At 47.8% G+C, this 139,583-nt stretch overlaps 11 protein-coding genes and 1 long non-coding RNA gene across 32 annotated transcripts; 3 read left to right on the plus strand and 9 right to left on the minus strand.

The window, feature by feature from the left end:
* Nucleotides 1-17,580: 17,580 nt before the first annotated feature.
* Nucleotides 17,581-18,465, minus strand: LOC120681129. Its single transcript, XM_039962664.1, has one exon. It carries the CDS (start codon nucleotides 18,463-18,465, stop codon nucleotides 17,581-17,583), a length of 885 nt encoding a protein of 294 aa, XP_039818598.1.
* Nucleotides 18,466-22,737: 4,272 nt separating this feature from the next.
* LOC120683604 lies at nucleotides 22,738-25,118 on the minus strand. 11 transcript variants are annotated; one of them, XR_005678852.1, is made up of 4 exons: nucleotides 24,513-25,111; nucleotides 23,808-23,947; nucleotides 23,451-23,553; nucleotides 22,738-23,125 (listed from the first exon to the last, which is right to left on the minus strand). XR_005678852.1 is itself a non-coding variant. In XM_039965693.1 (4 exons), the coding sequence occupies exons 1-4, from the start codon at nucleotides 24,786-24,788 to the stop codon at nucleotides 23,073-23,075; spliced, it is 519 nt and encodes a 172-aa protein (XP_039821627.1). In that variant the 5' UTR covers nucleotides 24,789-25,118; the 3' UTR covers nucleotides 22,738-23,072. The 11 variants fall into 11 exon arrangements, 2 of the variants coding, with proteins under 2 accessions (XP_039821627.1, XP_039821626.1); XR_005678850.1 differs by having other exon boundaries at nucleotides 22,738-23,363; XM_039965693.1 differs by having other exon boundaries at nucleotides 23,451-23,510; nucleotides 24,523-25,118.
* A 25,542-nt stretch (nucleotides 25,119-50,660) lies between these two features.
* Nucleotides 50,661-55,234, minus strand: LOC120681634 (glutathione S-transferase TCHQD-like). Of its 8 annotated transcripts, XR_005677966.1 has the most exons (6): nucleotides 55,051-55,221; nucleotides 54,298-54,508; nucleotides 53,611-54,192; nucleotides 52,946-52,996; nucleotides 51,281-51,365; nucleotides 50,685-50,952 (listed from the first exon to the last, which is right to left on the minus strand). XR_005677966.1 is itself a non-coding variant. In XM_039963217.1 (5 exons), the coding sequence occupies exons 2-5, from the start codon at nucleotides 54,504-54,506 to the stop codon at nucleotides 51,350-51,352; spliced, it is 858 nt and encodes a 285-aa protein (XP_039819151.1). In that variant the 5' UTR covers nucleotides 54,507-54,508; nucleotides 55,051-55,221; the 3' UTR covers nucleotides 50,685-51,349. The 8 variants fall into 8 exon arrangements, 6 of the variants coding, with proteins under 6 accessions (XP_039819149.1, XP_039819154.1, XP_039819153.1 ...); XR_005677967.1 differs by having other exon boundaries at nucleotides 50,685-51,365; nucleotides 52,946-53,039; XM_039963217.1 differs by having other exon boundaries at nucleotides 50,685-51,365.
* A 348-nt stretch (nucleotides 55,235-55,582) lies between these two features.
* On the minus strand, nucleotides 55,583-55,906 carry LOC120681130 (glycine-rich cell wall structural protein 1.0-like). The gene has a single exon (XM_039962665.1). It carries the CDS (start codon nucleotides 55,904-55,906, stop codon nucleotides 55,583-55,585), a length of 324 nt encoding a protein of 107 aa, XP_039818599.1.
* A 9,980-nt stretch (nucleotides 55,907-65,886) lies between these two features.
* Nucleotides 65,887-72,015, plus strand: LOC120682309 (ultraviolet-B receptor UVR8-like). The gene is made up of 11 exons (XM_039964143.1): nucleotides 65,887-66,340; nucleotides 66,468-66,801; nucleotides 66,960-67,041; nucleotides 67,411-67,566; nucleotides 69,801-69,974; nucleotides 70,346-70,417; nucleotides 70,826-70,897; nucleotides 71,062-71,180; nucleotides 71,305-71,390; nucleotides 71,469-71,521; nucleotides 71,641-72,015. Exons 1-11 carry the CDS (start codon nucleotides 66,253-66,255, stop codon nucleotides 71,731-71,733), a joined length of 1,329 nt encoding a protein of 442 aa, XP_039820077.1. The 5' UTR covers nucleotides 65,887-66,252; the 3' UTR covers nucleotides 71,734-72,015.
* A 2,676-nt stretch (nucleotides 72,016-74,691) lies between these two features.
* LOC120682310 (acyl-coenzyme A thioesterase 13-like) lies at nucleotides 74,692-77,786 on the minus strand. Its single transcript, XM_039964144.1, has 3 exons — nucleotides 77,519-77,786; nucleotides 77,227-77,370; nucleotides 74,692-75,310 (listed from the first exon to the last, which is right to left on the minus strand). The coding sequence occupies exons 1-3, from the start codon at nucleotides 77,693-77,695 to the stop codon at nucleotides 75,167-75,169; spliced, it is 465 nt and encodes a 154-aa protein (XP_039820078.1). The 5' UTR covers nucleotides 77,696-77,786; the 3' UTR covers nucleotides 74,692-75,166.
* A 313-nt stretch (nucleotides 77,787-78,099) lies between these two features.
* LOC120682766 (protein disulfide isomerase-like 1-2) lies at nucleotides 78,100-81,270 on the minus strand. Of its 2 annotated transcripts, none has more exons than XM_039964776.1 (11): nucleotides 81,123-81,270; nucleotides 80,880-81,020; nucleotides 80,761-80,791; nucleotides 80,359-80,646; nucleotides 80,074-80,262; nucleotides 79,870-79,995; nucleotides 79,544-79,681; nucleotides 79,341-79,457; nucleotides 79,111-79,228; nucleotides 78,851-78,919; nucleotides 78,100-78,751 (listed from the first exon to the last, which is right to left on the minus strand). In XM_039964776.1, exons 1-11 carry the CDS (start codon nucleotides 81,200-81,202, stop codon nucleotides 78,639-78,641), a joined length of 1,410 nt encoding a protein of 469 aa, XP_039820710.1. In that variant the 5' UTR covers nucleotides 81,203-81,270; the 3' UTR covers nucleotides 78,100-78,638. The 2 variants fall into 2 exon arrangements, with proteins under 2 accessions (XP_039820710.1, XP_039820709.1); XM_039964775.1 differs by having other exon boundaries at nucleotides 78,851-78,963.
* Nucleotides 81,271-81,422: 152 nt separating this feature from the next.
* LOC120682765 (pentatricopeptide repeat-containing protein At2g13600) lies at nucleotides 81,423-83,935 on the minus strand. The gene has a single exon (XM_039964774.1). It carries the CDS (start codon nucleotides 83,585-83,587, stop codon nucleotides 81,455-81,457), a length of 2,133 nt encoding a protein of 710 aa, XP_039820708.1. The 5' UTR covers nucleotides 83,588-83,935; the 3' UTR covers nucleotides 81,423-81,454.
* A 9,717-nt stretch (nucleotides 83,936-93,652) lies between these two features.
* On the minus strand, nucleotides 93,653-95,653 carry LOC120683480. Its single transcript, XR_005678808.1, has 3 exons — nucleotides 95,604-95,653; nucleotides 94,294-94,605; nucleotides 93,653-93,858 (listed from the first exon to the last, which is right to left on the minus strand). It is a non-coding gene; the product is annotated as an uncharacterized LOC120683480 (long non-coding RNA).
* A 4,974-nt stretch (nucleotides 95,654-100,627) lies between these two features.
* LOC120683662 (NAC domain-containing protein 104-like) lies at nucleotides 100,628-101,812 on the plus strand. Its single transcript, XM_039965754.1, has 3 exons — nucleotides 100,628-100,894; nucleotides 100,991-101,286; nucleotides 101,421-101,812. The coding sequence occupies exons 1-3, from the start codon at nucleotides 100,735-100,737 to the stop codon at nucleotides 101,568-101,570; spliced, it is 606 nt and encodes a 201-aa protein (XP_039821688.1). The 5' UTR covers nucleotides 100,628-100,734; the 3' UTR covers nucleotides 101,571-101,812.
* A 13,284-nt stretch (nucleotides 101,813-115,096) lies between these two features.
* On the plus strand, nucleotides 115,097-116,967 carry LOC120684035 (ubiquitin-like-conjugating enzyme ATG10). Of its 3 annotated transcripts, none has more exons than XM_039966126.1 (6): nucleotides 115,097-115,583; nucleotides 115,711-115,764; nucleotides 115,860-115,919; nucleotides 116,270-116,282; nucleotides 116,366-116,463; nucleotides 116,574-116,967. In XM_039966126.1, the coding sequence occupies exons 1-6, from the start codon at nucleotides 115,428-115,430 to the stop codon at nucleotides 116,763-116,765; spliced, it is 573 nt and encodes a 190-aa protein (XP_039822060.1). In that variant the 5' UTR covers nucleotides 115,097-115,427; the 3' UTR covers nucleotides 116,766-116,967. The 3 variants fall into 3 exon arrangements, with proteins under 3 accessions (XP_039822060.1, XP_039822059.1, XP_039822058.1); XM_039966125.1 differs by having other exon boundaries at nucleotides 115,098-115,583; nucleotides 115,866-115,919; nucleotides 116,183-116,282; XM_039966124.1 differs by having other exon boundaries at nucleotides 115,101-115,583; nucleotides 116,183-116,282.
* Nucleotides 116,968-135,085: 18,118 nt separating this feature from the next.
* LOC120681131 lies at nucleotides 135,086-135,753 on the minus strand. Its single transcript, XM_039962666.1, has 2 exons — nucleotides 135,531-135,753; nucleotides 135,086-135,387 (listed from the first exon to the last, which is right to left on the minus strand). Exons 1-2 carry the CDS (start codon nucleotides 135,751-135,753, stop codon nucleotides 135,086-135,088), a joined length of 525 nt encoding a protein of 174 aa, XP_039818600.1.
* Between the last annotated feature and the right edge of the window lie 3,830 nt (nucleotides 135,754-139,583).

Raw genomic sequence — 139,583 nt, forward strand, 5'->3', positions numbered from 1 at the left:
ATTGACGTTAGGTGATGCATTATAATTAATTCGGCTTCACTGATTAGCCGAATTAGTCACAATAGCATTATTAGTTGGAATTGCCGAACCATACATTGTCTTATCGGTATTAGATGTAGATGCATTATTACCGACAGATTTCATACCAAGATGTATTTCAATTCGGCTAAAGCGATCGTCAAATATATCATGCATATTTTGGCCAATAAATTCCAACTTATTATTCACATAAGAAGAAACAACAACATCTATAGCATTAGCTATTTCGGAATTAAGGATAGTCTATTCGTTCTCATCGAATTTTACCTCAAACTGTGAAGCGTCGAAGGCGTCATCCGTCGTGACCTTCCCTTGCCGGTCGATGGAGAAGTGCGAGATGTACTGGATCAAGTCACCTAATGCTAGCATAAGGGCAATTTGGGTTCCCAAGTCTATTGCGGCTAACGTTGCAGGGCCCAACGAGTATTGGGCACCAAAGAAAGCTTAAAGGTTGCAGGTACATGGAGATGCATTGGAGAGCTTGGTTCTTTGAAGTTTATTGCGTATTCATGTCGTTGACCAAGTTCAAGGAATAATCTTGCATATCTTCATCCAATGCTATCTCGGTAACTCGTTTTTAATTTCAAATTGCATTAGTCACTTAACTCTTGGTGAGTACTAGTGTGTCACTTGTGTTGAGTTTGGGACATTCTAAATAAGTGACTAAAGCATTTTCCTTTGAGTTACTCTCCATTTGCCGTGAGATGCGTTTAATGGCTCTTGTGTAGAGCAAGGTCTTGTTTTAGTGCAGGTGAGCAAATATATCTAGTAGACATTCATTGAAGCAAGACATGAACAAATTAAAGGTTACTGCAGTTTGACTGGTGTGACCGGTCTGACCGGTCCATCAGACCGGTCTGACGGGTCTGGACCAGAAAACTGCAGGAAACTGAAGAAACGAGAAAGAAGCTATGTGAAAAAGGGTTCTTCTCAGTGCATATGCTTTATAGACATCTCTTGGGGTCATGTACTTCAGGCAGTAAGAGAATCTAGCACAATTTCAATTAAATATCTTTTTATGTGCTTTTTGACCAACTTGTTAAAGTAGTCTCTCCTAGTCTCTTAATATGGATAAAGTGCATATAAAAGAAATTCAAAACTCTTATGCACTTATTTTGGGGGAGATCACTTTGCAATTTGTGTCTTTGGGACTAACATTTTCCTCGAGTGAATGTGTAGTCTCTTATAGTGTTGATTATGCTCTTTATGGATCCAATCAAAGTTAATATAAGTATAACCATCCGACGGATCAAATATTGATTGACAAAGCATAATCATGAAGTACTTGTGCTACATTGCACACTATTTCTCATCTATGAGAACTAGTGATTGTTTCTAAAAGTTTAAGCACAAGTTTAAGTGGCTAAGAGGCAAAGGTATGTTTTCTACTCATTATGCTTTACCTTTGAGCATCTAGGCCACGTATTAATGCTAGTGTGTGCATTTGTATGCATCAAGCTCAAGAAATCTTGTCACCTAGATATTTAGCTAAAACCTTCCTAATTGTGACTAAGTGTCAATCATGTGTAAATTTGAGTAAGGTTTGTGCTAAGCTCTCTAGTGTGGTGATAGCTTGACTTGTAGCATGCTATGAGTGTTATAGGATAGATGTTTTTCGAAAACTCAACTAGCATGATAGGTTGTGTGTCAAATTTGAAAATATTTGAATCTTGGTCTTTGTGACCGTATCAATCTACTTGTGACTATAGTTCTCATTGATTGCTTGATGGCTAGTCACAAGTAGTGAGTTCTTCTCATGTCCATAAATTCCTATCTACATCACTTCTCTCATCCAAGGAGCGGTTATTTTGGAAAATCATCTCTTCCTTGGAAGTAACAAGGAGATCTTGTTTCGGAAATATGTGTTTATCAAAATACTCCTTACTTAGTCATCCTCCTATCCAACTCATGGTTAGCACATAAGGTCAGAAAATATGAATTTGTGGAGAGTGCTTAACCATTTGATCAAGGAATTATCGCTCTAAGACTTTTTCATGGTCAACTCCCGGATTGTCTGGATTTTAGCCCGGATACTCTGGGCTATGCCCGGATACTCCGGATATTCACCCGGATAGTCTGGAAGGGAAAAATTTTCTGGCGCTTCAGGTGTGACCGATCTGACCGGTCCAACCCGATAACTTCTTTTTACCCCTCCACGGGGTAAAACAGTCAAAACCTCTCACTTTTCACCACTTTGCCACTGACTTCTTCCTCCTCTCACCCGTGTGGCGCCCCTCCTCCACTCTCCTCTCCATCTTCACTCCATTGGAGGTTTGGAGTTCTAGCCCTTGTTTTGATTGCTTCATCACATGCATTGGGGCTAGAAGGGGGAAATCAATCAGTGGTGAAGTTGTCTTTGAAGATCCTCACGAGTTCATCTCCCTTCCAAGGTATCACATATTTCCCTCGCCCGATCTCTTAGCTTAGCGCATATCTTTTCAATCCCTTTGGTCCAGTAGGTTCTGCTAGGCCTAGGAACCATTCCCTAAGCGATCGAGAAGTTTCGTGGCTCGCATTGCTCGGAATCAAATCCTAGGGTCCGGGCGCCACCTGACCGGTCTGACCGGTCCGCCCGAGCGGTCAGACCGGTCGGTCTGGCCAGAACCCAAAACCATCAGCTTAAGCCACTTTTTGCTTTGTAAAGTGCTAGATAATCTTAACATTGTTTATCAAAGTTCTCTAGCATTTTTTCCTGAACAAAGATCATCAAAACCGAGCCTTTCTCCAGTTTCTGTCAGGGACCGGTCTGACCGGTCCATCCGACCAGTCTGACCAGTCTGTGACTGACAGAACCCAGTTTCCAGTTTTATTGGTGCAGTTCAAATACTTCCTATCCAGATCTTGTGGGTTGCTTCTCATGATCTAATTTCAACTCAATATTTCTCTATCTCAGATTGAAAATCATGTATAAGAGAAACCGTGAGAAGAGGAGCAAACTCAATGAGGATCGAGCTGCACGAGCAGCTGGAGTGGGTTCGAGCAGTGGAGGCACCCAGGCAGCTGCAGTTGTGTCCGCTTCACAGCCTCTTGCAGCTGCTCCTAGTTAGTGTCAGTTGAGGCCTAGAAGGGCCAAGACTGGAGCACAGCTGATGGACATTGACGAGTCATCCGGCAATGACACAGAGGAGGATGCACCCTACTTGAAAGATCCTCGTGATGATGAGGACACTGAGACAGATGCAGATGCAGGGGCAGATAATGCTAATGATGATGATGATGATGATGATGATGATGTTGACAGTGATGATGAGTCAGAGGAGAGTGCAGCAGGCAGCTTAGACTTGGAGGGTCCTATGGTGACCCCAGGTATTCAGATTCATGTCAGACAGGCCGATGTAGAGATTGTAAGCTACTACAACACCGGGATGACAGCAGCTGCCCGCTTGCTGAGGCGTCAGAGTCCTTTGGATGTCCCAAAGGACACCGTGGACTACAGGTTTTACACTCGGTTTCAGCAGGATTTCTATCAGACTGTCATTCTTGCCAAGGTAGGGATTGCTTCAGAGGCCCAGTGGGTTGATTGGACACATATGGAAAACTTGGGTCATGAAATTTGTAATGAGGTGGCTCAGATGTGTGAGGACAGGCACATCAAGGATATTATGGGGTTCCAGCATGATTGGAACAAGGAGGTGATAGCCCAGTTCTACGCGACCGTATATTTTGGGCATGATCCAGAGAATGGTAATGAGAGGACTATCTACTGGATGACAGAGGGACATCACTACCAGTGTTCCTACACTTCTTTCTGCCGTTACTTGAGACTTGATGATCAGGATGTGAATCGTCCTAAGCTTCACTATGATTTACCTCTGTCAGCTGATCAGGTGAGATTCATGTATCCGAGGGATAGAATTGGCAATGCAGCCAAGGTAACGGGGTTGTACACTTACTACTCCATCCTAAACAGGTTATTCAGGAAGACACTTACACCCCGGGATGGGAATCCCAGTGACATCTCAGCGCATGCCAAGAATCTTATGAGCAGGATGCAGCCAGACCCTCGAGGCGGTGACTTTAGTGTTGGTGACTTCATTTGGGAGGAAATCAAGCATATTTCTGAGACTCCCTTGAATACATGTGGCTATGCACCGTATATCATGAGAGTAATACTGAAGGTCACCAGGAGAAATTTTGGGATGGACGTGAAGCATGAGCCGCTTAGGATCAAGCATCCTAAACATGTGAGAGTTCCTTCTGAGGGCAGATATGATGAGGTTCAGGAGGAGGATCAGGAGGATCAGGGTCCACTACCTGATCAGGATGCAGATGCACAGCAGCACGCTCAGGACGTGCCTCAGCAGGAGGAGCCAGCTGGAGGCTTTGTGCCTCATGAGGGTAGAGATGTTTCCCCTCCTCGCAGGTCTTCCTCTTCCTTTAGGCGGATGTTCAGAACTTTTGTAGGCATGATCAAGAACCAGAGAGACATTCTGGTTAATCAGGAGAGGGAGAGGAAGAACAACAAGAAGTTAAGGGATAATCAGAAGAGGATGTACACTGCCATGCAGCTCCAGCCACCTCTCTCGCCTATCTCACCAGAGCTAGAGGCAGCAGAGATCCCCTCACTTGACCAGATGATTGAGAGCTTCCAGGGGATGGATTTTGGACAGTATGACCACCTGGGCGAGCAGATGTTCTTTGGTCAGGAGAGTCAGCCAGGTGGATCGTCTTCAGCTCAGCAGTTCGGACACGGATCTCCACTTTTTGCACCTCAGTTCCGTCCAGGTCCACAGCTTTTCACCATAGGCCCACAGATGTTCAGCAGGACAGTTTGTGGGATCTCAGTTCGCTGGACCATACTCAGGGCCCCCACCGTTCACTTCCAGTTTCATGGGGCCGATTCCTCCTTTCAGTGCAGGACCTCAGTTTGGGACACACGTCAGTTCGTCGACAGTTCTAGGGTCGTCGGCGACGTTTCCTACAGTTTCTGCACCCCCTTCACTTCACTTTGATCTTGGAGGGACTTCTTCTTCACCAGATATGGGATATGCAGGGACTACAGCTTCACTTTCTCTAGCTCCTGACTCAGTTGAGGCGACAGTGGCTAACTGGAGTGACTCACTCTTTGCTTAGCCGAGCAGTACTGGTGGATTCTCTACAGATGGGCAGTGATTTCAGATTGGCAGCACACTCTTCTCCTCTTGTACGCTTTTTGTTGATGGATGAGAAAGGGGGAGAAGTTTGGATGGATTAAAGCTTATCTTTGTGTCTGTGTGTGTGCCATCTTGAGAGTAGATGTTGAGAGTAGATGGGATATGTATCTTGAGATCATCTTGTATCATCTAGCTCTTATTATATATCATGTATGGATGATGGATGTATGGACATCATGATTTGGATTTGTTTGGATATTCTTGTCTCATCTTGTAAAATCATACCCATCTCTTTTGTATTAAGGATTTGTGCGGACTTGAGAACTCTTGTATTGAATGCTATTGGGTGTAATTATCATGTTTTAAATACATAAGGAATGTTTATGATAGTGTGAAATTTTTGAGTGATGTGATGTTTTTTATTTCAGCCTTGGGCTGTTCTGGCAGTCTGTGACCGGTCTGACCGGTCAGAGGGGACCGGTCTGACCGGTCCAAACGCGTGCTGGCTGGTGTGGACCGGTCTGACCGGTACCAAGGACCAGTCTGACCGGTCTGTGGCAGCGGCATTGCTCTTGTGTTTGCTTGTGTGCGTTACATGACATATTGCATCACGGATTTATTTATGTTGTTCACACACACTTGTTACATCCCACGGATGCTGAGATTTAGGGGGAGTCTCATTTGTGCTCAATATGTGTATTTTGGCATGTGAGGCCAATTTGAGATGAATTCCATTCATATGCTCATATTGAGGGGGAGCTCTAACTAAATCTGAGAATTCAAAAGCATTATTGAATATCTTTTTGTAAGCTTTAATCGGGTTGTCATCAATCACCAAAAATGGGGAGATTGAAAGAGCATCTAGGCCCTAGTGGGTTTTGGAGCATTGATTGACAACATGATTAAAGGACTAACTTGTTGGCATGAGATTATGAACAGGTATTTAATTATGAAATGTGTATTAAAAGAGATAGCTCAAGTATTGCAAGCAAGCGTGTTTATCCCATTGGTATAATGTGTATGTGACAAGCAAAACAAGAAAAGGAAAATAGAGCAAAGTATTCATGATTGATATAAATGCTCTAATATTTGCGAAGGCTTGTTCCGATCTATGATGGGATTCAAAGTGACAAGTAAAGATTTTGTGAATGAGATGTGATGTGCTTATGCATAGTCTCAAATATAGAAGATCTTGTCACATGTGATAAATGGATGTTAACTTAAGATGCAAGCAAGCAAGGCAAAAGAGAATGAGACATGAGTTGATACATATATGATGTCTCAAATCGGAAGGCTTGCATATAAGATTGAATTGAGAATTCAAATTGACAATGAAGATTTCATGCATGACACAAATCAATATGAGTTCAAGATGGACGGCTAGGATAAAGGTAGAGGACCAAGAGGCGTGTTTCAAGAGGCTACGCAAGTGACGGCTTGGGGGGAGCAAAGAAACCGATACGGGACAAAGGCCGGAGATCCTAGAGTCATGGAGAGCTCTATGTTGAAGAGTGTCATTATTCAAGAAAAGAAGGTGACTTGTGAATCAAGGTGGATTTCATTCCTATGCAATTCAAAGATTCAAAGTCACCAGCTCAAAGCGGGTATGCTCAAAAGAAAGAAGATGTCGATGCCCTCACGGTATTGATCGAAGAAAAGTCGGCATGATCATATTATGAAGAAGCTCAAGTAATCATGGAAATTGTATATTTCATTTATGCACTTGAGTATAGGTATGCCGTACTATCAAGAGGGATGCAACATCAGTAGGTTTAGACAATACCAAAAGTGCTCAAACCAGTCCCTAGAGAGTTTAGCCTAAGGAGTGAGAGCTAACTGCAGAAAACAGAGAGGGACCGGTCTGACCGGTCCAAGGGACCGGTTTGAGCAGGGTGAGCCTCCAATGGCTAGTTTTCAAAACATACCGGTCTGGGGGACCGGTCTGACCGGTCTAACACTGACAGGGCAACGGCTAGTTTTGTGAGAAGGGGTATTTATACCCCATGACTTCACCCATTCGTGGGTGCTGATACTAGAACATTTCAGAACATCTTGAGAGCCTTGTGAGCACTTGGAGAGTCCTCCCCAACCTCTCTTTGTGAGAGTTGCTTGATTCAAGGTGAATCCTTGAGTTGGGTTGAGTGAATCCATTCCTTGAGAGTCATTTGAGCAAGAGAGAAACATCCCAAGCTTTGAGCACTTGAGGTTGCATCGGCCAACTCGATTGAAGCATTTGTTACTCTTGGAGCATCGGCTCCTAGACGGCTAGGCGTCGCCGGCTAGCTCCCAAGGTTGTGGTGAGCAGCGGCAAGTTTGTTGCGGCTTCGATCGTGTGCCAAGAGGGCGCATGGTCATATAGTGGAGAAGAGGAGATAGCTTGACCTTGGGGTCACTACGAGCTTCCTCAACGGAGAGTAGGATTCACACGTGGGTGCATGGGGTGAATCCGAACTTCGGTCAAACAAATCACCGTGTCTTCATTGCATCATCTTTATTTCGGTTTGATTTACTTACCTTGCATTTATAGTTTTGAGTTTGAATTGTGCTTCCGCTCGATCTACTTGGGTGTGCTCTACTTGTGTGTAGGGACTTGTTTATATTGTTAGAAATACTTTGCAAGACACATATCCTAAGTTTCTTATAGGTTCAAGCTCGAGAGGGGACTTGTTCCTGCTGACTGCGCTGTCTGCCTGCATAGACCGGTCTGACCGGTCTGGTAGACCGGTCTGCCGGTCCAGGCAGTCCCAGCAGGGATTAAACGCCAAATTTTGAAGAAATGCCTATTCACCCCCCTCTAGGCTACGACATCGTGTGATCAAGATCCTTTCAATTGGTATCAGAGCTTTGGTCTCCGGATTGAAGCCTCACCACTTGGAGAATCACAATGTCAACATTTTGCGAGGTACTGTTTGAGCCCCTTGGTATAAATGGCTCAAAATACATTTCTTGGTCAGCTCATATTCGTAATATGCTAAGGAACATGGGTCCTTCTTTTGAGCAAGCCATAAATACTAGCATTCTACCTAAAAGATTTAAATATTAGCATTCTACCTGGACTCCACCCGCTCAGCCCAGCCAGCCACCGACCTAGCATGGGGGTGGGACCAGGCCGCGCTGGCGCAGTCCTTCAGCACCATGGGGCTGACACCGCCGGTCAACACCGAGTGGATCGCCGACTTGGGTGCCTCCTTCCACACCACCCCTGATGCCGGTATCCTCTCTTCTGTCCGACCCCCACATCCCTCTTGTCCTTCCTCCATCATGGTTGACGATGGGTTTTGTCTTCCTGTCACCGCCGTGGGTTCTGCTCATGGTTCTTTCCATCTTTCCAATGTTCTTGTTGCTCCTCAGATGATTCATAATCTTCTTTCCATTTGCCAGTTTACTGCTTACAATTCTTGTTCCTTCAAATTTGACTCCTCTGGTCTTACTGTGAAGGATTCGGCTTCCCAGCGTCCGCTCCTCTGATGTGATAGCTCAGGGCCCCTTTACACCCTTCGTCTTCCTGCTTCCGCTGCTCCGCCTTTGAATTCTTCTTTGTCTGCTGCTTTTACTGCGACACCGTCTTCCACCACCTGGCACCGCCGGCTTGGTCACCCCGGCCGCGACGTTTTGGCTCAGCTTAGTCTTAGTACCGATGTTCCTTGTACTAGGGCTCCTGCTGAGCACCTTTGTCATGTGTGCCGGCTTGGTCGTCATGTTAGACTTCCTTTTTCTTCTTCTTCTTTGCATGCGACGCATGCTTTTGATCTTGTTCACTGTGACCTGTGGACTTCTCCTGTACCCAGTATTTCTAGTTATAAATACTATTTGGTGGTGGTTGATGATTTTTTTCATTACTCTTAGACTTTTCCTTTGTGCGCCAAGTCTGAGACCTTTCCCACCCTTCTCCACTTCTTTGCCTGGGTGTCCGCTCAGTTCGGCCTCACCATTAAGGCCGTCCAGTGTAACAACGGGCGTGAGTTCGACAACACCACCTCCCATTCTTTCTTTCTCTCTCGGGGTGTTCAGCTACGTATGACTTGTCCGTATACTTCTCCCCAGAACGTCATGCGCACCCTTCTGATCCAGGCCTCTCTGCCTCCCCGCTTCTGGGCTGAGAGTCTCCACACCTTCACCTACTTGCTCAACCGCCTTCTGTCCATGGCTTCCCCTGCTCCCACTCCACACCATGCTCTTTTCGATACCCCTCCTCACTATGACCACCTTCGTGTCTTCGGGTGTGCATGTTATCCTAACATCTCCACCACTGCTCCTCACAAGTTGGCGCCCCACTCGACTCGTTGTGTGTTTCTTGGTTACTCCCCTAACCACAAGGGGTACCGATGCTTTGACCTCACCTCTCGCCGGGTCCTCATCTCCCGACACGTTGTGTTTGGCGAGTCGGATTTCCCCTACTCCACCTCCTCTACATCTTTCCCTGACCCTGAGTTGGAGTCCCTGTTTCACCTGACCCGGTGGTTCAGCCACCTTTGTCTGTCTGTCCTTTCCCTGCAGATTTTCCTGGTACACCGGCACCGCCGCCGGTGCCTCCTGTCGCGCCACGCGCGGCCCCGGTGTCTCCTGTCGTGCCACCCGCGGTCCGGTGCCTCTTGCTACGCCTACGCGCTACGCTCAGCCGGTGCAGGTGTATCGACGTCATTCGGTGCCGGTGCCGGCGCCGACTCCGGCTCCGGAGGCTCCAGCGTCGCCGCCGCCACCTCCACCGGAGGCGTCACCGCCACCACCTCCACCGTCTCCCTCTCATGTCGAGCCGGTGGTGTACCACCCGCCTGTCATCCATCGGGACCCTGGTCATATTCATCCCATGGTGACTCGGCGGATGGCTTCTCAGCCCGCGACTCTCTCCACCACCGAGGGAGAGCCACGGATCTCTCCGGTACCCTCCTCTGTTTGCTATGCCCTGGCGGATCCTCACTGGCGTTGCGCGATGGAAGAGCAGTACGCGGCTCTTCTTGCCAATCAGACGTGGGACCTCGTGCCTCTTCCATCTGGTTGCAATGTGGTCACTGGCAAGTGGATCTAGACGCATAAGCGTCGGGCTGATGGCACACTGGATCGCTACAAGGCTCGCTGGGTTCTCCGGGGTTTCATCCAGCAGCCTGGTGTGGACTATGATGAGACCTTCAGTCTAGTGGTGAAGCCTGCTACAGTGCGCACGGTCCCCTCGCTCGCTCTCTCTCTCGCTCTTGACCTGTGCACCAGCTGGATGTGAAGAATGCGTTTCTCCATGGCACTCTATCAGAGGCAGTCTACTGTACTCAGCCAGCGGGATTTGTGGACTCCAGCCGTCCGGACATGGTTTGCCGGCTCAACAAGTCTCTCTATGGTCTAAAGCAAGCTCCTTGGGCTTGGTATTCTCGGTTCACCACGTTCTTGCTGACATTGGGGTTCACCGAGGCCAAATCTGACACTTCTCTGTTCATCTACCGCCGTGGGGATGAGACTACCCACCTGCTGCTCTATGTTGATGACATTGTGCTCACAGCCTCCAGTCAGCAGTTGCTTCAGTGCATCATCTCCTCTCTGTAGCAAGAGTTTGCTATGAAGGATCTTAGTTAGCTCCATCACTTCTTGGGTGTTACTGTTGAGCCTCTCCCGTCTGGCCTTCTCCTCCACCAGCGGCAATATGCACTTGATATTCTGGAGCGGGCTGGGATGACTGATTGCAAGCCATGCTCCACTCCAGTCGACACTCATGCGAAGCTGTCTGCTGCTCTGGGTGATCCCGTGGCTGACCCTACTGCCACCAGAGTCTTGCTGGAACCTTGCAGTACCACACGTTCACCAGGCCGGATCTCACATATGCCGTTCAGTAGGTCTGCCTTCATATGCATGATCCAAGAGAGTCACATCTTACTGCGCTGAAGCGTCTACTCTGCTATGTCTGTGGCACTGTTGACTTCGGCCTGGTTCTTCACAGCTCTTCCTCTGCTTAGCTGGTTGTCTACACCGACGCTGACTGGGCTGGCTGTCCGGACACTCACCGCTCCACCTCCGGCTATGCCGTCTTCCTGGGCGACAACCTTGTCTCCTGGTCGTCTAAGTGGCAGCCCGTTGTCTCCCGCTCCAGTGCTGAGGCGGAGTACTGTGCTGTCGCTAACGGCGTGGCGGAGGCATCCTGGCTTCGACAGCTCTTGGCGGAGCTCCATAGCCCGCTCGCTAAGAGCACGCTCGTCTACTACAACAACGTCAGCGCCGTGTATCTCTCCACCAACCCCGTTCAGCATCAGTGGATGAAGCATGTGGAGATTGACTTGCACTTCGTTTGCGACAGGGTCGCTATCGGCGATGTTCGGGTCCTCCATGTCCCGACCACCTCCCAGTTTGCTGACATCTTCACCAAGGGTCTCCCCTCCTCGACTTTCTCGGAGTTTCGCTCCAGCCTCAACGTAGCAGGTGGCTAGTTGTGGCTGTGGGGGGGTGTTATCCTTGTGTGTGCTTTCTTTGTTGTTCAGTCTTGAACTCCGCTGCGCCGGTAGTTCAGACTCCGAGAGGGGGGGTGTTGGTGTATAGATTCAGAGGCCCATATAGAGGCACATGTATAGCTACTATATTGTCCACCCTTCTAGGGTTTGGAGGAATACAATTGAGTCACTTCCTCTAGCAGTTAGAATGGTGAATAGTTTTTGTTGGGCATAATTACCGTTTACGTCCCTGAACTTTGCTCTAAGGGTCATTTTGGCCCCTAAACTATCAACTAGGCCACTTAAGTCCCTAAAGTTTCTATTTTGGATCAAGATGGTCCCTAAGATGACTTGACATACCATATGTTCTTGCCATGTCAGCAATAAGGGCATCATTTAAATGAGTCGGCATGATAAAATAGTAGATTTTCACCTTTTTCATCATACCTGTTATAATGGTTGTATACTAGGTATTATTTATTGTTGGACATAATATTTTGTGGTGACTCATTAACATAGGTTTCTTGTATACTATCAAATCCACGTAAAGAATTGTTTATAATTGGATGAAACAAGGGTTAAATGAGACATAATAAACATATTTACTCATCCAAGGACAACTAAAAACTGACATGACATGAATATATGGCATGCCACATCGGCCCAAGGACTATTTTGATCCAATATTAAAAGTTGAAGGACTTAGGTGGACTATTTGATACTTCAAGGACCAAAGTGATCCTTAAACTAAAGTTGAGGGATGTATTTGGCTATTTCGCCTTTTAGTTGTGTTATTTTGCATTTGTGCTAATCTAGTAGAATCTGAAACAGAAAGCATGCCAAGAACATGTGAATGGATAAAGCACATTGCAAAATATTTGGAATTGTGCCATCTAGGCCATCGCTCAAAAAAATACAAAGCAAAACAGACATGTGATAAATCAGAAAAGAACATCATACATTGTCCGAGTAATTTGCCAGCTCAGATGAAGAGGAAAGAATACCTAAGAACGGTAGGCATAGGAGGCATCGGGAAAGTCAAAATAGTACCCCCTGCCTCCAAAGCTAAAAACAATGGAACAAAGGGCACATGCCTTCCTCCATGTTCCTATGCCCACTGCTCTTAGCTAATCTAAAATTCTATAGCGAAAATGGCCTCTCATGCCATATTTCAATATAATGTTTTGGTGATTGATATAGACAACACAACACTTGGACTAATATGATTGTTAAGATGACCATTCTCAGGCTTTTAGGTTCAAGTGATGACAAAGAGAAGATAGGCGTAGCTAGGCCCGAAGGGCCGCACCTACGGTGGTTCCGATTAGCGGACGGGGGTCGAGGGGGAGCCGCCCCTCACGGGTCTCAGGGCAGCGCCCTGAAACCTCTTCGGTCCAAAGGACAAGAATTGAAGAGACCGTGAAGAAATCTAAGTCGAAAAGATCAAAACGAAGACAATTTGCTATCACCGGTTAAACCGATGATGAGCAAATTGCACTCAACGGTGCAATGAACACAAAAGCTGCGAGTTAGGGTTTGGCACCGGATTAACCGGCTTGGGTGTTTTACACTCACCGGTGTAATGGACTTGGAGGCCGAAGAAGCAGCATGAGTTTTACAGGCACCGGTTAAACCGACGATGAAGGCAAAGTGAACGTCGGTGTAATTGTCCAGAGAGTTAGTTTTTCAGGAATCATGGGACAGTTACATTCACCGGTTAAACCGATGGTACGTCGGTTAATTGCCCGTACAACTAACGGCTAGTTTCTCAAGTGGGCAGATTACATTCACCGGTTGAACCGACGATGGCTATTGAAGGAGCGTCGGATTAACTGGCGTTACGAGCTTTTTCTGTCAGCTTTCCTCCAACGGCTAGTTTGGGGGGTTGGGCTATATATATCCCACCCCACGCCTCATTTGGGGTGTGCTGGAGTTGCTGAAGAGATAGAGAAGTCTACTACACTTGAAGAACATCTCCAACCACCATAGAGCTTCATTGTACATCATATAGGCTTAAGCACACTTGTGAGAGTGCTTAGCACTTATTTAGGCTTAGCTCTTGAGAGAGCAAGCTTGAGAGAAGTCTTGCTGCGGCAAGCAATCATTGTACTCGTCGTGTGACCCTCCGACTTGGTGTGGAGAGGCAACGACACTTTGTGCGGGGAAGGAGACCCCTCTTGGTGAGAAGCTCCAATAGTGAAGACGGTGCCGTTGGTGATGCTTTGAGAGAGACGGTGGCGGTGGCCTTGTCTTGGTGACTTGGGGTCACTTAGCCTTTGCTTGCCGGAAGCCTTGGTGGCGAACGCAAGACGGTGATCAAGCGAAGAGACTCGGCATCACACTTGTTCGTGTTGGACAAGTGGCCGTGGACGTAGGGAGGGACTTGGTGTCCTAACCGAATCATGTTAAATCGTGTGTCTTGGTGTCTTCACGGGAGTTTGCATATTCTCTCCCTTACCTCTTTACTTACCGTATTACTTTTCCGCATTTGCTCTCTCTTGCATGCCTTTACTTTCCTAGTTAGTTTGATTAGGATTGGCTATAGGTTGCAAGTCTTTTAGGGGTAAGTAGAGAGTGGCATAGATAAACCTTAGTCATAACTAGCATGTGTAGGACGTGTTAGGTTTATCTTATGCAAATAGATTGAGTCCTAGGATAGAAAGTGATTAGCGACCTTATTCACCCCTCCCCCTCTAGGGTCGGATACCCTGGTGATCCTTACAAATTCCTCACCCCATCTCACCCTGAAGTTCTTGCCTAAGTGTGTATATGCATGTCCCTAGTTTTCTCCGCTAATACAATCACTCTAGCTGAAAGGAAGAGGAAGGAGGGCTTAAGAACAGTAGGAATGAGAGGCATCGGGAAACACCAAATTAAATTTCCACGCCCATTGCTAGGAGGAAATCCTCAAGCTTGGCTTTCCTCGATATTCTCATTCCCAATGCTCTTATACCCTCTCTTTCTTCCTCTTCCTGACAGGCCATAGTACCCCCTCATCTAAATATGTGCATTTTTTTAAGGAATATGTGCACTGGTTTATTACCTTCATCACTAAATCAATCGTGGTAGCAGAAGGAAGAGGAAGGAGGACCTAAGAACCATAGGAAAGGGAGGCATCAGGAATGCTTTAAGCCAAATATCCCGTCTCTGATGCTAGAGAAGAAATTAGGGCACTGCATTCCTTGATGTTCCCACTCCTAATGCTCTTAGGACATCTCTTTCTTCCACTTCCATGCTCGTTTTTTTTGGGGGGGGGGGAGCTGGGGGGGGGGGGCTGTTGCCATTGAACACCACGCCACAGGTATATATAGAGGGGCCTTTTGCTGTCTGTACTGAAGCTTTGTGGAAATGAATGGACAAAGTGCATGGCACACCACTAGGACATTGGCACAGTAATAACTCCCAGTGTGTGAGACCATGTAAACCGCAGCAAGTTGATGAATGTGGGACCTTGTAACCTATACAGGCAATGAAGAATTGAAGAACACATGCAGGAGGCCTTGATGGAGATATTCTGGCTATGCCATATGCCCATATCTGAAGGGCAGACACATTCATGTCAGCCAATTAAGCTGAGCAGTGAATTCACAAAAAGGAAATGGGGAGAAAAGAAGCATTCAAGTGCATTTACTTGGGTTCATCAGTTCCTGTAAGAAAATGGATCGCCTACACTGTAAGGAAAAATTGAGATTTTTTTCCAGATATACAATGAGAAGTCCAAATTGCCTAATTCAAACAGTGGAGGGTTCAAACTCTGCACAAAAAAGTCTAGACATTAATCTGATTTTACTCTATTAAGTAAAAGACACAATGGAAGCCCCCTGCTTACTGTTTCATGATGAAATGATTGTTTTACTAATTGTTAAACTACTGGTGATTCAACTTTGGAACCAGGAAAATCCTAACACGTCGGCATTTCTCGATCACGCGTGCACAGATTCAACCTGAAGCCACCCAGAGTGTAGAATTTTTTTAAATAATATTATTTTAATAGTTAATCATAAAAATAAATGCATATTTGAGAAAATTACAAAAATAGCAGCCTGTCGGCTGTTAGACGGCCGACAGGACACTTATCGGCTGTTGAAAAGCCGACAGCCCACGTGGCATCTGATGTGGCGCACGCGGACCTCGCGGACGCGGCTTGTCGGCACCAAAAGGACTTGTCGGCCCTTGGAAGGCCGACAGGATCCAGTCGGGCCGATTGGGCTGTCGGCCTAATAATGCTCTGGGGACCTATCGGCCCAAACATGGTCCTATCAGCTCTTCGACGGCCGATAGAGACATGTCGGCTGTCCATGGGCCCATTGGTTCCTGTCGGCCCTCCAAGGGCCGACAGGTACTTGTCGGCCACCCATGGGCCGACAGGTCCCTGCGGGTCCCACTCCACTTTTGCATATATATATATATATATATATATATATATATATATATATATATATATATATATATATATATATATAGGCCTCGATTCAGGCCAGTGGCAACAAAAAATTAGCTACAGTAGTAATGGCTAGTGGGGGATCGTCTAGTGGGAAGGGTTTCGGCTTCGGGAGAGGAAGGGGGGCTAGGAAAGGACCACCGATAGTGTGGCCCGGTTCCATTGGCCCTGAGGATTTTCCAGAAGCAGTGTATGAGTTTCCAGTTGAGAACAGGAGTGATTTCACCAAGGATTCACCGCTGAGAGGGTACGATAACTGTAGAGAAGATTGGCCAAAATGCATGCATGGTGAGGATTGCTTAGTGCAGATGTGCGCCGAGGGAACGGATGGAGGTCGTCGTTTCTTCAAGTGCCCTCGAGCATGGGTAATGTTGAGTACTAAGGGTGTGTTGGATATGTTTAATATGTATTGTATGATTTACACTATATTTTGTGTTTCAGGCATCCAATGCTCCAAGAACTGCGGGTTCATACGATGGGTCAATCCTCCCCCAATTCATCCTCACGCGGAGTACATCTATTATCTGCAGAATTGTATCTTCGATTTAAAAATGGAAGTAAGCAGCGGCAACAACGAAGAGGAGCAAGATGAGAACAAAGGTCCCAGTCCACCGAAGTATCCATGCACTAATCCATATTGCAACTGCCCGTGTCACAACAACAATGGGCCTCCGGTTCCGCCGGCACCGCCAGCACCTCCTGCTATGGGAGCATACTATGGAGACGGTTCGACACAATTTGCTAATTAGGAGCAGTATTAGGAGTTACATATCGTGTTGGCTCGATGTTGTGTTAGTATTTGTTGTTTGTTAGAATTACCTAAGGCATGTTAGGTTTAGTCCAGCACATAGTTACCGTTGTTTTCAACAGGTCGTCACATGCCATTTCATGTGTTGTGCGCGTTGAATTATGTAAAGCAGTACTTTATTTGTGTTGAATGTGTGAAGTTTGCATTGGATTCGACTATGAATGTGTTGAATGTTGTGGCCGACATATAACTCATAGAGTTGTCATATCCCGCTGCAAAGCTGGGTCGGCCTCATTTAATCGTGTATGCCTTAAGTACCCAGTTATACACCTCAGCCAGATTTGTTGTCATAATTCCATACATCGATCCATCAGTATCCGCAATCAACGCCCACTTCTCAAGGGGCTCATTTTTTATCCACTCGGAGAAGCATTTCACTGATCTTCCCCCTTTACACCTCCTTGTCACGCGTGCAGGCTCACCCTCAATAGGATCTAAACCACGCGGCTCCTCTTCCCGTGCCACAACAGGTTTCTTACGAACCTCCTCCATATGACTCGTAGTAAGCTTATCAAGCATGGCCCATATTTCATCAAACTTGCATCGTTGATTCTGTCTACACATTTTCTTGAAAAGGTCCTCGAGCCGCTTGCTTCTAAACTGGGAGTAAAAATTCACAACCAAATGCCTCATGCACCATCGACTATGCAGGTGTGGCCACGAAACATCAACGTTGCGACCTTCCTGCAGTTTCTTGACAGCTGACAATATACCCTTGTGCTGATCATGGAGGACACACACGTTAGGCCTCTCACAAACAACGGCCCGCTTGATGAGTGAAAGAAACCACAACTAGCTTTCAGCGTTCTCAGATTCCACAAAAGCAAAGGCAATCGGGACAACCTTGTCGTTTGCGTCGACCCCAATGTAGGTGAGCAGCTGCTCTTTATACATTCCGGTCAGAAATGTTCCATCCACACAGAGAACCGGTCTGCAGTGTTTGAAAGCTTCAATCATGCACCCAAAGGACCAGAAGGCACGCCTAAGCACCCTGTCACCATTTGCATCCTGATAGTCATCAATATCAATTATAGTTCCTGGATTCCTACTCTGTAGTAGTGCCAGTAGATGTGGTAGGTGGTGGTACGAATCCTTGTATGAGCCAAACCTCCACTCGAGCGCCTTCTGCTTTGCTCGCCATGCCATGTCATAAGATATTTCATAGGAGAATCTATTGGAAATTGCAAGCATGATCTGAAATGGAGATATACAAGTCTTCTTCACAATTTCTCCGTACATCACAGTGGCCACAAACTCAGCTGTCATGTTTCTATGCTTCACAACGGTTTCTGAAAGCTTGCACGAGTGCCCAGCAACGATCGAAGCCACAAAGTCGTTCTCCCCCTTCGGTAGGTAACCATGAACCTGCCATGGACAACCAGGGGATAGGCACTTGACATCATATGTGGTTGGATTGGAAATAACCACCTTGAATGGTTTCTTTTCCATGAAAGACCATTTCTTAACTGCATGTTGCAAGTGCTTCTTATCGTGAAACAGTTGTCCACTTTGGATCTCAATTTGATTATACACCCAGTTATTGTCATGACCATCATTAACCGTGAGCCCATCCATATCAAAGTTGCCCCAATCCTCGGGAACGGTATCATCATTGTCAAATAGTCGAGTATCTCGACCTGCAACAAAGGTTCTGTACTCCTCGTCATCTACCTCCATTTCATCAACTATCGCCTCATCCAACTCGCCCTAATCAGCAGTCATGTCACCGCCAATTCCTTCCATTTCATACTCAACTTGTTGTTCGACCATAGGCTGCACCTCCACCTCCTCTGCTGTAACATTTTCATGCGGCCAATCGGTTTTAGCCACCTCCTCTGTTGCAGCAACGGCATGGCTCATACTACTCTCTCCTGGAGTTATGTTTGCCAGTTCTTGCTGAACAAGCACAACAAGAGGGAATTTCATTGTGTTCATAGCCATATGGACAAATCCACGCCAATATTTCGAGTTCCTCATCTTGGTCAATTCCCAGCGCCAACCATGCTCACGCTGCCTTGGAACTACACCAGAAACTTTGATCCTCCAGTGACTTAGGTCAACTTGCAGAAAATTATGGACCCAACCTAACATATCCGCATGTCTCATGTGTAACAGATTACTCACAGTTGTATCTACATACTAAAACTGACTTAAATCTACCCCTGAGTCACAATAATTGATGAACCCATTGCCATGATGAACTCTGATATTTACTAGTTCCGAATTCATCCCAGCAAATGCATTACAGAATCTGACGTTATACGACACATCAAAATATTTGTAATTTATTTTAACTAATAAACTTGCTGGTACAATTCGGATCTTAAAGTCAAATCTCTTTGCAAATATTTTCATTATAATATGTATTTTGACATAAAGATATAATAACATAAACTATATTTCTTTACAATATGTATTAAATATTTCATTCGAATATCTATTAAATTTTCAATCTACAAGTTTACTAAAATTAACTAAATAATCACTATATCCAAGTACTAAAATTGTGCACAAATACTATTTATTTCAGACCACCAATAAGTACATACACTATAAATCTAATTACTATAAAAATACTCTATTTATATCCAAGTATTAAATATTCAATACAATGCTATACAAAAACATGATTTACTTAATACCGAATCTATAAATCTAATTACTATAAAAATAACATTAAATAACAAATACAATAAGTAATACACACTCAAATTAAATAATATCTTATTTACAAAAGACAAAATTGAAAAAAAAATTACTCACCGTGGGGGCGCCACCCGGCGGGCCGCTGCGCGACGCGCCGCCGCCGCTGGCCACCTCAATCCGCCGCGCCGAGCGCCGGCCGCGCGCCGAGGCGGCGGAGGCGCCGCGCCGGCGCCGCCCGAGCAGAGGCGGCGGAGGGAAGGGGAGGCGGCGGCGCGCAATCGGAGGAGCTGGACGACGCGGCGTGCGGCCGGATCTGGCATGGGCGGCGGCGCTCGCACCGGAGGACGCAGAGGCGGCGGCGTGAGGCGGCGGTGAATGGGTGCCGGGGTAAATGGCCGATAGGCCTGTCGGCCCTCCAAGGGCCGACAGGTTCCTTATCGGGCCGATAGGTCCTGTCGGCCCTCGAATGGCCGACATGCTCCTATTAGGCCGATAGGCCACGCTGGCAGCTCGCCTGGCGGGCGGAGCCGACGTGGATCGCTCCATTCGGCCATTCATGGGCCGATAGGTCCCTGTCGGCTTTTGAAGGTCCGATAAGACACCAGTCTGCCCGTGGAGTGCCGACTGGATACTACTTTTGCAATTTTCTCAAATCGGCATTTATTTTTGCAATTAACTATTAAAATAATATTATTAAAAAAATTCTAGAGTGTAGATGTTGATAGAAAAATTGTCCTGGGAACAGCTCCTTTGTTTCAAATAATTTAGCAGGACAATTAGTGTTTGTGCTGCAGATGCACAATAATGTTCTCATTTGCGTCCCTAAGTATGTACAATAATGAGGTACTAATCATGTACAGAACGGTAAAATACAACAGGTTTAGCAGCTGCGTCATTGTGCTAGTTGAATCTTCGCTTTTGCATGGATTAGAAATATACGCTTTATAATAAAGCCATAGTCTTAACTTTATGCGCGGACTAAACATGACGACCAAGAATCTGTCTCTGATATCATTCCAGTTAGCACACCATCACCTTAAACTATGCAAGGATTAAGGCATGGCATGCCCCCCATGTCCACCTACAGTACTGAGTCTTCCTGTCTCAGCTTGAAGATCTTGTTGTCCAATCCAATGCATGTGAGCAGTGAGACATATCCTTTTTAGATAAAGGATAGTGTTCTATCCGGTTTCATCTACCCAGGGTAGAATCAGATCAAATTATTACAAAGTTCTCAGGAATACTTCCCGGCACACAGCCAACAATTAAAACAAAGCGCACTAAAGTTCAGTTTAACTAATGGATGTTGGAATGATCTCCTTCCTAATAGGCCCAACGGCCTATTAGGCCCTTAATCCGCGCCTTGATCGGGGGCGCCCAACCCTTAATGGTTGGTGGGCCCCCGCTGTACAGCGCTAAATAAAAGGGGTGAGGGGCCGGGGCACTCGGCACGAGGTTTGCCGCGCCGCCAGCACCCTCACCCACATCCCTAAACCCTAGCCGATCTAGAGGGAGCGCTGGAGCAGCGGGAAGCCCCACCTTCATCGCCTTCACCGCCGCCAGCTCCGTCACGCCATCGCCGCCACCGTCCACAACGCCATCGCTTCGGCATCGACCTCGCTGCGACACTCGTCGCCGCCTTTGAGCGGATCTCCATCAACAAACCTGTGATGGCCAGCTCAAGCTCTTCTGCGGCAGCTGAAGGTTCTCTCTCTGTGTGTACTTGTGTAGATCTAGGAACTTCTAGCACTCAGATCAAGAAAAGAGAAAGAAATCCTCACTGATCCGTGCACTAGTGTGATCCTAAAGCTAACAATGGTATCAGTCGCCTTGCTAGCGCATAGATCCAGTAGGGGAAAGCATGATTCAAAGACGAATCGAAAGAAACCAAGAACAGAAACGGCAAATCGGTCATGGATCGAAAAAGTGACAAACCCTAACCCTAGTCAAAGAACAGAGAGGGCGAGGCTTACCTGGGCTCTAGTCGCCATCACATCAAGGGCACCCGTGACGCTGGTACGCCGGCGCACGGGATGGACCCGCTCTGCCGCTCGTCGGCGAGTGGCACAGAGCCGGACTCCGCGCGCGCGGGTGCTCCGGAAAGGGCTCCACCACCAACCCGCTCGACGGCGGCGTGCTCCTGCACGAGAGAGCGCGCGCGCCGGCGAAAGGGGTGACGGCGGCGCCGGTCGTTTCCTACTCCGCCCGGAGAGCCGCTGGCCGTGTGCGAAAGAAACGGGGGAGGAGAGCAAAATGATTAGGGTTTGGAGGGCGCCGGCATCACGGGGGGGTTTTGGTCCGGCGAAACCCGCGGACGACCGTCCGATCAAGATCGGCGGCCAGGATAGCGCCTCGCCTCTTGGGCCGGCAAGCGGCCCATGCGGGCGGGGGAGGGGATGCCGCGGCGGGCCAATTTGGCGGCCCGACAGCCAACAGCGGCCCATGCGGGCGGGGGAGGGGACGCCGCGGCGGGCCAATTTGGCGGCCCGGCCGTTGGCTGTCGGGCCCCGGGCCCAAGAGAGGCGGCCGAGCAGGCCGCAGGCCGATTTTCGCTTTTGGGCCGCCTAAACAGTGATTATTTACAATGTTTATTCTATTTTTTCAGAAGCATTTACATAGTATTTTGAATGGATTCGTTTATAGTTTGATCTCTATCCAATTTTGCACCAACGTGTTTATTGTTTAGAGATAAAAGTTCACAGTATTGCTTCTGAAAATAGAAATTTTTACATGTTTCCGCTGCAAAGGTTAAAGTTTTTGCTCTCTAATTTAATTCGAACCAACGGGACAATTAAATTGTAGAGCATGTTTAAAAGAGATTACTTGAAAAGTGCATTATGATATTGTTATTTTCTGACCAACGTTGTTAACTAGGAAGATGGGCGCGCTAACGCTGCGCCTGTAGGAAAGGCGTTGGCCTGGGTTCTTAGCATTAGTGTAGGCACAATGTGTAGTCATTGTGCCTGACGCCTGACGATTGTATCAAAGTATAGCTTTTTTGACCCCTTTTAAACATACAACAATTGTACTTAAAAATAGGCAGACTTCTGAATTGTATGGAAGGTACGAATAGTAGTTTAATAATAAAGATGGATTAATATCTAGTTATTCAGAGTGGCAAAGGCTAAAGAAAGTTATGTCAATTAAGTAAAGAATCATAGGATTTGCAAAGCATAAGTGACTACAGCATTGCACGGTCACAAAATGTAGCATGTCGTGTAGTCAATCACTCAATCAAGAGATTTTAACATATTACAACATTCTTTGTGACAACAACACTATTGAAGCCTCACTTCAGTACAGTTCCTGCATAACTTAAATGGCATCTTTCACCTTTTCAAAAATCACTCATACATATGAGAAAAGGTATCAGTTCAAAATGAAACAACAATAGGTCACAAATATGGCATAAGGTACATATGAATAAGGTATCACTTAATGACAGCTCCATGCTGCTCTAGGAGGTCCCTTCATCATGTTCTTCCAACTATTGTCAACAGCTATCCTTTCTCAAAAAGGAAAATACATCTCATAAATGAAACAAATGCACATCTATATTAGAGGATGTCAATTCCATGGTCGTCATAGGAGCAGCCATAGTTTTCTGCACTCTGTACGGTGTTGTAATAGTGAAGGTACTATAACTGAAGGTTGCAGTCCTTGGTATTTGTTTGCTTGGCATTGCTTATTGCTGTTTGACAAACCACAGAGATGAACTTTAATTTGTGTCACAAAACAAAGCTATGTATAAGTAGCTCATTTGGAAATACTGATTTCACTAACCACTCAAAGATTTTTCTTTTCATATTAGTTTTCCATAACAAATTAAATAAGATTGTAGTTCTAGTAAACTTGCTCAACTGAATAGACAATTGATCATGTCATGTCACATTTCTGCAGGGAGTTATCATGTAGATTTCTGCAGGGAGCTATCATGTAGAAAAACCAATTTAGACAAAAAAAACTATTACACCACCAAGGTACAAAAGAATTTGTTGTGGTACCCTGTGACATACCAGTCAGTGATGGCCCACCTTGGCTTTTGACAAGCTCTGGCGACCCATTCCACCTGTGAGCTGCATGGTGGGGAAAAAATATGCTTCTACAGGCTTACACATTCTGCATTCATATATAATTTTGAACACATATACAGTTGCTGAGGGCTTAAGAACAACCATAATATGCAGGTACCAAAAATCAGTATGGAATGTCATGAGTGATTTGGTCTAAACACATATAATACAACAAAAATTAAACAATTGCAAAAAGGAGTAAAAAACCTAATGAAGCAAAGTTAACAGCAATCGAAGATGAACAATCAATGTATAATTACCAAAAGGATTATTATCAACATTGGCTGATAATTGACTGACCTAGAGTTTGTGCCTTCTGAATCGTATGGATGGATTGTGCACCAAATATGTGTCCATTTCCAGCATTGAGCACCATGGATATCCGAGGACAAAAGGAAAGAGTTCGTGAGCTCCCCACTAACCTTTGGAAGGTATCTGTTCTGTACAACAAAATTGGTGTAGGCCAAATGAAATTGTCTTTAAAAGTGAAAATATACTGTGAATTGCTGAATTAGGTATCACATTATATTATATCATAAACATGAAATAGAGGTATTTTTTAAGGTCTTAAGGAGATAATATGGGATGAGAAAAAACTCAACATACATGACAGTTCATGTGTGCAACAATCTTTACCAATTAACTTCTTAAGAGAGGGTAGAGAGTGAACATATAATCTTTTCACAGTTCAGAGGCATAACATGCCTGAAGGATTAGTACTGGAAGAACATGACACTGCTTTCCTGAATAATGGGATGGCTGAACCTTGGAATACACTATTTTTTGGTAAGTGGCTAAGAGCAGATCCAGAATTGAGCAGAGCTCAATGTAATATATATATATATATATATATATATATATATATATATATATATATATATATATATATATATATATATATATATATATATATATTCACCAATCACCGGGTATGAAAAGAAGCATGAAAGAATTAAATGTATAACAAACAAAAGAAAAAAAATGAATCAAGGCAGTCCTTATTACCTCTCCTTACTTTGATGGCGGGATGCAAATTAAACGCCGTGGAGATCGAGAGCTGAACAGGAGGGAGGAAGCGACTTGACACCGTCTGTAGTGATGGTTGCAAATACAACCATAAGCAGGGCCTGCGTGGTTGATGCAAAAGCCAGTGCTTGTGGAGCTTGCTGTAGGCGGAGGCTGAAGGACACGGAAGCGGTGCTGCTGCAGTGGAGCTCGAGAGTCCTCGATGGATCGATCCCGGCACACCGCGCTTCGCACTTTGGGCCCTGCCCTTTGCATCGAGAGGTCCCTTTCTCTCTCATGTCAGGTGCTGTGGAAGAAGAGGAAGCAGGGTGTGCTCGACGGAGACACAGACGCGGTATCAGGAGCTCGCCGTGGTCGAGCTCAGTACACGGCGGAGGAGGAGGACCTCGCCGTGGTGTTCAGTAAATGGCGGAGGAGGACGGCCGTGAGGCTAGCGTTGGCTCGAGGACTGAGGCGATAACGCAGAGCATGGGCGACGCTCGCAAGGCGAGGCAAACCAGGCACCGTGGATGGATTCTTTCTGCAGTCAAGGACGACGCATAGGTCTCTGTGCCGCACCGCGTAGAGCCAATGCGTCCGGCCTACTTCCGACGCGTGGTGATAGATATGATACTGCGTGGCGGTCCTGTATCACGAATGCAGCATGTAGCAACTACGCGCGCACGACGTGAATGGCGAGAGTAGTGAGAGGCTCCCGCAGGCCTCCAAAACTTCCAGCGATATAAGTCTACATATATTAATGTCATAATTTTTTCATATAGTTCTTGTGCATTTATTTTTATTTTATGCCCAACGGTGATATAGATTTAATTGCATAAACAGTTGTATGTTTTATTTTGACCAACGTTGGAATTTTACATCCAATTATTATTATTATGTTCTCACTATTTTTTGAAATTTTCAGCGGGGATGAACTTGATGGGATTCATCAATCACATCCCAACTCTAAAAGGAGACAACTATGGCGAATGGATCAAGAAGGTTGATCTTGCTTTCGTCTGTGGAGAGGTGGATGAGATAATCACCACTCCAAAGCCCACTGAGCCACCGGCTCCAGTGAGAGGGGAATCTGACACTGATGCTGAGTGGCAGGAAAAGGAAAGGGACTATGCTCCCATAAAGATGGCTTATGATCTCCAAAGGATAAAATGGAATAATGCCAACAAGAAATGTGTGGCAGTAATAAAGAATACAATTGATCCTAACATTTTGGGTTCAATTGGAGAGTGTGATTCAGCTGCAGAGTACCTTGCAAAGATAAAGAATCAATTTACTGGTTCTTCAAAGACTTATGCCACACAGATCATAGAGCAGTTGGTCACAAAGAGGTACTATGGCAATGCCGGTACAATAAGAGATCATATCATGGGGATGTGTGCTTTGAACTCCAAGCTCAAACCAATGGACTTGGATCTCAAAGAAGAGTTTATGGTGCACCTGGTATTCGCATCTCTGCCAAAGGAGTTTGCAACGTTCGTTGTAAACTATAACTCACAGCCAAAGAAGTGGAATATGGAAAAGGCAATTGCCATGTGTGCGCAAGAGGAAGATAGACTCAAGAAACAGAATGGTGGGTCTATCAATTTTGTGCATAATAACAAGAAAAGGTCTTTCCATGCTGCTTCTTCCTCTAAAGCCAAAGACAAAGTCCCTATGCCACAGAAGTATCAGCAACAGCAAAAGCGTCCTCCAGCTCAAGATGAGTGCTTCCACTATTTTGACAAGAGGCATCGTAAAGCAGATTGTCCCAGCTACTTAAAGATGATAATGGCAAAGAATGGTGAGAATGTAATTTCATTTGTTAATGAATCCCTGTATATACAGTTTTCTAAATCTACTTGGTGGATTGATTCTGGTGCAACTGTGCATGTTGCAAATTCTTTACAGGGATTCCGTTCGACAAGGACTACGCTAAGAAGCGAAAGACACATTAAAGTCGCGAACGGAGTACAAGCAGATGTGGAAGCTGTTGGCGATGTCTCCCTCGAGCTAGTTAATGGTTTCATGCTTGTATTAAAAGATGTATTATTTGTTCCTTCACTTTAAAGAAACTTGATAAGTGTATCACGCTTAGACATAGATGGTTTTGGTTGTCATTTTGCGAATGGCAAATGTGAACTATGGTTTGATAATAATTGTATTGGTGATGCTGTCCTTTATAATGATCTTTATTTATTATCTATGCGTGATAAAGTGCATTCTGTATGTAATGTGAATGTGAATGAATCCTTGTCAGAGAAAGAAACAAAGAAAAGAAAGAGAACTCAAGATACTTCATCAAAATTATGGCACTGTCGTTTAGGCCATATTTCGAGGGGGAGAATTAAAAGATTAGTGAAGAGTGAAATTCTTCCACAGTTAGAGTTCTCTGATCTTGAACAATGCGTTGAATGCATTAAAGGAAAATTTGTAAAGCAAATCAAAAGGGTGCCACACGAAGTGCAGGAACATTAGAAATAATCCACACTGATATATGTGGCCCGTTTCTTGTGAAAAGTATGGATGGCTATGATTTGTTCATAACATTCACAGACGATTACTCCCGATATAGTTACATTTATCCAAGTAAAGAAAGATCTGAGGCATTGGATAAATTTAAAATATTCAAAGCTGAGGTTGAAAATCAACTTGACAAAAGAATTAAAATAGTAAGATCAGACCGTGGAGGGGAGTACTACGGTCGACATACCCCTTATGGACAAGTTCCTGGACCTTTTGCAAGGTTTTTACAGGAAAATGGTATAGTTGTCCAATACTCTACACTGGGGGAGCCTCAGCAAAATGGAGTAGCTGAAAGGCGCAACCGTACACTAATGGATATGGTGCGCATTATGATGAGTTATTCCACATTGTCATTGAGTCTGTGGATGGAGGCGTTAAAAACCGCCATCCATATTCTCAACAGAGTGCCAAGCAAATCGGTGCCCAAAACGCCATATGAGCTATGGACAGGAAGAGAACCCTCACTGACTCACCTACGGGTCTGGGGGAGCCCAGCTGAGGCTAAAGTGTTTAATCCAAATATTGGAAAACTGGATCCCAAAACTGTAAGCTGCCATTTTATAGGCTATCCTAAAAAGTCGAAAGGTTTTCGTTTCTACTGCCCAGACAGACATACAAAGTTTGTAGAAACGAGACATGTTGTCTTTCTAGAAAGTGAAATGATCAGGGGGAGCATGGTACCTAGAGAAATTGACCTTGAGGAGAAGCGGGTGTATGTGTCTACTCCTATGATTCAAGAGCCATTTTTCTCACTACCTGTTGATGCTGCACCAAAAGTTCCTGAAATAGTGACGTCAGTACCTTCTTCGGTTGTTGCTGCACCAACTATTCCAGATATTTCGGTGTCAACACCTGTCGCAACTCCACCCATACCAACAGTGAGCGAAGGTCTGGAACCTGTCATCCAGGGACCGCCTGAACCCGCGGTTGGACATGAGGAGGAGGAGCTACAGCCCCTTATGGAAAATGTGCCAGAAGTTGAGGCACAAAATGTGCCACAAGCAGTGGCACTTAGAAGGTCACAAAGAGAAAGAAAGTTGGCCATTTCTAGCGACTATGAAGTTTATAATACAGAAGAAATTTATATGGAGGGTGATCCCACTTCATATGAAGAAGCCATGAGAAGTGTTCACTCATCTAAATGGCTGGAAGCTATGAAGGATGAGATGCAATCAATGAGTTCCAATGGTGTTTGGGACTTAGAGAAAATTTCTAAAGAATCCAAGACAGTAGGCTGTAAATGGGTTTACAAGATAAAACATGACTCCAAAGGGAATGTAGAAAGGTTCAAAGCACGACTCGTGGCAAAAGGCTTTACACAAAGAGAAGGGATAGACTATAACGAAACCTTTTCTCCGGTTTCGTGTAAAGATTCCTTCAGGATTATAATGGCATTGGTGGCACATTATGACTTAGAGTTACATCAGATGGATGTAAAGACAGCATTCCTTAACGAGGATCTGTATGAAAATGTTTACATGGCACAACCGAAAGGTTTTGTCGTGAAAGGAAAAGAACATATGGGGTGTCGCTTAAAGAAATCCATTTATGGATTAAAGCAAGCCTCCAGGCAGTGGTATTTAAAGTTTGATGAAACCATAAGGAAATTTGGGTTTAAAGAAAATGAGGAGGACAATTGCATTTATGCAAAGTTCAGAAGTAGAAAATTTATTTTCCTAATCCTGTATGTGGATGACATTCTACTTGCTAGTAGCGATGTTGGTCTGCTATTGGAGACAAAGAAATTCTTGTCCTCAAATTTTGATATGAAAGATCTTGGTGAAGCTTCATTTGTTTTGGGAATTGAAATTCAACGAGATAGAACAAAGGGGGTATTAGGACTATCACAAAAGGCATACTTAGAAAAGGTTCTAAAGAAGTACAGTATGCATATGTGCAAGCCTTTACCTGCTCCAATAGTCAAGGGCGATAGATTTGGGAAATTTCAATGTCCCAGGAACCAGTATGAGATCGATCAAATGAAAGCGGTTCCATATGCTTCAGCTGTCGGAAGTCTACAGTATGCTCAAGTTTGTACACGCCTTGACTTAGCATTTGTTACCGGGATACTTGGCAGATATCAAAAGTAATCCAGGACAGGCACACTGGATCATGATAAAGAAAGCATTACGTTATGTGCAAGGCACAAAAGGCCTCATGCTAACATACAGAAAATCCGATTCACTAGAGATAGAAGGGTTGGATCATGGTAAAGAAAGCATTACGTTATGTGCAAGGCACAAAAGGCCTCATGCTAACATACAGAAAATCCGATTCACTAGAGATAGAAGGGTACTCAGATGCGGATTTTGCGGGGGACATCAATGACCGAAAGTACACGTCCGGTTATGTGTTCACACTCACAGGAGGAGCTATATCGTGGAAAAGCTCCAAACAAAGCGTCACTGCATCATCGACGATGTACGCTGAATTTGTGGCATGTTATGAGGCCTCGGGGCAGGTTGAATGGTTAAAGAAATTTATACCCGGTTTAAGAGTGGTAGACAGCATTCAAAGACCACTCAGAATGTACTGCGACAATGAACCAGCAGTGTTTTATGCTCACAACAACAAGTCAAGTGGTGCTGCCAAACACATTGACATAATGTTTTATGTTGTGAAGGAGAAAATCCAGAATCACTCTATTACACTCGAGCATATAAGCACAAAGAAAATGCTTGCGGGTCCGCTCACTAAAGGCTTACCACCCAATGTGTTCATGGAACACATAGCCGGCATGGGTCTAAGGGAAAGCCTGTGATTTCTGGAGAATAAAAAAAGGGCCCAAAAGATAAAGAACTTGTTTCAAAACAGTGATGTGTGTGGTAGCTGTTGAGTCTATCAGTCTTGGACTGTGACGATAAAGCATGCTCTATTCACTAATCTGTGATGGAACAACTAAAGGAAAAAGTTTCAAGTTAAAGTATAAAGTTAAAATAAAAGGTGAGATCAAGGGGGAGAATGTTGGAATGATCTCCTTCCTAATAGGCCCAACGGCCTATTAGGCCCTTAATCTGCGCCCTGATCGGGGGCGCCCAACCCTTAATGGTTGGTGGGCCCCCACTGTACAGCGCTAAATAAAAGGGGGTGAGGGGCCGGGGCACTCGGCACGAGGTTTGCCGCGCCGCCAGCACCCTCACCCACATCCCTAAACCCTAGCCGATCTAGAGGGAGCGCTGGAGCAGCGGGAAGCCCCACCTTCATCGCCTTCACCGCCGCCAGCTCCGTCACGCCGTTGCCGCCACCGTCCTCAACGCCATCGCTCCGGCATCGACCTCGCTGCGACACTCGTCGCCGCCTTTGAGCGGATCTCCATCAACGAACCTGTGATGGCCAGCTCAAGCTCTTCTGCGGCAGCTGAAGGTTCTCTCTCTGTGTGTGTACTTGTGTAGATCTAGGAATTTATAGCACTCAGATCAAGAAAAGAGAAAGAAATCCTCACTGATCCGTGCACTAGTGTGATCATAAAGCTAACAATGGAAACCTAAACCGACTTGGTGATAACCATCCAAAGGAAGCGAAGATTTGGACGCCCACTGCCGGAGCCAGAACGTTCCCCTGAAAAGTACTTGCAAGAAAGTTTTTGATTTGCATTTGTCAAACACCACTTCATTTGAGTAAGCCAAAATGTCCAACACAGGGCTGCAGCTGCTGTTAACAATGATGACTTGTATTTAGATCACCCCCCCCCCCCCGGTGCACCATTGGTCAAATAACTCAGCAATGGTAGTAGGGTTAGCAAGATCAAAAACACAAAAAAGGCAAAAATGGTCATGAAAAACTTTGAAAAAAATTGCACAACATTGGTCTCAATTCTTTGTAACAAAACACCACAAAAAATTCAGCCCTAAACTCATGTACTTGTATCCGCCAAAAAAAAACTCTATGTACTTGGGGGGAGGGAAACCTGAAAGTAGCAAAGGAGAAAAATAGAAAAGCTACAAGTCACCAACGTTTGTCATTTTTTGCTTTCTAAAATAAATTGTATTTGAGATTTGAACTTCTGAATGATAGTACATATTTAATCATTAGAATTTAGATCAACTACCTAAAGTAATTTTCATAGAATTTTTCATAGGCATTTTCAAAATATTTTGGAATATGTGATCAGAGCACGTTAAGGACCAAGAGCACTAGATGTGCTCTTGAATGTTTGTATTTGTATTTATCTCTAGTTTTCTCTGCTAAGATAACCATGCAGGCCAAAAGGAAAAGGAAGGAGTGCATAAGAACAATAGAAATGAGAGGCATCAGGAAAAACACCGCACCAAATTTCCGCCTTCACAGGAGAAAACCAGCAAGCTAGCCTTTCCTCAGATGTTCTCATTCCCACCGCTCTAATGCACTCTTTTTCTTCCTTTTCCTGGCTTGCCACTCCTCACTTGAATATGTGCATTGGGGTGCTGTTTTTTCATCACCGAATCAATGACGCTAGCGAAAGGAAGAGGAAGGAGCACCTAAGAACCATAGGAATGGGAGGCATTAGGAACACATCGATGCAAATATCCTCATCCTCCAATGCAAGAGGAGAAACTACAGCACACGCATTCCTCCATGCTCCCACTCCGACCGCTCTTAGGACCTCTCTTTCTTCCTCTTCCCTGCTCACAAATTCTCATGGTGAGAACTATATTGCCCTGGAAGGCTGGAACCCGAACCCTTCATGTCTGAAGGGTTTGTATATATAGACTTCTGTTGTGAAGGATGGAAGCATCTAACGCATGGTGCACTACAGGATGTATGTTGGATTATAACAGCGGATGGTACCATGTGACCTATGTCAGTCAATGATTACGGGCCCATGGCACCTACAATGTCGAGGAAAAGCACTTGAAAGAAGCCCTACATTTGTTTTTACTTGGATCCTTAAATAGAGAGAGCAGGAAATGTTAGCCTAAAGGTTGTCATTCCCATTAATATGTCTCCCATTTTTCTTCTTCTTTTAAAAGAGGGTTGCTGGTTATATATGTAGCACAAGAACAAGAATTGCTCAAAAAGGAATAAAAGGTTCAAACTTTGTACTACAGAAAAAAACAAAGAGCAAAAACAGTAAACTAAAGTTTGTTGTGTATCACTCTGAATACAAAGTTTGAACCCAAACTGCATGCAGAGAGATTCAGCCTGAAGCCACACAATGGTGCTGATGTGGTCTAGCCAAGCATTTAATCTTAGGTGCTTGCATCTATATACTGTTGAAGTCATCAACCGGCATTTCATCTGGACTGATATTCCAAACCTGCGACTAAATCATGCTGTTTCCATGCTTGTTTCTTGCTAATTTACATGGAGCGTGCATGAACTTGGTAGGAATAGCTCGTTTATCTCAAATCATTCTGGCAGGGCGAAATTACTATTTGTGCTGTAGATGACCTGCAGATATTTGTTGATCTCAAATCATTCTTTGCAATTCGTATTCAGCGCATAAAGTTTCATGGCACGTATATTCATATCGTAAAGTTTCATGATGTATTATTGTTGTGTTCCTACTCCAGGTGGTAGTGTGTAATCTAATACAACAGGTTGAGCAGTTGCAGCATTGTGCTTGTGGAATCTGGAAATTGTGCATGGATCAAATAAACGCTTAGACCAAAGAAGTGAACTAGCTAGCTAAGGCGTCATCGTCTTAGCTTTTGCATGGACTAAACATGATAAAGATTTGAAGTGAACCCACTTTAGCTAACAAAGTCATTGTCTTAAACTATCTGGATCTTGGCACGCCTTGCCCCATCTCACCTTCGAGACCTCATTGCCCAAAGGTATGTATCTACCTCTCTGTTTTTCTGCAAAGACAATCGCACAAGCCAAAAGGAAAAGGAAGGACCGCGTAAGAACAATAGGAATGAGAGGCATCAGGAAACACCGCACCAAGTTTCCATCTTCCCAGGAGGAAACCAGCAGTGAGCCTTTTCCTTGATGTTCTCATCCCCACTGCTCCTACGCACTCTTTTCTTCCTCTTCCTGGCTGGCTCGCTATCAGGGCCTTCTAATCTAAATATGTGCATTGGAATATATAACCAAATCATATGAGCAGAAGGAAGAGGAAGGAGCACCTAAGAACCATAGGAATGAGAGGCATCAGGAATGCAAGAATGCAAATGTCCTCTAATGCTAGAGAAAAAATTAGAGCATTCTTATTCCTTCATGTTCCCATTCCTACTGCTCTTAGGACCTCTGTTTCTTCCTCTTCCCTGCTCACAAACTCTCAAAGGCTCTAATTGTGGAACCATTCATGCATCAGGAGTGTATATACATGGTGACCTTTGTCCTTTGATGTACCTTGCCCTATGAACAAAGAAAGCACCAAATAAATAAGCATGTGCATTGTAGGACATTGGACATGGCAGTAGATGACTGTAGGGCCATTTAAACTATAGTAGTCTGAATGTGGGACCATGTGACCTATGTTGGCAATGAAGAGCACATGGAAGAAGCATTGATGGAGATTTTCTGGCTGTGCCATATCTGAAAGGCAGACATGATTAGCTGATTGACCTGAGCCGTGAACTAAAAAGAAAGAAAAATGGGGAGAAATAAAAGCCTTCAAGTGGGCATTCTCTCTTGGATTCTCATAAAAAATTTAACTTCTGGGTTCTATTTTCATGTTTTTTTAATGGGTAAGCTGCTCCGCTATAAAGGAAATGGACCTAGAATTGCTAAGATCTGCAACTAAAAGTCCAGTGTGTCAAATTAAAGAAATGAAAGGATCGTGTTCTGTACGACTGTACACTGGAACTAAAAAGGCATCAATTTTATGAGAAATTTTACAATGATTGAAAAAAATAGTACCACTGTACACTGGAGCTAAAAAGGCATCAATTTTATGAGAAATTTTACACTGATTGAAAAAAATAGGAGCCGTCCATCTGATAAAATCCTTCAGTGGTGAAGGTAGGAAGTACCTAGAAATACTTAGGATAAAGTACCTGGTACTTCCAAAATATAGAACCAAATACCAAAAAGTGAGACTGGATACTAATTTAATTTACAATTTATTTTCCCTCTAATTTATACATTTTGCAAGGAGCTCTTCTGCTTACAGATTTTCGAAACTGGTTAAACATTAAAAATAGAACCAAAATCCTTGAGACTTGGAAAATCAGAACACGTCGATATGTCCTGGTCATGCACTCATGCATCTATAGATTGAGCATGAAAGCCACTCTAGATTGTAGAGACCAGCTCAGCAACGCATTTACCGTAGCAGCAGCGGAGCTTAACCAAAGAATCAGGGGGCCAACCTTTATTAATTGAGTTGCTAAACCAATGAATAGTGTCAAAATTAATGTTTACCTAATGGAAATTTTGCATGGCAAGGGGGCCATGACCCTCTATGGCCCTAACGACGCTCCGCCAGTGCTTAGCAGTGCATGTCTCTACTGAAGCCATCAGTATGACAGGATGCATTCACTGTCAGAAATTTTCTACCTATCAATGTTTGCCCACTAGTATGTTATGTTGTATGCACGCAATATCTTTTTTTATAGTTCATTTGATTCAAATTTAGTGCAAGTGGTAGTGCTTGCCGCATGTGAACCGAGAGGTCACAGGTTCGAGCGGTGGCCTCTACACATTGCACAGTGTATGGGAAAGACCTCCCGCTAATAATCTCCCCCAGACCCCGCACAGTGCGGGAGCCTACAACACTGGGTACGTCTTTTTTTTATTTGATTCAAATTTAGCATGCTAGTTGCTAATTATCGGCTATGATGTTGATCGTGCACAAAGCCATAGTACAATGTTCATATTATGTATGTCATCATCTTTGTTTTCAGTCTACTTACTTTGCAGTTATTGTCCATAGCAGAAGTTAGTGGTAAATACATGCCGCCAACATGGTCCATGAAACAACACATACTTCATCTCCTGAAATTGAGTATGCAGCCAGTTTCCCTATGCTACTTGACAAATCTTATTAGTGTGATGTGTATCCAAAATAATCAATAGTTGATCAGTTATATATCAACATCCTAGTGGAATCTAAAACTTAAACCAGTGGGATAGCTGGCTAAGCCATCCCCTGAAACTATTCATGGGCTAGACATGCCAAATAATCAAACATTCCGATTAACAAAGCTACCATACGAAGCTATACGTGGATTGAGGCATACCAAAGAGAGAAAACATCAAGCAAAAATGGTCAACTGAAAGCACACATTTATCATCTGCGTAGTGTGCCAAAAGGAAGAGGAATGAGCACCTAAGAACGATAGGAATGGGAGGCATCAGGAAGACTAAAAAAAAGGCCTTCCTCCATGTTCCCATTCCCACTGCTCTTAGGCCCTCTTTTATTCCTCTTCCACGCTCACCTTCAAGCTCAAATCATCTAAATAGATCACGTTGTATTGCGAGCCAAAAGGAAGAGGAAGGAGCGCTTAAGAACAATAGGAATGGGAGGCACCGGGAACACACCAAACCAAAGCTTCCACCCCCCCCCCCCCCCCCCCCCATTTCTGAAGAAGGAAACAAGAAGGGTAGGCTTTCCTCCATGTACCCATTCCCACTGCTCTTGAGCCCTCTCTTTCTTCCTCTTCCTGGCTCACTCTATAGGTCCTGCAACCCTCAGGATATCTCTCAAGCAACAACACTGGATTGCTCAACAAAGTCCATTGGTTTTGAGGTGTATATATAATATATAGACCGGTAATGCATTCTGCATTATGTCATTGGCAGTGGTACCCATGTTAACTTCAAGCCCTGTCCTGTACAGTTGTACTGTCAGTTCAGAACACGTGCATGAGGAGATCTTCTTTTTGTCCATTTCTAAAAGGTAACCAGTATAAATCCCTGCAGTTACAGTGGAGAAAGAAATGGGTGTTAAGGAACAGAGAAGAGAAAATCGGAAAGTTAATTGATACATTATGCAGCAATATATTAGGCAGGGTTCAAGCATTGGGTATATTAGTGCTATTCCAAAGTAATTAGAGAATAGACGTGTTATGGCTTGTGGAGATTGGCACGAATAGCAGATTGATAATGCCCTAGCTCGCCCTCGCTTGAGGCTCTGAGCACCAGGATTAACTTTTTTGCCTAACCTCTTAGGAGGCCTCTTACAATATATAGAGTCTCTAGAATATCCAAAACTTCCTAAATTACAGCCGAATAAAAAGGAAACTAAATCAAAACTAACTATGCCACAGCTGGAGATACGCATTCCTTCTTCTTGCGCTGGTACTTCTTGCCAAAGAAGGTGTCCACAGCACCCCCCCCCCCCCCCGACCGAAAAGCTCGTCCTCGAGCTTGAATGAAGGATACTTCTCCTTGAACTCCAGCAATGGCTCCCACGTTGCTTCTGCAGGGCTGCGTCCCTCCCACTGGACCAGCAAATCCCATGAATTACGAGCTGGTTTCACGCGAAGAACCTTGGCCGGTACTGGCAACACGCGACCATTAGCAATGGGAGGAAGAGTGGTGATGGATGAAGGTGGATCGCCATGGTACTTCTTCAAGAACACCACATGGAAAACATCATGAATGCGCGCCTTAGGAGGAAGACGCAGGCGGTATGACACAGAACCAATCCTTTCCAACACCTGAAATGGGCCGCAGAACCGTGGTGCCAGCTTCCCTTTAGAACCGTCAATAATCCCCGCCGCTGAACGCTGATGGAGACGGAACCATACCCAATCATCAACCTCAAAAGCCACTTCTCGATGCAGCTTCTCATGGGAAGACTTCATGTAATCCTGCGCCTGGAGGAGGCGCTCCTTGATCTCTGACAGGAAGACATCACGATGCTGAAGCTGCTTGTCCACCGCAAGCACACGGGCCAAGCCTGGCTGATACGATGCCAAGGCCGGGGGTTCACGCCCATACACAACTTGGAATGGCGTCGTGCGCAGAGAAGACTGGTAGGACGTGTTGAAGCATAATTCCGCCCACGGTAGCCAACGAAGCCAGCTGCGCGGTCGGTCACCAGCGAGGCAGCGCAGATACACGCCGAGCACCCGATTGGCCACCTCTGATTGGCCATCAGTTTGGGGTCTGAAGGCCGAACTCAGGCGGAGTTTGACACCGGCCAACTTGAAGAGCTCCGTCCAGAGGCCACTAGTGAAAACCGGGTCTCTATCACTGACAATGGATGTCGGAAAACCATGGAGCTTGACGATGTTGTCGAAGAAAGCTTGAGCCATCGTGAGGGCAGTGTAGGGATGCCCGAGAGGTACAAAGTGAACCATCTTGGAGAAACAGTCGACGACTGTCAGTACCACTGATTTGCCTCCCACTTTGGGAAACCCCTCCACAAAATCCATGGCTATATCGCTCCACACCATGGACGGAACGTCGAGTGGTTGCAGCAAGCCCCCGGGGGTGCAGGTGCTCAGTCTTATTGTGTTGACAAACCAAACACCCACGGATGAACTCACGGACATGCTTGGAAACCCGAGGACTGTAGAACGAAGAGCGAAGGCGGACAAGGGTCTTCTGGACGCCCTTGTGCCCAACGCCATGCGCGTGCTCCAGTAACTGTGGCCAGAACGTGGATGAATCCGGAACAAAATTTTTGCCCTGATGCAGAACAAAATCATCGACCACAGACTCAGGATGGCAATTTCCCCGTGGGGGGCGGATCCCCGCGGGGACCCAACCCGAACGGGGCGGGTTCAGGGCCTGGATTTCCCCCGTGGGGGAGCGGGGTGGAGCCCCGAATCTGTAACGGGGCAGGGCTGGGGATTAGTTTCTCCCGGCCGCCACTACCCCACTCTCATAGCATGAGCCACATCCAGAGCCGGACGTCGGAGGGTGTCCCTACGCTTGCGAAGAAGCCAAGTTGCCGACGCCATTACCTCCTCCGTCCAGGACTCCAGGCCGGCCAGGAGCCCACGAAGACCCACATCCATCGGCCGTCGCTGCTATAGTGCTATTATTCAAATCCTCTTGCAAAGTTGCATCTCCATGCGTTTGATTTGCCACAAGCTAACATGCCTGATGGTCTTGTGTTGGATCTGTTAGCTTGTGATTACTTGCTCGATCCGTGAGCTTGTGGCCTTTGCACATCTGTTAGCTTATGGTCTTGTGCGTTCGATCTGTGGTGATGTCTTGTGTTTGAATCTTTCTCTTATTACTAGCTTATGAAGTTCTGATTTTATAGTTTTCGACTTCAATTTTGCGATTCATTTGCTGGTGTGTGATCCCCACGGGGACCCGTCGGGGTTCAGGGACCCGACCGGGACGGGGATGGGGCAGATTTCTTCCTCGATTAGCATTTCGGGGCCGGGGCGGGGAGAAGAGTTTGGGGATCGGGGCGGGGACAGGGGTTGCTCCCCCGGCCCCGCCCCGCCCCGTTGCCATCCTAACCACAGACCACTCCTTGCCTGCAGTACCGGCCATGATCTCTTGGCGTTTGGACACCACCTCCGGAAGAGAAAGAGACTCCTGCCTAAAGTCATCGAACAGCTCAAACTCCGGCCTAGAGATCGCACAAGTCGACGTGCACGGCCCTTGCTCATCACGCCGCGATAGGGCGTCGGCCGCTGCATTCAGTTTACCCGGCTTGTACTCCACATGAAAGCTATAGCCAAACAACTTGCTTACCCATGTATGCTGCGGGATGGTGGCAAGACGTTGGTCCAAGAGATGCTTGAGACTGCAGTGGTCCGTCCGGATGATGAATTCCCGCGTCCAGAGGTATGGCCTCCAATGGCGAACGGCCTGCACGAGGCCGATGAGTTCGCGCTCGTACGCAGCCAGCTTGGCGTGCTGAGGTGCGACCGAACGACTGAAGAAAGCGATCGGTCCGGTCCCCTGATGAAGTACCGCGCCAAAGCCCGTGCCGGAGGCGTCGCAATCGACGATGAACGGCTTGTCGAAGTCCGGTAGTTGATGGACCGGCGCCGTGGTGAGCGCATGTTTGAGCGCGTCGAAAGCCTTCGTCGCCGCCGTAGACCACAAGAACGCCTCCCATTTAAGGAGGGCTGTGAGCGGCGCCGCGATGACGCCGTAGTTGTGGATGAAGCGACGATAGTATCCCGTGAGCCCGAGGAAGCCACGTAGCACCTTGATGGAGCGGGGAAGAGGCCACGCTTGAACTGCACTGACCTTGTCAGTGTCCATCGCCACCACGTCGTCGGCGATGACATGACCCAAGTAGTGGATCCGCTGCTCCCCAAAGGAACACTTGGAGCGCTTAAGGACGAGGCCGTACTCATGCAGAGCAAGGACGACCGCACGGACGTGCTGCAAATGCTCCGACCATGTCTTGCTGAAGATGAGAATATCATCAAAGAAAACAAGTACGCACCGCCGGAGGAATGGCTGCAGCACCGCGTTCATCAGCGCCTGGAAGGTAGACGGCGCATTGGTGAGGCCGAACGGCATCACGAGAAACTCAAAGTGCCCGTGGTGCGTCCGGAACGCTGTCTTGGCGATGTCGTCGGGGTGCATGCAGACTTGATGATACCCACTACGCAATTCCAACTTGGTGAAAAATACTGCACCCTTGAGCTCGTCCAGCAATTCTTCAACAATGGGGATGATGAACTTGTCACGCACTGTCTTACTGTTCAAAGCGCGATAGTCTACACAGAACCTCCACGAGCCGTCTCTTTTGCGCACCAGCAGCACCGGCGATGAGAAAGCCGATGTACTCTGACGGATGATCCCTTGCGCCAACATCGCTTGGCATTGAGCTTCAATTTCATCTTTGAGCAGTTGAGCGTAACGGTATGGACGCATGGCAATCGGCGGTGTCCCCGGAAGCAGATGAATCATGTGGTCGAACGTGCGCTGCGGTGGAAGTCCCTTGGGCTCAGCAAACAAATCCGCAAACTCGTCCAGGAGGGCGGTCAGGAAGTCGTGCGTCACAGTTGCTGTCACACGTGGGCTGATCTGGGTGCGGTTGCCGCTCCACTGGACACGGTGATCATGGCGCCAGAATACCATGGTGAGATTGAAATCCCTGAGAATAGGGCCAAGAGTGCGAAGCCACTCGTAGCCAAGGACGATCCCAAAACCGCCCAGAGGGATAACAAAGAGGTCGACTGTGAACTCCTCCTTGTCGATGACGAGGTGCACCACCTTGCACAGTCCAGCCGAGGCCACGCGATCGCCGTTAGCCATGCCCATGGAGAGACCGGGATGAGGATCCGGTGTCAGACCGAGGCGTTGCGCCAGAGCTTCGTCGATGAACGAATGGGTGGAGCCGAAGTCGACCAGGGCTGTGGCGTGCGTGTCGCAGACACGAGCGGTCAGGTGCAACGTCGCGCTCGTCTGAATACCGGTGATGGCCGCCAATGAAATCTTCAAGTCCTCGTCTGACTCGCTGCCATCCTGCGAGTCCTCATCGGCAGACATCTCTAGGAGGTAGATGCCCTTGCCGGTACAGTGCTTGAGATGGTCACGGGAGAACTTTTCAGGGCAGTTGAAACAGAGGCCGTTGAGACGTCGTTGAGCCATCTCTTCTGGAGACAGACGCTTGAATCGCCCGTCGGCGGTGGTCGCCTGTTTGGATGGGGCGCCGGGCAGTGCAGGTGTCGAGCCCGGCGTGCTAGTCGGGGGCGGCGTTCTGGAGGACGATGTCGAGGAGCGCTAAGGGAGGCCTGCTGGGAGGCGGCTAGTAGCAGCGGGTGCCTCCGTGGACGCGGACTGGCGGCGTTCAAATGCTCGCGCCAAGGCCATGGCCTCCTCTAGTGTAGTTGGCTTCGCGAGCGACGTCCGTGCTCAATGGTTGTTGGAGCCCGGCCGAGAAAATCGCGATCTGTTGCGATTCGGTGACGCCTTCGCAACGCGCCAGAAGGACCAGGAAGCGCTCTTGATATTCGTCGACGGTCGTGGTGCGGCGTAGATGCGTCAGCTCGCCGAGAGAGTTGCTGCGAAGCGGCGGCCCAAAACGGCGATTGATGCCGTCGACGAACTGCGTCCATGTCGGGACGCCCTAGTTTTGCTCGAGGCGATAGTACCATTGGCTAGCAGCGCCCTTGAGGTAGAACACCGCCGTCGGCACCTTGAGGTGGTCCGGCGTGCCATAGGCACGAAAGAATTGCTCCCCCTTATGCAGCCAAGTAATGGGGTCATCCGAGCCGTCGAACTTGGGAAAACGAAGCTTGTGGGTCGGCGCCGGCGCGGGTCCAGACGCCGAGGAGGCGTCGGTGTCGAAGCGGCCCTGCCAATCCAAAACTTGGGTCTGGACGTTCTTGATGGACGTCGATAGGAGGCAGAGTTCCTGTCGAAAGTCCGCCATGTCGGTGTCCAGCTTCTTGCCGTTGTCACCGACGAGCTTGACAAGTTTGTCAACCACCTCGTCGAGGATCGCCTTGGTGATGGGAGTGCCGTTGTCGTCGGCCATGGCATGGCAGGGATGCGATGAGGGTTAGCGGCGCGCAGGGGATGGTGGGGTTGTGGTGGGCGGCGGAGTGCAGATCAGGCCAAGGAGGATCCCTAGACTGATACCAGAGTTGTTATGGCTTGTGGAGATTGGCGCGAATAGCAGATTGATAATGCCCTAGCTCACCCTCGCTTGAGGCTCTGAGCACTAGGATTAACTTTTCTGCCTAACCTCTTAGGAGGCGCAGCTCTTACAATATATATAGAGTCTCTAGAATATCCAAAACTTCCTAAATTACAGCCAAATAAAAAGGAAACTAAATCAAAACTAACTATGCCACATCTGGAGATACGCTTTCCTTCTTCTTGCACTGGTACTTGCCAAAGAAGGTGTCCACAACAAGACCTTAACAAGGAATATAAACTTGGCCAAACTATAGATACTAAAGCAAATAATAAGAAATGGACTATCATAAATGTTAAACAACAAGTCTTGTAACGTTCACAAGTTCTTTAGATATATTATGGGAAGGTGGTTGATATGTTACTGTTGTAGAGTCGAGCCATTTCATATAATGAATTTGCCCTAGTCCTTGGATCTGTGGCGCATCAGGAAGCATGTGGTCACTGTAATTAATCTTCTGTTGTCATTGCGGTTTCTTGGAAACATACATGATACATAGACTTGTGACATGTCCATTTGGTTGCTAGGGTCCACACGTGTACCATCTCTACATCGCTCTTTTTTTTTTTTGCAAAATCTATATCGCTCATTTGGTTGCACTTGAATTTGGTAGGGCAGTTGCCAGTTATGTCCGTGCCTTAGATGGTCCACATAGTGTAGACAATGTTCATACCATGCGTCAGCATCTTAGTTCTCCCTGCTTTCTCTGCAATCTTTTTTTTTAATCAATCGGCAAGAAATTTGATAGATATATAGTAATAGATAACAATATACTCTCAACTGAAATAGTGAAAACAGAATAACATAAGATTCCAAAGATCTTTATATGTGTGGATTGAAGATGCCTAAGAAATGAAAACAGAATAAAAATGCCAACCGAGAATAACAGATATTTTTTAAATATATATATATATAATGAAAAGAAGAAACACAACATTCATCATCTTTGTTTTGCGTGTCTCGGTAGCACATTGTGATTTAGGCTTGGGAGGTATCATGAAGACTCAAAATGTGATTTAGGCCTTCCTCCATGTTCCCATGCCTACTGCTCTTAAGCCATATTTTCTTCCCCTTACAGGCTCACCCTCAATTTAAAAACATCCAAAAGGTATGTTTTCTTTGCTAAAATAATTGTCAATGTACTGCAAGCCAGAGGAAAAGGAAGGAGTGCTTAAGAACGAAAGGAATGGGAGGCATCGGGAAACACCAAACCAGGCTTCCACCTTTGTCGCTAGAGGAGGAAACAGACAGGCTAGGCTTTCCTCTATGTTCCCGTTCCCACTGTTCTTAAGCCCTCTCTGTCTTCCTATTCCAGGTTTACTCTCAAGTACTACTCTAAACATACTCTCAAACAAGACGCCTGACATGCTGGGATATGAAGTATGACTGGGGGGTTGGGGGGGGGGGGGGTGGAGGCCATCCGGCTTTGTTATGCGTAACAAATGTTCAGCACATGCAGGAGCAGGAGATCTCCAGCTTACCATACCTAACAAGAGAACCAGTATTAGTTGTTGGCAGGGTAGGGACGTCAAGGTTATCATGAACTTGTCCACATGGACCGCATTATAAATAAAGCAAAAGGTGGCGACAACTATCAATGTTGAAACCTGAAAGCAGGAGAGCTGCAAAATGTAATGGTTCAGGCTAAGAGCAAGCCATTATCAAAGTTAAAACTAATAAATGTTCAGGCTAGCTAGTAACAAAAAGCCCAGGTTGCCTAATTTAAATATGGAAGGTTCAAAGGCTACAAGATAACTTAGATACAAATTTGATGTTTTCTCCATTTATTAGTGCATTTCACAAGGATCTCAAATGTGCGGTTTCCTCATGAGGCTGTTTAATTTTCTTAATTGTCAATTAGTCATATCAGGTCGGTTGGCTAAGGTTGTTAGTTTGTTGCTTTCATCAGTTAGTACCTTGTTTTAGGTCTGGCTATACATACGCCAAGCTAATCTTTCATTGTAGTTAAGCAAGGATCAATAGGGAAAATTCTTTGCTGTCATGTTGTCTTAGGACCCTGTCCAAACATTCTCTAAAAAAGGAACTCAACCAACCTAGGAACTAGGTGACTTTTTAAATAAGGAAATATTCACCCAAATTCGCCTTGATGAGGACTGAAATCAGATAGTCTTCTGGGTGTACATCCATGTCTTCAACCAACTAAGCTAGGCACAGTTCCTCAGCCATCTCTCTATCGCAGTCCTAACCCACTCCATATCAGAAAGAAAGGAATATTATTCCACAAATAGTATAACAATCTCAAACTATCAACAACAATCAAACCATTAAGATCTTGTAAATATCGATATTTCCTGGTCATGGGCGTATAGGTTCAGCATGAAGTCCCTGTAGAGATGGGCTCAGCAATGCATTTGCCTCAGCCGTGCTTGCATCTGTTTAGGCAGTGGAATGACAGGATGCAATCAGTCATAAATCTTCTACCTGCCATGTTTGTTTCTTGTAAACTTAACCAGACCACTTGGTCAATTTGGTTGCTATGCCCCATGCTTGTCTGATCTGAGTGCAGCTCATTTGGTTCAAATTTTGCAGGGCAATTGCTAATTTTGTTCGTGATACAGACTAGAGTCAGAGTACAATGTTCATGTCATGTGTTTCATCATCTTCGTTTCTCTCTACTTTATTTGCATCCTTGGTTAAAGATAAGTTGGCGGAAGATGCACACCATCATGTGTTCTGCCAAATTATATTTTCGCGTCCCTTCCTATTAAATTCAAGGGTGTGCTAGCCAGTTTCTTAGTCCTTTGTTAGCTGATAAATGTTGGTGTGAGATGCGGTTCATGTTCAGAACAGTCAATATTAAGCAGTTGCATAATTGTGCTAGTGGAGTCTGAAACTTGAAGAACTATTGGCTATCTAGCTAAGCCATAACCTTTAGCTTATCTGTGACTAAACATGGCAAAGAAAATGAAAATGAAAGCATTCCAGTAAGCAAAGCCATCATCTACCGTGGCATGCCAAAACAACATAAAAGAAGAAAGTGCCAAATGAGGAATCAAAACGCACCACTCATGATTCATCTTCTCTGTTGTGTGATCCAAAAGGAAGAGGAAGGAGCATCTAAGAACGATAGGCATGGGAGGCATCAGGAAGATCCAAAATGGACTTACACCTCATAGGCCTTCCTCCATGTTCCCATGCCCATTGCTCTTAGACCCTCTTTTCTTCCTCTTCCATGCTCACCCTCAAGTTCAAATCATCCCAGTATAATTGGGCTACTTAATAAAACAATTACACAGAAAGCCAGAAGGAAAAGGATGGAGTGCTTAAGAACGATAGGAATGGGAGGCATCGGGAAACACCGAACCAAAGCTTCCACCTCTGTTGCTGGAGGAGGAAACAAACAGGCTAGGCTTTCCTCCATGTTCCCATTCCCACTGCTCTTAGACCCTCTCTTCCTCTTCCCAGCTCACTCTCAAATCCTACAGCTACAAATTTCCATATGCTTCACAGCAAAAGGATTGCTGGATAAAAACTTTGGCTCTGAGATATTTATAGACCTGTAGTGTACGCTGGGAAAACATTACGTAGAGAAAACAGACTACACACCTGCCAATAGGGAAGGGGGCATGTGATGACCAGGTCACTGTCCTGCATTGTAAATGGCACATGCAGGAGATCCTCTGCATAGTGTATACCCATATGTCTATCTTAATGGGCCAACCACAAGCAGTATTAAGACCTACACATGGAACGGGAAAAAATGGGTGAAGAAACTTGCAATTAAAACTAAGAGCACTGAGGAGAAAGAGAGGAGATAATATATGATACCCAGGAAAACATCTCAATTGCAGCTGAACCCAACGAGGGCAGCTTGGCTTATAGCCGCTTGATTGAAATGGTAAAGGTAATTGTCTCACGGTTACAAAGGATGGCTGCTGCTTATATAGAGCAGGGCCTCTACTAGCATAAAGCAAGATGCTTAGGCTACTTGGGAACCAAGGCATCTCATGAACAACTTGAGAGCCAAGGCACCCCTACTTGATAAAGTAAAAAGTGCATAAAGTAAGATACAAGTGCTAGCTTAACACTAACAATCTCCCCCTTAAGCCTAGCACTAGGTGACCTGCTTCAAGCCAATCTTCCTCCTCATCTCCTGGAACTTGGTCTTGCCCAGTGACTTGGTAAGGATGTCGGCGAGCTGGTCAGCGGTGGCGATGTAGTTGCCCTTGATGCTCCCTTCCTCCTGACAGTCCCTGATGAAATGGAACTTAGTCCTGATGTGCTTGCTCCTGTCATGGAAGACAGGGTTCTTGGCCAGAGCTAGAGCAGACTTGCTGTCCACCTTAAGCTCCACTGCTTCCATCTTCCTGTCTAGGAGCTCCCCGAGCAGCCTAGACAGCCACAGCGCTTGAGTTGCTGCGGTGGTGGTTGCAATGTACTCAGCCTCGCAGCTGGACAATGCCACCACCCTTTGCTTCACAGACTGCCAGCTGACCAAGCAATCTCCCGGGAAGAACAGAGTCCCGCTGGCGCTCTTGCTTGAATCCAAGTCGCCGGCGAGATCACTGTCGCAGTAACCGACGAAGCGCGCTGTGCCCGGAGCCCTCTTGTAGTGCAGACCAAAGTCTAGGGTCCCAGCCACGTAGCGCAGCACACGCTTGACCGCCTGCAGATGCTCCTCCGTGGGCCGTTGCATGAACCGGCTCGGGTACCCGACCGCGAACGCGAGGTCCGGCCGAGTGTGGACGAGGTACCACAGGCTGCCGACAAGCCGCCGGTAGTGCGTGGGATCCACTTCCTCCGCCTTGCTCTCCCGGCTGAGCCGCAGCTTCTCCTCCATTGGTGTGGCGGCTGGATTGCACCCCGCCATTCCTCCCAACTCGAGGATGCGCTCGGCGTAGCGGGCTTGGCGAAGAACGATGCCCTCGGCATCTTGGCGCACCTCAACGCCGAGGTAGAAGCAGAGGAGGCCGAGGTCGCTCATGTCGAAGTGTTCCTTCATGGCGGCCTTGAAGTTCTCCACCTCCCCCTGATCGGCGCCGGTGATGATGAGGTCGTCGACATAGACGCCGACGAGCAGGACAGTGCGCCCACTGCCCCGCCTGTACACCGCTGCTTCATGCGCGCTCTGCGTGAACCCCATCTTCTTCAGTGTGGTGTCCAGCTTTGCGTTCCAGGCGCGCGGTGCTTGCCTCAGCCCGTAAAGAGCCTTGCGCAGCCGGTACACCTTCCCTTCTTCTCCGGCGACGGCAAAGCCTGGCGGCTGTCGCACGTACACTTCCTCCTTGAGGTCGTCGTTGAGGAAGGCGGACTTCACGTCCATGTGGTGCACCTTCCACCCTTCCTGCGCCGCCAGTGCAAGGAGAACCCGCACGGATTCCATCCTCGCCACCGGCGCGAAGGCATCTTCGAAGTCAATGCCTTCCTGCTGCACGAAACCGCGCGCCACCAGCCGGGCCTTGTTCCTGGTCACCATCCCCTTCTCGTCCTTCTTGAGCTTGTACACCCACTTGAGGGAGATTGGGCGATGGCCGGCGGGCAGCTGCACCAGCTCCCACGTCTTGTTCTTCTCCACAGTTTGAAGCTCCTGCTTCATGGCGGCCTTCCACGCTGGATCGCCCTTGGCTTCCGCGTATCCGGTCGGCTCGCCAGCATGAGAGAGGTGGAGCTGGGCGAAGAGTCGCGGCGCCTGACCTGGAGGAGAGTTGTCGCCGAGGATGTTCTCCATCGTGCGGTAGCGGAGGGGCTCATCATCGTAGGATGCATCGAGCCTGTCCTCGTCATCCTCCAGAGGCGTGGCGTGCTCGATCTCCGGCGCAGTGGGTGGAGTTGATGCTGCCGGCGTGGACTCTTCTTGAAACAGAGGAGTCGAATCCTCTGTTCCAGGGCTCCCCTGCTCCCCCGGAGCTGGAGATGGCGAGTGCGGCGCAGATGGAACAGGCGAGGGGCTTAAAACAGGGGAAACGGGCGTTGGTGTCCACGCTCCCTCTGTTCCTTCCTCCCAGGCGTGCTCGACGGCGAACTCATCTTCCGCCGGAGCCTGTCCACCTCCTTCCTTGATCCAGTCCCACCCGCGACTCTCGTCGAAGACGACGTCGCGCGAGACACGCACACGCTGTGTCGCCGGGTCGAAGATGCGGTACGCCTTGGCGCCGTCAGCGTAGCCGATGAGGATGCCAGGGATGCTGCGATCGTCGAGCTTCTTAAGCTGCGACAGATCCTTGGTGAAGGCCACACATCCAAATGTGCGCAGGTACCCGACTTCCGGTGCCTTCCCGTGCCACGCTTCATACAGCGTCACGCCCTTCAGCGCCTTGGTAGGTGCTATGTTCAGCAGGTGAACCACGGTCACCACGGCCTCGCCCCAGAAGCGTGCCGGCAACCCGCGCTGCTTCAGCAGAGCCCGCGCCATCACGACCACCGTCTGATTGCGCTGCTCCATGACTCCATTCTGTTGCGGCGTGGACGGGCGCTGTAGTGGCGCTAGATCCCCTCCTCGGCGCGGTACGCAGTGAACTCGGCGATGGTGAACTCGCGCCCGTTGTCCGCAGCTTCTTCCCGCACTTCTTCTCCGCTGCAGCCTGAAGGTGCTTGATTGCATCCGCTACAGCATCCTTGGTTGTCAGCAGAGCCACCCACATGTACCGCATGGCGTCGTCGACCAACAACAGGAAGTAGCGCCTGCCGCCGGGAGTTGCTGGCGCGATCGGCCCGCAGAGGTCGCCGTGGACGAGCTCCAGTGGATCCTGCGCGCGGTACTGGGCTTCACACGGGAACGGGGTTCGGCGGTACTTGGTGATGACGCACGTGTCGCAGAACTGGCCGATGTGGCTGATGACCGGCAGCCCACGCGCCATGTCGTCCTTGGACAGCTGACGAAGTGCGTCGAAGTGGAGGTGGTCGTACCGCTCGTGCCAGCGCCAAGCTTCATCATCCTTGCACGCGGCAAGGCAGAGCGGCGAGACCGTCTTGATGTGGAGGATGTAGAGCCTGTTGGCGCAACGGCGAACCTTGACGAGCAGCCGCTTGTGCTGGTCACAGATCCTCAGGACTCCGTGATCAATCACCACCTTGGATCCTCCCTCATCTAGCTGGCCGAGGCTCATGATCGAGTTGCGAAGAGCGGGGATGTAGTACACACCGTGGAGCACCCGGTGCTCTCCGTTCTTCGCCTCGAAGATGATGGAGCCGACGCCGTGGATCTCCACCTTTGACTCGTCGCCGAATCTCATCGTGCCTCTGGCCGTCGTGTCCAGGTCGGTGAAGAGCTCGCAGCGACCAGTCATATGGTGGGTGGCGCCGTTGTCGAGGTACCAGCCATCGAGCTTGTCGTCGACGCCGGAGCCGATGTCGTGGAAAACGCTGGCTTTCGGCTCGTGGAGGTCGAGGTCGGCGTTCTTGGCGTAGAAGGACGAAGCAGGAACCTTGCCGCTGTACACCTCCACATCCATCTCCAGGAACCCATGCGCGAGGAACAGAGCATGGTCGTCCTCAGCTTCCGCCACGTTCATCGCACCGCCATGATCTCGACCACGATCACGCCGGGGATGGGGGCAATCGCGTGCCCAGTGGCCGGCACCGTTGTAGTTGAGGCAGGTGTCGTCGCGGTTCGCCCTGCGTTCACCGCCGGCGGCTCCTGCCTTGTCCCCTCTACCGCGATCCGCGCCGCCACAGTCTCCATCGCAGTCACCGCACCTGGGCTTGTTCTTCTTGCCTCTGCGGGGACGTCAACGGCGATCCTTGGATGGTCCGGCTCCCTCCTCCTTCTTCTTCTCGAAGGCCCGCCACTGCTCAGCGGTGTAGAGGAGCTTGCCGGCAGCGGCCTCCGACTCCGGCGCGCGCTCGCGGTCCTGGGCCGCCTTGAGCCGACCGGTCACATCCTCGATGGTGAGCTGCCCGAAGTCGAGTAGCGTCTCGATGGAGAGAACAAGCTGCTCGTACTTCTTGGGCACACACCGGAGAAATTTCTCCACGGCGCGCTCTTCGTCGAGGTCGGTGTCGCCGTTGAGGGCCATCTGCTCCATCAGGTTTGTCAGGCGAAGAGCAAAGTCTTCAATTTGCTCACCGGGCTGAAAGGCGAGGCTTTCCCACTCGCCGTAGAGCCGCTGCAGCGTGGCGCGACGGACGCGCTCACCACCGAGACGCCTGGTGGCGATCGCCTCCCAGGCGAGCTTGGCCGTCGGCTTGTTGGCGAGGGCGGCGCCGAGATCTGCCGGCACCGCAGCGCACAAAGCCTCCAAGGCCCGGCGATCATCCTCGTAGATGACGTCGCCGTAGGCGACGGCCTCCCAGAGCCCGCGCGCCTGGAGCTTCACCTTCATGAGAAGACTCCACTCGTGGTAGTTGGCGCGGGTGAGCATGGTCCACCCGCCGCCGATGTCGCGGTAGACCTGCACCACCGGCGACCGACCACGTCGTCTGTGGCGCCGATCTGGGGACGGAGAGAGGTGTCGACGGCGCTCCGGAGTGTGGAAACGCTCCAACCCATCGACCGCCGGCTTGCCATCCTCGATCTCCTGGCGCAAGGCGGCGGCCGCGGCTACGGCGGCTTGAGCCGCCTCTGCCGCCTGGGCTGCTGCCTGTGTTGCCTGCGCGGCCACTGCTTCTGCGGCGACAAGACGGGCCTCCCGTGCCTGGTCTTCACCGTGGCCAGATCCGGATACATCCTTGCCCTTCGCTGCTGCTGCGGCGGCGGCGCGCTTGCTGGAGGTGGACATAGCTGTGGCGGCGGCTAAGGGGAAGGGTGTCTAACTTAGGCTCTGATACCAATTGATACCCAGGAAAACATCTCAATTGCAGCTGAACCCAACGAGGGCAGCTTGGCTTATAACCGCTTGATTGAAATGGTAAAGGTAATTGTCTCACGGTTACAAAGGATGGCTGCTTCTTATATAGAGCAGGGCCTCTACTAGCATAAAGCAAGATGCTTAGGCTACTTGGGAACCAAAGCATCTCATGAACAACTTGGGAGCAAGGCACCCCTACTTGATAAAGTAAAAAGTGCATAAAGTAAGATACAAGTGCTAGCTTAACACTAACAATATATACCTTGTGCCGGTTAAGCTGTAGCCTTGGTAGAGTTCAGGTTTTGGGGATAGTACGCCACTTCAGAACATTTATAATCTAAAAGCTAAAAAAAGTATTAAAGACTTTTGAAAATTATAGAAGAAAGCAAAGCGGATGGTGCCAACTGCCACTGTTGAAACTTGAAATCAACCCAATAACAGGTAATTTCGGACATGAAATGCTCTGGAATAATAATAAAGTATGATTAACCAACGGATACAGATATTACACATTAGCAAAACACAAATGCATATGGCCAGGCCTGTTACTAGTCTGTCCACAATATGACAGAAGATATTGAACATTTACAACATGCCCAGTACTTGTTCCAGATGCTGAGTACTTGCCAATTGCTACCTTGTAGCCGGGCAGCAGCTTCACCAAAGTTTAGTGCCCCAAGTATCCTGGGTGGATGGGTCTGGAGCTGATGCATTTCTCATCAAGATCCTGAAAAGTTATGTGTGTGAGAATATGAACAAACATCAAATCAGCAGGTGTCAATTCATCACCAGCCCGATATTTTGTTTTATTGAGCTTCTGCAATATGAGCAATCAAATACCATATGAACTTGTAGGCAAACGTGTGATACTGAACAAGCCATCATCTTAATCTATGTGTAGACTAAGCATGTCATTATCTTAATTTATGCACACACTCAATGATGCCAAAGAATATGAATATTACAATTAACCAAACCATCATCATAAGCTAATGTAGAGAGTCATGCCAAATAATCATCGAGGAAAAATGGCCAGATCAGCAATGGAAACACACCCCTCCTCCTGTGTATTGTTGTGTGAGCTGAAGGAAGAGGAAGGAGAACCAATGGAAACACACCCCACATCAGAGATAACGCATGCTGTTTAAAAGCAATTAGATGCTATAAGTTAAAATGTATAAGAACTTGGCCACATTATAACTAAAGCAAGCAATAAGACACTGACAACTGTAACTGTTCAAACATAAGGAGAGCTGTATAATTCAGGTTAAGAGCAAACAACAATAAAACAGTGATAACTGTAATAGTTGGAACCAGAAAGCAGGAGAGCTGTAATCATTGGCTATGTAAATGCAAAACCAATAATTGTTCAGGCTAGCAACAAAAAGTTCAAATTATGTACAAGAAGACATAGCTATCAATTTGACTTTCTTCCACTTATTAGAACATCTCACATGGAGCTCCCCAGTTTTCTGTTTCTCAAAAAGGAAGAAAAAATTATTTCACAATTGATAAAATTATCAGATAATATTTTTCCCAATTACTATCAGATACAATAAACTACGGTCCGTTGGTAACTCGGAAGGCCAAGACATGTCGGCATTTCTGGGTCATTTGATTTAAATTTGGCAGGGTAATTGCTTTGATTGTGCTGTGCTCACTGATTCAAATACCGTCAGAGTACAATGTTTATGTCATGTGTATCATCATCGTCTTTTTTCTCTCTATACTTTGCAATCCTTATTCATAGAAGAAAATTTAGTTGCAAATACATGTGGCATGTTCTGTGAAATAACATACATGTATATCTTCCTGACAAGATTTCATGTGCTAGCCAGTTTTCAAACTACTTCACAAATCTTGGTGGAGTATGTAATTACATCCAGAACACTTCACAATTATGTGGTTATTTTGTTCTGCTAATGAAATTAGAACATTTCTCGATGAAAATGGAATTAGAACATAATCTGGTGTGCTGGACATAGCCTAACAGTCAAGCCATCACCTTAACTTATCAGTAGACTAACATGCCAATGAATCTGAAACTGAAATAATTATAATTAACAAAGCATTATCTTAAGTTATGCATGAATTGAACCTTACCAGAGAAACAATGAAAATGAAAATGGCCTTGTGAATAACAGTATTAGACCATTTTTAAAAAGAAATAACACCATTTATCTTTTTGTTTTCTGTGTAAGATGAAAGAAAGAGGAAGGAGCACCTAAGAACAACAGGCATGGGAGGCATCAGGAAGACTGAAAATGAGATCTCTGCATCCTAGGCCTTCCTCTATGTTCCCATGCCCATTGCTCCTAGGCCCTCTTTTCTTCCTCTTCCACACTCACCTCGAGTTCAAATCATCCAAACAGGTGCATAGTTTGGTTTAGTCTACTAAACCAATTAAACAGCAAGCCAAAGGGAAAAGGAAGGAGTGCCTAAGAACGATAGGAATGGGAGGCACTGGGAAATACCGAACCAAGATTAGCTTCCACCTCTGCTGCCAGAGGAGAAAACGAACAGGTTGGGCTTTCCTCTATGTTCCCATTCCCACTGCTCTTAGGCCCTCTCTTTCTTCCTCTTCCCAACTTGCTCTCAAGTCCTACAACATCCATATTCTCCCAAGCAAGAACCTTGAATCGTTGAACAGAGCCAGCCTCCGAGGTATGTATAGGCCTGTAGCGCACTCTGGATAAATGTAGAGAAAGCAAAGTACAGACCTGTCCCCATGGTGCGTCATTATAGCTTGTTGCCACTTGCCAGGCCCTGTCCTGCATTGTAAACGTAGAGAAGTGCAGGAGATCTCATGTTTATCTAAAAAGCCAACCAGTATTAAGGCCTGACATTGAATGTAGAAGAAAAGGGATCATGGAACTTGCATTGAAGTATAATAGCAGTTAGGACTGAGGAGAAGGAAGGGTATAATGTACTTGGCAGTACAGTACCAGGGATAGCATTCTCCTTTAAAGAATTATTAGAAGCTAGAAGTTAAAAAGGCATAACAATTTTTCACCAAGTTATAAATGAAGGAAACAAAGGACAGTAAAAAAATGAAGGCAGGATAGTCATAATGTAGCAATGTACCAAAATCAAGTTAACAACTATTTATATCAGACATAAACTGGACTATAACAAGTGACAAAACCGAAATGTATACCTAGGCCTATTCTGTATACAAATCCTATTGTCTGCAGTTTGGAATACAACATGAAGTGGAAATATACAAGCAAACAAATGCATTTGCTTTCACAAGTGAAAACAAAACTCAGGACCACAGGAAAAACACATGGAAGATATACATAATATATATTTTCAGCCGAAATCACTGTACATGGCGGTTCACAAGGTATGGATTCGGCTATGCAGCTGCTGAGCTATCTAGTACCTCCTGAACAAGGTTCGAACGCAAAGGAAGAATGATGTCTTGAAGAGAGTCCGGTACTTCTTCCACCCATTGAAGTACTTGCCAATGGCAACCTTGTAGCTTGGCCGGTGCTTCACCAAATTGTAGTACTCAAGTATCTTGGGTCTGCAGTTGATGTATTCCTCATCAAGGTCCAGAAGAGTTATACGCGCAAGAATAGGGATGAACATCGAATCAGCAGGTGAGAAGTCATCGCCAGCGAGGTATTTGGTCTTGCTGAGCTGCACTTCAACATCATCAAGGAGTTTGCTCAGTTCTTCCTCACTTTGCCTCATGATGTCAGGGTCCTTTACTTTGTCCTCGGTCTCATAAGCCTCACGGAGCTTGACATGGTACATGCTAGCTAGATCAGGGGCTTCAGCCATGCGAGCAATCAGCACCTGCCTTATGAACTTGGAGACAAACGCACGGTACTTGACCGGGGTATGTGTGAGGGTGAACATCTTGGGATTCCAAGCATCAACTTTCTGCATCCAATGGTGAACCACAGTATTCACAGGGGGGATCTCGCCACTCAAATGCACCGCAAGTCTGTCTATGTACCTATGTAAACATAAAGCGCACGGATAAATAAAGCATTGCTGCTTCAAGAGCAGTAGAAAACTGTACAAGTTTCAGGTATACACCCAATGTGAATCAGGAACGTACTGAATGATGTCGATGGCACGATAGATGACATGAGCGCCGTTCTGGAAGACAGGGAGCTTCGCGGAGGGGTTCATGCGGAAGAAGTCCACGTTCATGTTTTTGCCCGTGAGCGGGTTGACGTGGTAGGAGGTGTAGTCGATACCCTTCTCTTCCAGCGCCATCCGCACTTTCTGGCTGTCCAGAGAATAGGGGTGGTGGTATAGCTGCATCGCTGCAACGGACGATGGGATTAAGTGTCGATACTACCTCACTCGCGACAATCAGCCTTGCTGGGTCGGGAATACCACGAACCACAGCGCAGTTCATTTAATTAACGCTGTTTTAGGATTGTCAACCTATAAATAAATCATAACCACAAAGTGACAGACAAAATAGATAATGAACAAAAAAGGCTAGGTTGGTACTAGTTTAGTTTGTGTTTTCTCCAACGGTTCGTTCATCCAAGGATGCGATATTCAGCAAGCCATGCCACGAGTACACCCCGCTTCTCTCAATCTTCGCAGCAGAGGTCATCAACAAAAATCATAACGGAGACCATGCTTTTGATTGCCGAACGCGCGGCGCTTCTACGGACCACAAATCATAAGAGCCACCAAACCCTTGCACAGGCTACAGTCTACAGACACCCTCAACGAAAAGGGGGAGAAACCGCTCTCCCATTTGTCGAAGAAGAACACAGGGGAACCCCCGCAACGGCCGCCAAATCCGACCCCCGAACCCAACCAACGGAATACGGGAACGAAGGAGCGATACCTCCAGGCCGCGAGACGGAGACGGAGGGGCTGGAGAGGCTTCGCGAAGGCCGGCGACGAGACGCTGGCGGCCGGGCGGGCGGGTTTTTGGTGCGCTGGTGCGGTTTGGGGTTGGGGGGGCTCCGCTGCCGTCCTGGGCGGCTGGGCTGGGCGGGGCGGGCGGCGTGCGCTTGGATTCGTCCTCATTCACTGGCACGCTCTCGGTGTGATCTGGACGCAAAAGGCTCTTTCCGCGCAACGCCTCCTTTCTCCCAAGACTCCGTTTGCTCGCTCCGTTCCCGTCGTCGCCTCTGCCTGGTCGCCTGGTCGGTGGCCACTGGCCACTGGGCCCGGCCGGCTGATTATCGTACCGTGTGTTTGGTTGCGGGATGAGTGGGTTGGGTTGGATCCAACCCTCATTTTTGGGACGGAGTCAACCCATCCATTGTTTGGTTGTAGCTCTGATTTTGGGGACGGAGCCAACCCATCCATTGTTTGGTTGAGTGAATTGGGAGTACGAGTTGGATGGCAACATTCACACTGTTAGTGGGCCGTTAGTGGGCCCCACATGTCGGTCTCCTCTCTCCATCTCCTTTCTTCTTCTTCCTACCTGCTCCGCTCCCGACACCACCGCCCTGCGCCCCCGGCTGCCCGACCTCCTCGCCCCCGCCGCCGCCGAGGGTGACGCGCGCCCCGGCCGCCGAACCTCCTCCCGCTAAGGCCGAGGGCGACGCGCCGAATCTCCCCGCCCCCGCCGCCCCCAACGCGGGCCCGCGCACCGCCGCCGCCACTTCCCCGCCCCGCCAGACCTCCCCGCCCCCGCCGGACCTCCCTGCCACCGCGCTTGAGGTCGCCGCTGCCGCGCTCGAGGTCGCCATGGCCGCCGCGCGCGACCTCCGGTCGGGCGGACGCGGCGCTCGCGGCCCTCCTTCCTCCACGGCCGCGGCCCTCCTTCCTCCACGGCCGCGGCCCTCCTTCCTCCCCCCCTTCTCCCTCCCCTCCCTGGCCGCGGGCGCGAGCCTCCGGTCGAGCTCCGCCGCCGCGAGCGAGCTCCGCCGCAGGCGCGAGCCTTGCGGGCGAGCTCCGCCGCCGCGGCCTCCTTCCTCGACGGCCGCGGCCCTCCTTCCTCCACGGCCCCTGCTCCTCCCCCCTTCTCCCTCCCCTCCCTGGCCGCGGGCGCGAGCCTCCGCGGGAGAGCTCCGCCTTGGCCTTGGCTCGCTCCGGGAGGGCGCCGGGTGGCCGGCCCGGCCTCCTCCGCCCGCCGCCGCCGCGGCCGGCCCCGCCTCCTCTGCTTGCCGCCGCGGCCCGCCCCGTGCGCCGTGGCCCCGGCCTCCGCCGCCCGTCGACGTCGCCCCGGCCTCCTCCGCCCGTCGCCTTCGCCGTCGCCGTGGCCGTCGCCCAGTCGTCCGCCCGTCACGGAACCCAGACGGAGGAAACGGGGTTGGACTCGTCCGCTCGATTTTGGCGGACGAGTCCGACCCGAATCTGAGCCGAATATTCCCTCCGGGTCAGACCCAACCCCCTCCAACCTCCATCCAAACATCAGAAAAAGGGGTTCAACCCATCTAGGTTAGACCCTACCATTCAACCAAACACACGGATATCCGATCGATGCGCGTACTCCGGCAACAGCCGAGCGCACTGCGGCTAGAGAGGGCGTCGTGTGGCAGGGGCCCGCAGGTCGGTGGGGGCGGGTCAGCGTCGACGACCCGACGTGACGGTTACGACGCCAGCCAGCCACGCGGAGTTGCCGTCGCATCCCGGGTCCGTCTTCGGAGGGTCCCGCCCCGCCCGGGGCCCGAGCCGCGTGTCGCCCACTCGCCCTCACCGACGGACGCCGCGATGGCAACGCAGCTGGCACGGGCCACCGGCGCAGCTGTCCGTCCCGGCGGCGGCTTCCGCTTCATCATTCCAGCCGCCGGCTGCTCCGGCCCGGCCAGGAGGAGGGCATGCCACATCGGCGCTGCCGTCGGCCATGGCCTGGCCGATCGCGCGGTTCGAGTTCAAGGTCCGTCTTCCTCCCGCGGGAAACGGGGATGGCATACCGCTGCTGCAAAGCCGGCAAGGGAAGGGAAACGACGTGAAGCTGATGCATGGCGTACTGTGTGTTGGCGTGGGAGGCCGGGCCAGGACACCGAAAGATGGCGTGCACATTTTTTTCCCTTCCTTTTTTCTCCATACAAAAATCGTATTTTCGACGGGACCTACGGGGCTTGCTAGCAGCGCGGTCTAGAAACTGAACGGAACCCACCCCACACTAAATAAATACAGTAGTAATCATCTCCGCAGCCGCTCCACTACATGAACCGAACCAAACTAAATTGTGCGTGCATTAGGCTTTAGGCTCCATCAAAACCAAACCATCATCTCAAAACCTAATTTGTAACATGCTGCGAGTGGGACTACACCATAGCTCTAGTGTGCGTGGGCAAAGGACACGTGGGATGCATGGACGCACCCATTTGCAACACAGCTATTTGAATCCAATTCAAGCCGAAGCAAACTGCTCCCACCTACAAACCAAACTAAACCGAATTATTTTCTAGTGCCAGTCCATTCCCACCAGACCAAACGATAACCAGATGAAACTTAAACCAGTAAGACCAGTTTCAAACCAAAAACCATTGCCAACAGCAGCATATATGCTAGTCAAAAATCAAGTATGCTCTGTTCCCAAAAAAAATGATTACGTTTTGTTATATGCAGACAGCAGCCGCGAATAGCTGCTATGACAGTCTGTATCCGTGTTAGAGAGATGATTCCGTGGAAATGGGATTCCGATTAGCAGCAGGTTCGGTTTTTTTTCTTTTCTTTTCTTTTCCTTAATCTTTTTAAAATGAGGCCCTGGTTCTTTTGAGCCCTACTCATTTTTACGTTCTTCGTGGGGCTCGTGTCTAACTGACATTCTTGCGGGCCTACTAGGCCAGTTCACATAAGCCTGTTTTGTGTTTTGGGTCTAGAACTCTCTCTTATATGGGCTGCTTTTTTTTGCGATCTCTTATATGGGCTGCTTGGCAACATTATACGCTATTTCCGTCCTAATTGAAAGGGAGCTCCTGCCCCGTTCGTTAAAAAAAAAACTCTACAAAGCCGACGGGCATCCCGGCCACAAAATTAACCACTGGTGGTTTGGCGCGAGAGCTCTGAAGGTCCAAGCCGCCAATAATCGGCCCAGTCCTCATGACCAGATACCGCCGCGACGAAGCGGATGCAACTCTGTTCCGCTCGGCCGCATTCCCTGCAGGCGCCCCACGCGGCCTGACGTCCCCATCGGCCATCTCGCTCGCGTGTCGCGTCCTCGGCTTCTCGCGGGCGCTGCTCGTGGGTTGGGTGTGAACGTGCCAGGGGTCGGTCCATATGCGCCGCCGGGGCACGAGGTGCACGCCCCGCGCTCCGGGGTCACGATCGCGAAGCGGGCGGCGCGGCATGGGCAGGCCGCAGCAGGCACCAAAGCAACCACCCCCTCTCCCACCGAGCAAGCGAAGGTGTCCCCCGACCTCGAGAATGACCTGGACGCCGGGGGATCGGGATGGACAAGGGCTCCGGTAGGACCGGCGTCCTATGATCGGTCAGCGTCACCTCGCCGACCTAGCACGTCCGGCCGCCGTCGATTGCGTTGTGATGCCGGGTCCGGGTCCGTTCGCTCCGCTTCCGTGGGGCTGGTCGTCGAGATCCACCATCGGAGTCCCTCCCTACCAACTCTTCCTGTGCTGTTGTTTTTCCTTTCTTGGTTTTCACTCGAACTGCATGTACATCGGAGGTCCCCAATTCAGAACGATCGAGCTGCAGGGTTGATGTGCATGTGCTACTCCTATGTTCGTTCACTCCGTACCACCACATGAAAGCCCCAACCACCCGCCACCAGTTCCCCGTACGACGACGGCGCGTGACTCCCGTGGCGCCGCCGCCGTGCCCGCGCGCGCGCGCAGCTTGCTTGGTGTAGCACGCAGCACTACTTCCAGCAGCAATCCGTCGTCGCCGTCGCCGTCGCCGTCGCTGCTTCTAGAAAGACTGTGCCGCAGGCCGGCAGCCAGGACACGGCGGCGATGGACGGCATCGGGGACGAGACGTGACAGCGCATTTATAACGCGATGAGTAGGTTAGCGTCGACCTACGGGATCGGGATCTGGCTTGAGGTTGTCGGATGGATTTCGATGTGTGTCGACTGTCGACCGCGCTTGGAGAAGAAGCCCTCAGCCCCACCGCCCGCTCGGCCCTGACGGCGAGACGCCGAGACACTGCACCACGCTCCGGCGCCGCCGACGCTGGTCGCACATCCAGCCGCTCGAATCGGCATCAACCACCCCGGCCGGCCACGTGAGAAGATAAGGTCAGTCATCAAGTGTGATGGCTCATTGCATTGCACGCAAATCACACGCACATGACATCGACACCGACACTCTGACAAGTAGGGCCCAATGTGTGCAGTGTGCCAAACGCGTGCGTCGCCTGAAACAAGTCATTAACCCACAACAATACGTCACTTTGTTCAGTTGACTTGTCAGCCAGCTAGCAAGCAATATTTTTCTCTCGCACCAAATCAGTATCAGCCACCAACCACCAACTACCAGCTAGCAAGCAGTACTTTTCTCTTACAATAAATCAGTACCAGCTACTAGCCGCAACCAGTCGAACAGAGCGATATATTAGATCAAAATACTAGCTCATCTGGATCGGGGTTTAATGAGTCGGATCCCATAATGACGACGCTACCGTCACTGTTCATGTGTCGGATCCCAAATACATGTCCAGCCTAGCTGACACCAAACAAGGCTTCAAACATTCATAGAGGCCATGATCGAGGGCCCGAGGTCACAAATATGCAGCACACATGTGAGCTGCTATGAGGGTACCCTACCGCTACATGTGTTAGTCAAAACATGATGGAGCTAGTACATTATTTCAGGCCACCAGACGCGGGAGCCTTGTTTCTAGGCTCTCGGCGTCTCATGCAGGAGGCAGCTTCTCCAGGAAATGGGATCTAGCTAGCTAGATGAGCACCAGATAGATCAGAGCAGCTCGCAGTGGCCAACACCCTAAGAGCATGGCTAATGGATTCAGCCGGAAGCCGGCTGAGAGAGGGCCACATCACGGTACGGTGGTGGCGGACTCCGTAAGAATTAATGCGCAACAGTGAGTGTAGGAGCGTTTTCGCCGGCTGCGAGCAAGCATCTCGCGATGCGTTGGCTATGCTCTCTATCCTCCTTTCTCTCACCCCACGTAGGACGTCGCCTGCTCTTCGCCTCCCTATAATACTTAGAACCTATAATACTTGCTCTAAGTCAGTGTTTAGTTTCCAAATTTGTTTGCACAGTACCCGTCAAATCAAATTCTAACACATACATGGAGTATTAAATGTAGTTGAAAAAAAGAATTAATTACACAGTTTAACTGGTTCATACGAGATGAATCTAATGATGTTAATTAATCCATTATTAGATATTATTTGTCAAATAACAACGAAACGTGCTACAGTACCCAAACACAAACTTTTTCACCAACTAAACACCCCCTAAACCAAAACAACATCCGAAACAGTTTCGTCTACCTGCTCCAAAATTTTCCAAGCAATTCAGTCAAAAAGATGACGTGCAGCAGCTACCATTTTCTCCTCTCCTCTGGAAGTCTCGCCTGCTACAGTTGGGAGCGGAGAGAAAAGGCGATCCAGTTGCCGCCGCCGGCGTCGGCGGTCTCCTTCGCCTCCGATGGCCCGCGGGGCATCGCGAGGTGGCGGGGACCGCCGGGCTTTTGCTGGCGGGTGTGGTAGTAAGCATCTAGGCCTTCAAGGTATGTTTCGGCGATTAATGACAACCATTATTGTGACTAATGAGTTTGTGCAGCTTAATAGATCATTATCGCTCATTTGGTCATATGTCAAAAGAGGCCCCTTAATTTCATTATTCAAAAAGGCGATCTCGGTATTCAACTCATATATATGTCAAGACTAAGGATCTTTCTAGTCCTAAGTGCCATAAGGTTGAGAAGGACACTTAGGTTAGTATAGGTTTTATAGTTTTGTAGTGATCGCACTATTAAGAGGGGTTAAGGCCAAGTAACTTCAGCATGGACATGGTCAATCAAAAATGGATGCACACTATGGTCACTCAGGTTTCTACAAGTTCAAATAAGTGGTTCTCAACTTATATGTCAAGAATATTTGGATTTCATTCAAGACTCAAATCAGAAAAGGCAAAATCAGAAAAAGTCGTTAACACCGGTTTAACCGACGCTATCCCTTTTATATACGTCGGTTAAACGAAGTCAGCAGAGTCTGGACAAGTCAATACACCGGTTAAACCGACATGTTTGAATTTAACGTCGGTGCATTAGTCCAGAGTTGGTTTTTCCAGGGTAATTCAAGTTCTATACACCAGTTAAACCGACGCTGTTTGAAATGAGACGTCGGTGCAATTGACCAGTGAGATGGTTTTTCCATGGATTTCTGAAGTTGTACTCACCGGTTAAACCGACGATGGTTTTGAGTTAACGTCGGTGCAATTGTCCAGAGACTTGGTTTTTCAGTTGATCAGTGGACAACTACACTCACCGGTTAAACCGATAATACGTCGGTTAATCTGCCCAAGTTGTAACGGCTAGTTTTCAGAAGGGGCAGTTTACATTCATCGGTTAAACCGACGATGACTATTGGAGGTACGTCGGATTAACCGGCGCTACGCAGTTTTCTGGCAGCTTTTTCTCCAACGGCTCTATCCGTGTGAGCTGCCTATATATACCCCTCCAATGGGTCATTTTGCCACTCTTGACACCACGCAACATCCAAACACTCATAATATAGTCAAGAGCCACCTTGAGCTTCATCTTTCACATACTTGTTCATTCAATCAATCAAGAAGCAAGATTAAGGACTTGAGTAGAGAGAAGCTTGTGTGCATCCGTTCTTGGTGATCGATTCTTGCTCAAGTGAAGGCCTTAGCTTGTTACTCTTGGTGATTGGCATCACCTAGGCGATCTTGGTGATCGAGGTGTTTCTCGCGGAGCTTGCCAAGGATTGTGGGAGCCCGGAGAAGAAGATTGTACGTGGCTTGATCTCCACCACGCCGGGATGGTGAACGGAGACTCTTAGTGAGCGCCCATGTCTCGGTGACATGGGAGGTGACAAGACTCTTAGTGAGTGTCACAACGTGGATTAGGGGTGTGTGCCAACACATCGACACCATGGGAAAAAATCCAGTTGTCTCTTGCACTATCTCTCATTTCAAGCACTTACTTTCATGCAATCTTTCATGCGCTTGACCTTAGAGATCATAGCTTAGCTCTACCTTGCTTAGTTTCATTTCTTTGTTAGCTTGTGTAGTTTGCTTTGTTTAGCCGGTTGGTGAATTGAGCCTTACTAGTATTGCATAGGTTAAGGTTGTTTTAACTATCTTAGAAATTTGAAAAAGGCCCAATTCACCCCCCTCTTGGTCCATCGATCCTTACCGTGGTAGGTTGTAGTTTAGGTCATAGGGTCTCTAGGGTTAGGTTTCCTGGCGTCTCCGGCGAGGCGGCGGCGACGGCGGTGCCCGATGGAATAAGTCCTCTCGAGCTCTTCCTTGCCCCTATGGCGCTTCTCTCCGATGTCATCGGCGAGCTCGTGGAGGTGGTGCTCCCGTCGTGGAGCTTGTGTACAGCAGATGCTCGCGGGTGGCTCGTCGTCTCGAAAGAGAGGTGAGTGCGCTGGGCTTTTTGTTTGGTGAATAGAGAGGCAGCTTCGGGTCTCGTGGAAGCCAGGAGGATGGAGCAGATTCAGTCTTCCCGCGGCGGCTCCGGTCGGCGTCGGTGGATCTGCATCCAGGGTCGTCGGAGCTCGGGGCGTGTCCCCCGGTCGATGGATCTACAGCGTTGGCTTCACCTCGTCAACTTTGACGAGCATCTACTACGGCTCTTCCAAAAGCTTCAAAGCGATGGGGCTCCGGTTGATCTGGGGTTGGAGGCATCCGTTCTGGAAGACCGCCGGCGGTGGCGGACGGCGGCGGTGTCCGGCGTGCAAAGGTCCCAGGGTCATGGTTGTATTTTCAATTTTTCAAGGGCCTTTGTGCAAATTGTCTGAGGGTACAGTTGTCCTCTATATTCTTCTAGAATGTACCTGTACGAGTACACGTCTTTGTATGGTATTTTTATGGTTAAAGCAGGTACGTTTGATAAAAAAAAAGATGACGTGCATGTGTGTTATCATTCTGCTAGTTAAAAGAAGGAGCTTGTGTACGTGTGCATGTGTCAACGCGTGATATTTTTGCAATAGAAAAAAATCAGTATATGGCTTGCAAGCAGGGTTTACAAAACCGACCGGTCCGGTCAAATCGCCGACCTCCGGTAGCGGTTTACCAGACCGATTTGACCGGAAACCGGTTGAATTCAAATCCAAATTCAAAATCACATGTGTAACCGGTTCCGACCGGTTTACCGGTCCGGTCTGACCGGTTACTGATGTTTTAACCAAAAAATCCGACGGTTTAAAAATGGTTTCCCGGTTTGACCAGTTTACCGGCCGGTTTGACCGGTTTACCGGTCGCCATATGCGGTGGGCCTTAATGGGCCGGTCCATTTTTCCTTTTTCTTTTTTTATTTAACTTCATATGCTCGCAAACTATACTAAATGGACGAATTTTTGAAAAAAATTGACACCATTAGATTCATCGCACCTTGAAGTATTTTTAAGAATTTTTTATTTTTTTGAATTCAAATTTGAATTTTGAATTTGAACCAATTTGGTACCGGCCCAAACCGAAACCGGGCCAGACCGGTTTGACCCGGTCAAACCGGACCGTTTTCCACCGGTTTGGTTAACCCTGCTTGCAAGTTGGTCAAACCGGACCGTTTTCCACCGGTTTGGTTAACCCTGCTTGCAAGTTGATATTTATGATGAGCTGCTGCACCAAAACTTGGCCTGTGGTGGCTACCGGAGTCGTGGCAGAGGCGACACTGCTGCTGCTCAACTGCTCGTAGTACATCTAATCTAAGCTCACTTGTTATTGACTCCTTGACACGTACAAGAAGCGACGGCTATATATAGTAAAACTGAAGCTGGCTGTTACTACGTCACCGTTTGGTACACGGTGTCCTAGCATCATTAGTGTGGCAACGCTACATTTAGTGCACGGTTCACCAGAAGGTGTCAAGGTCGGCCATCCTTGTCGTCGTCCTATTCTCATGTAGACTTTGTTAATCAGCCGCAGCATGACCCTCTGATGTGGTCTGTCCTGTCCGTAACCGTTGGAACCAAGAGCTCATCCAGACGACCAGCCGAGCACACACTACGGTGCGGTCCCTGTCCACAGAGGCACAGATCATGCACATCCCATCCCTTCCCGGCCCCGCGCAGTGTAAGCACGCAGGCTTTGAGAGCTCCGCCAACAATGCGAGGGCGAGGGCTGGAATACGTGCTCTCTCATCTACTTCTCCCGCGAGGAAAGGTACTCCCTCTGTTTCAAATTATAAGTCATTTTAAAAAATTTGGAGAGTCAAAATTTTTCAAATTTGATCAAAATTATATAACAAAATAATAACATTTATGATATCAATTAAGTATCATTATAAGCGATGTTTTCATAGTATATCTATTTGATATCCTAAATCTTGTGTTTCTCTCTATAATTTTGATCAAACTTTAAGATAGTTTGACTCTCCAAGATTCTTGGAATGACTTATAATTTTAAACGGAGGGAGTACGGTGTAAAGGACTTGAACTGATTTCAGAGAGGTGTTTGGACGCTTAAAAGTGCTAAATTTAGCATTAGCTCATCCAGTTAGAGGTGCTAATATAATGTGGGGTGGGCTAAACTTTAGCACTCAACCTTAGCCTATCAAAATTAAACAAGTCCCACACAAGAAGTATCTCGCTCCCGGCCCAAAGATCATAATCATACATTTTGGTCAACCACTAAAGATTGCTAAGACGATTAATTCCTGATGGATTTACTCTATCCAGTTAATAAAGACGATTAAAAGTTAAAAAGCGAGTTTCTTCCTAACAAGGTGCATTTTTAAGGGACAACTGCATTTCATTTATTATATTATGCTTTCAGTTGGGTATCACTCTTTTCTGTTTAAAAGATTGAAGGTTTTATGCTACAAGTGAACCAGATTTTAGGACACTTTACACTTTTTTTTTTTGGCCATGGTTGGACGTAGTAGGCTTTAAGAAGTGTTTTTGAAGCAACTCTTATACACATACTTTTTGAAACCGTGCTCTGTTATTGGGCAGGTTTTATATACAACTCCTGGTCCTTGAGGGAGGCTGTGACAGACTCTTTTGCCAAACTGTTAAAAAGTCACATGTTCTGACTTCTGGCTAGAATTCGGGTTGGAAATTGGAGGACGAACCGCGATGGCCGTAGACCGTAGGGGAGTTCTGCCTAGTAGACGTATACCCTTCGAGGCTTCGACAATCCGGTGTCCCGGCTTTTTTCCCCCCCAGTGCGTGATGACCATAGAACCACGCAAACGGAACAACGCATCCATCAGCCATCATGAGATGGAGATGGAGATGCAGCAGGAGCCAGGTCCTGCCTGAATCCCACAGCTCCGGCTGAAAGCCCTGGTCCTGGTCCTGGACTCCTGGGCACGGAAGCCCCAGCCCAGCCGGAAAACCGATGCGATCTCGAGCCGTTTCCTCTGAAGAAAAACACCCTCCCCTGACTTAAAAAACTCAGACAAGTAGGCGAAGGCGACGTCGCGCGCTCTGGTCTCTTCGCTCCGGGAGCGCAACGAGTGGCCCTCCTCTCCCGCCGTCCTCCGGGCTCCAAAACCCCCGGACCCTCTCCCCACCCGTCCGCTGACGAAGTGGGTCCGAACAAACGAGGTCCCACGCGTCGGTGAAGTACCCGGACGGCCGCGAGCGAGCACGGGGCGACGGGAAACCGGGGTCGTCGTCGTCGTCCACCACCTCCCCTCGGCTCCGCCCTTAATGGCGCGCTAGCGCTAATCAGCGAGCTTAACCCCACCGGCTGGAGCGAGCGCCAGTGCTTGAGCTTGACGCAGAGCGTTACATGGGGGTGGGGGTGTGGGCGCTTGTACGCTAGCCATTAATACGGCAGGTCGCCCATCCCATCGCGGCCGCCGCGCCCGTCTCCCCCCGCCTGCCCGCTCCGGCTTAAATCCCCCCCGCGTCCCGGTCGCGCACCCCACTCCGCCGTGCCTCCCGTCGCTTCCTCCGCCGCGCTCCGACCGCCCGTGCGCCGCGCGCTCCCGTTCGTGCTGGTGGGCGGCCGGCCCCGTCGAGGAGATGGACTCGGTCATGACCGCCCCCGACGCGCCGCCGCCGGCCGTCGTGCTCGTCTCCGCCGGCGCCAGCCACTCCGTCGCGCTGCTCAGTAAGCCAGGCCGCCTACCCTGCGCATTTCGTCGAGCACGGCTGTGGGGGTCGCTTTGATTGCGCTTTCCGCTGACAAGTGGCCGTGCCTGCCTGCCTTTTTTTTTTCTACTGTGTCTGCTTGCCAGCGGGCAATGCGCTGTGCTCGTGGGGCAGGGGCGAGGACGGGCAGCTCGGGCACGGCGACGCGGAGGACCGGCTCGTGCCCACGGTGCTGAGCGGCTTCGACGCGCCCGGGATCACGTCGGTCATCTGCGGCGCCGACCACACCACCGCCTACTCCGAGGAGGAGCTGCAGGTCTACAGCTGGGGGTGGGGAGACTTCGGGAGGCTGGGGCATGGCAACTCCACCGACGTCTTCACGCCCCAGCCAGTCAAGGCGCTGCAGGGGCTCAAGATCAAGCAGATTGCCTGCGGGGACAGCCATTGTCTCGCCGTCACCATGGCCGGAGAAGTGCAGAGGTGAGACGGCTCTAACCGATAAAACCGCTGGGAATGTTCGAGAAATTGTTTGATAATCAGTGCTATCAAGCTTCACATCATAGTGTTCTCGGTTGCTCTATCTGAGTTTTGCACTTACCATTCTTTATTATGTGATCCTTATATTTGCTTATTTGCAGTTGGGGCCGTAACCAAAATGGACAGCTAGGATTTGGAACTACTGAAGACTCGCTGCTCCCACAAAAGATTCAGGCTTTTGAGGTAAAAAAAAGTATATGCCAAAATCTTCATATAGGGAGATCTACATCATACTAGGAAGAGTTTTTGGACTACCTTATTGCACATCAACACTTGTTCGATGCAGCAGACTTCGCGCATATCATGTTTATGTAAATCATGACTATGAGTTGAAGTGTCAGATTCATATCTTACTAGATGCGCATCAATATATTAGCTATAATCATGAGGTACACCATAGCTGTGCTGTCACTATGTTCCCCAGTAATGGTGATGTGAACATCGGCCCTCACCAAGTCACCCATTACATCTTGTTCCTTCTGGAGGAGAGCTATCACCATTTGTCAATGTCCGGTGTGATGCAGTTAAGTGCTTACGGTCATATGTTTGTAGGGTGTTTGTGTGAAAATGATTGCTGCTGGTGCTGAGCATACTGCTGCAGTAACTGAAGATGGTGACCTCTATGGATGGGGCTGGGGTCGATATGGAAACCTAGGTCTTGGGGACCGTAATGATCGTCTGTTTCCAGAAAAAGTATCTTCTGTGGAGGTAAATCATCTAATTGACTCGCCCTTTTAGTTTAAAGCAACATGTCCACTCAACTGATGTTCTACTGACACCTTCAACACTTGATACTGCATGAAGTTTTGAAAGACAATACTGCATGAAAATTGATCATTCCATCTTGGACCTGTTACAAATCAAAATACACTCATTTTTCTTTACTTGATCCCTGATACATGTCAGCTGGTCATATTCTCAGCTGTGAGTTACCTATTTCCTTTCTTGATCCATGTTGTCATCTTGAGACATCCCTAAACCAAAGTCACCCTAAGAAGACAATCTTTTTTTTTCATGATAGAAACCATCAAAGTAGACGGAATTCTTTTAGCTGATTAATCCGAGGTCTTTGTTCTTCTCTAGACTTTATTCAAATGATTTATCTTTGAAATATAAGAATGGAGTACTCCTAATTTACATTTTCCAGTCCTGACAAAGTAAAACACTAGTGTGTCATCATCCAAACACATAACTGATGTTAAATATCTGATTTATTGGTCCCATTGTTGGTGAAAAGATTGTTCCTTACTCTAATAAGTACTCCCTCTGGTTTTAAATATATGGCGCTTAAGAGAAGCTAATTAGTAAATAGATATTTATCACTCGCTATGTGAAACAAATCTTAGCAAACTTATCACAGAATCAGTTTCCCCTGCTGGTTTATCTTACTAATTCTTTCAATAAGCTAGGGTTACTTTCACAAGGATGTGGTCATTAATTTCTGTTCTCGTATATGGTTTTTGGGCTGTGCTACACTACTCCATCTCACGTTTTTACCTCTTGTGAGGTAAGAGCTAAAATAAATCTTAGCCCTTGATTTCTAGGGGAAAATAATTAATGAAGAAAAAACAAATATGATTTTACAATGCTAATCAGTAGGCTGGTTTGTTAGTTTGTTACTTTGTTACCTGTGTACGCCGATCTATGCCGATCTTGATGGACTTGACCAGCTCTTTCGGAAACAGAAAGCACCTCTACTGCCGGGTGCTGGCCAACAGCCGTGCTAGCTCTAGGAGCGCTGCTGCTGATGTTGCGCTTGCGCATCTAGAACGTGCTGCGGACCTGATGTACGTGTACAGAATCGAAGGCCGGCATCCCAACTTGATATTTCACATGTCATTAACTCATCATATCATGTTACAATACAACCATCACTTTCTAATATAAATTTTTTGAATTGCACGTGTCATGAGTATATGTTATGTATAATATAATTTTAACTTGCATAAAATTGCACCTATCGCATGTTGCCTAATGTTACATTTAATGGCATCACGAAAATTAGTTAGATCTAATTTAAAGATATTTTGAGGTAACATGCAATAATAACTAACCAGATCTACCTAAATCGACGGTCCACATTCACTTCAGAGTATCATAGTAAAGCCCATGATTTTTCTTTTTAATATTGTTTCTCTTTGCTGTTGTTCCAGATTCTATACTAGTCTGTCAACCCGTGCTTTCGCACGGGCTAATTAGAATTAATATAAAAATAAGATAAATAATTACAATTATCCATCTCACGCCCTTTCATCTATTAAATATTCTAACACATCTCTAAAATATATATTTTCATTATTTAATTACAATAGATTTCATTTTGTGCACCTCCATATGTATTCAATATATGTTTAGTTGAAATATTTGTTTGTGAATTGGTATTCTTATCTCTTCCATCATACATGAATATATGGTGACATATATCGTGGGTAGTATTTTTATATAAATAATATATTAATAATGATAGAAATAGTAATTTTAGAATTTTATATTGGTGCACTTTAATATATTATTGTAATTATATAATTTATATTTAGATTTATGAGTAATTTAACTTGTAATAATAAAGACATAATTGGATAATTTATATGCAAATTTAGGGGGGTATTTGTATTATTTTTATAATGGTATAGGTGGGTAATTTACAGAAAGATTAGAGGGTTACTTTAGATTTTTTAATAATGGCAGAGGTGGGTAATTTAGATACATGTTTAGGAGGTTACTTTAGTCTATTTTCATAATGACAGAGTTGGGTAATTTATTAGAAAAGATAACAGATCCGATGGTTATTATAATTAGAGTTGTTGGATTGATGGCTGGATTTATAAGATTTCTCTATTTTTTCAAAGTGTCCACCTAGGATCCTAGGTGGCTTCACGTGAAGGCTTCAAAGGAGCCTCCAATTAGTAATAGTAAGATTCTTATGTTTTGCCTTTTTGTAGGGTGAGAAGATGGTGCTTGTTGCATGTGGATGGCGCCATACCATTACTGTTTCTGAATCTGGTACTACGTACACTTATGGTTGGAGCAAATATGGTCAACTGGGACATGGTGATTTTGAAGATCATTTAGTTCCACGTAAACTTGAAGCTTTGAAAGATAGCACTATATCCCAGGTAAAAGCTCATAGCTACATTCTCAGACATGGTTTCATGAAGGGGTTAATACAATCACACACTTAGTCTTCCCCTTTTGTAGGCTTTAGAAAGGTACTGCTTCCAGCATAGGCAGACATAACTTATGCTGGAAACTTGAAGAATGCACTTTTTACATGTTGTTTATAGGCTAAACGTTCTTTTATATAAAAGAAATTAGGAAGTCTGCCCAAAAAAAAACAAAAACCTAGCTTATGCTACTCCTACTTAGCTAATAAAATGTCAAATCTCCCTGTCTAACTAAATTAGCATATTGTTACGTCTTCTTGAAATCTTGATTACTATTTGAGCTTTGGAAGAAAGGTTTATATACTTGCATTCTGCTGATTTAGATTTCAGGTGGTTGGAGGCATACAATGGCACTTACATCGGAGGGAAAGCTTTATGGGTGGGGGTGGAACAAGGTCATTATCTTAGTGCCTTTACTTCCTTTTGTGCTCCATAATTGTTGTTTGATTCAAACAATCAAACTCCACAAGCAAGATTCTATTATATACTTTTGTCGATGAATACAAATAGGCAAACATTTATCAATGGATCTCTGGTGCCGATAGGTAAAGCTTTTTTTTTTCCTTTTTTTTGTGTGTGCACATGCATAGCTGCTTACATACATATGGTGATAGTTGCCATGATGAGTTTTGGTACTGAGCTTGCTCAGCATGTCCGTTTCACCACTGTAGTCACAGGTTGTGCTCAGCTCTATTTCGGTACTGAGCTTTGCTTGAGTTCCAGCTCAGTTGTTTTTTTTATTTTCACTTGTCCATGTCGGTTTTTCCCTACACTTATTTGTGTCTCATATTTCGAGCCTGCAGTTTGGACAAGTTGGAGTTGGCAACAATGATGATCACTGTTCCCCAGTACAGGTTCATTTTCCAGAGGAACAGGTATGGCACGTTTGTGGTAGGGTTTTATGCTGAACTTGTGCTCAACTAAATGATCCATGTAGTACATGCATTCCAAAGAAGTCTCAGCCACAATAATAATGGTCGTTCATGGATTCATGTGAATGGAGATTGCCAACTTCCATTTATTACTGTGGTTTCTGCAGAAAATTTCCCAAGTTGCTTGTGGATGGAGACATACGCTTGCCCTTTCCGAAAAGAAAAATGTTTTCTCCTGGGGAAGGGGCACTAGCGGACAGCTTGGCAATGGAGAAATAGTCGACAGGTGGTTCCCATATAGTGCACTTGCCCAATATCTTATCTTTTTTTATGAAGAAACTCAATGCCTCATCTTTACTGTCTACGCTCTTCCGACCTATAACAATTTATCCACCTGTACCATCCTGAAGGAACACGCCTGTGCTGATTGATGCCTTAAGCCCAGACGGTTCTGGCTGCAAGAAGTTAGAGTCATCCACAGCAGCTCCATTCACAGGTTCGCATCGCATCGTGCTCTAGTAGCTGCGGATGCTTTATAGACAGGCGATTGACGTGTCTGCTTTCTGTTTTCCAGCCAAAGTCTGGGTCTCCCCGTCAGAGAGATACGCAATAGTCCCTGATGAAAACGTGAGTTCAGTTCACTCGCTAATTTCGACACTTACTCGCAACCAAATTCTTTGGAGGCACTCCAATTCACTTGCATTGTTATTGTTGCTGAACTGAAGCTCTTCTTGTGTTCATTGCAGGTTCCGAAATCAGGCGAAGGCACCGCGCGCGGCAACGGGGCGGACGCGAACGTGCCGGAGAACGATGTAAAGAGGATGCGCGTGCAGTCGTAGCTCTACCATCTCCTCCCCTAACCCTAGTACCACTATAAAGGAAGAACTGGTGCCCTTAGTCTCCGCTGTTCCCATCCAGCGGTGTCCGATTTTGTGCATCCCGTTCAGCCCAAGTGCTCTCTCTTCTCTATCTCTCTCGGTCCACGAACCTCCTGCTGTTGAGACCTGGGATGGTGACATTGTCTCTCCTGGTGTTAAGAAGTAAGAACTTTGATGAGATGGTGCCGTTGCCTCGCAGCAATGAGATGTGTGATTCGCCTCGTTGAGGTGTGCCTAGCGAAATCAGCCTGCACCGCTCCGCTGTTGTGATCATATGTGTTTTGGATCTTTGACATGCAGTTACCGCCGGCTTCATTCTCCTTTGTTCACAAGTGGCTGATGAGTGATGGTTAGCCAAGCCATGGCCTTTTTTCCCCTCAGCACAAGAACCATTAGGATCACTAAACTGATACTTTATTTGATGAAAAAAATTAGTGATTGTATAGAAATTGAAGGAACAAAACAGTACGGGGTGATGGAAGCGGCATCCACTGGACCACTACTGACACCATGGCGATCGTAGGATCGCGCCTTTAACCAAGAAGCAGCGGCACTAGGGGAGTCCTTCGCTTCGTCCCTTTTGCTGCCGCAGACTACTGGGCTTGGTCTGCTGTACAGCTGCCGAGGAAAGAGAAGCGGCCCAGGCCGTTGGTTGGCCTGGGCACGATGCATTTCGTCAGTCCCGGCCACACCGGCACCTCGCCAGCCAGGTCTGACACCTCGGGCGGCCGGCGCCCGGCGGCCCGACCGGCCGCTGCCCGCCTGCGCAGCCGCGCTGCGTATGTGTGAGGCGAGCGGAGTCCGGTAACCAGGGGTACAGCGCCACCCACCTGCTGGAGCTTCGCCCAAGGAGAGCGCGCATTGGGCCTTGTTTGGTTTGCTGGAGCGCTAATTATAGTATCAAATAAAATTAGTTTATAAAACTAATTTCAGAATCCTCGCGCTAGTAACTCTGAAAAATCTAATAAGATGTTTGTCCGCGTGATTAGAGGATGGTTACTATAACATCACTATAGTCATTCATTGATTAATTATTGTTATTAGATTCGTCGTGAAAAATTACATTTATTTCTTTTTTTTTGCAAATAGATTTTATTTAAACTTTCATGCACACAAAATTATCTTCTAGCGCTAGCATTCTAGCGCAAACCAAACGGCGCCTTAATATCCGGCAGCAGCGAGCCAGCGACCGACGTCGTCTCTAGCTGGCTGCTCGCCTGGCCGGCTACCGATCGAGCGAGCGTTAAGAATGGACTTCGCCTTCCCCGCCACCACCACGGCAGAGGCCGCGGCCACGACGGCGGCGCCAGAGGAGCTCCCGTCCCCGCGTTCCGCGGCGGCGTCGCCTCCCCGGCTCCCTCCCTCTCCTCCCGCCGCTGCCGCCGACGCCATGGCAGAAGAAGGGCCGCGGGCGCCGGGAGGTGACGACGTGGCGGCGGCGGAGGCGGAGGACAGGATGGACCTGCTGTGGGAGGACTTCAACGAGGAGCTGGCGCTGGCGCGGCGCCGGGCGCGGGGGCGGGGCGGCGGCTCCTGGCGGGGGCGCGGCGACGGGCAGCTGCTGGTGCTGGAGGCGGCGGGCCCGTGGTCGTCGCCGTCGGACGCGGGGTCGGAGCCCGCGGGCCGCGTCGGGTGCGCGCCCGTGCTGCGGCCCTCGTCCAGGGCCGCCGGCGGGGCGCGGCACTACCGCCGCCGCGCCGGGTCCTGGGTGCTGCTCATGAGGATCTTCCGGAGGCTCTTCGTCATCGACAAGACCATCTCCGCAGCGGCCGCCGCCAGGCACCGCTCGGCCACCACCAGGGCGCGCTGATGCACGTGTTCTTGCAGCAGGATTGATTGCTTCCACGATCGGTGCCTGGTGAGGCGAGCCTGTCCAAGAACCATGCATCAATGCATGCATGGTTCTGATGCAAGAACATCCGTGCATCCGTGAGTAAATTATACACTACTCCGAGTTAGACATACAAGTAATTAATGATCGAGGTTTGTTCTTGACGCTGTAATTAGGGTTCATCAGTAGATACAGAGAAATGAAAAGCAGTCCATGTCCATAGACCATAGCAATGTCACTCCGTTTCTCATTCTCCCACTGTTACTCCATTTCTCTATCGATCATCTATCAATTCAATAGAATAAATGAAAAAAAAGGAAACTTGAGTTCTTTTTCCATTGTGCCCATTAGTCACGAGATGATGTCATGTGACTGATGATATCGTACCTTCGGATCTGAAGAAGGAAAGGTGCACGGCTTTACCAGGCCAAAAATGTTTGGGTGTGGGTTCGTGGGGGACGAAAGGTCCTTGTGCTGTTTTACTTGGGAGGATGCGTGTGTTTTTGTTTGGGAGGCTCACATAAGGACAAGGGGATTAGCTCGTACTAAAGGCAAAAGGAGCCCACGGACGGGGACATCCAACCTCTGTCCTACTTCCTCTCAGAACAGCAAAACCCTGCTGTGCTTTTATTTTTTTTATAAAAAAAGAGAAAAACCTGCGGTGTGCTCCTCCCAAGGATAGCATAAAAGCTGTCTTAATCGTGTACTTCAAATCAAATCCGAGGTCCCTAGATAATATTGTAAATGATAAGATCTGAAACATGAAATCGTAGAAACACAAAATCATACTTCAGAATCACAATTTTGATAACCACTAATGACAGCACTGTGAAATTCTCTGATTTCTGCAAACTAACATTGGGGTTAGGCAATCACAAACTTCATGACAACAAAGAAATGGACACTTTTGCCTTATTATTTGCACCACTTACCTGCACCACATATTCAAAAATCCGCACGAGCATAGGGGATGAAAAGGGACAATTTGCGAGTTATGCTGGAATCCTACCATACCATAACTCAATAACAAATTGGGGTCAACTAACAACAGATCAGACAGCAGACAGCCCATAAGGACCTTGGGTTTGTTTGTACACTCACATAACACACAGCGTGATGGCAGCTGGGCCTACATTCACCAACTATCTTAGGCCTATGTATTACACAACACCCACATTAAATATGTGGACCATTTAGGCCGATAAAAGACTAATGCAACTATGATCTCATTTTTTACAGAGTGAATCTCCCAAGATGATGACAGACTACACCAATGCAACAAGAGTCAAGGGAGCCGTGGAGTTGAATACGAATTGTGGATGGTTTACTGTTTTTCTTGTGAAGTTACAGCCCACAAGCCTCATCGAAATATATAATCTATGACAGACCACCCTTCATACACGAATTCCTAATAGATACAGCATTCTATTTTTTTTTTCTAAAAAGGATAGACCACAAGCATTGTATGATTGTTGACGAGTAATAATGGCACAGTGATGGAGATTGGAGAGTTTGGCCGCAATTGGGTTTATATCTTATTATCTTGTTAGCAGAATGGGAGCCTCACAATTTGCTTGACACAGCAAGATACTTGGTATGACGGGCCTGCGCCATCAACTTTCCTGTCTTTTTCTTCCTGAAATCGACAGAAACGACACCAATGGATTTTCCAGCACGCAACAACTTTCCCTCAACCTCTATTTCTTCCTGGACAATTAACCCAAAAAGTTGAAAGTATGTCAAAAGGACTTTGTAAACGAAGCGTGAAAACAACAAAAAATCAAAATTAATCTAGCTTCACTGGAACTAATTTGACAGGCAGCTAACTGAAGCTGGCTTATTTTTTGTCTAACTTCCAGCAAAACAACCTGAGGACTATCAACCTATACAGGCATATTTTCAATACTGAGATGGTTATTTTGTTTATTATAACGATTAGATATTTTTCCAGATATAAAGCGATACAGTCATACACTGGTCAATAATCATGTTATAGACAACAGACTCCACTCAGAAGTCAGAACTGACAACAGTGGAAAACGAATAGGGCGAATGCGACCCATTTATTCAACCATCTTTTCTGCTTATAGTTATAGATAACACATTGATACTTCTAGCCAAGAAAAAAAAACTTTGTTGTTATAAGGAAAGAAGCAAAGAAGTAACCATTTTATCTTCTCTATGAATCTGTTGTCATGACATGTTCACTGTTGTTATCTCATGAAAATATTACATCCTAACTTTCTAGAGGACCATGAAGCAACACTGAAGCTTCAAGAAGAATTTGAATAGAATGGGTATTTATCTAATTGAAAGAAACAATATTAGCCCATGGCATTGGCCTGGCAGAAGGCACATGTGTTATACCTGAGCACAAAAGTCAATAACAGGTCAAGTATAAAGTTATCTGTGTTGAGTTATTTATTGAACATACATCGGGAATATTTCTTAATCACATTCAAGGTTTTTTTGTACAATACTTCCTCTGTTCGTTTTTAGTAGGTGTATCATAATTTGAAAAGGGTCTTTAAAGGTGTAATTTGAAAACAAATTTCTCATAGAAAATATATCAACTGCTACAAAATCCACATCATATTAAAAAATATTTGAAATGTGAATCTATTCATATAACTTGTGCACTAAGCATGCATATAATCTGACAAATTGTTGGTCAAAAAATACTTTTTAAATATGAAACTTGATTTTTGAAAATCCTAACATGACTACTAAAAATGATCAGAGTAAGAAAGACAGATAAATGAATTAGGATATAAAATTATCTAAACAACCTGCCATAAAATTGAACTAAAACACAGTTTCTTACGTTCTGAAATTATTTACGATGAATATTTCAAATATTCTAGAACAGGTACAGTAGATCATATATTGAATTTTGTTGCCACACCATAATCAAATCAAAGAACTTTCACTACAATAATCACAGAAGGCACCCCCTACTTAAGAGAGAAATACTAAACTATTCAGGTTGCCGGGAAACAATAACACAAATCCAACAACTTCCATCAAGTTTGAAGCAATTTCAGCAACTAATCCCAGCTCACTCCTACTCCTTATCTGCCAACAACTTGACAATACAGCACATTGACCAGTACCCAGGAGTAAATATTGCAGATCTCAATAACTGAGGAATGGCATAACAACTATCAAGGTGCCGTTGAGATCCAATTCCGCAACCTAGTGATAGTTTCTGATTGCCATAAAGCTAAGCACAACAGCTAGCAGTAGAACTGTACTAATTATTATCGATTGCAGTTTCTAAAAGACATAAACCACAAAAGGCTAATCTGACATTCACCTACAAAACATGCCAACACGACGACACAGCCTATAAAACATACTAGGCCTTAAGATTATCAGAGAGCAACTACTGACACCCGTGATTGGTTGGCTACCAAAATTGGATTTCTTCAGTTTTTTTATGAAAGATGTTTAGCAAATTGGATTTCCCGGTTGCCCAATTCTAGCACTAGCAGCACAAGTGCACAAAAGCTCCAGTTTAATCATAAATTACGATCCCCCTGAGCTCAAAATTTGTTGATACCATAATAAAACACAGCCCGAAATGCGAACCGAGAGAAAGAGAGAGCCGGCCTCACTCTCACCCCGACAGTAGCCGCGTCGACAAAGGAGACGCTGATCTCCAGGGAGACCCCGCTCATGCGGAGCCCGCTGCAGAAGAAGACGGCGGACCCCAGCTGGTCGGCGAGCGTCGCCGTGACGCCGCTGCGGAGGTACCCCGCGGGGCTCTGCATCAAAGCCACACAACCGGTTGGGAATTCGGAGCCGAAGCGCCGCCACGCATGTCGTCAGCATCTCGAACCGAAAGAGGGGTAAAGAGCTAAGGAGTTCCTAGGGGTTCCGTTCCGTCGGCAGGGAGGAGGGATCGTGGCTTACGGCGTGGCGCGGGGCGACGACGAAGGAGCAGAGGAGGCGGCCGTGCTCGGCGGACTCGATGCTGACGCCGTGGAGGACGAAGGGGTCGTAGAAGTGGAGGCGGGCCGTGGTGGATCCCGTGATTTCCTCCGCGGAGGCGGTGGGCTCGAGGCTGCGCCGCACCGCGTCCGGGTCCATGTTCGGCGGCGCGCCGGGCCGGCGAGGAGGGGAGGTCGCACCACCACTAGGCAGACAAGACGAGTGGACTGGAGGCGGCGCAGCTTGGGTTTTGCCTAGACTGACAGGTGGGGCTAGGAACGCATATCTGGTAGTGGGACCCGCAAGCGGCTCTTCTTCCTTTTTTCTTCGTTTATTTATTAAAAATAAAAAATAAAAAATGTACATGTGGTGCATGCTGGGCGTTGATGTTTGATCCAACGTTCGATGTGCTTCTGGAGACCTGTATTAACCATTTGCAATCCTCAAGATATCCCATTTTTCGCATGGTGAAGAGAAGACTATATAGCAGCATGAAAACGACAATCACAAGTAACAGAGAAACCTCTATTTGCTTAAATTGGGAATCACAAACAACAGAATGCTGACTAGGGACTGCAATGGCCTTATTCAATTCAGTATTGTTATTATGACTTACGACTCACAAACGATAGCAATTTTCAACACGAACAACTAATGACCTTAATACATTTAGCACTAGCAGTGACAATCTGTGACAAATAGTTTCCAGAAAAATTTATGCCAACTAATAACTGAAACTCTTTGCTCTGTACCTCGTATGAGTTTCACTACACGATAACACAAACTGATCCGAACAACTGCCTCGCACATTGGCTCCGTGTAATCTGTGGTCTGCAGAGTAGTTTCGGGTTAACTGCACCCGAGATGCCTCTGAGCAAAAGACGTAGAACAGATCGAGGAGTTTTTTTTTTGAACTCGATCGAGGAGTTACTGAGCGACAAAAGGATAGGTACGGTGTCTTGGTTAGAGCTCGTCTTTCAGAAGTTCTGACGGCGATGAAGGTGTGATGCCCTCTTCTACACCACCGGCATCCGTCTGTGTCACTTCCTCCGCTGCACCAGCTTTTGGGCCCTTGTGCTTCTTGATGAAACTGATGATGTCCTCAGCCGTCCTCCCGACGTTGTATGAGTAGAGGTCCCACGTGGTCGAGTAGAAGTAGATCGTGGGGTACCCCTCGACCGCAAAGTCGGTAGGGATATCGTTTGCAGTGCCATCCTGACAAAACCAAAAGGATTAACGGGTGTGTGTAAGGCCTGATGAAAGCATGATCATATCACACCACAAAAGAAGGGGGGCAGGGGTTTGAGCCATTACCATCTTTGCAATGACAACATCTTCGTCGTCTTGCATTGAGACTGCAACTTCCTCCAAGATCGGGGCCAGCTTCCGGCAATGACCACACCAAGGAGCATAAAATTCGATCAGTACTGTGAAGAAAAGGTTATGTCAAGCATGAAGTCCTAAAACAAGTTCAATGCAAACTTAACTGAAAACTGATTGTAACCACTAATACAATCATATTGAGCTATGGGGTATATATTGCTCCGACAACTGTGGAAGTGAGAAGAACTAACCATTTTTTCCAGAGTTGAAAACAATGTCGTCGATGCTGTCAGCCACGACGACCTTAACAGGTTGGTCATTCACCTTGGGGATTGGCTCTGACTTAACATAAGGCGTCAAATTTCCATACTACATGAGCAAAAAGAAGACAGAAGAACACTGAGATCGAAATTATTTGACAATAAAGTACCGTGAAACAGCTTAGTAACTACGAGACATAGTAAAGTAGAAAAGGCCTCACTATGTACTGCTTTAACCAGGGTATAACTTGATCAGGGTCAATAGTTGGATTGAGATATTTCCCACCTTGTGCAATCACAAAAAGGAGGGGGACATCGTTCTCTTTGAGCCCAAAGTACTGAAAGCATTTCCATGGAAGCTTGTTAGGCATCTAATGGTAGGAATTTATGACAAACAATGCTCAGAGAAACTACAAATAACAACCTGGAAGGCACGGTCAGCAGCTTCAACATCACCAATTAGAAAACTTATGTTATTTGCACTGAATTTCTTGGCTGCATCTTGAATTTGACTCTTGAAGGCCTCGATTCTGTCATCACTGAAGTTCAAGAAAAGCATTGCCTGTACAGCAATATTTCAAACTATGGTATTTAATGCTTTCATCAATTATGAAAAATAGGTGTGCAGTCATATCAGGTGAAATGCCAGTCCAATGTGAATAACAATTAACATCCCATTACTAGTGCAGAGGCAAGGAACGATCGAATTCTGAAAGCATAAATAGCGTAATCACGATTGTGTCAACTCACTTTGGCACTAGGAGTGCTGTAGTATCTCTCAAGAAACTTATGGTTGGTTGGATCAGCATCGAATGTAACTACAGTAGGGAAACCAGACACCTCAATGAATTTTTCAAGAGCATCCTTATCAAAATCCTGACAAAGATCAAGACTGGTGTTATATTGCTAGTGTGTTACTCAGGCTCGAAATTATCATATGAAAAAGGAATATACCTGAGAATCAACAAAGAGCTCGTCAAATGGTTTAAAGAGACGAACAACAGGGCCCTTGATGGCCTGATCACCACGTGGCAGAATACCAGCATCTGACGTGTGAAAGAAATCATAATCTGACCGTTTCTTCTCTGCCACGGCCATAAAATTCTCATAATCCACACCGGCAAACTTGGGGAAAACTCCTACCTGCAACAAAATGTTCACATGCATGCATCACATTCGCATCCACCATTCTCATGGTATTCATGAAACAAGGCATTCATAACAGTGGTCAAAACCTACAAGAACGATTCCCTTGTCACCAATGGCTTGGGTGGCCTCCTCCGCTGATCTGAGCTCGATGGAAGCCGGGCCGACCTGCTTCTTGATGTACTCCACGATGCCAGCTGCATCCCTCGGACCACCATAGCCACGCACATTGTTCCCTCCATTCTCTATGATCTTGATGGTGGGGTACGCATGTACCTGGTACTTGTCCTTGATCTCCTTGTTCCTTTCGTCGTACGCGTCCACCTTCGCAAGCACCACTGGCGGGTCATGCTTCCTCAGAACAGCGGCTGCCTTCTCGTACTGCTCATGGACATATGAAAACAATTAAAACGCACATCTGTCTGCGCTGCATCGTCGAGGCAAGACTGGCAGTCTCGCTCAGTGCCATGTCTGTATGGAGCGGTGGGTTATTACCTCTGGAGCGAGTTGCTTGCAGTGGCCACACCTGCGGGGCGTTGACACTTGCCAGTCAGCCACTATGGGGGAGTTGAGACAGAGGAAAACTGCATAAGGAAATGAGTGAGATTATGTACCATGGCGCGTAGAACTCGACGACAATGAACTGGTGTTCGGCCACCACCTCCGAGAAGTTGCTGGCGTCCAGCGTCAGGACCGCCTCTCCCAGCTCCACGGCAGCCTCTGCTTCGGCCAAGGAGGGCCCAGGGAGGAGGAAACTGCCGGCGAGAAGGAGGGTAAACGGGAGCACCAGGGAGACGGCCATGGCTTAAGCTGCAACTAAAAGTGCCTAGCAGAGGCTAGAACCAGAGTTAATATACCTGAAGAGGCCAAGGCGTACTTGCAGGGATCTCGAGGAAGTCAATGGGAACTTTGTTTGCTCACTTCTCTTCCACTCCATGTTTCTGAACTTTGCTTCCAAAATACATTATTGAGACTTTTTCATTCACCTTTTTTTTGCTTCAGTAAACGCTATCTTGTAAACTTTCAGGTAAGTGCTATCAAATATTGACAGTACAAAATGTTTTCTGTGCAAGTGGTATTTCAACTTTCTAACTGAGGCCAGAGAAGCAACCAATGAGGCTACGACTCAACAGGCCATCAAAAATATAATATCAATTTGTCAACACCAACTTCAGAAGTCATCTGACTTTCAATTGTAGCCACAGGCTTCAGAGCAGTAATTCAACAAACTATTAGCAATCTCAGCATCTATACTCATCCTGCTCATCTCCATCTGAATGATTCTTAAGGTATCGTGTATCTCATTCCTACATGGATGTCGATTATCTCGTGCGAGAAAAACATTCATTTTCCTGCCTATCTCAATCCAACTACAGCCAGGCTGCTTACTGACACCCCTGTCCTTCATGGATCTCCTCACTCTAAAAACATCTGTCCATTTCCCCATCTCAGCATACATATTGGAGAGAAGAACATAGGGTCCAGAGTTCTCAGGATCAATCTCAAACAACTTTCCAGCTGCCCATTCCCCTAACTCAACGTTCTTATGAAGTCTGCAAGCACCTAGCAGTGAAGCCCAGAGCACAGAGTCAGGTTCCATCGGCATGTTCTTTATGAGCTCCTCAACTTCTTTGAGATGACCAGCACGACCAAGCAAGTCAATCATGCATGTGTAGTGATCTCTTGATGGAGTAATTCCATGGTCCTCAGTCATGGACTGAAAGTACCTCCTGCCCTCCTCAACTAACCCAGAATGGCCACAGGCTGACAGAACCCCAATCATTGTGACAGAGTCTGGCCTCTCTTTGCTGCGCAGCATTCTCTCAAAAAGTTGCAATGCATCTCTTGCACGGCCATTCTGTGCATAACCAACAATCATTGCATTCCAGGACACATTATCTCTCGCTGCCATTCTCTCGAAAACCTTTGCACCATTATCGATTGAGCCTGTCTTCAGATACATGTCTACAAGGGAGTTCCCAACAAACACATCAGACTCTGGCCCGAAGTCGAAGCGGAAACCTTCCTTGAGAACATGAACATGAGTTTGCTGACCAAGCTGAAGATCAGCAATATTCCCACATGCATTGAGAACATTTCCATAAGTGTAATGTGTTGGCCAAACTGAGTCTCTTTTCAGCCTGACAAAGAGCCGAAGTGCCTCCTCCTCCTCACCATTCTGTGCATACGCTGCAATTAGCACATTCCAAGCAATGACATTCTTCTCAATCATCTGCGAGAATACAACCTTAGCACCTTCTACATTTGAAGACTTTGCATACCCTGTGAGCATGGAAGTTTCGGACACGACACTCCTGGAAGCCATGGAATCAAAGACACATCTTGCCTCCCATGTCCTTCCACACTTTGCATACATGTCCACCAGAGCATTGTTCAGCACCATGTCCTCCATAAACTTATTGCACTTTACCACACGGGCATGGACCTGCCGTCCTTCCCTCTCCGCGGTGAGGCCTGCACACGCGCTCATAACGCTCGCGAGAGTCACCTCATCGGGAATGAAATCCGCATCCATCATCTCGACAAACAGAACAAGAGCCTCGCCCACAGGACCGTTCTGCTCGTAGCAAGTGATCAAACTGTTCCAGGAAACAACGTTCCGCTCCGGCATTGTGTCGAACACCCTGCGCGCATCCTCCGGGCGCTCGCACTTGGCGTACATGTCCACGAGCGCGCTCCCGATGCGCACGTCCTCCGCGTGCGGCGACTTGGCGACGAGCCCGTGCACCTGCTCCCCGGTCCGCGGGTCCTTCTCCGCGGCGCAGGCGCTCAGCGCGCTGGCGAAGGAGTAGGCGTTGAGCACGAAGTCGTCGGCGTGCATGGCGGCGAGGAACCGGAGCGCGTCCCCGGCGTGCCCGCGCCCGTGCCGCGCGAGCGCCGCGACGACGGCATTGTAGGAGCACTGGTCGGGGTCCGGGATGGCATCGAACAGCGCGCGGACCTCGTCGGGGCGGCCCAGGCGCGCGTACGCGGAGAGGAGAGCGTTGTGGGAGAAGGTGTTCGGGAGCGGTATCCCGTCGAACACGCTGCGGGCGTCGCGGAGGCGGCCGAGCCGCGCGTACGCGGAGACGAGCGTGTTGAGCAGGAACGTCTCGCCGACGAAGGGAGACTTGAGGACGCGCGCGTGCGCGGCTCGGGCGGCGGGGAGGCTCGGCGCGGCGCGGAGGAGGTCGGCCAGCGGCGAGGACGCGCGGAGCTGCGCGACGAGCTCCTGACCGCCGTGGAGGTGTCGCGCCATGCCACCAAGAGGCGCGCGGTGAAGTCCGTAAGACGGTAAGATCCGCGTTTGGACGGAGATCATTGAGAGCTGAAGGCCCGAAAGAAGCAGAGCGGCTGGAGAACCTTGTCACATCTTGCGTTAGGACACTACTCAAAAGTATATTCAGTTTCCAAATGCACTCATGAAAGAATCACAGATTCACACTTGCTGCATTTTCAGATAATTGCAGAATGGATTGGACAGAGAATGTTCATGGCCATAAACCATCCTATTAATCTCATCACCCATGTACCATGTTAACATTACTGTATTTGGGGGGTTTCAAGTAAATTTTGCATAGCATATTAGAGCAACTCCAACAGCTTAGCAATAATCCTAGGTAAATTTAGCTAGTTGGAAGGTCTGTAAAAAAAATGCAAAGGTCTCTTAAGGGGGTGTTTAGTTCCTTCCCCAAAAATTTTTGGATGTCACGTCAGCACTTTGACCAGATGTCGGGAGGGTTTTTCGGACACTAATTAAAAAACTAATTTCAGAACTCACTTGGAAACCACGAGACGAATCTTTTGAGGCATTTGACCGCATCATTAGTACATGTGAGTTACTGTAGCACTTATGGCTAATCATGCCCTAATTAGGCTCAAAAGATTCGTCTCGTCGTGTACATCCAAACTGTGTAATTAGTTTTATTATTTAATTACATTTAGTGCTTCATACATGTGTTTAAAGGGGAGGTGAAAATTTTTGGGAACTAAACGGGGCCTAAGAGGGGGGACCAACAGAGTAGGTATAAATCTAGACTCTTCATATTCAAATCGCGTGGGACCCTATCTCCTGCAGTAGTCCCCTTCCGATCGTCGTCTCCTTTGGTGGGCAGGCACTGCGCGCCATTTTTTCATGCAGCGGCCCCCTTCCGATCGTCCTCTCCTTTGGTGGGCAGGCACTGTGCACCGCGATCCGTTTCTGCAGGAACTCCCTCCGATCCTCCTCTCCTTCAGGAACTCCCTCCGATCCTCCTCTCCTTCGGGGGCCAGGCAACTACGATTTTTGCAAGACCAGGAAGAGCCACCTACATCAAGCCGTCCCGACCATCAACAGAGGGAGTATCATATACAACTTATGGACTCAATTCAACAAAGCCTAGCAAGAAAGCCCCAAATGCAAAAGAATCATTCTCTCCGTCTCTGCTCGCGGCTCGCCCTGAGCCCCCTGGCTCCGTGTTCGCCCCAGTGCACCTCCGGCCCTCAGATCTGAGCCCTCCGCCTTCGGCCCGCGGCCCTTCGCCTGTCCCCTGGATCGGCGTCTGGCGGCACTCCGGCGACCGGCGTCCGGCTCTCTCATCCTGATCACCTCCCCAACTCGGCAACGACAACTCCGGCAGGGGTAGGCCGCAAGCCCCTCGCCGTCCCAGTACTAGTGCCCCAGCATCAGTGCGAAGGAGGCCGCCACCGGTTGTTATTTGCACCGTTTGTAACGAACATGGCACCATTTATGCCATTTCGAGTGATTTTGGTGATCGAATGACAACACAACACTTGGACTAATATGATTGTTAAGATGATCATTCTCAGGCTTTTAGGTTCAAGTGATGACAAAGAGAAAGAGAAAATAGGCGTAGCAAGGCCCGAAGGGCCGCCCCTACGGGGGTTTAGCTCTTCGGATCAGGAGCACCGGAAGAACCGACGCCAGGGGCATCGGTGCATCCGACGCTTGTCGGAAGAACCGGCGCTATGATGTTTGGTACAGGAGGAAATCGAAGCCAAGTCAGCCTATGGGCACCGGATGAACCGACGGGTCAAAAAGGGGCATCGGTGCATTGGGCGTCCTATGTTCCAGAGACGATGCAAGTCGCGCAAGAGCCAAGTCTTCAGCACCAGTTGAACCAGTGAAGCATCGGTGCATACCATCGGTGTAATAACGTCAGTGCCCAGGAGAAGATTCTTAAGCACCGGATGAACCGGTGATACATCGGTACAAAGCATCGGTTCAACCGGTGGTCACTGTAGCAGCAGTCAGAAGTTCAACGGCTACTTCGGGTTATGAGTGACCGGAAGAACCGACGCTACCTCAGCCAGGGGCATCGATTCTTCCGGTGATACGCAAATTTTCTGCTGACCGTTGGAGCAACGGCTACAAGACTTGGTGGCCTATATATACGCCTCACCCCGGCCATTTGAAGATTGCTGGAGTTGCTGGACATCCCACACACACCCAAGAACATCTCCAAGCCATAGAAAAGCATCAAGATCATATCCTTAGCCCTTAGCACACTTTGAGAGTGTTGTGTAAAGGATTAGCTCTTAGTGAGTGATATTGCAAGGCTTCGAGCTTTTGTGCTGTGGTTCATTAGCGAACCAAAACAAGAGCTTGGTGCGCCGGCACCTTGGAGCGTGAAGCTCACCGGCAACGTCATCGACCCTCCGACTTGGTGTGGAGCGGCGACGACATCTTTGTGCGGGGGACGTGGAGACCCCCATCCTTTGTGGAGAAGCTCCTTAGTGGAACCCGAGGCCAAGGTGACCGTGATTGTGTTCACGGAAGAGACTTGGTGGCCGAGTAGCAATACTCTTAGTGAGTGCTACAACAACGTGGATGTAGGTGTGCCTTTGTGGCTAACCGAACCACGGGATAAACACCCGCGTCAAGAGTTTGCTATCTCCTATCCCGCTCTTTAAGCTTCCGCATTTCATACTAGCAATTTGTGTGACTTTACTTTCATAGAATAGTTTTTTGATAGGAAAGGTTATAGGTTGCTAAATTCTTTTGGGATAGGGATTTCTCACTAGAACAACCTAGTTGCACATCTAGATAGCATGTTTTAGTTTAAGTTTTGTGCAAACTAGTTGGAGCCATAGGTCTAAGTTTTTAGAGTGCCTAATTCACCCCCTCCCCCTCTTAGGCTAGAGCACCCGATTCCTTTCACCGTTCAACTGCACTATTGTTGCACGCTCGGCTGCAGCTACCGCGTGTTGCGGTAGCGCAAAATGGCGGTGGCAGCTGCAACAGTAGCCGAACGGTGCGATTATGAATTTGTTATGCAACTTATCGTCAACTATACTGTGTATTAGCTTCGAATTTGTTTTTATGTTTGGCATACCCAGCCGCAAATTTCTGGCTCCGCCACTGCCCTCAAGTGGCCCAGCATCTCAATGCAAAGCTGAATTAGTCGCCAAGATAGATAGGAATATAGCCAAATTGTGAAATCCAAGTCAGCTGCATGCTTTGTGTAGTTGCTAGTCAGCACACATGCTTGTGTGTGTTTGGATTGCTAAAACCTAGCACGAAATAACAGCTCAATTATTCCTACAGGGACAGGGAAAAATTATAATGCTCCAAACAGGGATGAATAGTTTGGTATTAAGTGGTTTAAATCTAGCAATCATTTGCGTCGCAAAAAAAAATCTAGCAATCATTAAGGTAGTACTAACAGGATCAGCATGCATGCTTTTCATGTTAGTGCACAGGCGGCAGGCTTACTACTTACCTATACTCAAAGAAAGACGACACATGCCGACTTGCCGGACTGAAAGAAAAGAAATCATACTGCCATTGAAGAGCTTGCATAGTTGGTGGCGCAGGGATGCAGAGGCAGAGCTACGTCATCAGCACGTCACCCGGGCAGCGGGTCCCATGGAAGCCTCCTATGTATGACGCGTGGGACCCACTCACAGGGAGTTAGGTAGCCCACGTGTATCCCTGCGGCTGCCTCCATCCAGCAGCGCCACCGCTGCCCCAGCAGCCAGTATCAAGTGGAAGGGAGGTTAGCAACTCACAAACAACACTGACACGGGTACGGTGCCCGCTATCTGTGGGTAGCCTTTTCCTGCCAAAGATGTTGTCCTTTACCAATTGGTCCGCCGCTTTCTTAGCAAGGCGGTATGTACAGAAAGATCCAACATCCTCAGTGTCGCCATCGTAAATTGCTGTCATAGTGGTAAATTTCTGCCAAACCTGTTCCTTTCCCCTCTTACAACTGCAGACTGACCATGGAGGGTAACTTGAAATGATGATTGACAAGCCACTTTTTGACGAAGCAGTTTGCCGGAATGGATATAGAATGGATGGGTGAAAGGGGGCACATGGAACCTGAGTCTGAGTGGCTTCATTTCCAAGTGATGCTCCCTCTGTACTTTCCCAGAACTCCACTGAAGTCTCTGCAACTTTTTGGTGGGAATGCGCGGCAATTGATAGTAGAAATTGTCAAGAGGCATGGCTGTGACGCCTGCATGACATGAGGAGGAAGGCAGCCATCACAGACGGATTCATGTGGCAGCAGCACTAAGAAGATCCACTATAGGGGCGGCAGGACACCTGCATGGTCCATCTGTGCTGCAAATTTTACAAAGCAGTTGATGATAAGTCCACAGTCCAATTTGCCCTTCGACATTACTTTCTTACATTCACATCTATATGACAGCACCCTAAGCTTCACGAAGAAATCAAGCTGTCAAAATCTAGTGAAAGATATCAGCAGGTCATGTTGTATGTGAAATGACAAGAAGTTGAACCTAGACTTTACTTTTCATATGACTGCAGCATGATACAGAGTATAGTTCATGTACCACTCAACTCCCATGGTACAGTACCCAAACCTCAACCTCAACCTCAACCTCAAGTCGATTGCGTAAGACACTGCTGGAGAATGTCATATTGGTACCAGCACGTTAGTGCCGGTCCAATAGGAGCCGGCACTAACGTGCATGTACAGTACAAGGCGGGCACGTTAGTGCCGGCTAGCAACACCAGCCGGCACTAACGTGCCATCCCCCAACGGTTCACTCGCATGCCACAACGGTCATAAGACACGTTAGTGCCGGCTGGAAAGTCTAGCCGGCACTAACTTGGTCAATTACAAGTTAGTGCCGGCTGGTAGTTCTAGCCGGCACTAAAAGTCCACACTTAGTGCCGGCTAGAACCACCAGCCGGCACTAAATTGCTCAGGCACTCCTTCTTCCCCAGCCCGACCATTTCATTTGGCCGAGCTCCTCCTCTCTCTCATGGCGTGTTAGAGGGGAGGTGCTGCCCATTTCCCTCCAAATTTGTGAGGATTTCACCCATCCAAGTGCACCAAAGGTTAGTAGCTTCTTCCACCCTTCTTTCACGGTGTTTATTCTTTGTTTCATGCTTTCTAGATAAAGAAAATAGTGATTTTAAGGTTGAGGAAAAATGAGCATAATTTTCCGATTTGTTCATTAATTTGAGCAAAATAGAATCGATTTGTTACTTTTTAGATAAGGTTTTCTAGATAGTTTGACTATGACACATTTAGAGTAATTTTTTTGAATTATTTCACGGGGACATGTGTACATGTTATAATGCAAAATTTTAAGAATTTTAAGGATGAGGGAAAATGAGCATGATTTATTAATTTGTTCATTAATTTGAGCAAGGTAGAATTTATTTGTTGCTTTTTAGAGAATGATTACTATATAGTTTGACTATCACACATTTAGAATGATTTTTTTGAATTATTTTATGGTGACATGTGTATATGTTATTGTGCCAATTTATTTTGATATTTAGTTTAAATTTACTAGATATGTGGCCTATGACACACTTACATTTTTTTTGAATTACTTCATAGTAACCTGTTTTTAGGGATAATGAGCATGATTTTTTTAATTTGTACAGATGGACCGGCAATGGATGCACGGAAGCCGGAGCACCTCGGCATGGATTCAGGGTTTAGATTCTTTTCTCAAGGCGGCAATGGCAAATAGATCGCCAAAGGGTTTAATGTGTTGTCCATGCAGTGTTTGCGAAAATAAAAAGGAATTCCGAAAAAGAGATACTCTATGGAATCACCTGGCCTTGAATGGATTCATGAGTAACTATACCCTTTGGACCAAGCACGGCGAAGTTGGAGTTATGATGGAAGATAATGAAGAAGATGACGATGGTGATAACAATCTTCCAGATTGGGCATGGGTTCATGAAGCAGGTGGCTTTCAAGATGAACCAATGGACGAGGGTGAAGCAAATGTTGCACAAGAGGAGCCACCTGACGAGCTAGGTCAGGCGTTGCTTGATGCACATAAAGACAGTGAGACTATGAAGGAGGCATTAAAATTTGAGAAGATGTTGGAGGATCACAAAAAGCCGTTGTTCCCTTGTTGCAAACCGGAGCAGAAGAAGTTGGGTACCACGCTGGAGATGCTGAAATGGAAGGCAACTAATGGTGTCACCGATAAGGGATTTGGTGAGCTATTAAAGATTGTAAAGAACATGCTTCCTGAAGGTAATGAACTGCCGTCAACAACATACGAAGCTAAAAAGATGGTTTGCCCTCTTGGATTGGACGTGCAAAAGATTCACGCATGTCCTAACGACTGCATCCTGTATCGCGGCGAATACGAGAATTTGGAAGCTTGTCCTGTTTGCAGCGCATTGCGGTATAAGATCAGGCGAGATGATCCAGGTGATGTTGATGGGCAGCTGGTAAAGAAGAGAGTTCCCGCAAAGTTGGTGTGGTACTTCCCTATAATACCACGTCTGAAACGCTTTTTCAAAAATAAGGATAACGCTAAGTTGATGCGGTGGCACAAAGAAGATCGTAAGGAGGATCACATGATCAGACACCCAGCAGATGGGTCCCAGTGGAGAAATCTTAACCGAGAGTATCCTCAATTTGACAACGACCCAAGGAATATAAGATTTGCTCTAAGTGCGGATGGAATGAATCCGTATGGTGAGTTTGGCAGCGCTCATAGTACATGGCCCGTGACCCTATGTATGTTCAACCTTCCTCCTTGGTTGTGCCTGAAGCGTAAGTTCATCATGATGACGGTGCTTATAGAAGGGCCAAAAGAACCTGGCAACGACATTGATGTGTTCCTGCAACCCTTGATGGATGATCTCTTACTACTCTGGAAAGAAGAAGGTGTACGTGTGTGGGATGAGTATAAACAGGAGTCCTTCAACCTCCGAGCTTTGCTTTTTGTATGCATCAATGATTGGCCTGCACTTGCAAAACTTTCGGGACAGTCAAACATGGGATACATGGCCTGCACCCACTGTTATGATGAGACCGATAGCATTTATTTGAAACACTGTAAGAAGTGCGTATACATGGGCCATCGCCGATTCCTTCCTACCGATCACCCCCTAAGAACCGAAGGGAAGCATTTCAAAGGAGAACCCGAAACTCGTCCTAAGCCTCTGTTCCGTAATGGAAAGCGTGTATTCTCGATGATCAAGAATGTGAAGGTAGTATTTGGAAAGGGTCCCGGTAGCCAACCTGTTCCCAAGGATGACCAGGGACATGTTCCAATGTGGAAGAAGAAGTCTATATTGTGGAACCTACCTTATTGGCAAGTCTTACAAGTTCGCAACGCAATTGATGTGATGCATCTGTCGAAGAATCTTTGCGTGAACCTACTAGGCTTTCTGGGAGTGTATGGTAAGTCAAAAGACACTTTGGAAGCAAGGCGCGACATGCAGCAGCTAGCTGGGCGACAAGGCTTGCAACCCGAGAAGAGAGACAAAGGATGCCACTATTTAAAACCTGCTAGCTATAATCTGAGCAAAGAGGAGAAGGAAAGTATGTTCGATTGCTTGAACAGTATCAAGGTCCCGTCTGGGTACTCCTCAAATATACAAGGCATAATAAATGTGAAAGAGAAGAAATTCCAAAATTTGAAGTCCCATGACTGCCACGTCCTGATGACACAATTACTTCCGGTTATACTGAGGGGTGTTCTACCGGAAAATGTGAGATTGGCAGTTGTAAAGCTTTGTGCGTTCATGAATGAAATTTCGCAAAAAGTAATTAATCCAAATAATCTAATAAAGCTGCAGAAAGACATTGTCGAATGTCTTGTCAGCTTCGAGATGGTCTTCCCACCTTCCTTCTTCAACATTATGACACACCTTCTAGTTCATATTGTGACAGAAATAACTATCCTGGGTCCTGTTTTTCTACACAATATGTTCCCTTTCGAGAGGTTCATGGCCGTATTGAAGAAGTACGTGCGTAAACGTTCTCGCCCAGAAGGATGCATTGCTAAGGGCTATGGAACAGAGGAGGTCATTGAGTTTTGTGTTGACTATCTTCCTGATCTCAATCCGATTGGGCTCCCTGTGTCACACCATGAGGGGCGACTAAAGGGAAAAGGCACACTAGGAAAGAAATGTAATGTGAACATCCCTTGTAGTGAATTCAGCCAAGCGAACTTCACGGTTCTTCAGAATTCATCCAAGGTGGCTCCATATATTGACGAGCACATGAATATTATACTGTCTGAAAATCCACAGAAGAATCTTGCTTGGATTACACGCCAACATATAAAAACTTTTGACGGCTGGTTCAGACGAAAATTATTGGGCAAAAACACAGTTGATCAAGAACTTCAATGGCTTGCTAGGGGACCATCAATCACCGTGCAGCAATACCAAGGGTACGAAATCAATGGGTATACATTTTACACGAGAGCTCAAGACAAAAAAAGCACCAACCAAAATAGTGGTGTCCGTATGTGTATAGTAAACAGTAATGGAGAAAAGAACAATTACTATGGTGTCATAGATGAGATATGGGAACTTGAATATGGACCCATAGTTGTCCCTCTGTTTCGTTGCGAATGGGTGGTTGGAGGAGGCGTAACGAAGGACCGGTATGGGATGACCATAGTTGACTTTAAAAAGATTGGATATAAAGATGAACCATTCGTTCTAGCCAAGGATGTGACACAAGTGTTCTATGTGAAGGATATGTCGAGCAAACCGAAGAAAAAGTCGGATAAGACGCCTGAAGCAGACAAGGCTGGAAATGAGCCGAAACGGCACATAGTTCTTCCAGGAAAAAGAAAAGTTATTGGAGTTGATGATATTTCGGACAATTCGGAAGATTATGACCAGATTGATGACCTTCCTCCATTCTCAGTTGACGTTGACCCCAGCATCCTCTTATCCAAAGAGGACATGCCTTACTTACGCCGTGATCACGCGCAAGGCACTTTCGTCAAAAAGAAGATCATCAATGTTGCAGTAGATAATGATAATGAGTAGTAGTTTTATATAAATTATATATTGTATTTTCTCATTAAGTGATGTAATGTAACACATCGTGTCGTATTTATCTCAATTCTCGATACTATTCATGCAATTAGAACACAATATCATCTTCAGATAATATTATATTTTTGCATGGTATAAATATTATTTACTTTCACTAATTTTGCATTACTAGAAGCGTTGAAACATTAAATTACAAATAAATAATCAAGTAATTTGCGAATTGATTACATCATTGTATAAGCTATTACTGAAAAGTTTTTTGAATATTTTTGCATGGATAAAAATGAAATATTTTCGATTTATTATGAATAACAGAAGCATATATACATATAAACCGTATAAACTACACATAATTGATAATGCAAGCATATTCATTCATTTACTTCAATTACTATTTATTGTGTAGATATAATTAACAATATACTTAAAAAATCAAGACATCAATTTTTGTTTTGTTAATCTAATTATTAAGCCTATTACGAATAAATTTATTAATATTAAAGATTTTGTGTAAAAGAGAATTGGGGCGGGCAAAATTTGGTTCGCGCCAGGTGGGACAGGTTAGTGCCGGCTGGTAATTCTAGCCGGCACTAACGTACGAACATTAGTGCCGGCTAGAATTACCAGCCGGCACTAACATGGCCAGATGACGTCACAGATGGCATGTTAGTGCCGGCTGGTATTGTTAGCCGGCACTAACCGAGCACTCCCCCCATAAATCCCTTCTCTCCCACACTTCACAAAATTCAGATCGACGTTCGCCGCCGCCCCCGTCCCCGGCCGTCCCTCCCCCGCGTGCGCCGCCGCGCGTCGTCGTCGACCTCCCCGGCCCGGCACGCCGTGCCGGCCGCGCAGCACTCGCGTCCCCCGCCGCGCCAGCGCGAGCTCGTCCCCCGGTGCCGCCCCGACGCCGCCCTGCCCCAGCCCGCGCGCTGCCCCGACCTCGTCGTCCTCGGCCGCGCCACTGCGCGCCTCGTCGTCGTCGCCGCCTGGTGCCTCGCCGGCGCAACCTCGTCCCGGGGCCGCCCCGACGCCGCCCCAACGCCCTGCGCTTCACCGGAAACGGCGCCGGCCTCCTCTTCGCCCAATCCCAGGTAAAGCTCTTGCTTCTTGTCTCATAAATATTTTCTAAAATTTGAGTGAACAGATTAGAGGAATATGCATTCCTTAATTCAGTGCAAATACAAAAACAGTCATCACTATACTGTTTTTTTAGACAAACAATCACTTGCACGGTTCCAAGAAAATTCAAAAGATGGTTTAGTGTGCCAACAGAAATGGATGAGAGGGAGGAATCCAATTGCTCAATTATTTCACTGGCTGTTTTCCATTCCCGTAGCCTGTTGCAGAGCATCAAAGGTCTCACTAGTTAAACTAGCAACAGTAGTAACCTCTCAAAAGAAATAGAACATCAAAGATGCATGAAAACAAGACAAAAGCATGACATGATCTAGATGATAATAGCTAAAGGTGCAGACTGCAGAGGCTCACTTTCTATAACTGCAAATGCTCAACAAGTCCAAAAAAAAGGAGATGCCACTGAATTACTGAACTACATTTGAACAGAGTAAGCAAACAAACAGACCTGATAGCCTCAAGCATCAGTTTGTGAATTAAAAAAATTTGATCTAACAGAAATAAGAGAGATCTCACCTACCACAAGGTTTTATCCTGCTATCTCAAGTGGTATCATAATAAATACAATTGTAATACAAAAGTTCATCTGCATAATACTATTTAATGTGGCAGAAACTAGAGATGGTGGATAAACATACATGCTGCATGAAGCTATTATCTCAAAATAAGCCTTTTGGTTCAACGGTATCTGTTTTTGCTTCATGAATTTCATCAACTGTAGGACCCTTTCAGGTTGGCTTCCATTATTCAATGCTTCCATGAGGGATGAACATACAATGTGCATACCATGTGAATGTATCAGGGGCAACATTAGATGATTGCATAATTTCAAAGTAAGCTTATTGGTGTAAAGTATATTTTTTGTGACACATGCGGCCCAGCTTAGGCCTTTTACAGTAGTGTTTGGATAATAGCCATGTACAAAGCAAGTGCGGTACTACGAAGATAACCTGCAAAAAAAAAAATTTGTTTGTTTTCAAATATCAAATCATTTCTACTCAACCATAAAGACTAACACATTGTCGCTACTACAATTACCAAACCTGTGTGTCCCACTACGAAGTTGCTGGAGCCCCAAATTAAAGTCACATGGATAGCTGCCCAAACCAAATGAGTGAGGCGGCACTTGGAAAAAAACTGTCTCCTTTTGTCAGTACGATAAAAGGAGAACTTTTACTACCCTGCCAATTTGCTTAATGAGGATGCAATGTCTTTTGTTAAGATTATTACCCCTCTTCGAAGATTTCGCCAAAAGATTTTCATTTTTGCGGAGCTTTTAGTTTCTAGAGATGTTTGTTAATGTTTGGGATCTTATCATGGATTAAGGCTAGTAGTGTGTGTTGACATCCAAAATTAGTCCGACTCAAAATTAGATCAAGAAATATATATAGAGAATATCTTAATCCATGGTTTATAAATGAGGAAAATTATTCTTCCGAGAAAAATAATGCACTCTCTTTGTTTTTTATGCTCGGGGCTTATGCACTCTCTTTGTTTTTTATTGTTTCAGGCAGTGGAAATGGATCCTACGGACAACCAAGACGAGTTAATGCACGAGCTCATTCGTGGTAGTACTGGGCACATAGCTCCAGAGTTTGATGAGGACGAGAACGATGGCAGCCAATTTTTAAACTTGCATTATCATGGCGACGAGGAGCAAGATATTAGTGGGGAGGAAGAAGGAAATGTCGAGGAAGCCGAGGTATAAAAGTTTAGTGATTCTTTCAGGCATCAGGATAAACGTTTTGTCAATATATATGTTAGGAGCAAGATATGTTAGGTAACTATTTGTGTTATGTTGCTAGCTTTGTTGATGATTTCAGTCCTTGTGTAAGGAGTCGTGCTCCAGCTATAAATTCTTATGAATGTTTCAGTCAATAAGTTACCTAATATCATGATAATTTTCGATCTGGAACCCTTGCTTGCGGGTTATGAAGGTTACGCATACCTGCCGCGACGTCCACTAGTTGCTAGCAACCCGCTTGATAAATTTGCGATTCTTTCAGGCATCAGGATCGACGAAGCCTAAACGGAAACGTGGCTCTAAGAGGAAGATGGTAGGATGTACGACCATCACGGATATCAACGAAGCAACCGGCGAGCCACTAGCCCCTGGTCAAATTAAGACAACATTTGTAAATCAATTGGGATATCTTGTTAGGGAAAGCGTCCCCATAAAGTATAAGCTTTGGAAGAAAAATAAAGTCTCTGATCGACCTGAAGATATCGTGCCAGATTCAGAGAAAGATTTGTTATGGAAAGAGGTGTCGTTGCACTTCAACTTTCCCCCAGGCAAAGCTGACAAAGTAAAGGGATGGGCATTTAAGAAGATGGCAATTCAGTTCGCCTCGTTCAAGAAAAAATTGGTCGCAAACTTTGTCAACAAGGGCCTCACACCAGATTTTGATAAAGTCTGGAAGAAGCAACGAGAGTGGTGGAATGAATTCGTGAATTACAAGCACAGTGCTGATAGCATGGCAGCCTCGATTCAAGGCAAAATGAATGCTAGCAAAAAGACAAACTTCCATAGACTTGGGCCTGGAGGTTATAAGGTTGCTGTTCCGAAATGGGAAAAGATGGAAAATAATTTAATTGTAAAAGGAATCGTACCGCAGACCTTGAGTTGGCCCAAACGAGCAAGGTATTACTTCTATGCTCATGGAGGCACACTAGACCCCGACACTGGAATGTTTGTGACTAGCGACGTACTAAGAGAGGCTGCCCAAAGACTCGACGACGCAATGAGGCGTACGGAAGAAGGAACCTTCCAGCCCAACAGAGAGAATGACGAGCTGACTTACGCTCTTGGGAATGCGGAACACACTAGACGGACCCGAGGCATGGGCGTAGTTCCATGGAAATATGGCTTTTCCGGAGATCTCGAAACCTACCGAAGCCGATGCAGAAGCAAGGCAGTAGTGACAGAGAAGATCCGTAGCCTAGAAAATCGGATAATGTCACTTGAGGCAACAGTTGGGCAACGCTCGGACCAACCAGCTGCCAATGTGGAGGTTAGCCCCCCTTCTCAGCGTCGTAGCAGTGTTGCTTCCACAGAGCACCCTAATTTGGGTGCCGACAGGCCGAGGGACCCCATTGACGACATCACCGTTAGGACCCAATGTGAGCTTCTAGTTCTTTATGGGAAAAAGCTCAAAGTTTGTGCTGAGGGTTATGTGGAAGTCCAAGAAGAGGGCGGGACAATACATTGCCAGCCGATTCCTGAAGGATTCGCCAGAGTCTTTGTTGACCGAATTACTGAAGAACGCTGGGAAGACATGGACCTCCCGATCCCTATAGGTCCTGAAGAAACAGAACTACAACATGCCGTACACACATGGATCGCGTGGCCAAAGCGCGACATAAGATTGGTGCAAGCAGCCACAGATTCTGCTCGGTGCTCAAGGCAAAGATCACCAATGCTAGATGACAGGAATCCTAGTGTTGGCCCACCTTCTCCACCGCCTGCACGGGACCCCAGCATGGATCCGCCATCACCAGCCGCACAGGATCCGCCATCACCAGCCGCACAAAGCGAGCCAATTCCGGCATCATCACCAGCCGCACAACAGAATCAGAGTCAGCGACAGAAGGCATACACGGTACCTTCGGTCCAACCATCTCATAAGCAGCAAAGAAAGAAGAAAGCGAAGGCTACAGAAGAGGAAGAGGCAGAAGAATCGTTTCAAACCTTCTTGCTAAAGCGCAAGCTACTGAGGGAGGCTGCGAACAAGAAGCCGGAAATAGATCCGGTTGCAAAGGCACACTTCATTAAACACTTCATTAAAGATCCCACCAAGGAGAAAGAAAGGGAGTCGGATTATGATCGTCAGATCAGAAAGTGCTACAGCAACCCCAAGAATCGGCGGCTTAATGCAAAGACCGTTCCCCAGCTCGGAGAGCAGTCCAAACAATCGATCCCTCCGTTGATAGTGCCGCGTGAAGAATGTCCCGATGAATCAAGAGATCCATTGACCATGGCTGGGATGATATTGCAAACTGATCTAACAAGGGCTCAATTGCTTGGGGAGGCCCTACAGAATGCACGCGGCAAGAAAAAGTTTGTACTTGGTGAACCTTTGATATGGCCAGAGTTGCTACCATTCCTACCAACGAGAATGGCCGAGTTACACAAATGGTATGCCGTGCAATCTAAAGCTAATGAATTAGAGATGTTCCCAGCTCGGATTAAAGATGAGCATTTCTGGCGGGGGGGAGATAATGTATATATCGAGTTTGCAGCACTTTACGATTTATACCATCAAGATGCCCTTCACAAGTCCCTCATGAGTGTATGGTGCATGTAAGTATTGTCTCTCGTTTCATTATTTTTAGCCTTGTGTGTTGACTGATCCCCGTTTTTCTTGTGTCCCGTAGGTCAAAAATTCAAATTTGCCGAAAGAAGAACTTCCATAACGTCGGGTTCTTCGACCCCGATATTATACACGAGAAATCGTTAGCGCAAAATTCTAGAGACATAGTCAATGTTATATACAGGGGGTTGCGTAAAAATAGCATGTGTCCCTTCATTCTCTTGCCATACAACCATCAGTGAGTCGTTCTTTGTTAGCCTCTTTTTTTCAATCCCTTCATATTAATAATACTATTTAATAACTATTATGATCAACATTAATTGGTTATGCGTATGTATATGCACAGCTTTCATTGGATATTGCTTTGTATTCGGATTGAGGAGCACAAAGTCTTGGTGTACGACTCGTTAAGGCAAGATATATCAAAGTACCAAGATATCATCGAAGTGGTAAATACTGCATGGAGTCGCTACCTCCACAAACACATAGGCTTGCCCATAGGTGAAATCGAGCCTCTTCATTGGGTGACTGATTTTCCGGTATGAATATACTCTCACTACTAATGTCATTCGCAATAAACATCAGAAAAATTCTATATCGTAACCCACATTTGTCCATAGTGTTGGAGACAGGGCCAAGGAAACAACTTATGTGGATACTACGTATGCGAGTGGATCAACTCTTTTGCAAGTGAAAAAGGGCAAATGACAGTGGAGGCATTCAATGTACGTGAGCACAATCACATCTGCTCATTATTTTAATTCATTATTTTTTATTCTCATGTTTTTATCGAAAAATGTGACAGCGTTGGTGGATGAAAGAAGAACTCATTGAAATCGCTCGGATCAGGGCAATTCAAGAAGCTATATGCGGATTTCTACTCGATGAAGTCATAAATCCTAAGGGCGAATTTCATGGCGATCTCCGTCTAAGCGTCGCCCAAGAAGATCCGACGACGAGAAAGTTGATACGTTACTATAGTTGATGTGCTTAATAATTTGCAATATCTCATGTACTTTTGAACTCCTAAGTGTTCCATACATGACAAATATATATATATATATAAATAATGTTAGTGTAATATGCTGTTCTAATAATACTGTGCAATGCAAATAGTACGACTATGCAGTCACATACGGTAGAAATACGCATAGCCATACGTATAAAAACGAAAAGAAAAGAAACATAAAGAAGAAAAAACATTTAGTGCCGGCTAGTTATATCAGCCGGCACTAACGTTGCAGTGAGGAGTCGGGCGGGGTCGGGCACGTTAGTGCCGGCTGGTATTTCGGACCGGCACTAACACGCGCGCGTTAGTGCCGGTCAGAGTGGCCGGCACTAACGTCTGTCACGTTAGTGCCGGCCATTTAGTGCCGGCCACAGGGACCGGCACTAATACGCCCTGTGACCGGCACTAATAAGCCATTCTCCAACAGTGAGAGTTACGTAGTGACGTTCTTATACTTACTACTGTTTGTTTGTAGTTATCTTCAAATGTTAAACCGATTGTTTCAAAAAAAATGATAAACCTATTGATGAAGAATAGTATATACTACTTTTACTCATAAAAAAGACTTAACTAAATTATTTCAAATAAACTACTAAAAACCCAGAATATGGAACATCATTTATTGCCAAGGAAAAATGGTAAAGATGCACACTAGACTATTTTATTTCTTCAAGTCAGTAATGTTAATACCGTATTGCACTTGCAGCAGCACTTTCGCCTGGCCCAGAAGTTGACTGTTCAGGAATCACAATAGGTACCATATAGCAGCGCTAAAAACAAATCTCAAGTTACTATTTGCTCTATGATTGATTGATATATCCACATCATGTGTCCAACACACATCAACTGTAAGCAAGTCAGAGCTCCTGTCTAATCATCAACATTAGGATTTAACCACAATACCATTGTTTTTCTCATACAACTTGCACGGGCAAATGAAACATGGCAAGCGCTGATTCTATCATCTCGTCTAGCTTTTCATTCACATCTCCTGATTTCAGATATGGACGAAGATAAGAAGAAAAACCAATCACCTGATATTGCTTTCCATCGCAGGTTCCTTGGGCAGGCATGATGTTTTGAAGCAACCTAAAGTAGAACAGAAGCAATGTCGTATTACAATCCAAGAGTCCGGACATGAAAATACAAATGTTTTATGCCCCCAACAACGATAACATGGTATCAAAGAGGGGTCAACGATGATGCATTCTGGAGGGCCTATCGTGATTAGTTGCTCCCAAAACAACATCATTGATGAACAAGAACAGTTTCTCGTCTAATCACCTCTTGCTAATAAAATACGTGGACCATGATGAAGTACGATGCATGCATGCATGCATGCATTCATTGATGTCCTTCAATAGTTGCCATCGATCCTTCTCAATAGCAAATTTTTTGTGATATACTCACCAAGCATCATGGCAAGATATACTCCTCTGTTCAAATCCAACAGCAGTCTTTCGTCTTTGCAGAGCATGATTAGTTTCCTCCATTAAAAAAATGGAGAGGGCAAGAAAGCAGGACACTTCAGTTGACAGGCTTATGAAAGCACCAGGCTGCAGCCGCCCCAAAACCTTTCGACGCTCCTTGAGATGCACGTCTCTCCCTCTCTCAAATACATACACGCATACAGCGCCTATAAATACCACTAAGCCATCACATTAAGCAAGCATTCCTTCCTCCGTCTCCCTCATAGTAGCCTTCTTCCACCTGCTTCTAGCCTATCTACTTCCAGCTTGCACCTCAGACCTCACCTCGCCATGGGTGGAGCTTCTGACCTTCCTCCAGGGTTCCACTTCTTCCCATCGGATGAAGAGCTCATCGTCCACTTCCTCCGCCGCAAAGCCTCCCTGCTTCCATGCCAGCCAGACATCGTCCCAACAATACTTCTGAACCACTACGATCCATGGGAACTGAATGGTATGCATCTATTATCAGCTAATGATATATTCTTATCAACATCACTGTTTGGTGTGAGGGTCATGTCCTGATTGCTAGCAACAACTTTTTTTCTAGACAAAGCACTTCAAGCAGGTAACCAGTGGTACTTCTTCAGTCATGCAACACAAAGTAGGGTCACACCAAATGGTTACTGGAGCTCTATTTGTGCCGATGAGACGGTAAAAAGTGGTGGCTGTAACATTGGCCTGAAGAAGACGCTTGTCTTTTCCATTGGAGAGTCCTCTGAGGGGATTGAAACCAACTGGATCATGCATGAGTACCACTTACTAGACGGGAGGAAGGTGTGTAGCAGTAGCACTTCAACTAGTTCAAGCAGGAAGTTGCACAGGGAGAAAGGTCACTCAAACACAGTAAGAGCTACATACACGTTTGTTTACTTCATTTAGCAGTTAGCACTATTAAATATATATACATATATGATCAAACACAGTAAGAGCTTTCAAATGCTTATATTAAGGGTAAAATGCTTGCATGATCATTGCAGGAGTCCGATAACTGGGTGATATGCCGAGTGTTTGATTCGACCTGCGGATCGCAAGCGAACTTCCATGAGGAGGGCATGGAGCTTTCATGTTTAGATGAGGTGTTCCTATCCCTCGACGACTATGATGAAGTCAGTTTGTCAAATAATTAGAACCCTTGTCAGCAGAACTGGTAGTAGGCCATGTACCTATACGGTACCATTATGTTGATTCTAGCAGGAAAAGTTACTCCAAAAGATCAAATGATTCCATAGGTGTCGAACCTAGACATGTGTCTAGACCACACATGTAATTATTCTCCCCAAAGGACGAGCCACACATGTAACAAACTTGAGTTAGCTTGATGTAACTATGGCATTAATGTGAATAACCTCCTATATTACAAGGTTACTTAGTTTTTTTTAGCACTTTTCGTAGTTACTTCAAATCATGGATGAAATCCACAGATAACAGCTTACAGGATTAGGACATATCGGTGCTTGGAGGGATGCATTGTTTCCCCTCCGGCCTCCCCAACACATTTCCTTTCTATGTGATCGGTGGATTTCAGCGCATAATCCACTGGCTTTAGATCACTAATTATGGCTGTCATGCGTCCAGTAAAAACTTTGCTTATAAACAGGCAGCAGGAGAAATCTAGTCTTTCTATGTAATTAATTCAGTGTACTAAGAGAACTCCTCAATGAGACCCTGTTTGTTTCCATCGGTTTTTTTAGTTCCAGTCACATCAAAAGGAACTTATAATTTAGGAGTATCAAATAAAATTTGTTTATAATTTTTTTGACAAATGGGTACTAATTTGCGAGATGAATCTAATGAGCCTAATCAATCCATGATTTGCTACAGTGATGCTACAGTAACTGTCCACTAATTATGAGTTAATATTTCTCATTAGATTCATCTCACAGTTTAGCCCTACGGTTCTGCAGTTAGTTTTATAATAAGACTTTATTTAATACTAATAAATATTAAGATTCTCTTTGATGTGACATAGTCTAAATAGCCTCTGGAACTACCAAACAACCCCTGAATCTCTCCATGACTTTAGCATGCATGTCCTTGCTTTTCCTGGCTAGCAGACTTGACAAATCTAGCATATGAAGTAAATCGGCAAACGAAGAAAATAATACATTATAGCTATGCCATGCCAGTGGTTAAATGTGATATCATTTGAGGTGTACTCTTTCTGATCATTTTTATATTGATGGGGAGCAACTAGAGATAAATCAGAAGTTCACTTCCTGACATACAGACAAAAGCCACAAAACAGAAAGTAAGTTACACGTTTCTAAAAGCTATTAATCAAGTTTGAATGTACTTATTTGTTGCAAGCCATCTTTTATATTGCCCTAATAAGTAAAAATGTACTGAACAGAAATGGGTATATGATAAATAAAAAACTAAGTGCGCTCAACAGTAAATGGTTTTCGAACCGGTTAAGGTATTGAAAACCTCAACCAAGCTCTGATACCAATTGTGGGACCGAAGCCGGCGACCAGAGGGGGGTGAATGAGAGCCGGTCTAAAATTCTTCGAAATTCGAACTGTCGGCCTATGTCCCGAAAATCACCCAAGCCCTCAAGCGTTCTGCCCAAAGTTTGGAATAGCTATTGAAAAGCTAAACCAACACAAAAGGCCTCGAACAAGCGAGAGAAAACCCGAAGCAATTCGGAAGCGATTCGGGAAAACAGCTGATCTGAACAACCAGGACCGGTCTGACCGGTGCACTGGACCGGTCTGACCGGTCGAAGCTGTGCTAAAGCAAGCAGACCGGTCTGACCGGTCTTGCCAACCGGTCTAACCGGTGGCACCCAGAAAACCCCCGAAAACTTAGATTCAAACGGTGAATCTCGATCAAACGACCACGAAAAGTGATGAAACTTGGGGGATAGCTTCGCCCCTACCCCGTGAACATATCCCCAAAAGATCTCGTCCTAAAGATCAACGAATCTTGAGAATTATGGAGGAGATCAAAAGGGATGGGGTTTTCTCTAGAACTCAAGAAATCGAATCTGAACGAACTAGTGATTCCAGAGGGTTTAGAACAGGGCTAGAAGCACAGGAATCACATCAAGGAACTCGTGGAACCATCGCAATCGTGTGCACCAAAACGAGACCGAAATTCATCACAACCGGGCACAAAAACCAGAGAATTGAGTTGATTCAAAAGCCCAGAGGGCACAAGGAAGATAGGGCCTCCTTTCCCAATCAAATCCCTTACAAGGTTTCAACAATCCAAGGACAAAATCAACTCAAACGAGAGGAACAGAGAGAGGGACACGCAGGGGCGGCGGCCTGGGGAAACAGAGAATTCACGGACAAGTTCTAAAAGCCGCAATTAACCTAACACAAGTGAAGGGGTATTTATACCCGCGGGACCGGTCAGACCGGTACGCTGGACCGGTCAGACCGGTTGGTTAGATCGGTCAGACCGGTGCCAGGGACCGGTCAGACCGGTTGGCCTGCAGCACCCCATGTACACGATCTCATCCGACGGCCGAGGTTCTTTCTTCGGAACGAAGTCTTCTCCACGATGCCGCCGTTTTGATGAAGATCCATTCCGCGGTTTTGGAGGGTCCGCGAAACCCGGGTAGGTGGCCGGTTTTGAGAAAACCGCCAAAACCTCACGCGCGGGAAGATTCCCGCCTCCACGCCGTGGCCCTAGACGCCGTTCCCGCCTCGGCCTTCTGACGGCCCTAGACGCCGCCCGACGCCCGTCACCTCCTCGCCCGCAGCGAGGCCCTAGACGCCGTCGACGCCCGTCGCCTCCGTCAGTCCCGAGACCGACGCCCGTGCCTCCACGACTTGGCGTCTTCAACCGCCGTCCTCCTCCTTGGTTTTGTGGCGCAAACCAAGAAACCCGCCTTCCGTCGCCGCTTGCGCCCTCGATCCAGGAGTGGACGCCACAGCTGCCGCCCGGTCCGAGCTCCGGTCCCGGCTGCCCTTCACCGCCGTCCACCGCACGGTCCATCGGCCACAGCACCTCCACGGCAGCTCCCCGTCAACACTCGACGCCCATGTACCTGCAATCCAAAGACCAAGCGCACGATCACACCGCATGGTTGACAATTCACTCATCACAAGCAGGATAGAGTACTCAACATTCCTCAATCTCCCCCTTGATGAGTGCATTGTCAACACACCACAAACGAACCAAGAGAAGTGAAACTAGAAAAGAACAAAGAAGCACAAGCAAGTGACAAAAGGCTCAGAAAGGCAGGAACAGTCACTCACTCAAGCAAAATTGATCCCCTAAGACAAGGGCAAAGGCTCGACGCAATCGATCAAAAGCCAAAACATGACTCCTCAAAGACAGAGGTAACGCTCGACGCAGTCATGCAAGAAGCAGAGGGAAAACGAGGAAAACCAGGAGCCAAGAACAAAGCAGAAACTCCCCAAGCAAAGTTTTTCCCTCTCAAAGGTGCAACTCTCCCAAAATGATGCACTCTCGAAGCCCTGTGCACAACAAGTTTTTCAAAAATCAAACAAGTCTCCCCTTGTTCGATCACTTCTCTCAAAATTCTCCCCCTTGTTGGCACATGCACACATCAAGGCTAAAAAGACCTAAATCTCCCCCTAAAGCTGAGACTCCCTCTGAACAGATGCTATGCAATGAATGTGATGCAGGAGGTGTAAGTGAAAGCATTCAGGGATACAAAGATATGAGCAACATCTAGTCTCAAGCACGTGTGCATCCATAAACCAGACTTGCAGCTAGCTCAACATGGTATATCAAACCAGTCTAGAGCTAGACAAGTTCAGTTTAGGAGAAATAAAAGCATCACCCATAATCTAGCACTAACAGGTAGGAAATGGAAAGCAATGCTACTCAAACTCATACAGGTGAGCCAAACCAGCCAGAAGCATATTGCACACATTCATTTTTCAACCAAATTTATCTCAATCAATTATTAATGCCAGGGGTTGAAAGCTTGTCATGCTTTACTTAGCAACGAGGCCAAGCCTATGCTAAAAGACAATCAGAAGCTTAAAGCACTCGTTTCAGTCATGCACAGCCTTGCCCGGGTTCTCACAAGTGCAAAGTGAGCCATCCCGAAAGCTCGATCAGTGCGACAAGCAATCCCACCTGGATCTTTTCCATCCATTTCCGGAACAGTTCAAGCAATTTTATCAGATTTAGATCATTTCAAATATGAATTGCTGAATGAAAGGCCACACTAGCATGAATAAGATAGCAAAGCATATCAAAACGCCCTAACATGCTAGTAGCCAAGATAGGGTGATCATGTTTTCAGATTTTCAAATCAAAATAGCTTAACTCAGATGATGTTATATACACAATGGAGTAAGCTATACATGATCAAGTTTATCAACTCACACTAGCAGGTACTAGAAGATCATAGCAGTGTATACAAGAATGCTAGTGCAAGTGAGACAATGCAAAATGCAAACATGTACAATACATATGCACAATGCAACTACCAAACCTAGAAAACAAAGAGAAGCAAATAAAATCTACAAAGCTAACCAAAGAAAAGTCAGCAATCAAAAGGGGTAACAAACCCCAAGCTCCCCTCACAAGCGAGCAAAGGTGTCCTGCTCTAGCGGTTTGGTGAGAATATCTGCGGTTTGCCTCTCTGAAGGGACATGGATCAGGTCTATGTGTCCTCTCTCATGGTTGTCTCGTAGGAAATGGAATCGGATGTCTATGTGCTTGGTTCTGGAGTGTAGGATAGGGTTCTTTGCAGTGCTAATGGCTGACATGTTGTCTACAAAGATAGGAACCCTACCGAAACTCAAGCCATAATCCTGCAAGGTTTGTTTCATCCAAAGTATCTGGGAGCAGCAGCTAGCAGCGGCAACATACTCAGCTTCTATGGAAGAAAGCGCCACGCTAGGCTGCTTGCGAGAGGACCAAGACACCAAATATGTACCGAGAAATTGACAAGTGCCGGATGTCGACTTGCGATCCAACCGACACCCACCGAAATCGGCATCAGAAAAACCCACCAAAACCAGAGAAGAATCCGCAGAATACCAAAGACCAAATTCAGGGGTGAATTTCAGATACCTGAAGATGCGTTTCACCACCTGCCTGTGGGAGGTGCGCGGCGAAGCCTGATACCGCGCGCAGAGGCAGACGCCGAACTGGATGTCCGGTCGCGTCGCCGTCAGGTACAGGAGAGAGCCGATCATGCTCCTGTACTCCTTCTGGTCCACCGCCTCGCCGTCCAAGTCCTCATCAAGCGCCGTAGATGTGCTGATCGGAGTCGGCTGAGGAGACAAGTCACTCATGTCGAACTTCCGCAGCAAGTCTCTAGTGTACTTAGCTTGATGGATAAAAGTGCCCTGAGGAGTTTGCTTGATCTGCAGCCCGAGGAAGAACTGCAACTCACCCATCATGCTCATCTCGAACTCCCTGGACATCTGCTCAAAAAACTTAGAGACAAGAGCGTGAGAAGAGCCACCAAAGATAATATCATCCACGTATATCTGAACTAAAAGAAAATCAGTGCCAGATCGCATAAGGAACAAAGTTTTATCAACACATCCCATTTTAAAGCCCTGAGTCAGCAAAAATATTTTCAATCTATCATACCAAGCTCTAGGTGCCTGTTTCAAACCGTAAAGAGCTTTCTGAAGTTTATAAACACGGTTTGGAAACTTGGGATTTTCGAAACCAGGGGGTTGCTTCACATAAACTTCTTCTTCGATAAAACCATTCAAGAAGGCATATTTAACATCCATTTGGAAAACCTTAAAACCCTTGGAAGCAGCAAATGCAAGAAAGATTCGAATAGCTTCCAAACGAGCAACAGGGGCAAAAGTTTCCTCAAAATCAATACCCTCTTTTTGGCAAAACCCCTGGGCAACAAGACGAGCCTTGTTCCGAACAACCAAACCATCCTCACCCTGCTTGTTTTTGAAAACCCACTTCGTTCCGATGGGATTACAAGCAGGTGGAGGCTCAACTAAAACCCAAACTTGGTTTCTTTCAAAATTTTCAAGTTCCTCATGCATGGCATTGACCCAATTAGAATCAGAAAGAGCGTGTCCAATATCCTTGGGCTCAAAAGAGCCAACAAACGCTGAATGAGCAAAGCCAGCGATACTTGTTACCTTGGACCTAGTGACTCGCTCGTTGAGATCACCTAGCATCTGTTGAGGTGGATGGCAGCGCTGAATGTGTCGCGGTGCTTCCCGTGTCGACGTCGCCTCCTCCTCAACCAAAGCTGGTGCCTCCTCAGGTGCAGCTGGTGAAGCCTGAGTCACCTCCTCGAACAGCCCCCGTGAAGTAGACGTAGTCGGATCGGGGCCGTCGTCATCGTCCGAGCTCGCAGCAGAGATAGCTGGGTCCACAGCACGCGTGGTAGCCTCAGCATCGCCATCTGCAGCTTCTTCCTCCTCATCTTCAAAGATGGAGGTGCCGAGCTCATCATCTCCTGCAACTTCAAAGACAAAAGAATTGCACGGTGCAGTCTCGTCGAAACTGACTTCACAAGTCTCTCTGACGATGTTAGTATCAATAATCAGCACACGGTACGCTCTAGAGTGAGAAGCATAACCGAGAAAAATACCGTCAGACGAGCGAGACTCAAACTTATCAAGATTTCCATCTTTCAGCACAAAGCACCGGCAACCGAAAACTCTGAGATGGTCAACACGGGGCTGGTGTCCAAACCGCAACTCATAAGAAGTCCTGTGCATGAAAGCACGCAAGAAAATGCGGTTGGACACGTAACAAGCGGTGTTAACCGCCTCAGCCCAGTATTTGCGAGGAGTCCTATGCTCATCGAGCATCGTCCTCGCCATCTCTACCAGCGTCCGATTCTTCCGCTCTACAACTCCATTCTGCTGTGGAGTGTGGGGAGAAGAATACTGGTGTTCGAGCTCTTGATCACTGCAAAAGGCGTCAAAACGAGCGTTTTTGAATTCTGTGCCATTATCACTGCGAATCGCTCTCATGGCCTGGAGTAGCTCGTTTTTCAACCTCAAGATCAAATCTCGAACCAACTCGAAAGCCTCATCCTTGGTTCTCATGAAAAAGACCCAAGAATAGCGAGAAAAATCGTCCACAATCACAAGAACGTACCACTTCCCACCAATAGACATCACCCGAGAAGGACCGACAGTGTCCATGTGTAGCAACTCTCTAGGGTGAGAGGTCATCACCTGATTAACAAGCGGATGTGAAGTGGCAATCATTTTTCCGTGACGACACGGATGGCAAACAAGGTCCTTTTCAAACTTCAATTTGGGCAATCCTCGGATTAGGCCAAGTGAGCTCAGTCTAGACAACAAGTCAAAGCTCAAATGTCGAAGTCTCCTATGCCACTTCCACATATCAGAAGAAGGACCAGCCATCAAGTAATGAGAAGGGCCAAAAGGAGTTCCAGAGAAGTCAACCAAGAAAACTCGATCGCGAGGTGTAATCCGGCAAACCAAATCTCCCCTGGAATCCAAAACACGCGAGCAGCCCTCCTTGAAGCGAACCTCAAACCCCTCATCAAGAAGTTGCGAAACAGAAAGCAAATTAAAGCCAATGTTCGAAACCAAAGCAACTTCTCTCAGGGTGAAGCGATCAGAAACCCGAATAGCGCCAAGTCCACATACCTTTCCTCTTCCATTATCCGCGAACACAGTGTACTCCTTTGAGCGCATCGGGGTGAGGCTGGAGAACCATTTGTCATTCCCGGTCATGTGGCGCGAACAACCGGAGTCCATGATCCACCTGTTCTCCAAGCCTCCGACCTGCACATCAGTAGTGAGACAAAGGGTGAGCAAATGTCTCAACACTGGGGTTAGCAAAGTGAGAAGCAAACCAGTGTCGAGCCATTTGCTCTACAGAAGGGTTAGCAAAACCAGACAAAGCGTATCCCCCGTCCCGTCTACCACGTGACTGACGAACACCACCGCGAGGAAAGCGTGGAGTCTCAAAACCTCCTCCAAAGCCTCGGTCCTGTGGTCCATAGCCGTACTGAAAACGACCAGGAGCACGGCCGGCAAAGCGACCACCCGCTGGAGCACGGTAACCACCACCATCTCCCTGACCTCCACCTACACGGCGCGCCCTAGCATCTCGCCTATCACCACGCCGAGAAGGACCATGCACCCGAGCAGAGTATATGTTCGCGTTCTGTCTCTCCTGCTCTCTCCTCACAGCCCGCTTTCTCTTGAAGCAAAACTCCTCCAGGTGACCTTCCCTGTCACAGAACTCGCAGTGGTACCTCACCTCACGCTTGGGAGGTGGAGGCCTAGCCTGCGGACGGGGAGGAGCAGCCCTCTTCTTCTGGGCAACCTGGGCTGTGGCAGCAGGGAGCGTGTCGAGGGAGTTCCTCAGCTCATTGGGCTTTGGAACCCAAACCTGCTTCTGCGGAGGTGCTTTCGGTGGTTCTTTAAGCACACCATCCGCGGGGTCAACAAGCGAAGGCTGCGTGCTCGTGCTAGCAGTGTTTCCAGCAGCCTTGCCGATCTTACCATACAACCAGTCAAAGTCTGACTTCGTGTATGTGTAACCGACCCCAAACCCATCACCACGCTTGAACTGCTTGATCATCATGCCCAACTGCGGCTCACTAGCAGAAACCCAACTAAGAATCGCCCTAAGATAGGTATTCTCATTCTCCAGGTTGGCTTTCTCTACCGCAAGATTATCCAAATCAGAGATCAAACCAGGGCAAACAGAGCAGTCAATAGGTGGGCTAGACTCTATGACCTTAGTCTTTCCAAAAGACTTGATCAAAGCATTCTTCTCCTCTAGCTCCAACCTAAGCGTGGGACAAAGCTTACAAGCGCCAAGCAAAACTGGCCTAGACTTCATCTCCTCTAGCTCGCACACAACAGTAGCAAACTTAGACTGCAACGAAGCTAGATCAGACTTAAAGATAGGACACTCCTCGCATTCAAGCACATCGCTAACAATAGGAGCATCCTTAACCAGTTCTAGTTCATGCTTGGCCTTAGCGAGCTCATGAGACACGTCAGCAAGCGAAATCTTAGCAACATCTAAGTTCGCGACGTTCTCATCATGCTTGGCACGGAGAGCAACAATATCGTTCATGTGAGATATGCAGCCAGCGCACTCATCCTCACTAGACTTCTCCCTAGCACAAACCAGCTCAGCCCTAAGCTTTCTACGCTCTCTAGCTGCTTCCTTAAGCAGCCTCTTCTGGTTGTCGAGAGCAGCGTACAACTCCCTAACCTCTGTATCAAGCAGGTCGATCGTGGAGTTTACCTCTGAATCGCTCTCGGATCCAGGAGAAGAGCCGGAGTGCGTCGGTGTAGCGTGTCCACCCGAAGACGCACGAGCACCATTGGCTTCGCCCGCCATGGTGCAGAAGCTCTTGCGCCGACTGGCCGCCAAGCAAAGGCCGATGAAGCCAGTGGCTTCCTTGTCCCGCTTCTTCTTCTTCTTGTCGTCGTCGTCGTCAGAGGTCGGTGAAGAAGAGCGATCGGTGTCGGAGCTCTTGTCGAGGTCGCTGAGCTGCACCAGGAAGGCCTTCTCCCGCTTCTTGGCCTTGTACTGGAAGCGCTTCTTGAGCGACTCCTTGTCGAAGCGTCCTCCCCGGTCACGACTGCGGTGCTTGTGGCACCGACGCTCCTTGTTGGAGCCTCCCTCGTCGCGGTCGCGGTGGCGGTAGTAGTCGAAGGAGTTGTTCTGGCCACCGCCGGACTTCTTGGGGCAATCGGCGATGAAGTGGTTCAGATCACCACAGTTGTAGCACCCGGGGTTCTTCTTCCTCTGCCTGTTGTGGTAGACTCGCTGGAACTTGCTGATGAGGAGGCACAAGTCGTCGTCGCCCAGCGTCTCCAGCTGCTCATCTGAAACAGAAGGCAAAGAGGCAAGAGAAAAGCCAAGAGCAGAGTTAGCGTTAGAGCTCGATCCACCTGGGCCAGTCACAAGAGCGACGCTCTTGGAAGGAGGGGCACCATTGAGCTTGGCTCGTGTCTGGTTATCCACCTCCATGGCCTTGAGCTTGCTGAAAAGCTCGTTCACGGTCAGAGTCTCATAGCCTGCAGACTCAATGATCGTGTTCACCTTGAGATCCCACACAGAGCGGTCAAGTGCGTAGAGTAACTTGAGAGCCTTCTCGTGCTCTGTGTACTCAAGGGCGCCAGCAGATCTGTTCGCATTGACCTTATTCACAATCGACTGAAAACGACTGAACATCAGATCAATGCTCTCACCCGGCTCGTGTGTGAAGTTCTCGTACTCACGCCGGTGAGTCTCGAATAGTCTGGCCTTCACCTGAGGTGTACCCTTGTGGTAGTTCTCAAGGCACGTCCAAATTTTATGGGCTTCCTGAAAACCCTGGACGCGTGAGAACTCCGCACGAGAAATGCCAGCGAACAAGACATTGACGGCCTTGGCGTTAGCCTCGTGCTGGGTCACTTGAAAAGGCGTGGCCCGAACAGCAAGCACCTTGTAAAGCTGGTTCGTGGTAATCTCCCAGACATCGGCTCCCATGCTCTGCAGGCAGGCTCTCATGCGAACCTTCCAGTAGGCATAGTCCTCGCCGAAAAACACCGGGATCTTACCAAGACTCGCCATGGTCGCCGAGTGGTTTTCGAACCGGTTAAGGTACTGAAAACCTCAACCAAGCTCTGATACCAATTGTGGGACCGAAGCCGGCGACCAGAGGGGGGGTGAATGGGGGCCGGTCTAAAATTCTTCGAAATTCGAACCGTCGGCCTATGTCCCGAAAATCACCCAAGCCCTCAAGCGTTCTGCCCAAAGTTTGGAATAGCTATTGAAAAGCTAAACCAACACAAAAGACCTCGAACAAGCGAGAGAAAACCCGAAGTAATTCGGAAGCGATTCGGGAAAACAGCTGATCTGAACAACCAGGACCGGTCTGACCGGTGCACTGGACCGATCTGACCGGTCGAAGCTGTGCTAAAGCAAGCAGACCGGTCTTGCCTACCGGTCTGACCGGTGGCACCCAGAAAACCCCCGAAAACTTAGATTCAAACGGTGAATCTCGATCAAACGACCATGAAAAGCGATGAAACTTGGGGGATAGCTTCGCCCCTACCCCGTGAACATATCCCCAAAAGATCTCGTCCTAAAGATCAACGAATCTTGAGAATTATGGAGGAGATCAAAAGGGATGGGGTTTTCTCTAGAACTCAAGAAATCGAATCTGAACGAACTAGTGATTCCAGAGGGTTTAGAACAGGGCTAGAAGCACAGGAATCACATCAAGGAACTCGTGGAACCATCGCAATCGTGTGCACCAAAACGAGACCGAAATTCATCACAACCGGGCACAAAAACCAAAGAATTGAGTTGATTCAAAAGCCCAGAGGGCACAAGGAGAATAGGGCCTCCTTTCCCAATCAAATCCCTTACAAGGTTTCAACAATCCAAGGACAAAATCAACTCAAACGAGAGAAACAGAGGGAGGGAGACGCAGGGGCGGCGGCCTGGGGAAACAGAGAATTCACTGACAAGTTCTAAAAGCCGCAATTAACCTAACACAAGTGAAGGGGTATTTATACCCGCGGGACCGGTCAGACCGGTACGCTGGACCGGTCAGACCGGTGCCAGGGACCGGTCAGACCGGTTGGCCTGCAGCACCCCCTGTACACGATCTCATCCGACGGCCAAGGTTCTTTCTTCGGAACGAAGTCTTCTCCACGATGCCGCCGTCTTGATGAAGATCCATTCCGCGGTTTTGGAGGGTCCGCGAAACCCGGGTAGGTGGCCGGTTTTGAGAAAACCGCCAAAACCTCACGCGCGGGAAGATTCCCGCCTCCACGCCGTGGCCCTAGACGCCGTTCCCGCCTCGGCCTTCTGACGGCCCTAGACGCCGCCCGACGCCCGTCACCTCCTCGCCCGCAGCGAGGCCCTAGACGCCGTCGACGCCCGTCGCCTCCGTCAGTCCCGAGACCAACGCCCGTGCCTCCACGACTTGGCGTCTTCAACCGCCGTCCGCCTCCTTGGTTTTGTGGCGCAAACCAAGAAACCCGCCTTCCATCGCCGCTTGCGCCCTCGATCCAGGAGTGGACGCCACAGCTGCCGCCCGGTCCGAGCTCCGGTCCCGGCTGCCCTTCACCGCCGTCCACCGCACGGTCCATCAGCCACAGCACCTCCACGGCAGCTACCCGTCGACACTCGACGCCCGTGTACTTGCAATCCAAAGACCAAGCGCACGATCACACCGCACGGTTGACAATTCACTCATCACAAGCAGGATAGAGTACTCAACATTCCTCACAGTCGGCGGCCGGCGACATCTCTGCGGCAGGTGTGGGAGGCGCACTACGCACGGAGGCTGGCCGGAGCCAGGAGGCTGGAGGCGGAGGCGGAGCGGTGCTGCGGCCGGCGACTGCGATTCTGCGATTTGACGGAGCCCCACTCAGAATGTCACGCTGCCACAGCCATGGAGGCAACGGTAAGGTAGCTTGCTTCTTGTACAGATACCCTGCGAGTGCAAGTTGTAGATTGGTAGCCCAATTAATCATGGTAAAATTAAGAATTACTTACTGCAATTTGTACAGATACCTAAGTGTGAAGACATTTGTAAGGCATTTTACTAAGCTACTGTGCTATTTAATTTTTTTTGTCTTATTGGACCACCCTAACATCAAATTCTAGATTCGCCACTGCTCTGTGAGACTGACTTCAACAATCATATGCATTTACATATATGCCTCGCGTGGAGCACTGTGCATGGCCGATCCGTCGTCCAACAGAAGACGCAAACGGCGATGCAGTTTGCTTCGCGAGGAGAGAGGAGAGGTAAAATGACTCACCTCTCTCCTTGAAGGCAAACGAGTCCGCGGGGCCAGGCGAGCCGCGGTTGCCGCCGACCCCTCCTCGGCGCCTCCCCATCCTCGCCGTCGCCGCCGCCCCCTCCTTCCCTCTCCGCGCTGGGCCCCTGGACCTCGAGCAACGGAGGCCCATGGCGGCCACGAGCTCCACCGCCTCGGGTCGGCCGGCCGCGAGCTCGCCGGCCTCGGCCTCGCGTCGATCCGGGGGCGGTGGCGTGTCGATCCGGAGGCGGCACGTCGATCCGTCCGCTCGCCTTGTCCGCTCTGTCCGCCACGACGCCCCTGCTCCCTCCCTTTCCCTTGCGCGGTGGCCTGGCGGAGAGGAGGGAGGAGGAGGGACGCTTGCCAGACCGGAGCAGAGGAGGAGGAGGGACGCCCGCCATGGCACCACGCCAGCCGAGCTCGAAGGCGGCTCTCGGCGGACCGTGGCTCGGAGCTCCCCGTGGTCCCGCGGCGAGGCGCACCGCTCCCACGCGCGTCTCCGGTGCGGGCCGAACGCGGACGCACGAGCGGCGGCGGGCCTCGGGCAGCCACACGCGGCGGAGCGAGCGTGGCGGGCGGCGGTGGGCCTTGGGCGGCCGCGTGCGGCGGAGCAAGGGCGGGCTGGCGCGCGGGAGGGAGGCGGGGCCGGCGCGCGGGAGGGAGGCGGGGCCGGCACGCGGGAGGGAGGGCGGCGGGGCCGGCGCGCAGCAGGGAGGCGGACCGGCGCGCACGGAGGCCGAGCGGCGCTGGTGGCGGTCCGGCGGATGTTGATTTGCCTCTTCGATTTGCACTGCGCTGTTGGAGTCCTTGCTTGTTCTTGTTACTGTACACACGAGGCAAACTCGATTTGCATGTCCAAAATGCATCTCCGCTGTTGGAGTCAGTCTGAGCATGTTTCTATTCCTCTCGCGTTTCATTAGTTCCTGCTAGTGTTCTTTAATTAAGTAATTAATACCTGATCTTGCTAATTGCAGTTCATGATCACGAATATGTGATTTGAAAGGGGTGTTTCTAAAACACACCCAGTCCGTTTCCCTTTCGTGGAGCCTGTTCTTGCGGTTCCCAAAACTTCCATCCCGGTGATGGATGCTAGCCCCAGCCACCAACGCATCTGGGAGAGTGCGTCTGAGGCGTTTGGCGGCTGGCGCCGAGAGAGAGCTGGAGACTGCAAGGTCCTGCTCGTGTGATCGGAGACCAGTCTGTCGATCCAATTGGGAGGGTAGAGATTCGAGAGCAAGACCGGCTTGTCTCTCTGTCTTTGCCCCACCCTGACTTTTCCCCCGCTTCGTGATGGGAGGTTCCCCTGTTTGGGACGGGACTCTGTCCCTGGACAACTTCAACGCCTCCGCGGCGGCGCTGGTGAAGAGGTGGAAGGAGATCGAGGTCGACGACTCCCTTCCTGACTGGACATGGAAGCCCTGCAGCAAAATGGGCGCGCCGTCTGAGGTTTCTGCTCAATGTTTTTTTTAATCTCTTGCTGTATCCTCCCTCCCCCCTCTTTTAGCGCCTCAATTCGCATTAGTTGTCAGATTGCTTTGTGCACTTACTGACGGATTCGCTTGTTTTCTTGCAGGTAGAGGGGTATCTGGCGCTGGAAGGAGTATACCGCGACTGTGGAGGGAGCCAGGTGTGTAGTTCTTTGCCCGTACGTCTGTAAAGTGAGCGAGCAAGATGATGGTGGATGGTGGCAATGCTAACCTTTAACCAAATCTTTTCCTGCAGGAGCAGATTGACGAGAACGACAATTCTGATGGTGCAGACGTTGTTGCGTGTGATACTTGGGTAATTTTTCACTGTACATTTTCTTCACTCCACGGTTTTTGTGACTTGGTTACTGGTATATTAGCTTATTCTGAACTTCCACCATTCATATCTCCTGAATCCTTTTCTTAGTTAACATAATTTTGACCCAAGGGTTTATACGGCAGCAACTCAGGGTTTTGTGCTGAAGGCTGTTATGACTTATGAGCACATGTACTCCATTAGGCCATTTTACTCTAGTTCTGAATTTAACTTGCATAGCATTCGTGTCCTTCCCTTTGCAGGTCCAGAGCTGTAGTGATAATGTTCACGTTTATGATTTCCATGTTGTCTACAGCTACTCTTACAAGGTTCCAGTGCTGTACTTTCAGGGTCATCGTTCTGGTATGCACTTCGGTAACATAAGTGAACATTCTCCTCCGTGTGTTGTCCTATTTGACAACGAACGTGTCTGTTCCTGTACATAGATTGTCAGCTCCTAACACTGGATGAGATAAAACACCACCTTCCTTCTAACTCGCTCAAAGTATTAAGCGAATCTAAGTGGACATTTATTACTCGAGAGGTATGATGTGAATGGCTAATACATTGTTGTACATGATGGTTCCAAAAATGCGTATTTTAGTCCCTCATTCCTACAGCCGGAATGATTGAATTGTTCTTGCATTCCTGCAGGAGCACCCCCACTTAAGCAGGCCATGGTTCACCTTGCTCCCCTGTGCAACTAGTGACTGGATGAAGCTACTTCTTGAAGAAAGTAATGAGGCGATTCAGGAGCAATCGCTGCGATATCTATCGGCATGGTTATCCGTGGCTGGCCAGGCAGTAGGTCTTAAAATCCCTCTTGAGCTTCATTGCAACTCATAGGTTCCCTCTTTTTTTTTTCATTTTCAGTTTGTATGTATGGTATACGGTGATTGAAAAGGAAAGTTCTCACCTCATACTTGGTGACTCTGGCTACACAGTTGCCCTTTTGACATTTTGTGTAGATTTCTACTTTCATTGCATCTGCTAAAGTGTTATTCCATGACTCCATCCGTCCATTTCTATGAGCCGTAATTTTGTTTCATAGTCTCTCTTGTTGAATTGTTTCCCTTGTTTGATCTTGAATTTTAATATAGTTGTATGATATGATCTGCCCTATCCATTTGAAATGTTTAAGAAACTCTCAAAACCATGGCACGTTGTTGGAGTGAGTTTAGCGATTCCACTTAATAGATAGGATTCACAAGATGGGATTCCTGTTTCACTAGCCGCCTCTGATACTCCGTCAAGTCAGTTAGTTCCAGGCCGAATATTTTTTTATTTTTAACCTATTTTTCAATTTTATTTTAAAAATAACCCACCTAGATATATATTTGTAGATCTAACCCTTTTGATCGCGCCGGTCTGTGTGGCGTGACAAAAACACGCTGTCGCGCCACATGCATTGGCGTGACAAGATGTGCCACGTTGGCACACTTCGGAGCACTAGGAAGGGGTCTGCCAGCTCATATTCCACGTGTCAACCTTGTCACGCCACCCCGCTGGCGTGACAAGGTCTGACTTTAGAAAAATCATATCTTTTTCATACAAACTCGGATGAAGATGATTTTTATACGAAAATTGTAGATCTCAACGAGATCTACAACTTTGTAGTTTTGAATTTTTTCATTTGAAGTCATTAAGATGGTTAAATAATTGATTTAAACTTTTGACAGCATATTAAGCACTTTACTTCTATCGGATCATCTCTAACTTGACATGTTTATCATGGTTCTATAAATTAAGTTCTATATAATGTTTGATATATGAAATAATATGGACTAAATAATAATAGTTTGATAAGAGATACAATGAGAAATCAAATTATATCATCCTTGTGTATGAAATATAATGCAACACCCTAGATATTAATTATAGCTATAAGCTAGATCAAGTATTTTTTTGAAAGATTAAGATCTTAAAATATGATAACAGTTTGAAAAAGATACAAATGTGTAAGTTTTATACTAGTAATTAAGTGGTTTAGATGAAATGAGTATTTTGTTGTTCTCCATCTTATGGCATTCTTTTCACTGTATCTCCTTTAGTCAGCGCAACGCTTATCGATTGCACTACTTGGTTTGGCTAGCCAAGATCATCGCTCAAGGTGCCTCCATGGTCCCACTACTCTAGATATATATTATATTAATAAGCAAGTGTTGTTATAGAAAAAAAGAGAGCCACCACATTCATCGAGAGGGTCTAAAAATTTATACATTAATCTAAAAAGGAGAAGGATCTACACAATTAGATTTTACGAAGAACTACTGATCTAAACTGACTCAAGAGGCCATATCATATACAATTGAAAAATATCAAATTTCATAATTAAAGAATTAAAAAAATTAGAATATAATTATAGAGTCCATGCCGAATACAAAAATTCGTCAGACTTTCCCACCCAATCAAGACTACGCCGTATGACACGTCTAATGGGGATCAAAACAGGTTGACCTAAAAGGGGGGATTTCTGCCCCCACATTACGCCACGTAGGCTGAAATATCTCGGCCGTCGGATCGCGCGTGAATGGTTCGGATTGATCCAACATATGGGTTCCACATACGGGCCCCACCGTGGGCCCCGTAGGACCCAACAATGTGGGTCCCACAGTGGGCCCCACTGTGGACCCACGTGACCCACAAGTGGGCCCCACTGTGGACTCATAGGGCCCACAAGTGGGCCCCACTGTGGACTCATGGGACCCACAAGTGGGTTATGGGCCCCACCGTGGGGCCCGTAGGACCCAACAATGTGGGTCCCACAAGTGGGCCCCACTGTGGACCCACGTGACCCACAAGTGGGCCCACTGTGGACTCACGGGACCCACAAGTGGGTTATGGGCCCCACCGTGGACCCTGTAGGACCCAATAATGTGGGTCCCACAAGTGGGCCCACTGTGGACCCACAGGACCCACAAGTGGGCCCACTGTGGACTCACGAGACCCAAAAGTGGGTCCCACCGTATGTGGGGCCTACTACAGTTTTTTAAAAAAAACCTCTGAAGTCTGATAAAATCAACTCGCACTCTATCTACGTCGCTCCACATAAAACCCTACGAGCTTTGGTGAAATCAATTTACACTCCACGAATAACAAATCCACAGAAAACACCCCAAGACTTCTGCAAAACCAACCCGCTTAATGTATATCGTTGACGGGTTAAATCGCCTCACACATTTACACACTGCATAATGGGCTATAACACTGCCCATAATAGAATATACTAAGGGGGTGGGGGATTTCTGCCCCCACATTGCGCCACATAGGCTGAAATATCTCGGCCGTCAGATCGCGCGTGAATGGCTCGGATTGATCCAACATATGGGTCCCACATATGGGCCCCACTGTGGGCCCCGTAGGACCCAAGTGGGCCCCACTGTGGACTCACGGGACCCACAAGTGGGTCCCACCATACGTGGGGCCCACAGAAATAATTATATGTGGGGCCTACTACAGTTTTAAAAAAACCCTCTGAAATCTAATAAAATCAACTCGCACTCTATCTACGTCGCTCCACATAAAACCCTATGAGCTTTGGTGAAATCAATTTGCACTCCACGAACAACAAATCCACAGAAAACACACCAAGACTTCTACAGAACCAACCCGCTTAATGTATATCGTTGACGGGTTAAATCGCCTCACACATTTACACACTGCATAATGGGCTATAACACTGCCTATATTAGAATATACCAGATAATCCCTACCTTTGGAAAAAAACATAGTAACTTTATTGTCAATTATATTCAACTCATTTATATAGTCCAGCCCACACTCAGTTAATTTCAGCTTACACTTAATTTTATAAAAAACTCCTTGAACTTTATCAAAATTAATATATAGTCCAGCCCACACTCAGTTAATTCATAAATACCATTTATTCAAGCCACCTCTTCAGCAATTTTACGAGAACTCTCTCGATCCAACTACCTCTCAGGTAACTTTATGACAACCAACCCACGATCCATGCATTTTTTACAAATCCAAGCTCTACAGCAATTAACCCATGCTCTATAGACTTTGCAAAAAAGCTCCCAAAATCATGACGATCAACCCGCGGCCCCTACATTCTAACTAAGTAATAATACACTAAAGTTTCTATAAATTAATCCATAGCCTAAAATTTCGCGAAAAATATTCCCAGCCTTCGTACCAATCACTGGGCTACAGGTTATGGCGCAGCAACACCGCGCCAGTCTTTCTAGTGTGCTTCCTATTTCAGGAGTCAGTACTAGCAGGATGGTTCAACGTTGAGGACCCATCAATCGAGAAACAATTGCCAAATGGTAAGCAACGTAGGAATTTCTTGACCATTGACTTATACATATAATAACGAACACAAAGAAGTAAACAGAAAAATACTAACAACTTAGCTGCACAGTTTTTGTGTTTCTATTACAAAGAATAACAAGAATACATATCTGTCCGCGGACACACACAAAAAAGAAATGTATACTACATATTAACTTGTTTTGTAACAGCTGTTTTTCCCAGCAATAGTCAAACATAGATGGATGTGCTTCGCTTGGCATATGAAGACGAACAAGATAATAGTTTTTGACCCAAGCTCGGCTGAAACAACCCCAGATTCAACATCAAAGCTGATTATTCTGATAGCAAAAAAACTCAAGCTAGCAGTACAACAGGTTGCTGCGTGCTACTATGAAGGATGGAACCAGCAGTTCTACAGTGCATCAATCGAGCTGCTTGATCTGCAGGAGTACCGTTTAAAGGGGTAATGATATATCACATCTCAATGTAAAAAGCTTTCTCCTGTCATGCAAAAGATAATCTAAAATCACATGTGTATACGACACAGAGTAAACCGCAGTGGCTTCATGCACTACCGGAAAACCCACATATGCCGAGTGCTAGGATCTTTGCCGAGTGCAGAATCTCGAGCACTCGGCAAAGCTACTATTTGCCGAGTGCCAAAAAACATGCACTCGGCGAACATCTGGCACTCGGCGGCCTATCTCTTTGCCGAGTGCCAGCCAAATGGCACTCGGCAAAGACACACTTTGCCGAGTGCCAGTCAGTTGACACTCGGCAAAGAGCGTCACGTGCACCGCACCCACCCGCAGACGACCCGCAGACGACCGTTACGGTGGGGGATGCTTTTGTTTGCCAAGTGCCTACATGGGGACACTCGGCAAACAGATCTTTGCCGAGTGCCCTACAGTCGACACTCGGCAAACGCTATCACGTGCACCGCACACGCCAGCTCCCCAAGGCCGTTACGCTGTTGCCACGAACGTTCCCATTTTTCCATGGCCGTTACCGTTATTGTTTGCCGAGTGCCAGTTAGGTGACACTCGGTAAAAACATGCTTCGCCGAGTGCCAAATTGGGGCACTCGGCAAACATATTGTAATGCCGAGTGTAATGGAATAGGCACTCGGCATTTAGTAAACTTTGCCGAGTGTCGGCTTTGGCACTCGGCAAACAAATACAAAAACTTTCTCCAACAACCTCCAAACTTTTTCCTCCGTTCTCATACTATGTGAAAGACATCATATTTAAATTTGGCAAATTATCCTTTATGTTTACTATATTTAGATTATTTATTTCATTACAAGAATATTTTGTGTATAATTCAAATTTGAACTGCAAAATGTTGTCAAAGGTGTTGATAATTAATGGAAAAATTATATTCATGTTATTGAGTCAAATTTGAGGGTTTGTACAAGAATTTAAAGAAAAAAAATCAAATATCTTATTCAGGAAACATAGCAATGAATTTGTGGCCGAATAGATTTTAAATTCTATAAAACACAAATGAAGTCCGAAAATTATGAAATTTGTAGTGAAAGCATGATATCATAAGTAGAGGCTGTGGAAAAAATTTGAGAAGATTTCGAAAAAGTTATCACATACGTTGGTTACAGGATGAGGAATCCCGAAGAAGTTCCAAAGACATTTGAATTAGTCAGTTAAGTTTTTGAGTCCAACGGACCATTCAATTGAGTTTTGACTTCAAAAATTTTTGTGTAGGCAATGGTCATGATGGATAGGTTTATGGTAAATATTCATTATTTTTTGAGCCTATTTGATAATATTAAAGTTTTTTTAGTACTATGTAAATTGAATTTGAACTTATACTTCATGTAATATGTACATATGTGCATACAGTTTTGCAAGTACTTCGACGGTGAACACATTCTACATGATTCCTGCAAGGTAAGAATTCAGCATTTACAAAACATAAACACATCTGAATAGAAAATAAAGTAGTAATGAAAAAGTTAGGGCTAAGAAAAGTGTCTACTACTCTACTTTGTAGGAACCTGTCCAAGAAATGGTAGCAGGGATGCTAAAAGACCTCGGTACACTGCATGATAATAAAGGACAAATTCCTGGTGATGCAGGGATAGCAGGGATGCTCAAGTATGATCCAATTTGAACTAGAGTGCTATGTCCCTTAGCACCACCTACTACCTACTATGTATTAAGAGTCACTACTCCGTGGATGACTCCTACTATCAATATATTCACTGCACTCGTAGTAGTATGTGCTAAGTGTCTTGTCGTGTTGGTGTAATTTCAAGTCAGCTTAAGTTAGCTCTTTCAATGCATCGCAGTGCGCAGAATGCCACTTATCTTTCGAACTATACGAAGACAACACCATGAAACCATATATGATGGCCTCATCAGCGAGGCAAATCATTTTTCGAGGCCCGTTTGCATGATTAACAGAAAAGATAAATGTGACTTCCGCTTGTTAGTATTGATCTCCACCAGTTGGCCCAACGGCGAACTGGGCCCTTGACTCGCGTCCTGATCGGGGACGCCTAGCCCAATAGATGGCTGGTGGGCCCCCGTCGCGCAGTGCCATATATAGAGGAGGTGGGGACTGCAGCACAGGTCACGAGGTTCGTCGCCGCCACAGTGTCCCACCGTCCTAACCCTAGTCCGATTGAGAGGGAGGCGCTGAAGCGACGGGAAGCCGCCACTAGCGCCACCGCGAGCCCGTCGCCCCTGCACCACGCTGCCACCGTCACCACGACGCGTCTACACCGCCCGTCGCTGCCTGTGCGCTGCCTCCATCGATGAACAAGGTCGTGTCGAAGTCGTGGACGGCAATAACAGTGAAAGGTATGTCTCACAATATAGAAAACCCGCCGATCTACTCCTAGACGTCCTAAAGAATCTAACAATGGTATCAAGAGCCTTCTCTAGAGAGTAGATCGACATGGGAAAAAGGATTTGTTCGCGAATCGAAAGAAACAGAAACAAAAGAAAGCAATTCGATCTTGAATCGATGTTGAAAGAAGAAAAGAAAAGACCCGTACCCTAAACCTACTGAAGAAAAGGACTGGCGGGATCCAGATGGTACTCGCGCCGCCGGTCACCACCGCCGGCGGTCGCTCGACGCCGTGCGGAAAAGACGAACAGAGGCGCCGGCACATTGCTCTGTGCCACCCAAACGCGAAAGACGAGCCGAGCCGCCGCCGCCACTGAGTTGCCAACGCTCGGATCGAAGGGCGCCCTAGCGAGGCCGCTCGACGGCGGCGTGCTCACCCTCGGGCGAGCGCGCATGCCGGCGAGAAGCCGCACGGGGGCCACCATCCCTTCCGGAACCCACAGGCGTGGCCGAGCAAGCCAAGCCGAGTTGAGGCGCTCTGCTGCGGCCAGAGGCCACCGCTCCTCCGCTTGTCTGCGTGCGGCGGCTGTGAGCAAGCAGAGAGAAAGAAGGAAGAGAAGGACCAGGCTTGCGCGCGGCCATGGCAAGGCCATGGCGCGGCGGCCCGAGGCCGCCGGCGGTGCCGCCGGCAATCGAGCCGAGAAAGAAGGGGAACGATGCTAGGGCTTGAGGACCCGGTCGCTGGGTGCAATTTATTCCAGGCGAAACTCGCGGAGCACCGTCCGATTCGAATCGACGGTGCAGATCGTGTCGAGCATAGCAGGCCGCCTGGAGGCCAAAGCAGCCCGTGCGCCGGGTGAGCTGCCGAGTTGGGCCAAGGCCCAAGCGCAGCGTGTTGGGCCGAGCTGGGCCGCGCGCGGGGCGCTGCCGGGCTGGCTGTGCGCGAAGCGCTCCCACGGGCCCGCAGGCAAATTCTGAGGCTGGGCCTCAAACACAGTAAAAAGCAAAGTTTCTCTAATTTCAGAAGCACTTCTTTATAGAATCTTGTATAGTCTTTTATCTCTATTCAAATTTGAACCAACGAGATAATTTGTCTTAGAGAATAATAAAGTTTAAAGTGTTTTTGCTTCTGAAATTGAGTAACCTTTCATGTTTCCGCTGCAAAGTAAAAGTTTCATCCTCTATTTAAATTGGAACCAACGGAAAAATTTAAATAGAGTAGTAGAAAGATAATAATCTAAAGTTAAATTATGGTATTGTTATTTTTTGACCAACGTTGATAATAGCAATACTATAATTTTATTATGAGTTTAAATTCAAGGTTAATCTCTAACAAATTTTGCATCAATATGATCAATTTTTCAGAGAACAGAGAAAGATAAAGGGTTGCTTCTGAAAAGAAAGAAAAATTTTCCGCTGCAATAAAGAAAGAAAGGCTAAGATGAGTTTTTCCCTGTGAGAAAAAGTAAAAGCCAAATTTAAAGTTTAAGTTTCAGAAAGATTTGTGCTGTTTTAAGTCAAAGAAAGGTTGTTTTGGCACCATTTTGCCATTGTAAGTGTCAAGTTGAGCATTAGTTTACTCTTAAAAGAAAAGAAATTTAAATTTTATTATGATGTTGTCATTTTCTGACCAAAGTTGATGATGGCAATATTATAATTTCTTATTCTTGTCATGTGTTCTATTTCTGCCCAACGGTAATATAGAATTGAAAGTAAAGGAAAGTTGTATATTTTAATTTTGACCAACGTTAAATTAAAACATACAATTCTTCCCAAGTAGAGAGAATTTAACAAACAAAAGTTGATTTCGATCAACATTACAGATAAAGTTTTAAGGTTACTCAACTGTATAGTTGAGGTTGAGGTTAAGAAAGAAAAGTGCTTGTTCCATTCTGATTTTTAGTTGATGTGGAAAAGATATGCAACTTATTCGGAAAGGTTTTTGGTTTTTCTCTCGCTAAAGTTTTTGTAATATAGAGATTTGTTAAATTTTCTGATTAAATTAGAACCAACAGAAAGATTTAATCAGAAAATAAAGTATATATGCATGTTTTAGTCATTGTGACCAAAGTTTCTTCGTCCTTCAACAACAGTAAAGATAATGGTTGAAATGAGTTTGATGCATGTTCAATTTGACCAACGTTGAATTAAACATGTGTTACCAAGGCATTTAAAGTCTATTACCGCAAGTCGGAAAATTTTTGACACTTGTACCATTCATATCCTGCATGACAGGTAAAGTTTTTGTGATGACTCACGTGCGACATGAGTATCACATAAAAGTGAAGAAATCTAGGGGAGCTTTTAAAGTTATCCCAACAATTCTCATGCACTACTATAGTGGCATGTTGGATAGTGACTTGAAAAGAATCGAAGGACAAAAAGAAAGTTGTATGCGAACCAAGATTGCAAGCATGACTTGCAAAAGTATAGCAAAATGAAGAACTTGATGAGTTCTTGAAAGTGCAACAAATCAAGAACTCTAAGGAGCTCTTGAAAAGGAACGAGGAAATGGCACTCTCATTATTTTGTATGACTTGGTCATATGAATAAAGTTCTAGTAATGAAATGCTCCTCATTCACAAGTGTTAAAAATAGTTTCGAAATTATGGCAGCAAAGTTTGTGCCATATTTCGAGGGGGAGAAAGATTAGAGAGACAAGAAAGATTAAAATTTAGAGAGAATTTCCCCGCAAAGTTAAATGCGATGTATTTTTAAAAGCAAAGATGATCTATTAAAGTGAATATGACCGACCGAAAAGGGAGTACAACGGTCATAATATTAATACCCCAACAATAAAGTAAGTGAAATTTCTGGAGTTTTTAGCTCCAAATAGGGAGAAAATATAGTTAAGCCTCAAATGAACCGAAAAAGAAAAGGTGGTGCTTGAAGCACCCTACGATGCTTGTAAAAACTGAACCGAGGCTTGTAAAGAACAAACCCAAACAAAAATTTGAAGATATTCCATCTTTGCAATAGATGGGATAATCTGGGGGAGTAAAGTATGTCAAGAACTAAGCCTTGAAGAGAAATGAGACTGTATGTTCACTCCTATGATTCAAGCACTGAAATTGTCTCAACATATGTTTTCACGTGGTATGAATGTCATAAATTGAGTTGTCTCATTCATCGACGTGGCGAGAAGCAATGGAAGATATAATGAGACCTAAAAGTTCCAAATTTATTTTGGAACATGGAATAAGATTCTAATGGTGCCAAGACAGTAGGCTATAATGGGTCTACAAGATTGAAACGTGACTCCGGAGGGAACATGAAAAGTCGCTAAGCACGACTTATGGCAAAAAGTTTTGCGCAAATAAAAGAATAAGTTATAATGAGACATTTTATTCAGTCTAATGAATGGATTCTTTTAGAATCATAATGCAATTGATGGCATACTGTTTTTAGAATTGCATCAGATGGATGTTGGAGCAATATCTCCCGATGGAGATTTGCTCAAGAAAGTATATACATGACATAACCAAATGGTTCTTTTTGTTGTGGAAAGAAAAGAACATCAGAATAATGAAATCAGATCACTGAATAGTGATATCTAAAATTTTATGAGAGTAAAGAAAGTTTTGGGTTTTAAGTAAAACTCAAGATGACAAATTGCAAATATGCAAAGTTTAAAGATGGGAAATTTTTTTCCCCGCAAAGTTCAAAGAAGGTTATTATGACCTCTAGTTTTGATAAGAATAATCTCGGTGAAGAGCCATTCACTCTAGGAATGGAAATTCACCGGGATAAAAAAGGGGGTATCAGGACTATCGCAGAAAGCATATTAAGAAAAGAGTTATAAAGATATATAGTATGCATACGAGTAAGCCTACGCCTGTCCTATTGTCAAGGGTAATAGTTTTGTAATTTTCAGAATTCCGGGAACCATTATATGATCGATCAAAAGAAAAAGGTTCTATGTGCTTCAGCTGTTGGAAGCAAAATTAGTGCTCAAAAGAATTTATCCTGACATAGTGCAAGTATCCGGGACATTTTGGTAGAAGTCCAGTACAGCAATAGATCACTGGAATGGAGTTATAGAATATTTTGCAATTTTGCAAAATATTGTTAGCCTCATGCTAAGTAAGAAAGGAACATGTACTCTCAAAAGGATGTGAGTAAAAGGAATTAAGTTTTGGCGAGATGTTTAGTGAAGCCCACAATAGTAGCTAACACTCGCGCTTGGAGTTTTGTTGTGGAAAAGCTCCAAAGCAAAATAGTTGTGATTCGTGGGTTGTGTACCCAAAGTTTAGCATGATATGAGGCTACAGGTCAGGCAAAATGGTTAAGAAAACTATTACCCGGAATTGATAATGGTAAACAACAGTAATATACCATTCGAATGTTTTCACTCCTATGGTAACATGTTAAGTGTGCTGCCAAACACATTGACAATGGCTTATATGTTGCAAAGGAGAAAATCCAGAATCATATAAAATCATGGAGCACCAAAGTATCAAACAAGTGTTTGCGGATCCGCTTACCAAAAGGCCTACCGCCCAAGTCGACATGGGTTTTACGGGAGGCCTATGATTTCTGGATTATTAAAGGGCCCAAAGAAAGGTTAAGGTCTTGTTTTAATACAGAAAGGTGCATTGTGACTGTTAATCTAATGGTAAGTGATAACTGTCATGACGAAGCACGCCCTACGTGCCAATATGCAATGAGATGAGGACCGAAAGTAAAGCAAGTAAAGAAAAGTAAAGAGTTAAGTTCAAGTTGAGAAGTTTAAAAGTGTAAGGTGAGATCAAGGGGGAGAATGTTAGTATTGATCTCCACCAGTTGGCCCAACGTCGAACTGGGCCCTTGACTCGCGTCCTGATCGGGGACGCCCAGCCCAATAGATGGCTGGTGGGCCCTCATCGCGCAGTGCCATATATAGAGGAGGTGGGGACTGCGGCACAGGTCACGAGGTTCGTCGCCGCCACAGTGTCCCACCGTCCTAACCCTAGTCCGATTGAGAGGGAGGCGCTGAAGCGACGGGAAGCCGCCACTAGCGCCACCGCGAGCCCGTTGCCCCTGCACCACGCCGGCACCGCCACCACGACGTGTCTACACCGCCCGTCGCTGCCTGTGCGCTGCCTCCATCGATGAACAAGGTCGTGTCGAAGTCGTGGACAGCAATAACAGTGAAAGGTATGTATCACAGTATAGAAAACCCGCCGATCTACTCCTAGACGTCCTAAAGAATCTAGGGAACACCGCTAAGAGCATCTCCATGAGAATCTGTAAAATGAGTTGGGTAGGTAAAATTAGCAAATTTAGGATTAAATTTGCACCCAACAGTCTGTATAATCCTCCTCACGCTATCTCATTCGCTAATCCGAACTCCCCGCACGGCATATACAGAACGGTGCCTGCTCAGCATCCCTCTCCCATCCTTTCCGCTAGTGCCGGCCCCACCTCCATCCTGCTTCGGCGCCGGCACCTCACCCCCGGCGGCGACCTCACCCGCAGGATCCACCTCACCCCATCCGGCGGAGCTCGCGCCTGTGCCAGCAGCGGCGGAGCTGCTCGCGCCCGGCGGAGCTCGCGCCCACGGAGCACAGCTGCTCACGCGGGGCGGAGCTTGCATGCACGGCGTCGTGCCCGAGCGGCGGAGCTGCTCACGCTCGACGGAGCGGCGGAGCTCGCGCCCGGGGTGCCGGAGCGTCTCGAGGCCGGCGGAGCTCGCACGACGGCGGAGCGGCACGCGTGAGGAAGCTGCTCGCGCCTGGAAGCGCGCCATTGGCGAGCCCTGGAAGCGCGCCATTCGCGGGCTGCCACTGGATCTTGGCGGCGGCAATGGTGGCCGGCGACCGGTTTCTTCGATTCATGGCGAGGGAGGGTGGATTTCCAACGGCTCGGTTTGGTGCTCGGCTCCGTTCGGTGGTGGAACGAGGAAGAAGAAAGGTTGCTAGAGGTTTTGAATATAGAGTGTTAAGATTTAAGAGCAACTCCAAGAGTTTATGTAAATAAATTTACTTAGGTAAAAAAATGGAAAACCTACAAAAACTGAATCCAACAGCATATTGTAAACATCCCTATTAGCTATTTCACTATGCATTCCCCATCTCCCGGAAGGCAAAAAAAAAAAAAAACATAGCCGGCTCCGTTCGGCATCCGCCTGGCACGTCGCCCCTCGGCCCGAGCTGCAAGCTCCTCTCCGACGTCTCCCCAAGCTCCGACGTTGGCAGCGACGGTCGATCGAATCGGCGGTGGTGGCGGCCGAAGGCGACCGATTCGGCGGCGGCGGCCGATTCGAGGCCGCGCAGCTCCTCCCAGCGAGGACCTCTGGCGGGGTCGACCTCCCATGGCTGGCGAGGTCGAGCAACGCTCCCTGGCCGACAGGTCGAGCTCTGCTCCCTTGCTGGGCGTCTCGCGGCGGCAGTGGCGTAGGTGGACGGCAGCGGGGCGCGGCGGCACGGACCGTAGCGGGCCAAGGAGTCCACGACGGGAGATATTACTAGTCTGTTGGATTCTCGTCCATGGAAAAGCTATACAGATAGCTAAATAACTAGCTAAATAGGAATTTAGCTACTGTAATTTGAAGAAGCTCTAGGAGATGCTCTAATACTGTCGCTGCAGGAAATGGCCGACTACAAAACTACTCGATTGCTCGTTTGTTGTGCGCTTGATCGGATATGGTCTAGCATTCAAAGACTCGAGGATTTAGACTGGTTCAGGTCGAATGTGCCCTACATCCAATATGGGGGGTGGTGTTCTTACTCTATTGCTCTCGAGCCCGGGTGCTCAAAGTACTGAGGGGAGCTTAAAAATAGTATCCAGTAGTGTCGAACCTCTAGGAGTCCAACCCTTTCCTACACCCTTCTATAGTCCAAGGTGGGGCCCCCATTTACATTTGTCTAGCGTTGTGTCTTGGCTCCGTCTGGGAGTTCTTCGTCTTTGTCAGTCGTCGAGGCCCACTCGATCAGTCGGGAGAGGGGAAGCTTGTGTCTGGTTAGTTTTCTTGTGCAACGGGTTGTCCAAGTCCTGTCCCGTCGTCGGCCAGTCGGGATGGCCTGGTTACTTGGATAGTCGCTCGGGGATCCACTCCGATCTTATCCGTCTGGGTCTACGCTCCTTATCCGCAGGGCTACTTCACGTCGTCATCGCGTAGCCTCTGCCCGTAGGACAGCACGCCCGGTGAGGGGCACCTTACCGAGGCCAGGCAGAGATGTTCGGTCACGCTCGCTGGCGTAATGGAGTGGTGCGCAGGGTGCGACCATCATTACGGCGCGGGGAGGCGACACTCGTTGATGCTCTCTCCCATTGCGTCGTGGGGCCCGCACGGGAGGCGCTGTCCCTCTGTCAGAGAGACCTGTAGCCTACATCTACGCCGCGTGATAAGGGGAGCGGGCGTCGTGGAGCCTATACGGGGGCCTGGCTTGACCGGCACGCCTGTCAGGCTAGGCGGCAATCTTGGAGCGCACGACCCGGGTCGTCCGGTACGGCTCTGACCCGAGGCGCTAGGTCGGGGAAACTCCACGTGTCCCGGGAGGTCGGGCTCCCGGCCGTGTCGGCTTACGAAGGAAGGCAGCCGCCCACGCAAGTTTGTGGTCCGCGCCGCGTCCAGCCCAGGAGACTCGTTGGGCCGTCCTTATGTGAGTCAGGCTCGTCAGGGGTCCCGGGTTCACACCCCTGTCAGAGGCCCCCGAGTGGCTCTGTGATTTTAATAATCACGGAGCCGCTGGACTCGGTTTGATGACCCCTGGCCGGGGCGTCCCATCTTCCTGTCCGTGTTCCCAGCTTTTGGAGGACGCCGGCGCTGGCGTGACGGGGTCGTGGCAGTCTTGATGGCCGGCTGGAGTGCGGGTACCATGGAATCTCGAGGCCCGTCATCGCGTCTTATCGCCGCGCCTCGGGCGCCTCGGCTTCCCCCCTGCTCGGGGGCGCTCCTCATTGGAGGGTCGTGCGGCGACTGTGCCCCGAGTGGCCCGGCGGTCGCTCGGCGAGCTGGCCCCGTCCCACCGGCATTCAAGAGGTGGGGGCGCAGCTAGGTGAGGACTTTTGGTGTGTCCCGTTTGACCGGTCCGTTGGGCGTCGTGGCCGTTCGTTTCCACGCTCGCCTATAAATAAGAGTGTTGTGGGTGCACGGTTCCACACAAGAAATGGAATCATGGAAATTTCTTTGGTAGTTTTCTTCCTCACACCCCATGCTTGCCCTCCAGATAAGAGCAGGCATGTCCTATGTCTCTGGTGCTAGAAGAATGCTTTTGCGAACGGCGGGGGATCTTCCTCAGGCATGAACTCGTCAACGAGTTCATCCCGTCTACTATCGACCGGCACCGAGGGGTTCGAGGGCTTGCTGCTGCAGTTTGGCAAGCCAGGCCACTGGTCTGCCGGCTCCCTTGCCAATCGGCGAGGGGGGCTCCCGGCTTCGTTGGTGCCCTCGTTGTACTCTCCTCAGCGTCGGCTTGGTGACCTGGTGGCGGTGGACCTATCCTGCCACGAGGGTCGCCCTTCTGCGTCCTTCTTGTTGGTGCCGCTCCCCCGAGATTTCGGGTGGGTGCATCACGTGTCGTTGACGCGGAGCCGCTGCCTCATCTTCAAGCTCCAACTGGAAGGCGGCACAACTTGGCACTATGCTTCGTGGCATCGGGGGACGGTCATGGGCTCCTCTCTCATCTGGCAGGGTGGTCTTGCAGTCAGGACGGGTCTCCGCGCCTCCGTTCGGAGGCGCGCGGTGTTCTGAGGGGCGACTGGAAGGCGTCGTGGCCGGGGCAAAGGAGATCATGTCCTGTCTTCCAGTGCCTGAGGAAGATACCCAGAAGCGGCACCGGCGAGGAGTCAGGGCTAACCTCAGCTCCATTAACTCCTCCTTGATGGCATCGTCTGCCTCTACCTCCGCCGGGGGCTTTTCGGCGCGGCTGATGCTAGAAGAAGGCTTGCGAGGTGCTACAAGAAGTCTTGCGACGTTCTTTGGCCATGTCCTCCAGCTTGCCAGGTAGCAGTCGTTGCCTTTGCCCTTTTTTGTTGCTCCCTTTGTGGGAGTAAATGGATTTGATCCATTGTGTCCGCTGTTTCCCCGAGTCGAGGACAGCTAGCTTTTGTTTGTTGTAATGGCTTTTGGCCGATAGTTTTAGGAAAATGATCAATGAAATAAAGCTTACCCTGGGGCGTTTCTGTTTGTTTGTTTTGTCGCACTGTCTTTTCATTTTCATGCCTCAATGATGAATGAACTCCACTACGATCCTTGGCGATCGGAGGAGGTGAACCCTGCCACTTGACCTAGATGGCCCCGAATGGTGGGTTCGGTGAGCTCAATAACGGGTGCGCCCATTTAAGGACAATCCGAGTGAAGTCCGACCCGCCGCGGACGGCAGGGTTGGTGGAGCCCCATTGGGAGCACTTCATTGCTCAACAGCCCGTATTCCAGTCAGATACCCGAGCCGTCAGCCAGCTCAGGGGGCCTAGTTGGCCTCCCCCCTGGAGGGGATTCTGTGCAACGCTAGAGGCCGGATCGGACAAGAAAATTTGAGACGACCCGACTGCTGCCGGGGCAGGTCGGGCTTGGGCCGCTTGGTCCTCGTCTCGGTTTTTCTTCCCTGGCTCTTTTAGTCAAGGCGGCACGGAGCCCTTAGCGGACTAGCCTTCGAACCTTGAAATCGAATCGTGCAGTTAAGATTCATTTGAGGCATGGAAACGGTTCGCCGTCTTTCCTGCAATTGGAAACGTATGGACGGCGAGGAATTTTAATTGAAATTATGGAGTACGCACCCGTAAGCCGATGCATCGCGCCGGTTGCCGCAGAGAGGTACGTGTGTGCCGGCTCGTGTCTCGAGGCATCGCTTTGTTCGGGAACCGTCGTGGAGTGATGATGCGAGTCTATTTAAGCCCCTGCTTCCTGTCATCTCGTCTCCATTGACGCTGTTGCCTGCCAGTTCGTGGAGAGAAAAAGAGAGGAGGAGAAGACAGGGCGCAGGGAGATAGAGAAAGGGGGGAGGTGCTAACCGCCTTCGTCGTCGTCGAGGTCTTCTCTGATGGCTGACGGCAAGCACCCCCGCGATGAGGAGTCTAGTGCTCCGCCGCGCGGCCTGCCGCGAGTGTGCATCGAGCTCTTCCGGGGAAGGTACTTTTCGACGCCACCCTCGTTCATCTGTCTCTGCAATTTGCCTTGTTATGTTCTTCTTAGTTCCCGCGTGGTGGTAGGGTGGCGTCGTCGGGTCCCGGCGAGTGGATCGCGGAGCGAGGCGACGTCGGGCAGTCGGGGGCCGCTGCCGCTTTCGGCTCCTCCTCGTCTGGCGAGCCTTCGGCGTGGGACAATGCCGGGGCGTCCGCTGCCACTGCCGGCGGCTCTGCTTCGTCCTTCATCGTGCCCCCGGCGCCAGTCGTCGCGGCGCCGTTGGCCCCCGCCGCTGTCGCGCCGGGTTCGCCCGCAGCATCCGCCACGTCTTCGGAGTCTGACCCTGCAGAGGTCCATCCAGACATACCAGTTCTGCAAAGGGAGTGCGACTTGGTGCGTGGCCGCTTCTCGGCCGCCTCGATCGAGATCGAGCGTTTGCGGGAGAGCCTGCGGGTGGTCGAGGTGGCTCACGACGCTGTCGAGGAGGAGGCGCGTGCGGCGAGGGATGCTGCCGCAGACGCCCAGGACCATGCCTTTGGTGAGTTCTGTTCTTGGTCGTGTCTTCCATCCCCTGTTTTTCCTGCATTTCACAATTTTTATCTGCTGTGCAGGAGGAGGAGTTGGACGCCGTTTGCCGCGAGGTGACGGACTTGCAGCGCCGCTTCGGCGAGTTGGAGGACCGGCGTGAGGCCCTGGAGGATGGCGTGCTTGCCGTCTTCCGTGTGGTGGGGCCGTGAGCGCCCATGCGGGTGGATCAGCTCCACGCCCTCCCCACGATCATTCGCTCGGCGGTGAGGTTGGGGATCCATCGCGGTGCCGCTGCCGCATTGGCCTCCGTCCAGCTTCGCACTGGGATGCACCTTGTGGGAGTCGACCCCGGCTTCCCAGAGACCTCTAGCGCGGCGGTCCGTCGGACGGCCATGCTGAACTTAGTTGGGTTCGAATGGGTCGTCGCGGCGGAGATGGTCGTCGACGACCTCCTGCAGCGTGGCGCGGACCTGGACCTGGATGGTTCATAGTGGCCTGGCGGGACGGAGGCGGAGCGCGGGGCCGGCCGGTGGCCATCTTTTCATTTTGTTTAAAAATGTCTGTAAATGCTGGCCCCCAAGCCGTTCGTGCGGCTTGGGTGAACATCCAGGGTGTTCGCCGTGTGCGGCGCCCTAATTATGTTTAGTGTCTTGTTTGCTTCTTATGCTCTTGCCCCGTTTTTTGTCTTGCGCGAGATTGTTTTTTCGAAAAAGTCCCACCGTTTGCTTTTCGACTTGCTTGCGGACGTTTTTGCGTATTGTGTTCCCTTCTTTCGGGACTGTGTGTTGATCGTAGGCTGCGATGTGTAGGCGGGAGCTGGCCCAGAGGTATCAATCGCCAGTTGCCATAGACCGTTACACGGATCTGATTGATAGGGTAATTCGGGAAAAGCGTTTGAGTAGGATGGAAAAAATGTGAACTGATAGAAAAAGTCGTGTGTTGTGTGGCAAGAGAAATCGGTGTGCGTGTGTTGCACAGCCCGTCCCAGTGAGGCCCCCGAGCGCATTGGCATGAGAATGCTCAGGTCAAGGGGCTGTAGAGGCGAAAAAAAGCAACAGAAAGTGGGATGGTCGAAGACCATGGTCTGGCCCCCCGAGCGCTCCAAGCCAAATGCGGTTGGGTCGGGGTGCTTGAAACCAGAGAATGTATGTGCTATGGAAAAAAATAAAGTGCAGGTGTCCGGCCCCTGAGTGTTTTCGAGCCGGGAGTGGCCGGGTCGGGTCGCCGGATAAGTCTACTGTGACATGCGGGGAGAGAGAAAATCGACAGGTGTCGGGCCCTCGAGTGCTCCAAGCTGAGAGTGGCCGGGTCGGGGCACTGGACTGAGCCGCCAGTGCTCTTACGGGAAAAAGCATCGTAACTGCTCTATGTTCCAAGAGTTGGTCAGAGTGTTACCGTCGGAGTCTTTTAGCCTGTAGGTGCCTGGCCATATGACCTCGGTGATGCTGTAGGGTCCTTCCCATGGCAGCGAGAGCTTGTGCTTATCCTTCGTCGACATGGCTCATCACAAGACCAGATCTCCGACCTGCAGCGTCCTCTCCCGTATGCGTCTCTCGTGGTACCTACGCAAAGCTTGTTGGTAACGGGCCGAGCGGTGTAACGTTGCTAACATCGCTTCCTCTAACAATTCCATGGCGTCCCTTTGTGCTTCAGCCGCCGTTTCTGGGTCAAACGCCTTGACTCTCGGGGCGCCGTAGTCCAGGTCGGAAGGGAGCACGGCCTCAGAGCCGTATGTCAGGAAGAAAGGTGTCAGCCCCGTCGACCGGTTAGGTGTGGTTCGCAAGCTCCAGAGCACTGCTGGCAGTTCTTCCACCCAACGACCCGCGGATTTTTTGAGCATGTAAAAAATTCGCGGTTTGAGTCCTTGGAGGATTAGGCCGTTAGCTCTGTCGACTTGCCCGTTTGTGCGTGGGTGTCCGACCGATGCCCAGTGGATCCGGATCCCATACCTTCCGCAAATTCTTGGAAGTGGTGGCCCGTGAAGTTGGTTCCGTTGTCGGTGATGATGGAATTGGGTACGTCGAACTTGTAGACGATGTCCAGAAAGAACTTGACGGCCTCCTTGGAATCGATTGTGGTGATCGGCTTTGCCTCTATCCATTTGGTGAACTTGTCGATTGCGACAAGTAGGTGGATGAACCCTCCTGGTGCCTTCTGCAGTGGCCCGACCATGTCTAAACCCCACACGGCAAATGACCATGTTATGGGAATGGTCTGAAGGGCTTGGGCTGGCAGGTGGTTTTGTTTTGCGTAAAACTGGTAGCCTTCGCATGCACGGACGATTTCCTCCGGGTTGCGCAGTGCCGTTGGCCAGTAGAATCCTTGTCGGAAAGCTTTTCCGACCAGGGAGCGTGGTGCAGCGTGGTGTCCACAGATCCCGGCGTGTATCTCAAGAAAAAGTTCCTTGCCCTGCTGTAAGGATCACCGGGGTGTCCGACCCAAGAGGGGGAGGGGGTGAATAGGGTCGCTAATCGCTTTTTAACCTAGGGCTCAATCTAATTGCATAAGATAAACCTAACACGTCCTACACATGCTAGTTATGAATAAGGTTTATCTATGCTACCCTCTACTTACCCCAAAAGACTTGCAACCTATAGCCAACCCTAATCAAACTAACAAGGAAAGTAAAGGTAAGCAAGAAAGAGTAAATGCGGAAACGTAATGCGGTAAGTAAAGCGGTAAGGGAGAGGATATGCAAACTCCCGTGAAGACACCAAGACACACGATTTAACGTGGTTCGGTTAGGACACCAAAGTCCCTCCCTACGTCCACGACCACTTGTCCAACACGAACAAGTGTGATGCCGAGTCTCTTCGCTTGATCACCGTCTTGCCACGCCTCCAAGGCTCCCGACAAGCAAAGGCTAAGTGACGCCAAGTCACAAAGACGAGGTCACCGCCACCGTCTATCTCGAAGCATCACCACGGCACCATCTTCACTATCTTGGAGCTTTAACACCAAGTAGGGGCCTCCTTCCCCGCACAAAGTGTCGTTGCCACTCCACACCAAGTCGGAGGGTCACACGACGAGTACACAAGGTGCTTGCCGCAGCAAGGCTTTCTCTCAAGATAGTTCTCTCAAGAACTAAGCCTAAACAAGCACTAAGCACTCTCACAAGTGTGCTTAAGCCTATATGATGTACAATGAAGCTCTATGGTGGTTGGAGATGATCTTTAGCTCTTGTATACTTCCTTGAACTCCAGCACATCCAAATGACCCAGCCTTGGGGGTATATATAGGCAGCATAAGCAAATATAGCCGTTGGAGAAAAGCTGCCAGAAAACTGCGTAATGCCGGTTAATCCGACGTACCCCAAAAGCCATCATCGGTTCAACCGGTGTATGTAAACTGCTAATTGAAAAACTAGTCGTTAGCAATCAACCGGTGTATCGCCGGTTTAACTGATGTAATCAACCGGTGTATGTAATATTAACGTCGGTTTAACCGGTGAGTGTAACTTCTTCACGTTCCTCCAAAAACCACCTCTCTGGACAACTGAACCGATGCAATTGACCGATGCATCGTCGGTTCAACCGGTGTAGGTATTTTATTCGGTCTTCATCTGCCAATGCACCGACGTATATAACTTCTGTAGCGTCGGTTCATCCGGTGTAAAACCCTAGCCCGCAGACCTTCTCTGTGATTGCACCGGTGAGTTCATTTTGCCCTACGTCGGTTTAACCGATGATAGCAAAATGCCTCAATTCTTGTCCCTTGGACCGAAGAGCTTGAACCTCACGCCGGAACCCCCGTAGGGGCGGCCCTTCGGGCCTTGCTACGCCTCTGCTCTCTTTGTCATCACTTGAACCTAAAAGCCTGAGAATTGTCATCTTAACAATCATATTAGTCCAAGTGTTGTGTGTGTCATCAATCGCCAAAACATTATATTGAAATATGGCATGAGAGGCCATTTTCGCTACACCTGTGCAATGGGGATGCACTTCATGAGAATGCCAGTTTCAGAGGGGCTGTGTTTGTAGAGCTCGTCGTCGATCACGGCGAATGTTTTGGCTCATCGGGCTATCCGGCGAGCTGCGTTGCGTTCCTCCGGGAGGACTTCGTGGAGGAGATAAGCCAGTAGGTCGTCTCTCCAATTTGTGCTGTCTGCCTAGCTTGGGTCGGGTTGGCCTGTAGCCAGGCAGAGTGGGCCTCCGAGTGCATGGTCGGGGGCTGGGTCGGAGGGAGCGTGCTCTGTTTTCTCTACATGCTCTATTTCCTCTGCCCGTCTCTTGTCTACGGTCGACGGTTTTTTTTCGTGCTGACGGCGAGGTCAAGTCGTTGATGAAAATACCACTGGGCGTCGGCTTGCGCTCGGCGGACATCTTTGCGAGAGCATCTGTGTCGGGATTTTGCTTCCGTAGGATGTGGTGGAGCTCCAGACCTCGCAATTTCCTTCTAGCTTGAAGACTTCCTGTCAGTATGCGTCCATGAAGGGGCTCTCGCAGTTGGAGTTCTTCATGACTTGGTCGATTACCAGCTTGGAGTCATCGTAGACGTATAGGCGGGTTGCCCCGATGTCGATGGCTATGCGGAGGCCGCTGATGAGCTCCTCATATTCGGCGACGTTGTTGGACGCGGGGAAATGGAAGTGGACCGCGTACTGGAACTTGCCTCCCTCTGGGGAGACCAGGATGACCCCGACCCCCGCGCCGGGTCCCATGACCGACCCATCGAAGTAGAGGGTCCAATACTGGTGAGAGATTTCTGGGTTCGGAGCCTGAACTTCCGTCCACTCGGTGATGAAGTCGGCCAGGACCTGAGACTTTATCGCCGTGCGTGGTACGAACTTGACGTCGTAGCCGATTAGCTAGACCGCCCATTTGGAAATCCGCCCCATGGTGTCGCGGTTGCGGACCACTTCACCGAGTGGAAATGAGGTGACGACCGACACCTCATGCTCGGTGAAGTAGTGTTGCAACTTTTTGGCCGCCATGATGACTGCATAGAGAAGTTTTTGTGTCTGTGGGTAGCGTGACTTGATGTCGGTCAGTACTTCGCTGACAAAATATACGGAACGCTGGACCTTGAGGGCGTGTCCCGGATCCTCCCTTTCTACTACCAGAGCAGCGCTGACCACATGGTTGGTGGCTGCCACTTAAAGCAGAAGGGGTTCACAAGGATCTAGTGCGACGAGCACCGAGGGAGAGGACAAGAGGTTCTTGAGGCGGTCGAGGGCCACCTGTGCCTCCTCCGTCCAGACAAAGGTGTCGGACTTCTTGAGGAGTTTGTACAGTGGCAGGCCTCGCTCTCCCAGTCGGGCAATGAACCGACTGAGCACCTGCTAGGCACTCGATTAACCTCTGGATGCCCTTAACGCCACGGATAGGGCCCGTGTTGGTGATGGCCGCGATTTTGTCGCGGTTGGCCTCGATGCCACGCTCAGACACTATGTACCCGAGGAGTTTGCCCTTAGGTACACCAAACGTGCATTTCTCGGGGTTCAATTTGATGTTGAACCTCTTGAGGTTTGCAAACGTGGCGCTCAGGGTGGCGACTAGGTCGTCCGCGCGCGGCGTCTTGACGACGATGTCGTCAACGTAGACCGCGACGATCGTCCGAGGCGGATCCGGCCGGTCGGGGTCGGTTGGCGGATTAATCTAGTCGGAAAAGCATGCTTGCATGCATCGCTGGTATGTTGATCCTACGTTCTTGAGTCCGAACGGCATTGACACGTAGCAGTATGAGCCGAACGACATGATGAAGGATGTCGCGAGCTGGTCGGATTCCTTCATCGCTATCTGGTGGTAGCCCAAGTAAGCCTAGAAAAGATAAGATCTCACATCCGGAAGTGGAGTCGATTATCTGATCTATTCTAGGCAAAGGAAAAGTGTCCTTGGGGCAAGCCTTGTTCAGGCTGGTGTAATCAACACACATCCTCCATTGACCAGTTTTCTTCTTTACAAGGACTGGATTAGAGAGCCAGTCGGAGTGGTAGACCTCTTTTATGAATCCAGCAGCTAACAATTTAGCTATTTCCTCCCCTATGGCCCTACACCTCTCGT

Source organism: Panicum virgatum, chromosome 7N (genome assembly GCF_016808335.1).
Source record: "Panicum virgatum strain AP13 chromosome 7N, P.virgatum_v5, whole genome shotgun sequence".
NCBI classification, from domain to species: Eukaryota; Viridiplantae; Streptophyta; class Magnoliopsida; order Poales; family Poaceae; genus Panicum; species Panicum virgatum.

What these genes read in the sequence shown, in the direction of transcription:
- LOC120682310 (XM_039964144.1), bottom strand. Translation starts at nt 77,695, where the DNA reads ATGGACCCGGACGCGGTGCGGCGCAGCCTCGAGCCCACCGCCTCCGCG. An exon ending in TCGTCGCCCCGCGCCACGCC is followed by an intron (nt 77,371 to 77,518) that starts GTAAGCCACGAT and finishes GCTTTGATGCAG; the next exon opens with AGCCCCGCGGGGTACCTCCG. An exon ending in TCGACGCGGCTACTGTCGGG is followed by an intron (nt 75,311 to 77,226) that starts GTGAGAGTGAGG and finishes TTAATTGTCCAG; the next exon opens with GAAGAAATAGAGGTTGAGGG.
- LOC120683604 (XM_039965693.1), bottom strand. Translation starts at nt 24,788, where the DNA reads ATGCAAAGGGCAGGGCCCAAAGTGCGAAGCGCGGTGTGCCGGGATCGA. An exon ending in ATTTGCATCCCGCCATCAAA is followed by an intron (nt 23,948 to 24,522) that starts GTAAGGAGAGGT and finishes TTTGTTGTACAG; the next exon opens with AACAGATACCTTCCAAAGGT. An exon ending in AGGTGGGCCATCACTGACTG is followed by an intron (nt 23,126 to 23,450) that starts GTATGTCACAGG and finishes TTTGTCAAACAG; the next exon opens with CAATAAGCAATGCCAAGCAA.
- LOC120682765 (XM_039964774.1), bottom strand. Translation starts at nt 83,587, where the DNA reads ATGATCTCCGTCCAAACGCGGATCTTACCGTCTTACGGACTTCACCGC.
- LOC120681634 (XM_039963215.1), bottom strand. Translation starts at nt 54,506, where the DNA reads ATGCAGCTATACCACCACCCCTATTCTCTGGACAGCCAGAAAGTGCGG. An exon ending in CGTGCCATCGACATCATTCA is followed by an intron (nt 54,193 to 54,297) that starts GTACGTTCCTGA and finishes ATGTTTACATAG; the next exon opens with GTACATAGACAGACTTGCGG. An exon ending in GTTCGAACCTTGTTCAGGAG is followed by an intron (nt 52,997 to 53,610) that starts GTACTAGATAGC and finishes TTTACAATGCAG; the next exon opens with GACAGGGCCTGGCAAGTGGC.
- LOC120681131 (XM_039962666.1), bottom strand. Translation starts at nt 135,753, where the DNA reads ATGGTCGGGCCACTGCAGAAGGCACCAGGAGGGTTCATCCACCTACTT. An exon ending in CTTCCAAGAATTTGCGGAAG is followed by an intron (nt 135,388 to 135,530) that starts GTATGGGATCCG and finishes GTTGGGTGGAAG; the next exon opens with AACTGCCAGCAGTGCTCTGG.
- LOC120681129 (XM_039962664.1), bottom strand. Translation starts at nt 18,465, where the DNA reads ATGGAGGTAGATGACGAGGAGTACAGAACCTTTGTTGCAGGTCGAGAT.
- LOC120681130 (XM_039962665.1), bottom strand. Translation starts at nt 55,906, where the DNA reads ATGGCGACCTCGAGCGCGGCAGCGGCGACCTCAAGCGCGGTGGCAGGG.
- LOC120683662 (XM_039965754.1), top strand. Translation starts at nt 100,735, where the DNA reads ATGGGTGGAGCTTCTGACCTTCCTCCAGGGTTCCACTTCTTCCCATCG. An exon ending in CGATCCATGGGAACTGAATG is followed by an intron (nt 100,895 to 100,990) that starts GTATGCATCTAT and finishes CTTTTTTTCTAG; the next exon opens with ACAAAGCACTTCAAGCAGGT. An exon ending in AGAAAGGTCACTCAAACACA is followed by an intron (nt 101,287 to 101,420) that starts GTAAGAGCTACA and finishes TGATCATTGCAG; the next exon opens with GAGTCCGATAACTGGGTGAT.
- LOC120684035 (XM_039966124.1), top strand. Translation starts at nt 115,428, where the DNA reads ATGGGAGGTTCCCCTGTTTGGGACGGGACTCTGTCCCTGGACAACTTC. An exon ending in TTGTTGCGTGTGATACTTGG is followed by an intron (nt 115,920 to 116,182) that starts GTAATTTTTCAC and finishes TTCCCTTTGCAG; the next exon opens with GTCCAGAGCTGTAGTGATAA. An exon ending in CTTTCAGGGTCATCGTTCTG is followed by an intron (nt 116,283 to 116,365) that starts GTATGCACTTCG and finishes TCCTGTACATAG; the next exon opens with ATTGTCAGCTCCTAACACTG.
- LOC120682766 (XM_039964775.1), bottom strand. Translation starts at nt 81,202, where the DNA reads ATGGAGTGGAAGAGAAGTGAGCAAACAAAGTTCCCATTGACTTCCTCG. An exon ending in ACAGCACTCCTAGTGCCAAA is followed by an intron (nt 79,682 to 79,869) that starts GTGAGTTGACAC and finishes ATTGCTGTACAG; the next exon opens with GCAATGCTTTTCTTGAACTT. An exon ending in ATGTTGTCATTGCAAAGATG is followed by an intron (nt 78,752 to 78,850) that starts GTAATGGCTCAA and finishes TGGTTTTGTCAG; the next exon opens with GATGGCACTGCAAACGATAT.
- LOC120682309 (XM_039964143.1), top strand. Translation starts at nt 66,253, where the DNA reads ATGGACTCGGTCATGACCGCCCCCGACGCGCCGCCGCCGGCCGTCGTG. An exon ending in AATGGAGAAATAGTCGACAG is followed by an intron (nt 71,181 to 71,304) that starts GTGGTTCCCATA and finishes ACCATCCTGAAG; the next exon opens with GAACACGCCTGTGCTGATTG. An exon ending in CACAGCAGCTCCATTCACAG is followed by an intron (nt 71,391 to 71,468) that starts GTTCGCATCGCA and finishes TCTGTTTTCCAG; the next exon opens with CCAAAGTCTGGGTCTCCCCG.